Raw genomic sequence first — 109974 nt, forward strand, 5'->3', positions numbered from 1 at the left:
TAAATCCAACACCAAAGTAGGGTTACCGGTAACGGTTATTGGAGCCCAGAGAAGTACTAAAGTTAAAGCGGGGCTAGGATATGATTATTCAGCAATACCTCCACCGTTGAATTATAATTACACTAGCCTGCCTCACTTTAGCTATAATACTTCTCCTGATGAAGAAATGGCATATGGAGTTGGTAAACTACCAAAACCAGTGAAATTTGTTTCTGCTACATCTCCATCAGCTGCTCCGATTCGATCATCTGATAAGTCTAACGTCAACGTGTCTTGTGTAGCAGGTGATGTAAGTGGTGATTGTGGGAAGGTTAACCAGAGTTGTAAGTCAAAAGGAGAGTTAGAACCCCGTTTTGAGTCTTGTGTGGGTCTAACAAAATCAATTAAGAATCTTGTCTGTAATAAAGTGTGTGAGTCAATGTTAGGGAGTCCAATGTCAGGATCAAAAGCTGTGTTTTGTGACACATCTAGTGATGACCATTGTACAAATGCTTGTAATGAAAGTGAATGTTCTTCACCTGATTCTGAATGTGAAACTATTTTTGATGAAACAATTGAAGCTAAGGTTGATGATCAGAAAAGTCCTAGCTACTCATCAACTGATCATCATTTTGAGAACCTAACTAAAGAGAACTCCAGTTTTGAAAATGAAAAACCAAGCACTTCCTATAAATATGTGCCATCAAAGAAAACTTCATTTTCTCAAAATACTTCATATAACAACAGTTCTCAATATTATGATCAGTTCGATAGTGTTTATTACTATTCTCAACAAAAACTGAGGCATTCAAATTATTTTGCTCTAACATTTTCAAATGTTCATCATTATCAGACAGATACAGGTTACAGACACGTTAACCCTACTACATCACCCTATCCCACATATCTCAGTGATCAAGATATCTATAATAGAAATAAGAGAAAATGTTGCTTTGCTTGTGGCAATCCGTCTCATCTTGCAAGACATTGCAAGAACTGGCATAAGCAACAAAGAGACTTCAACAGTAAGTTTGGTCAGACATTTCCTAAGTTTAATGCTCAAACTAAGAAAATGCCTAACCAAACTTACACTTCAGCCAGTGAGACGGATTTAAGACCCAAGAAAAATGAGAAACCCAAGAAACCTTTCTGGCTAACCCAAAGAGAAAGGAAGCAGTTAGCTAAGGGGTCTGAAGCTGAAAAGCCCAAGAACCCTTCAAAGGATTTCACTAAGGCGAATTAAGAAGATTTTGTGGTTAAGCCCAAACCAAAACGAAGGCAATCCAGAAAACCATTTCAAAACCGAGGAAATCATAATTCAAGTTCCACGAGGGATTGCTCTTCAGATTTTGACTCACCAAGAGACTACATTTTTAGAAATCATAAAATTAAATTTGGTGATTTTGTGTTTAATTTTCCCAAGACAAGTGTGTCTCGGAAAACCCTCCACTAACTGGTTGTTCGGTGTGTAGGGTCAGCCTGGAAGGCCTGTCAGCAGTATTTGGTACTTAGACAGTGGCTGCACCCGACATATGACAGGAGAGGAGTCGATGTTGTTCGACATCAAACCATTCAACGGCGGGCACGCTTCTTTTGCCGGTGACATTGGAGGAGAGATTACAAAGCAAGGAAAGGTCTCGAATGGTACTTTGACATTCGATGAGGTCAATCTGGTGTGAACAGCTCAACCACAACCTGCTCGGTATGTCTCAAATTTGTGATAAGAAATTCTCAACCCTATTTACAAAAAATGAGTGTCTCATATTGAAACCAGGTTTTAAAGTCCCTAAAGAGTGGATTATGTTGCGTAATCCGAGGCACAATGATGCTTACATTCTGGACATGAGAAACAATTATTCCATGCGTTCTGCTTCTTGTTTGATGTCCAAGGCCTGGGAGAACGATTCATCTTTGTGGCATCGAAGGTGAAGTGTATCAGAAGTAACAACGGAACGGAGTTCTGCAACAAAGTGGTAAATGAGTTCTGCCACAACAAGGGAATTCTTCATCAACTCAGCGCACCCTATACTCCAGAACAAAATAGGGTGGCTGAACAAAGAAACCGTACGTTGGTTGAAGCCACTAGAACAACGCTATCATATTCCAAACTCCATTGATTTTATGGGGTGAAGCTATTAACGCTGCATGCTTTACCCAGAATCATGTGCTTCTAAACAAAAGACTGAACAAGACTCCGTATGAAGTCTTCTATGGAACGAAGCCAAGTGTAAATTTCTTCAAAACGTTTGGATGTCCCTATACCATACTCTAAACCAATGCTGGAACAACCTCCAAGTTTGCTGAAAAGGCGGATGAGTGCTACTTTGTTAGGTATTCTGCTGACAAAAGTGCTTATCGGGTCTACAACAAGAAAACTAGAGTGATCCTAGAGTCTTTCAACATTGATTGGCAAGAATTAAACCCTACCGATGCACGCAATGGTCCCGATTGAATGTTTGATTATGAAAGATTGTTCAAACAGTTTCGTGGGATGTATATGACTCCCGCTGTACCAACGGTTTCACCTGTTGTTTCTACACTGGCCCAACCTGCTGATGACCAATTTATCCTGATGCATGCTGTATTGAGAGATCTTGGACATGTTGATATAGCTGCTGCTGCACCTATACTCAATGTACAACCCGTGGCTAATCAACCAACTCCGGTTAATAATGTGCAGCCATCTGCAGATACCACATAAATGCCTGCTGTTGAAGATAGGATTGATTCTGATTCTGATTCATATGTGTCAGCCGACAACAATGAAAATGTTTAAGTCGAACAAGCAGAGCCCCCACACCTTCCACAGAAGAAGACAATCAAGGTCCTGCAATGGAGGTCGATGCATCAAATGCGCAAGTTGATCCATGTGCGAATGAAGCTTCTAATAACACCAACACAACCTCTGTTCCAGCTGTTGTTGTCCCATTTTATGACAACCTATGGGAAGGTACCATTGCTCCAGAACACTTGGTCAATCAACAGGAAGGTGAAATTGATCCTCAATCAAGTGCTTCTGTCCCTGCAATCACTGTTTTTCATCCCATAGAGAGCTTGACCATTCAGCTTGAGGCAACACCAATCGAGCATGTCGAGCAAATTCCACAGTTACCTATTCATCGTCGACATCCGACTGAGAATATCATTGGAGATCCATCCGCTGGCATTCAAACACGCAGCACCTCTGGTACTATTAACAGATGTCTGCTTGTTTTATTTCACAGGTGGAACCCAAGGACTACAAAGTTGCACTGAAAGAGAACTCCAGGGTCGAAGCCATGCAAGAAGAGCTGTTACAGTTCAAGAAGCTGAATGTTTGGAGGCTAGTGAAGAAACCAGAAAATAAGAAGCCGATCGGAACAAAATTGGTGTTCTGAAATAAGAAAGATGACAAGGGGTGATCATTAGAAACAAAGCCCGGCTTGTTGTGCAAGGTATTTAGCAACGTGAAGGTCTTGATTACGATGAAGTCTATGCACCAGTAGCCAGATTAGAAGCAATTCGCATCTTTCTGGCATACGCCTCGTACATGAACTTCAAAGTGTATCAAATGGATGTGAAGACTGCTTTCTTGTATGGGAAAGTGAAAGAAGAGATCTACGTCAGTCAACCTCCAGGTTTTGAAGATCCAAGTCATCCTGATCACGTTTACCGCCTTGACAAAGCACTTTATGGTCTTCACCAAGCACCTCGTGCATGGTATGCCACACTTGCCGATCATTTAGTGAAGAATGGATACAAGAGAGGAATCGTCGATCAAACTCTCTTTGTCAAGAAGGTCAAGGGTGATCTGATTCTGGTACAAGTTTATGTTGATGACATTATCTTCGGGTCCACGAATGAGAATATGTGCAAGGAGTTCTCTAAGGTTATGCAACAACGATTTGAAATGAGTTCCTTAGGGGAGATGACTTTCTTCCTGGGCTTACAAGTTGAGCAAAAGAATGATGGGACTTTAATTCACCAAGAAAAGTACGTTCACGACATTGTTCAGAAATTTGGTTTCAAGGACTCAGCATCTTTCATGACACCAATCGCTACGCGACCTGTTCTCGCTCCTGATCCATCGGGAAAACTAGTCGATCAACACCTTTATAGGTTAATGATTGGTTCCCTGATGTATCTCACTTCAAGCAGACCGGACATCATGTTCCCTGTTTGTTAGTGTGCCAGATATCAGTCTGACCCAAGAGAATCCCACATGACGACTATCAAGCGCATTTTAGATACTTGAAGGGTAGACCACCTTTGGGTCTTTGGTATCCAAAAGAATCTCTCTTGGAACTTCATGCTTACACCGACAGTGATTATGGGGGATGCAACTTGGACCGAAAATCAACATCGGGTGGATGTCAATTCCTAGGAGACCGGTTGATCTCGTGGCAATGCAAGAAACAAGTCACTATGTCCACCTCCACAGCAGAAGCCGAGTACATTGCCGCATCCAGCTACTGTTCTCAAGTGATATGGATCCAGCATCAGCTGCTGGATTACGGTTTGAATTTCTATGGAACCATGATCAAATGTGATAATGAGAAGGCCGTTGCAATTGTTAAAAATCCGGTCCAGCACTCAAAGACTAAGCACATCGACATCCGAATACACTTTATTCGTGATTGTTTTGATCGTAAGCTTGTCGATATAAAAAGGGTCCATTCTGACTATAACTTTGCAGATCTCTTTACCAAAGCTTTTAGTCATGCCCGATTTTTATTTTTCGTTGAGTCATTGGGCATGATTTCTTTTGAGTAAATTTTATCTTTTAGGTTTTAAAATTGTAAATATTTTTCAAATATGTCACAATTTTAGAGGGAGAAAATGAGTTAACTTTAACTCACCAAAAAGATTTTAAATTTATTTTTAGTAAAACAAAAATCAAGTCACTTGACTTAACAAAAAGATTTCTAGTTTTATATAATATTAATTTCATCTTTACTCCTATTTATTTTTATTTACAAAATCTTAAGAAAATTTCTAAAAGAGTTGTCCCGTTTAGAGAGAGTTTGATGTGTTGTAAAACACACGTATTTTCCACACATTTTATCTATGTACTATATTATATTTTTATATGTTTTAACTCGTTTTAGATAGGTTTTAGATACATTTATTAATCTTGTAGGTTTTGGGTGAAAGAAAGAAAGAAACCGAGCTTTTGGAGCAGTTTACGAGTATTTTACGCATACGTTTTCAAGTAAACAACTCAAGGCCCGACCCATATGCATCATGGAGGCCCAAGACCCTATTATATTATAACATAAAAAAAAATTAAAAAACCCTAAGACTACTACTGTAGCTGCGATCAGCAGTTTCAACAAGGAGAAAAAAAAAGAGAAAAAGTTTTGTGGAGCTAGGGTTTGGACTTGTGGCGGCTAGGGAAGGAAGAAGACACAAAAATCAAGCCTCGGGATTGTTTACCGTCAGTTTACAGCAGCAAACAGCAGCCGGAATACCCAATATCCTTACAATACTTTCATTGTTCATCAACTTTGATTTTCTTGTTTAATTGTTAACTAGTTTGGCAATTACTTGAAAGATTGATTTGTTATTGATTATTGTTGATCATTGGATGTTGGTTAAGATGATTGGTATAAGTTTAATGATGTGTTTGTTAAGTGTTTGCTGCTGTCCAAATATGATTATAGGCTAAACTTGTTAGTTCTACCTAAGAATGATGATTATTGTTAGTGTTTGATGAGCTTGTTGGATTGTTTGATTAATAGACTTGAATTGTTGTTTTAAAGTTTGATTTAGACATAAATTATGTTGTGTTTAAGGGCTGGAAATTTTGGTGATTAATTGCATAAACCCCGTGTGTCGGTTGATTAGTTTTGTATTGATTGATCGGTGCATTGTTTGATTCTAGACTGTGTGTTTAGGGTTTGTTTGTGGTAGGTACCACCGTAGGGTTTTGTTGCGTGATTATTTGGATTAAGTACAGCGGTTAAACACCTTCTTTGAGACCGAGAGGTGATAGGAAGTTAGGGTTGTCTCATTGCCTTTGCATGCTAGAATAAGGATTGCGCGAGAGCGAGTTCGTTTCTTGTCAGGTTTAGGTGTTTTGAGCGACTAGTTGATCTATTTTAGTTTAAGTTGAATTGTTCCTCTATCCTTGGTTGTGTAGTATTCATTGCCATTAGGGTCGAGTGTTGGTGGGACCGAGAGGTGATCCTTCATTAGAACACGTTAGCGATTGTTTCCCGGTTTGGTCGTTTTAGGCGATTTTGAGTAGTTTAGGCTTGTTGAGTGAGACCGAGAGGTAATCCAGTGAGCCCGAGCGATCCTTAGTCGTGTCATCTTTAGGGATCGGTGTCTTGATATCTTTCAATCCATTAGCTTATTAGGCCTACAATTTGATTCAGACCTAGGTAGACGTTTTTCTCCATCCTAAGTTAACACAGTTAGTTTGTCGTTAAGTTTTCTATTTTTGGTAAGTTTTGTCAGTCAGTCTAGTTAGTTCAGTTAAGTAATTAAAAATCAAAAATCAATTAAATATTATTCTAAGGTAGGTCTTGTCTAGGGTTAGTAATCGTTAGCGTCTTACGTGTCCACGTGTTCGATACTCGGACTTCCTAGGTCTATACTACTTGCGATCGGTACACTTGCCGGTTGTGTGTGGTTTTAGGATTTTCGTTTTAATAATAAAGCTTAGTTGTGAGGGTCATTATTATAGGGTTATTAGACACACATCAGAGTTCCTGCTTAGAGGGAGTCGGATAATTAAAATTTTCAAATTTTAAGAATTTGATCCAACCATATGGAAAGTGATAGTACATTGATATGTATTGATCCTAGCACGTGAAAAGAGTAGAACAAAAGACTACAAAGTCATTCATTGACGTGTAGATAGATTTGACAAACAAGCAAGTGTTGGGTGATATAAACTTAAACTACTGCCGTTACTAGTGGCTATACGTTTAAGAAGCGATTGCAAGATTCCGTGAAGTCATATCAATGAAGGATGAAATGTAATTATACATGTCATACCCAAGCCTCTCTTTACCTGATCACAGTTGTCTTATGAAATAAGTGTCAATTTTTAATTTCTATTGAGTCAAGTAAGTGTCAAGAAAAGAAAAGAAAAGAAAAACAAAAAGAGTCAGAAAAGAAAATGAAAAATCAAGAAAAAGAGTTGAAAAAGAGTCACTTAGGATTTTAAATTCTACTTTATTTCTTCATTTATTTTGATTCAAGCCTTGGACTTTCTCTGTTTGTAGTCATACAAGATCTGATTGTTAAGACCCTGAATCTTCTGCTTTATTTTAACTTTTCTAGATCGAGTCAAGTGTGCAAAGCACAAAATGTCAAGTGTACAAAGCACAGAGTGTCAAGTATGTTAATAAGAATACTGTGATCAACTAAGAAAGGTTTAAGTCAAGTTGAGGTGATATGATAACACAAAGTAAGCCCGAGATATGATGGAATAAGTAACATGTCTGATTACGTGGGGACCACATAAGTACCGTGCCTAATTGACCTTCAAATGTATCATTTTAGACCCAAAACATTTGTCAAGTTTAATAAACGGACAATATCTACAGTCAACGATGAATTTGTGTCACAATAACTTCAAAATGGAAACATGATCTAGGGCTGTGCAAATTAATATGATTCCATGTCACGATCGTTCTTTATAAATTAACTAAAGAAAAGATCTATGTAAATTAATTCAATATTTTTTTTAACTTTAGAAGTTTTTAAAATTTTCTTTTATTTTAGTTTATTTTGTTTTTATTTTCTAAAATATTAAGTACTTGTACAGTTAAATATTTTAAGTTTTATAATTTTTCTTTTATTTTAGTTTATTTTGTTTTTGTTTTCTAAAATATTAAGTACTTGTACAGTTAAATATTTTAAGTTTTATTTTTAATTTTTACTTTATTTTATTTTATTTTATTTTATTTTTTATTTTTATTTTTATTTTTATTTTTATTTTTATCTTATTTTTATGCTTATGTTAAGAGATCGTCGGTGCAAAGGTTTACAGTAACGGACCGACAAAAGAGAACTATACAAATTAAACAAAGTGCTCGGATTTGGTGGGTAAATATTTTTTGGGTTTGAATGTGCAAATATTTTTAAAGACCGAGGACCGAGAGTGTATGTTTAGGTGAATACTCGCGATATTTTGACCTTATCGCGAGATAGGCTGACCCTATATATGTGGGTCACCAAAATATCTTTCACTATTCATCAAACTTTTCACTTTTCACTCTCTCTTTTCTCTCTCATCCTTCTTCAAACTCTACCCATCTTCACCTTCAAGATCTGGCCTACTCATTATCAATTATGCCGTTGAATCCAGATCATGCTCCCGCAGTTAAACTACATAAACACCACCGTTCATCCTTTCATCTTTGTTTATGGGTTGTCGTGGATCGAGACAGCGGTTCTTATGAACCGTCGGCTAGATCTAAGACAGATCTCATGATTTGTGGTGTTCTCATGGTCATAATCTGTTATTAGGAGCTTAGATTTATGTTTATCATCATTATTTGTTAGTTTTAGATTTGTTTCTGTACAATTTGTAGTTATAGGGTTTTGTTCATAGGTTCTGAGGTTCAATTGACCAAGTAAATCAAAAGGATTTCAGTTCAAACTTTCCAGAAATCTAATTCGGGTCTAGGCGACACCCAAGAAATGAAAAGGGGATCAAAAATGGCCAAGTGAAATTTTTCGCATGAAAAGGCTTTTTCGCTTCGCATGTTTCATGCGAAGCTAAATGAAATCTCTGTTTCGCTTCGCTTGGGATCATGCGAAGCGAAATGAAATCTCTGTTTCGCTTCGCTTGGGATCATGCGAAGTGAAATGCAATCTCTATTTCGCTTCGCTTAGGATCATGCGAAGCGAAACGAAACCTCTGTTTCGCTTCGCTTGGTCTCATGCGAAGCGAATGGGATTTCTGTTTCGCTTCACTTGACCCAATGCAATGCGAAATAAATTCCCATGCGAAATAAGAACCATGCGAAAAAGTCACACTTAGCATTTTTTTTAGATTTTGAGACTGATACCTACTGGATTGTTTTGGACTAATGAACTGTTTGGACTCGCGAACTGTTTTGGACTTAATCTTTGTTCATATTGTACCAAGTAACTTATAAATAAACTAAAATTAACTTATCAACTTATTAAAATTAATTAACTATATACAATTAATTAAGTTGAGTAATATGTACATACTTAAGGCATATGTATATAACTTATCTTGTTTTGCTTTTATTTAATGATGATTCTCATGATCTTATGGTATTGATTTCAGGGTCACAATCTGTTTTGTGCTCTCGGGTTACCAAAGGCAAAAGCATATAAAGTATTCACATCTATGGTCAAGGGGTTTAAGCAATCACCACTTGCACATGCTATCTCTGCTGATCCAGCTATTTGTTACAAGTGGGATTTGGACTTCTGGCGTTTGCCAAGGTTGCTGATGATTCTCTATCTTTTACAACAAAGGTTACCAGAAAAGAGTTGACTATCACTGAAGCAGATATTAGACGGGTGATAAAGATTGCTGACGAGCCAGATTATACATATGAGAAAGGAGACAGGAAGAAGCTGGTTGAATTCGTGACACAGATGGGATACGACACTGAGTGGAAGAGCCTAGAGAAGAAACATCTCCCACCATATTGGAGGTTTCTATTCCACATCGTCACTCATTGCTTTGCGGATATTCGTGGAGGATTCGATAGCATGAGGGTTGACTAGGTTCGCATCATGTTTGCATTGACGACTCGAGAGAAGTTCAACTACTCTCGGAGGATATTCTTGTGTATGTTGGGAAATATCATGAGTGAGGCCACATGGCTTATGGAGATTCGTACAGATGCTTCTTGATGATTTGATTCCAAATGTTCCAAGATCGGGGTCAAAGAAGGCTAAAGACAAGAAATATCTTCCTGAGCCTTATCACGTCAACGAGATCAAGACGTCAATCTTTGGTGTGTTGCTGAGCACGAAAGGAAGGGATATCAGTATAAGGGACCAAGGCCGGGTCCTAAGTTCGGTTTGTTTGAGGAAACTGAAGCTGCGGGTGATCAGTCTATTGAGAGTGAAGAGGATGATGAGCCAGAGGTTGAGGCAGAATAAGATTCGTCTGATGAGCCTCCTGAGGATAGCACGAAAGTCAAGCATGATCTAAAGAAGAAGGATACTGAGAAGGGGAAGGTTGTTGATTTGGAGGAGGAAGAGGAAGACCAGCCGCCCTTGAAGCGTCTGAGAAAACTTGGGGACTCCCAGAAGTCATCCAAGCTTATTGTCAAGATTCCCTCTCAAGGTAAACCCTCTAACCAACCCATAATCACCAAAGAAACCTTAGCCAAAGCCCTCAAGGACTTAGATGTAACCAAAATCCAGATCCCTACCTATAAGAAACCAAAGACCAGAAAGAAAGCAAAATCCAAGAAAACCAAAACCTTACTCCATGATTCACCCGAATCCTCACCCGAACCCACTCCAATAGACCAACCAATATCGACCTTCTTACCCCAAATACCACCCTCACCACCTCAAGACCAACCCACAACTCCAGTCAAACAACCAACCCAAACCGTACCCGAACCTTCCCAAACCACACCACCACCCACACATCAAATCACCGAACCAACGACCTCCTCAATATTCACATCATCTATATTCAGCTCTCCTATACAAACCACCAGCCTATGGAGCCAAACTGCTATATCCTCACCACCTGCCCAACAACCAACACCACCCACCACTACAACTTCACCAATCCTTACCCAATCCATTACCCTACCTTTGCAAACAACCTCACCACCCATAGTGTCCATCACACCACCATCCACTATCATGTCACCCAAACCCATTGCCCGAGGGAAGTCTTCGACACCTCCAGTATACGCCGACCCTATCCTCGATAGGATCGTCGCACTGGAGGAATCCAACGCAAAAGATATTTGAGACTCTCCAGTAAACACCGCATCAATGATATCCTCACCAACTCCAGTAAACACAGGGTGGCCAAGCCATTAGTGGCGTAAGTACCAGCTTGGGTCCTAAACAACAAGTACAACCTTAGGTCCAAGCTGGTGATGACGAAGATGATGATGATGGTGAAGACGATGACGATGACAACGTACATGACATCTTTGATGATAATGATAGTGATGGTGATGAAGGTGGAAACGGCAGAGATGGAGGGGCGGGGGCAGTAGGAGGTGGAGGTGGAGTTAACACTCAATCACCTCCACACACTCAACAAGATATTCGAGACCCTGCTGCTCACGACTCAGCCGGCAAAGTCAGGCAGCATGACACGAAGATTGACGATATGTATAAAGATTTATTTCCTGATGATTTTGCAGGTGTTATGGATGATTTCATTGAAGCAAGAGAGGACTTGGAGCAATACATTACAGCTAACACGGAGGAGGCAGTAGAAGATGACTACCTCAACTACTCGCCAAATTCAGATATGCCTCCAGCTCAAGTTCAAGCGTCAGAGACTCCTGCCACTGATCTCATCTCCGATTCAATCGCCGACTTGACACAGGAACCACCTAAGAAGAAGAGAAAGACGCACATTGTGTCAAGTTGTGCGTGTGCCCACTTGCTCAACTACCCTTATCATGATTATTTCGCTGATTGTCTACGCGAAATATAATAAGGAGAACAATTGTTGGGCAATCAGACGATATAGCGGCGATTTGATCTATCTCAACCACCACGAACTGAAGTCGTTACCAGAGCTTGACATTAATTATCTCCGAAAAGCTCTAGGCCATGGTGCAGTTGGGAGTATGTTAGAAAGTTGGGTCCCAAACTATCTACATCATCAATCGAAAGTCGACAACAAAGATTTCGAGTTGAATAAGGGTCGCAAGTACAAGAACCCAAGGGAGATAGACCCAGCCACCGGAGAGCCACGAACAATGTGGAGATACAGGGCACCAAAGGATTTTCATATCATCTACCATGGTGAGCCCTATACTCCTAACATCCTCCGAGACTTCATTGGCTGGGAGTTCGATAACACGACAGGGGAGGCCATCATACGCTTCAAAAATCTGTCTGAGATTCGTATATTTGACGAGCACGAGCTAATGGGGCTGCATATAGAAGATGTCAAGAAGTTCTACAACTCACCCCTGGGAACCATCGAGGACATCGGTCGTCAGAACACAGAACAGATAGTTGAAGCCTTCAACAAGTTTGTTAAAAGAGTTGTTGAACTTCCACTACCCGATGATGGCTAGCTGGATTACGACACCGACGGGTTCCAATACTAAAGACTAGAGGGAGATTATTTGTCTCATTTTTGTTGTAGTAGTCTTTTGTATTGTATTTACATGTATTGGGCTTTAGTTGTTTGATTTGCATGTATAGGCCCAAGGGAAAAACTTGTAATTAAGCCCATTGGGCATAAGATGTGGCTAGTTTATCATGCATGCTTCTCTATAAATAGAGAAGCATGCCATGAGAGATGGTGGTTGGTTATTAATAGAAAAACCTTTTGTTAATTCTCTTGTTCAACACACTTTCTTTCTATCTTCTCTCTCTCTCTACCCGAAATAACATCTCAAGATCCGAGACCGCTTAGGTGGCTTAGTGTGATTTCTGCTAGCACTAAGCTCGGTTGATCCAAGAACATTGTTAGATCCACCCGCCACGGGACCTACAATTGGTGATTGTAACCCGATAAGTTCGGTTATCGGGTTGATTTGCGAAAATGAGAGACACAGTTCGACGATGTGTTGAGATCACAAGTCAAGGGGGTGATTGTAAGGCCAAAAATGTGACTTGCGATATCAAAGTATGAAACCCATTATTTATTCATGGTCAAGATGATAATTAATGTCGGCGAGAGGTCTGGACACGAGACGAGAGCTTCAGGCACGCATTTAGCTTCAACGGGAAGAAATCTTCTAGAATGTTATTATTTTGGATACAAATAGGACTTTGTATTGTTAAGTTTTGTGTGTGTTTTGTGTGGTGTAAATCACCCACCCAAGGGGAGCTCACCTTGGGTGGGTCGGTTCGATTATTATGTATTTCATCTTTCGAAACCGACAACGTAGTCGTTCACCGTTTATATTATCCTTATATTAATTTGTTCGATCGTTTGATTTACCGCATCCGTCTCAAGCAAAATTATCAAGAACAAGGCCGTTCATTGTCGGATCCGGTTTCGGGACCTACAATAAGTATTCAAGGTAATTGTTACATGGTTTTTGATAGTTTATAGCCGTAATCCAAAACCCCTAAACTAATTCTAACAAACATGGATCGGAATATCAGATTGTAATTCTAAGGCTTTTTGTGAAGAATATGAAGTTTTATTAATACATATAAATAATATTTTCTGTTATAAAACACAGCAATGGAGTTGGTCTAGTGGTTTGATCATGTTGGTGTGGTCCTAGGGACCAGGGTTTGAACACGGGTCTGGGTCTGGACACTTTTAATTTTTTTTAAATCTTTCTTTATTAATATAAATCAAGATTATCAAAATAAATGTATTAAAAGTCATCAAAAATAAAATAAGATCTTTTTAAGTTAAATAAATTATTTTTTTAAATTAACTTTACCAAATTCCATCCAAAAACCCAACCTTTTCATATTCGTAACGTTATATAAAAACTCGTTAATAAATCCCGTTAACTTTACTATTCACATAAATACTTGTTTTCAAATAACTTTCTGACAAAAATCCGTAATTCATAAATATCATAATTCTTTTGTTAAGTAATAAATCATTAGCTGAAATAATAGTTAAATAATATATTTCGTTAAACTTTAATGCGTTAGTTTTTAATCCGTTATACTTTAGGTAATATTAATTCGTTAAACTTTAAATTCGCTAAACTTAAAATTCGTTAGCTTACAATTCGTTAAACCATTAAAGATAATTTTTTTCGATTTAGTTAACGATTATAATTCAAGTTAAAACTATGATTTAAAATCTATATTTCGCAAGCATTAAATTTCTCATAATTGTTAAAAATTCAATTAAAACAATATTATATCAAAATGCCTTAAAATCCCATAAAATATAATGTAATACCCCCATTAACCAAAAATATACAAATTTTTCAGTCCCGTTAGTTAGATTTTGTTTTTTGTTCTAATTATAGTTTGAGAAGTTCAATCGTTTCGGATTTTTTAACTCACTTTCGGTTGCTTCGGTTTTGTTATCTCGGTTTTCATGACAATGTTTACCTTCAATTTCAAGGTGAGTTTCTCATCCCCCCCCCCCCTCTTTTTACTCTTTTATTACTTTTGGGGGTAGCATATGTATCCTACAAACTTCAAGTATTTACGATTTTGCTTACAAACTACAATTCATTACATGGACTTGTGTGTTTATTTGCTTACTTGCTTACGTGCGTTGATTTCAAGTGGTTGTCTCAATTAGTATGATCATACGCCCCCGTTTGCACTCAGGACCATTGTTTCGAGTCGAAAGGGGGCCTCATTATCCGAGTACATTGGTTGTCCCCAACTAAAAAGGACCTTCATTTATTCTTTACACTCATGGTTATTGATTCTAGTGTAAAGAACCCTTATTTGTGCTTTTCACAAGTTTCATGGAATTGTATGATTTTTACGTATTATATCAAACTGTGTGAACTCACCAACTATTCATATAGTTGACATTATTTTATACATATGCTACAGGCACAAGCATTAAAGGATGATACTTCGAGAAGACACTAGACTTAGGTTATTTAAACAAATGGACAAAATGTTTAGTTGTATTTATATTTCCTTGTATTCTTTGTGCTCAAACTTGTGTATTTGATGTTGAAATTAATCAATGATAATATTGTGACTTAATAGTGTCACATGTGTTTTGAGCAATCTGTACTTCACACTCAGGCGTTTCCGCTTTAAGCCGTGGTGTTACAATTTTGGGTCCCCAATCGCATTTGGAATCAATTGCATCGCACTCCGGGAACAAGTCGCATTGGATAACTGATAACTACTCGAACCGCAATTAGAATCATTCACATGGCATCCAGAAACAGATCACATCGTATTTTCCCAAAACCAATCGCATTCTACAAACAAATCACATTGCATTTTCATGCGATTGCGATTCATTTGTACTTAGCACTTTCAACATAATTTCCTGATTTTAAGATTGTTTGATTTGGTGATGTAGGTCCCGAAACCGCCGGATCCGACAAAGAACGGCTTTGTTCTTGATAGGCGCTCGAGACGGGTGCGGTGAAATCAAATGACCGAACGAAAACAAATATAAAGATAAAATAAATGAATGATCTCGTTGTCGGTTTAAGATTCGATATATTAATAAACGAACCGACCCACCCAAGGTGAGCTCCCCTTGGGTGGATAACTTACACCATGGAAAACACACACACAAACATAACATACAAGTCCTATTTATAGCTAAAACAAATACATTCTAGAAGATCTTTCTCGTTAAACTTAAACGCGTGTCGAAGTTCTCGTCTCGTCTCGTCTCGTCTCCGGATTTCTCGACTACATTAATTATTATCTTGACCATAAATATATAACCGGTTTCGTACTTTGATATCGCAAGTCACATTTTGGCCTTACAATCACCCCCTTGACTTGTGATCTCAAAACTTTGTCTCTCACGTCTTTACAAATCACCCGATAAATCGATGCCTCTTCATTTCAATTCACCCCCTCAAGGTATGATCCACCTGTATTTAATCTTGAAGTTGTTCTCGCTTCTTCGGATCTTAAGTTGTATATAGGCATGATATGAGCTCGAATATCCACAAATCGATCTCGAATTACCAGATTCAATGATCAAATGAACCAAACTTATTAATTCGTTCGAAGTTCACCTTTCGGATCCAACTTCTCGAACGCCTTAGAAATAACAAGCTTTGAACACGGTTAAACAAGACGAAACCCGAACAAATTTAACTTTCTTCAGTTTGGTCAACACCGAAAAATAAATGACTTACTCGGGCAAAAGTGTCTTGCAATTATGCGGCTCGATTAATTATTTCAAGTAGTTGAATTACCTTTGTATGAGCAGGCCCAATTAATGATCAACAGCCCATAGCCATAATTTGCTGGTCCATGTGTTGATATGAAAAAACAACCCACACACATCTAGGCCCAAGAAAAGTCACCAGCCCACCAGCCTGACATGTAATAACCAGAACCTAGGAGATTTCAAAAACCAAAACCCTTGCATATGATTTAACCAGCCGCCAAGCTCGCCACACAGTCGGAAAATTAATCCGGTGACATAACCTCTGCCGCCAATCCACCGAACATCGTGCCACCATTCATTCTCAAACTCCGTCACCCTTTGATTATCACCACGCGCCACCAGAAGTTACGCCGTCGCCGTCGTGCAACCCACTAGCCGGAAAGCCGTATTCCGGCAGCCTTTATCTGCTGTTCATTCACAAGTCCACATGTGACCTTAACCGAATAAATGAGAACTTGATAACCACCGCCATTAACATCTTCATTAGTGGTCTCTGGTTGTTCAATGGTCGCCGGCATGAATAGCGGCCACTCGGCTTCAACCATTAACAACCGTTAACATCCAACCACCATAGTCGAGCGCCACCGGCCTCTCATATGCTGGACAGTGATTAACCAATCAGTTCCAATTAGTTCACCTTCACGCACCACTGCCTGAGCGACAACCGGCCACCTCCGCCGGAAAGCCAACATCATCTGAGTGGATCTAGCTTTCATAAGCCTGATACATGTGAGCACCCACTGTTTGAAAACAAAATGACCACATGTTTGGTTTGATGCAGCCATTTTTCTTCATAGAACCACTAAAATGAACATCAAATTGGCAGTGAATCTCAGATCTACACACAAGACAAACTTCGAGCATCTTTATTTTCCCAAATCTTCAAACATTATTTCCAAACTTCTAACTTTATTTTCAAAACTTCAATGGAATTAACGTCTTGGTTCGGGTAATAGCGGAAATGGAACCCGAATATCAAGTACAAAGTTGAATCAGTTGATTCAAACCCTCTCTGATACCAATTGTAGGTCCCGAAACCGCCGGATTCGACAAAGAACGACTTTGTTTTTGATAGGCGCTCGAGACGGGTGCAGTGAAATCAAACAACCGAACGAAAGCAAATATAAAGATAAATAAATGAACGATCTTGTTGTCGGTTTAAGATTCGATATATTAATAAACGAACCAACCCACCCAAGGTGAGCTCCCCTTCGGTGGATGACTTACACCATGGAAAACACACACACACAAACATAACATACAAGTCCTATCTATAGCTAAAACAAATACATTCAAGAAGATCTTTCTCGTTAAACTTAAACGCGTGTCGAAGTTCTCGTCTTGTCTCCTCTTCGGATTTCTCGACCATATTAATTATTATCTTGACCATAAATATATAACCGGTTTCGTACTTTGATATCGCAAGTCACATTTTGGCCTTACAGGTGACTTTCTTATTGGTGTATAAAATCTCTTGCGATCCTGAAATGTTAAAGAACTACATGATGTTTGAGAATGAGGCTGGAACCATAAACCACCTAAACTTTTAAAATTTGAAAGCAATTTTGATGAGTGGAAGTGGAGGTTTAAGAATATTGTGAGAATTAATGTCTTCGCACTGTTAAGATCTATTGAGAATGGACCTGACAAGCCTACAACAATGACTCCTGATGGACTCATTAATGTTCCTGTAAGGCCAATAATTTTTGACTTGCGATGTCAATATGGGGAAACTCGAAATATATTATGGTCAAGCAAATAATTAAAATGGGAGAGAAATCCAGATAGGAGATGAGAGCTCCGACGCACGTGTTTAACTTCAACGTGGAGGAGATCTTCTTGAATGTTTGGTTTAGCTATAAATAGGTTATGCGTATTTCATTTTAGTGTGTGTTTTGTAAGGTGTAATAAACCAACCAAGGGGAGCTCACCTTGGATGGGATCGGTTCGTTTAATATTATCATTATTTTATTGACAGTTACGGAGTCGTTCAATATTATCTTTATATTATATGTTTGATCGTTTGATTTCCCCGTACCCGTCTCGATCGCTTATCAAGAACAAAATCCGTTCATTTGTTGGACCGGGTGTTCAGGACCTACAATTGGTATCAGAGCGAGTTTGAGTCAACTGATTCAACTTTCTTCTTGATATTCGGGTTATATTTCAGTGATTACCATAACTGAGATGTTCATTTCTTGAAGTTTTTGAAGATCCGTTGAAGTTTTGGAAATAAATTTTGATGTTTGGAAATAAAAGTTTGAAGATCTGAGTAAATAAAGGTGCTTGAGGTTCGTCTCGCATTCGTAGATCTGGATTTAGCTGTTTAAAGGTATGTTTTTGGATTGATTTTGAGTTTCAAAGAGTGTTCTTCATGTTCTTGCTCGGTTCGAATATGGTTGGTGGCGACTGATGATGTTGAGTGATGATGATGATGATGATGATGATGATGGACTTTGGAGGATGGATGGTAGGAACACGGTTTTCCTGCGAAGGGTGGTCGGTGACCGATGGTGACGATGACTGTTGATAAAGGCGGCATATATCTTTTGGGTGATAAGATAATCAATGATGGCGGCTGACTATTCTAGGTTATTAGTTTTCAAATCATGGTCAGCAACAAATTTTCATTTGATGGGCTTGATTAATTTTTTCCTGGAGACATGAAGTTTAGCTTGATTAATTTTTTATTTGGGCTTGTTATTCAAGATGGGCTGTGAACTTTAGATCTGGGCTTCAAACCATGAAATTGATTGAATTGGGCCTGGTTATATTATGTCTTCTATTTGGGCTGTTATATGAAGAGTGGGTTCATTATTTGGGCTAGATCAGGACCAGATTTATTTTAAGATGAACTCGTTTATCTTGGTCAATTATGTGGAATAGTTTTTTGGGCCGAGAACTAACTAAAGAAAGTCAAAATTGATCGGGTTGACCAAGGTAAGTCAAAATGAATCGGGTTTTCATCATTGTTTGACCGTGTTCAAAGCTTGTTATTTCTATATTATTTCAAGTCGTTCGAGAGGTTGGATCCGAAAGGTGAACTTCGAACAAATTAATAACCTTTGTCATTCGACCATTGAAGCCGGTACTTCGAGAATGATTTGTGGATATTCGAGCTCATCTCAACCTATATTTCGAGAGAATGGATAAAGAAGCGAGAACTCCTTCATATATGAAATTAAGCGGATCATACCTTAAGAGGGTTAATTAAACAAAGAGATTTCGGTTTATCGGGTGATTAATGAAAATGCGAGACACGTTTTGACAAAGTTTTGCTATCACAAGTCAAGGGGGTGATTGTAAGGTCAATAATTATTGACTTGCGATATCAATATGGCGAAACTCAAAATATATTATGGTCAAGCAAATAATTAAAGTGGGCGAGAAATCTGGATACAAGACTAGAGCTTCGGTGAATGCGTTTAGCTTCAAAGGGGAGTACATCTTCTAGATTGTTTGGTTTTAGCTATAAATAGGACATGTGTATTTCATTTTAGTGTGTATTTTGTAAGTTGTAATCAATCACCCAGGGGAGCTCGCCTTGGGTGGGATCGGTTCGTTTAATATTATCAATATTTTATTATGGATTTCATAGTCATTCAATATTATCTTTATATTGATTGTTCGATCGTTTGATTTCCTCGCACCCATCTCATCACTTATCAAGAACAAAATTCGTTCGTTTGTTAAATCCGGTGTTCGGGACCTACAGTTCCTCCAAAAAGTTTGACTAATAAATACAAGAAACTAATGCTTGACGATGAGAATCCATATGGGTGATGTGCTAAAAGTAGTTATAAATTTATTAAACTAAATTCATGCTCACTAAGTAATAATTCTAGACTCTTAACTTAACTAAAACTACTAATCGGCAAGTGAAACGGTCGACTCTAGTACAGCTAAGTAAGTCCGGATATCGAACCCACGAGACTTTTTAAATTACATAATCTAGCAAATTATACTTAACTACAGACACGACTATTTATTTACTATTATTTTGAGGGGGATTTTACTAAAATACTATTTTTAAACTAATTAATAGAATTTAATACGACTCAACTTAGAACTTGGACTTAATTCAGATGATGATAGATAAACCACCTAGGCCGGAATCCCCAAAGTTTCAGTTATCAATTAATCGGAAAATGCTTTGTTATGGAACTGGGATCATAAAATTGTCACTTAAAAGAAAACCCGAACAGGACCCCTAACCCTTCTCAAGAAAACACCTATGGATTTCTATTAAGTTCTTAAAAACACCAGTTTAAATATTAGACTTACTTACAATTACCTAATTAATTATGAACGAGTACCTTTATACGAAATCCTACCTTATAGCGCGGAAATCAAAGGTAGTTTAATAAATTCATTCGAAATTAATAGACAAAGTTGACTAATCAAACCTAGACGGCCTCCTTGCGAAGAACTACATCCAGCAATCTTAATCCACCAAGACCTATCAAATAACCTATCACCTTACAACTTTTTAGGTTAGCAGCACACTTTATATTTATTTGATTAATAATATTGTTTATGTGATCTTATTATAAATCAATCACAAACTAGTTAAGAACACACATTAAATGATCTAACAGAATCTTATTATATGAAACAATCACCAAAGACTCTGTGAAACAATATAATTCACCAAATAAAAAGAAGCACACATATGCATCAAATAAATAATATTAAACTCTTTATTGATTCATAAACTCATAATGAAAAGCAAATCCCAAATAAAATCAAATGTCAATCAAAGGTTCATCATAAGCCTAGGCACTCTAAGGGATTTAGCCAACAAACATGCTCAAGAACAAAAGAAAATAAATAGGTTCAAACATTAAGTTCATGATGAAAATAATAAATTCAAACCGAATAATAACGATATTTGGATGAGTAGGTGTTGACCCCGGACGCTCTCTAATCAATAAAGATGAGTTTCCTTCTCTTTATTTCTCTTTGCATTGAACCGAAAACTCCCTTTTTGCGTGACCTCAAAACTGAAAAAACTCTTCCAAAATCGACTAATGTTGACGGTTGCCCCACTTCAATCCTAATTATGTGGCCTCTTATATATATATATATATATATATATATATATATATATAGTGTGTGTGTGTGCCAAGACCAATAGCCGACCATCCTTGGTTTCTTAATTTATTTCCTTCATTTGGTTTTACATAGGCCATATATTTAGATGGCTAGTAATTATTTGTGGGCCCTAATATTGATATTCATCTGAACTTGTGAACTGGAATCATGGAGACCCAAATAAATCAGCTACAAACTTTCGTTCGTGATGCCCTATACAAAACAAATAAACTTTATAGCAATTTTCATATAATAAGAATCTATATAATTTATTTTGCTAACCATCATTATAAATAAACTACATGATACTTTTAGTCTTAGATAGTTTAATTTCATAATAATAATAATAATAATAATAATAATAATGATAATGATAATAACTTGTAATATATAAATACATTTGACTCTTCACTCATTTGTTTCAAGTTTAGTAAAGTTACCCAATTTTAGCTCATTATCTCTTAGAACCTTAAAAGCTAACATATGAGCCAGCTAAGAATAATATTCAATAAAAACCTAGCTCAAAGCACTTAAAAGTTATTTATATAATAGTATGTATATTTTAGACTCCTTCAACGGGGCAGTCATTGTGTGTCTGTCCACTAATATATCTCAAACTTTAAGAGAATGCACAATGGCAAGAGGTCTTTAGGATGCCTTGGCGGAAATGTTTGAAGGAAATTTGGACATGAGAAAGTTGTAGAAAGATGATAAATGGAGAATTCAATGTGTTTAATCATATTCAAGGGGAAATAGTTACTGCTCTCCTTGGTAGATTTAAGGCACTAAATACCAAAATAAGAAGTGTTGATATTATTAAAGAAATGTCAGAGATCAACAAGAAGCTTTTAAATTCACTACCTTACACATGGAACAGTAGTGTTACCAGTGTCAAGAGAACCACAAATTTGAACACCACAACACTCACAGCGCAAACCTCTACCATCAAATCATTTGAGATGGATGACAAACTACGAATGAGCAATCATGTCAGTTCTCTGAATCATGCTGGTGTTTCTACAACTTTAGATTTGGCTCAGCTTTCCTCTGCCAATCACATCCCACAGTTCATCCTGTCAATGGAGTAAAATCTGTTCAATTTGCAATTCATTCCAATCAAAACATAGCCTTTAAGTTACCCATAAGTGTTTCAGGACCATCAACATCAACCTCAATTCAAGACTTGGTGAATCAAGCCGTTAATCAAGCTCTAAAGGCTTATGGGATTAACATAAATTCAAGCTCAAGTAATAGCTCTAGTCAACCCACCATGCAAGTTTATGACTCTCACATCTCACTATTTCATGCCTTTATGGCCAGCCATGATGAATTGTTGCAAGGAAAACTATTGCCTCCATCTTTCCATCAAGGAGATCTTCTAGAGATCAATGAGCAAGACCTTGAGAAGATGGACATTAAGTACTATATAGCCATGAATTTTCATCGGGCCACAAACTTCATGAAAAAATATGGGAAAAATAGCTTCAAGGATTCCAACAGCAATAGGATTGGGTTCAACAAGGATAAGCTCCGTTGTTACAACTGTAATGAATGGGACTTTGCAAGAGAATGCACTATCCCAAGAAAGCCAACTGGAGATGTGAAGATTGTTGATGAATCTGAGTGATAAGGAGGTAAAAGGAATGATACCGGTAAAAGACTAGTTGGTCAGGATAGCTCATCGGGTCAAAGGGCTCCAAGAATTGGTCAAACAAGCTCAAAGACAAAGTGCATTGATCACCCAATCTGGTGATTCTACTAAGCTGGATTGGATGGCTCAAATGGGAAAGCTGATGAAACTAATGAACTTGGCAGGTTGGCATTTGGGAATGGAGATCAAGCTTAATCAAGCACGGCAACAGGATACAGCCAAGAAAATCCTGAAATTCCTGATGTACACAAACAATTATGCTCTCAAATGTGTATTGATAAAGTTGAAAATTATAGAACCCATAATGCTAATTTGATAAGAGAAAACATTGGCATTAAGTACCAAAATGATGAGTATAAGAAAGCTGAAAAAATATTTACTACTAGAATTAAAACTCACCATGATGACATGGCACATTTAAATCGAAATTTATTCAAAACAAACTCGCTAGTTGATTCCCATAATAAACGAATAATTGTTTAAAATGCTAAAATTGAAGAAATAGAGCTTGATCTTGCTAAAAGAAAAATAACTGTTGATAAGTTTGAAATAGCCTCTGATAAGCTAAATGACAATACTAGACCACAAATGGGGTGAAACAAAAGACGGGTACTGGTTATGATTTTAATTCAGTTCCACCATCATTCAATGATAACTACACGTCTCTACCCCATTTCAGTTTCAATACCTCACCAGAGGATAAAATGGTCTATGGAATTGGTCATGTACCAAAACCTAGGATATTTGTACCTTATGTGCCCAAGACTGTTGATCCAGTCTTTCCCAGTTAGTTCTAATAGTAATTCATCTTGTTCAGCGATTTGTGTAGAAGAAAGCGAGTCAGTGGAGAAGGACATGAGTTGTAAAAAGGAAGGAGTTTTAGATTCACCTTTTGATTCTGATGTGAATCCAAAACCATCATTTTTCAACTCTGTCTGTACTAATAACAATATTGTTTTCATGCAAAATACATTGAACTCATATTTCAGATGGTGATGTCACATGTGACAATGTTGATGTTGGCATTGATCACACTATTTTGGATAAAAATGTTGATATTATTTCAGATAGTGATTGTGAAACTGTGTATGGTGAATCTTTTTGTTGAAAATTGTGTTACTGTGAACGAGACTGTTGATGTGAGCATACCAAGCCGTTCATCATCAAGTTGTAAGCCTGAAGATATTTCAAATAAAAACAAATTGATTGAAAATGAAAAAGCCGTTACTTCAAGTAAATATGTTCCACCAACCAAAAGATCATTTTCTCAAACAACTAATCATTTAAGAAGTCCTCATTCATACAACTTTATTGATAACAACTACTATGATCATAGTCAACCAAATTATATAGAGTCATATTACACTAATGTTTTCAATGATGGTGGTCAAAACCCAAAATGGGTATCACAATCATGTCCCTCTCTTCCAAGGATCACCTTTTCTGAATCATCAACCATCTTATAAATTTGACGAGAATTATGGGGTCTATAATAGAAAATGTTGTTATGTTTGTGGTAATCCTTCTCACCTTACAAGACATTGCAAGAATTGGCATAAGCAAAAAAAGGATATGAAAAAGCAGTTTAATTAGTCCAGATCTACTGCTGCTAGCAGCTCGGGATCCAGGACTGATCAAACTACAAGTGAAGCCAGTGAAACAGATGTAAGATCCAATAAAAGCAAGAAAATAAGAAAACCATTTTGGATAACCAAAAAAGAAAGTGCAAAAATGGATTCAAATATTGAAAAGTCTAAGAATCCAACAAAAACAAGTGTGAAAAGAAACTCAAAGGTTGAAAAATCTGAGGATTTTGTTTTGAAAACTAAGAGAAGAAGGTCCAAATCTGCTAAAAACAAGTAACATGTTTCTGCATGGATTCCTAAGGACTTTAGATGATGATTCACCAAAATGCTACATCTTTACAGGACATAAGATTAAATTTGGTGACTTTATTGTTAATCTTCCTGAAACAATTTTCTCTTGGGAACCCATGTCTAATCCAAGAAGGCCTGTCAATAGTATTTGGTACTTAGACGGTGGCTGCACCCGACATATGACATGAGACAAATCCTTAATGTTTGACGTTCAACTGTTTGATGGTGATGCGTGTCCTTTGCTGGTGACATGGGTGGGAAAATAACAAAGAAAGGAAACGTCTCTAATGGCACTTTGACCTTTGAAGATGTCAACCTTGTGGAACAGCTCAACCAAAATCTGCTCATTGTCTCTCAAATCTGTACCAAGCAATACTCCACTCTTTTTACTGAACATTAGTGTTTGATCTTAAAACCAGGTTTTCAGGTCCTAGAGGAATGGATTCTGATGTGTACTCTGAGGCATAATGATTCTTACATTTAGACATGAGAAGCTCGTGTTCACGACAACTGCTTCATGTCTACTATCTAAAGCCTCGAAGAACGATTCATCACTTTGGCATAGACGTCTTGGTCATGCCAACTTTAAGAATTTGAACAGACTCGTGAAAGGAGAGCATGTGAGGGTTTGCCTGTTAAAACTTTCTCTTGCATTGAAAAATGTATTTCCTGTTCTAAATGCAAGCAACACAAACCCCTCACAGGCCCAAGACTGTATTTCCATTATTTAACTTCTGCACATGGACTTGTTTAGACCTATTCATCCTTCAGAAATATGCCGAAAAACCTATTGTCTTGTTTCTACTGATGATTATTCTCGTTTCAGCTGGACCTTTCTTTTAGGTCAAAAGGATGAAACAGCTCAATTCCTAATCAGATTCATGACACTTGTGGAGAATCAACCCGACAAAAGAATCAAGTGTATAGGAAGTGATAATGGAACGGAATTCTGTAACTGAATGGTGAATAATTTTGTCACTCCAACGGGATAGACCGTCAATTCAGTGCCCCGTACACTCCATAATATAATGGGGTTGCTGAAAGATGAAATAGAGCACTGATCGAAGATGCTAGAACGATGTTGTCAGACTCTATTATTTTTCTAGGGTGAAGAAAGTAATACTGTTTGCTTCATTCAAAACCGTATACTACTCAGCAAGCATCTGAAGAAGACTCCATATGAAGTCTACTACAAAACCAAGTCGCAAGTCAACTACTTCAAGACATTTGGGTGTCCATGCACTCTGCTTCATACAAATGCCAATTCAGGTCCCAAGTTTACTAAAAAGGCATATGAGTGTTATTTTGTTTGGTATGCTTCAAACAAGACAGCTTATTGTGTTTACAACAAGAAATCACGGGTGATTGTGGAACCCTTCAATGTTGGCTGGCAAGAACAAAATCAGACAAACGCTAGCACTGGTCAAAACTGGATGTTTGACTATGACTACCTATTCAATCAGTTTCATGTTGTGTCTACCCCTCTAGTTGCAGCTGCTCCAACCACAACTACAGTAGCTCAATCTGTATTGGTCCAAGCTCTCATAGATAGTTTGGATAACGTTAATATCTATGGTGGTGCTTAATCAGAAACATATTACCTATAGCTCCTTAACCGGCTGTAGTTGATCCAGCTACACAAGCCGTAGACTCAACCAACGTGGTTCTTGTTGAAGATGCTTCCAACTCAGATTCAGATTCTTCATACCTGTTGACAAACAACTTTGATCCATCACCATCTAAGACTGTAGTTGTCCATCAGTTAGAGGCAAGTGTGGTTGAATCTGTGCCCACACCTCCTCCTGCTGACACAGAAGCACCTGCTGTTGCTGAAGCTGCTGTTGCAAATGAAGTTCCATCTGATGCTTCCAGCACTGCTAATTCAACTCCAATTCCTGCAATTATCGTTCCTTTAATGGAAAATCTTTGGGATGGTCCATTGATTCTGAGCATTTAGTAGATCAACTTGACAACGTTCAACAGCCAGCTGATGTTCTAATCAATGCACCTAGCATCTTTCACCTAGTTTAAAGTCTTACTGTTGAGCTTCAAGTTGATCCAGTTCCTCGGCTGTGTATTCAACGATCACATCCAAGTGAGAACATCATTGGTTCTCCCTCTGCCGACATTCAGACAAGGAGCAAGTTAGGAACTATTAACAAATGTCTTTTTGCTTGTTTTATTTCTCAGGTTTAACCTAATGACTATCGTGTCGCTCTCAAAAAGAACTTCTGGGTTGAAGCTATGCATGAAGAGTTGTTACAGTTCAAGAAGCTCAATGTGTGGAGGATGGTAAAGAATCCCAAGAACAAAAGACCGATTGGTGCCAAATGGGTGTTCAAAAACAAGAATGATGATAAAGGGGTTATTATTAGAAATAAAGCAAAACTGGTGGTGCAAGGTTTCTCACAACGTGAAGGACTTGATTATAATGAAGTTTATGCCCCAGTTGTTAGGCTTGAGGCTATTCGTATTTTTCTAGCCTATGCATCATACATGAACTTCAAAGTATACCAAATGTACACAAAAACCGATTTCTTGTATGGAAATGTGAAAAAGGAAATTATGTCAATCAACTGCCAAGTTTTGAGGATCCAGATCATCCGAACTACGTTTAACAACTTAACAAAGCTCTCTATAGCCTTCATCAAGCACCCCGCGCTTGGTATGCTACTTTGGCAGAACATCTATTAAAGAATGGCTACCGAAGAGGTGTTATTAGTCAAACACTCTTTGTCAAGAAGGTAGGCAATGATCTAATCCTAGTTCAAGTGTATTTTGATGATATTATATTTGGTCAATGAATGATAATCTATGTAGAGAGTTTTTGGAGGTAATCTAGAGTCAGTTTGAGATGAGTTCATTTGGGGGGGGGGGGAGATGACTTTCTTTTTGGGCCTACAAGTTAAACAGAATATGGATGGGATTTTAATTCATCAAGAGAAATATGCCCATGAAATTGTTCAGAAGTTTGGGTTCAAGGATGCTTTTCCTTATTTTACTTTGATTGCTACAAGACCAGTGTTAGCTCCAGATCCATCGGAAAAGTTAATCTATCAACACCTTTGCAGGTCCATGATTGGCTCCCTGATGTAGCTCACTACAAGTAGACCAGACATTATGTTCCCTGTTTGTCAGTGTGCCAGATATCAGTTAGACCCGAAAGAATCTCACTTAACTGTTTTCAAAGGTATCTTCCGATATCTCAAGGGAAAGCCTCGTTTGGATCTTTGGTATCCTAAAGACTCACTTTTGGTGTTTCACGCTTATACCGACAATGATTATGGGGGATGCAACTTAGACAGAAAGTCAACATCAGGAGAATGTATATTCCTAGGTGCTCGGTTAATTTATTGGAAATGCAAGAAACAGGTTACCATGTCCACCTCCATAGCCGAAGCATAATACATTGTCGCTTCTAGCTACTACTCTCAGTCATATGGATCCAACATCAGCTGCTTGATTATGGTTTGAATTTCTTTAACACCTCAATCAAGTGTGATAACGATGCAGCGGTTTGTATTGTTAAAACCCGGTCCAACACTCAAAGATAAAACATATTGACATCTGAATGCATTCGATTCGTGACTGTTATGATCGGATTGTTAATAATGAGTATGTCCACACTGACCACAACTTTGCAGACCTTTTCCTTAAAGCCTTTGATCATGCCTAATTTTTATAACTTGTAGAGTAGCTTGGCATGATTTGTTTTGATTAAACTCTTCTATCTATATTTTTGTATATAAATTTCTAAATATATTTCAAATATGTCATAATTTTAGAGGAAGAAAACGAGTTAGGCTTAACTCACCAATAATATTTTATATTTATTTTAAGAAAAACAAAATTGAGCTTTCGTGGCATCAAAAATATTTTATCTTTTATTTAAGAAAGTTAGTGACGGTTAGGAAAAAGTTAGTTTATTTTGTATATTAATTAGTTAGTTTTAGTAAAATAATCGAACGAACTATGGTACTTCAAGCATTGTTATGTGTTTTCAGGACATTGGAAGCTATGGAGCTTAATGAGGATATTTACGAGCTTCGAACGAAGATCGAGAACTGAGAGATTGGAAGTGCACGCATCACGAGGCAGTCAAGAAAAGAAAATAATAAATCTGAAAAAATTGCATCTTCGCGTAGGGGTACAACTTCGCGATACGTGAAGTTGCAAGATTCTGGCCGCGACTATTTTGTCCTTCATGATACGCGAAGGAGCAAGCCTATCATCTTCGCGATACGCGAAGATGCTCAAAGTCGGCAAAAATTAAGGTTTGCTTTATATAAACCCCTAAACTTCCCCATTCGGATTAGTACGACTTCTAGAGGCAAAAGAGGTGCTCTAGGACGATTTTCAGCCATCCCAAAGCTTCCAGTGTGTCCTACGATCGTATGTTCATCAAGATAAGTGCTTTAACGATTATGTCGATGTCCGGCTAGTAGTGTGTGTTTGTTCTAGGCTAAGGTTTTGTGTGAAGTACTGTTTTGATCAGATTCTAATGCTTAATGGTTATAGCTCGATTGATTTTGTTTAATTTGTCTTGCTTAATTAGTTATTTGGTTGATTAAAGTTTGTGTTTGCGACTATTGATTTGTGTAACGTTTGTTTGGTTGTTCCTCAACATTTAGGGTTAAGCTCTTGTGTCATTGGACTAGAATCATCAAACCTTATGATTGAGTTAATTGTCCTAGACATAGGATTGGTAATTGTGGTGTTCGGGTTCATTTGTGTCAACAATTCGGTTAGGGTATCATTTGTCATCATAAATCAAACCATAGGACTAGCAATTATTATAACACCAAAGACGAGAGAATCTATGATTAACGTATGGAACACATAACCCGAACCTAGAATGAATACTTTTAATCAATATTGTTTACAAATCTTTTTATGTAATCATTAGTTTTAATTAAATCTTTTTCTAAAAACCGCTTGACCTTGTTGCCCCCTTAGATTAAATAATTAGTTACAAATTAAATAAACTTGCACTTTCCTTGAGTCCCTGTGGAGACGACCTTACTTACCCGTACTTATTATAGAGTCTTAAAATTAATTGTTTGAGTAGACCGCGACAGCGTACGTCAGTTAGAAAAAGTCTCAAAAAGAAGTTTTCTCGTTTAGAGGGAGCTCCCGTCTAGAGGGAGTCAGATATTTTAAAATTATTCAAAAATTAAGGAAATTAATATGATGATATAATGATAAATATATATATTTCCCTTGTGTAATTTTGTATAATATTTTATTGGTTTTTGTTCGTTTTTATTAGGAATTTATATACTACTAACATATTTGTGTAATATAAGTTCCGAGAGTTGAACGTGGTTGAAAAAGGCGAAAAAATGAGTTAAAATAAGCTAAAACGAAGAACTGGAAGAATCAGGATTGAACTAGAAAGATAGCCGGCCGGACTGGCCAATGGCCGGCCTCCCATGAGCACGCCCCGCAGCCAGGGAAGGCATGCCTGGTCGCGGCGCCTAGAGGGAAAAATTCCAGAAAGTTCCCAAATTTGATTAGATTTGAGGCCCAGTGCACTATATAAACACCCTTAACCTTAAACCTGAACATAACCTTCGGCCACCAGTCGAATTTGGAGTTTCTTGTAGCTTAGGATTGCATATTTTGGCAGTTTTAACGCAAGAAATCAACCGGTGAAGTGCTACTTAATCAACAACAAAGACTACGGGTTTTATCGCCTTTATCTTTCGTTTCTATTATTTTTCACCATAATTTATTTTATGATTGTTTTGTTTGATTTTCCGATGCTAGGCTAAATGTTATAGACTGCCTAGGCTATTGATGAACCTTTGTTGATGTTTGATTTTAACTGGGATTTATTTTTCATTATGGTATTATGAATCAGTTAAGCGTTTGGTTGTATTTAATTGATGAATATGTGTGCTTAGGATTGTTTGGTGAGTTTATTGTTTCAAAGTTTCCTTGGTGACTGTCTGTCATATAATAGGATTCTGTTAGGTCATTTACTTTGTTTTGTTACTAGTTTTTGGTTGATATGCATTAAAACCACATGAACAATTTTATTAATCAAGTAGACCTAAGTGTGCTGCTAATCTAAATAGATGTAAGGTGATAGATTACTGATAGGTCTTTGTTGATTAAGATTGCTAGATTTAGTTCTTCGTAAGGAGTCCGTCTAGGTTTGACTTGTCAACTTTGCCTATCGAGTCAATTGAATTTACTAAACTGCCTTTGATTTCCGCATTGTAAGGGATGATTTCATATAAAGATACTCGTTCATAATTAATTAGGTAACCGTAAGGGAGTCTAATATTTAAAACTTGTGGGCTTAAAAACTCATTAGAAACTCATAGGTGTCTTCTTAAGAATGGTCAAGGGTCTTGTTCGGGTTTTCTCTTAAGTGTCTATTTTATGATTCCAGTTCCATAACAAGTATTTACCGATTAACTGATAACTGCAACTTGTGGGATTCCAGCCTAGGTGGTTTTTCATCATCATTTGAATCAGTCAAACTAAATTATCTAATTTACTTGTCTTTTCTTAATTAGCTTTAATAATAGGTTAATCTTAGTATTTTAGTAAGCAAAACCCCCTCAAATAATAAAAATAAATAGTCGTGTCAGTTAGTCGAGTCTATAGCTAGTTAACATAATTAAAAGAGTCTCCCGGGTTCGATTTCCAGGTTTACTTAGCTTTACTAGAGTCGATCGGTTCAGTTGTCAGTTAGTAATTTAGTCGAGTTTTAAAGAGTCTATGGTATTACTTAGTGTCTATTTTAAGTTAAATTAGTTAATAATTATTAAACTACTTTTAACACATCATGTTTTTGGCGTCGTTGCCATGGACTCTTGGCGATTGCGTTTATTAGCTTTAATTATACTTACTTGCTACATCCGTGCTATTTTTTTGTTTTTTTATAAGTCGTAGGAGTCTAATTTTAAGTTTATTTTATTTTATTTTTATTTTTAAGTGTTTTGTAGAGTCTAATCATTTAGTCTTGTGTGTTTTTTAGGTTTATGCCACATCTTCGATCACAATGACCACCACCGAAAAATCTTGGACCTACTTCTTTGAAGTCCAAGTCTAGTTCGTCTTTAGTTTCAGATTCACCAAAAAGCTTCTCCGCCATTCAGTCCTAGAATTATTCCAGATAATCAAATGGACGACAACAACTTAACTGTTTACCAGCAAGCCTTTGATGGTTTCACCGGAAACCACTCGCCCATCATCATTCCCATGATCAATAACCCGAACTCAAGGCAGATTCCATCCTATATCATGGTCGTTCTTACCCAAAATAACCAGTTTCATGGGCGTGAAGATGAAGATGCACCAGCACACATTGACCATCTCAGCCGTATTCTCAAGACTTTTAATTTGCTAGGTGCTACTGAAGATGCTATATTCTTACACTTGTTTCTGTTTTCACTTGCGAGACGGGCAACCACTTGGCTCAATTCGCAACTAGCAGGGCATTCGCCACTTAGGAGGCGCTTCGTTAAGCATTTATTAAGAAATATTTTCCACCAGCCAAAGCATCGTGATCAAATAAACTCCTTTCACATGGAGCCGGATAAACTTTATTATTAGGCATGGGAATGTTTCCAGAATTTATTATCTCGTTGTTCGCAGCACGGTCACACTCCATGGGCTCTTGTTGAGAAGTTTTACAATGGGTTAAATTATGAAACTCAAGCTTGTTTCGACACAGATGCGGGAGGTAATCTGATGGATAGGAAGAATGTCATCGAATGTAATGAAATGTTTGAAAGTTGTGCCCAATAAGAGTATGAGAAAAAGCCACTTTATGGGAATTCCACTCCCGTCACCAGTACACTCTCATCCACTCGAGGTGTACACCAGGTTAATCTGGACACTAGTGTGGCTGCTACTTTGGAAAGCCTAACCCGTGAGAGGAGAGAACTCAAAGCTAGGGCGGATAAGTGTGAGTTGTGTAGAGAACCGCATGGTACGTTAGATTTTCCATTGATGAGTTAGGAGCAAGTAGAGTTCAAAGGAGGGCATAGTAGGGTTCCTAATGAGTTTAATGAAAATAATAACTCAAACTATAACAACTATAAAAACAATAATTATACCTCTAATTGGTGTTCCTTCGTTGAACCCCCTTGTTTCCAGTTAAATCTAAATCCTAACCGTGGGCAGGATCAGTCATTTAGTGGGGATCAGAATAGTCAAGGACTAAATAATGGGCAGGATTTGAGTGTTTAATGGGGAGACTAAAGAAGATCATGAAGCAGATACTTGTTAGAGATCAGGACAATCAGAAAAAATTCTCCGATAATGATTTGCTTTTAAGGAATTACCAGACCGCACTCTTAGATCTTTAGAGATCTATAGGTGATATAGCTCGATGTTAAGATGAGAGAATCCTCGGTTAGTTTTCAGGAAATGCCATCTCTACTCGTAGTGGTAGGGTTTTAGGTCCCGGGAGAGAGGTTGAGGTATAGGAAGAGGATGAGTCGGTAGATGAGGAGATAGTAATGGAGACTCCGGGGAGGGTGCAACCTAGGCTAGGCCCAGCAAGTACGCACCTGGTGAGCCGATAGTAGAAGGAAATGTAGAGAAGAAACCGAGAGATGTTAGGCCGTCACCGATTATAGATCATGCTCGTGTCCCCTATCCAGCCCGTCTTAAGAATCAGAAATTCACTAGAGAGTTCGAACACTTCTTAGACATGTTTGGCAACTTAAGATTAATCTTCCTTTTATCGAGGCTCTCCATCATATGCCGAAATATGCCAAGTTTTTTAAGGATCTTCTTAAACGTAAGGAAAGTCCGGAGGAGCTTTCGACCGTTCCACTGAACAGAGTGTGTTTTGCGGTAGTTCTCAATAAGCTACCGGAAAAATTACCCGATCCTGGCGTTTTCACTATTCCATGCTTATTCGTTAGGGGCACCACGTGCCAAGCGTTAGCAGATCTGGGAGCAAGCATAAACCTAATGCCTTATTCATTGTATGAGAAGCTAAACCTAAGAGAACTTACCCCCACCCATATGTAGTTGTCCTTAGCCGACCGCTCGGTAAAGTACCCTAGGGGAATCATAGAAATGTTCTCGTTAAAGTCGATAATTTCTTTTTCCCCGTTGATTTTGTTGTTCTTGGTATAGAGGCCAACTAAAGAGTTCCTATCATTTTAGGTCGTTCATTCTTCCGTACTGCTAGGGCACTCAACGATGTTTTTAAAGGAAAGATCACTCTTAGAGCCGACGAAGATATATAGTGTCACATATATTGCTAAATCCATGAGACTGGTCAAGACGGTCTCATTGATCCATGTTATCCGGTTTACTCGATACATTCTATTATTCCGGGCATGGAGCAATGTTTTGATCACTTCCGTTCCGTCAAAGTTAGTACAGAGGATGAACGAGAGGTCACGCGTTCTCGAGTGATGGTGGAGTATGATACAAAGAATGGTGGTGGTAAGCGAAAGTTTGAGGAGGTTCGAGAGTTTTCTTGGGGCTTAAAACATGCCATTCGGTCCAAAAATAACCGATTTTGCATTAAAATACGAAGTAGGAGTTAAAATAACAAAGAAATCTTGTGTAGGTGCTTGGTCGCTCCATGCGGCCACCTCACCCTTCTTGACTGCGGACGTGGTGTGGTCAAGGGGTGGGGTGTTTTGCTTTTTGGTAGATTTAGTCCTTGTGCTTTATAAGATGTTATTTTTTGGCATTTTAGAGTTTTTAAGCACTACATTACTAGTTTGAATAACATAAAAGGTATGAAATGAAAATACATCTATAAACACTTATAAATGCATGATGTTATTAACGATAAAGATCCGAAATACATTCGTAAATCGATAAAACAAATACGAATAAGTTACAAAAGATTCAAAATGTTACAAAATTTTCCCAAGCTGACCTAGCAACTTGACCCTAGCCAGGGGCTCTGCCCCTTGGACCCTGCTAAGGGCTGCCACCCCTAGAACCCCGCTACCAGGGCGCTGCCCTCATACCCCCGTTCGTAAAGGTTTCGCTAACCAAGAAGTATGAGACAGTTAGAACTAGTCAATTGATACTTATAGTTGTTACACAGTTAGCCGTACATAGCTAAGGAAGTGAATTACAGTTAACTCAGAAAGAAACTGGACTCATGTGAGTTTCTAGCCCCTTCTCTATCATGTTTTTCGGGGATGTGTGCATACTCCTATGTGATTAGTTAATATACTTTCCTTAAGTGGTAAATGTATGTTGTATGAATGACTTATAAATGATATATGAATGTTGAACGAATGTAGAAAGAGCTAGGATTATATGTATGTAGATATATATATATATATGTGTGTGTGTGTGTGTGTGTGTGTGTGTGTGTGTGTGTGTGTGAATATATATAATATATACAAAGGTAAGGTATGTATGGTTGTATAGAAGGAAAGGTTGTGGACCCTAATAATATCTGCAAATGTTAAAGGGTTGCAGACCCTAATAATATCTGTGAATGTTAAAGGATTGTAGACCCTAATAATATATGCGAAGGTTATAGGGCGAAAGACTCTTTAAAATATAGAAGTAACTATGTATGTATTAGTAAGCTAAAACGAGAAAGTATGAAAGTTTGAAATAATGAAAGTATAAATGTATGAATGTATATATGTATATATGAAAGGAAAGTAACAGGTTAAGTATATAATATGTGCCTTCGGATGTGTATATGTAAGTATGTGAATGTGAGTATGTTGCCTGACTAACTAGAACTCACTCAGTGTAGCTAACTTTTAGTATGCACGCAGGCAAATAGAATGAAGGAGTTTGCCTGAGAGGGACGCATGGCACTGGGTGAAGACTAGGCATCTGAAGAGAAAGAATGTTATAATGTTTCCTTATATTACGTTTGATTTGTTAAGACAAGTGGATGTTTATTAAGACAAAATTTGAATGTTTTGTAATATATTGTTGAAGTTTTAATATTCCGCGAAGAGTTTTAATTCACTCTGATACTTAGAACTGTGCTTATGAGTAAATCCAACATCCAATGTAAGGCACCGGGATCGGGGCCTTACATATCCTTATAGATGGGTTAGGCCAGCATATGTCTCCAGCGGAGTATCGTACTATCTTTAAGTATCCCCTCGTGATTCCTCTATTCCCAGTTAATGAGATATGTCCTATTTGTCATAAGGCGTGTTTAGACTCGTATGAGGAGCGTGCGGTGAATTGTAAAGAGCTACCAGGGTTCAAGTACCGACATGATCTGGTTAGGGATGTGCTCTTTAACATATTCAGGCGGGCCGGAATTTCTGTTAAGAAATAAACACCTGTGAATTTCTGACTGGCCTGTCGGAGGGAAGATCATCTCTTTGACCGGCTGACATTTTGGTGTTTGGATGGATATGAGGAAAACATGTGTATGTGGATTTAAAAAGGATTTTCCCTTTAGTGGGCTTAGAGAGTAGTGATTTCACAGTCGGTCAAGTTGTTTTAAAAGCTGCTTCAGGCAATGTGACTAAACATGAGAAGACGTGTCTTGTCAACTAATATGTATTTATTCCTTTTACTTTTGACACTTTTGGTTTCCTCATGTCTGAAGCTATGGATTTACTAACCCGAGTTCAACGGGTCATGCAAAATAATGTTATGACTCCAAGATCAGCGAATGTGGTTTTTAAAATATTGGGTTTTGCAATTCAAAAGGAGGTGGCGGTACAGCTTGTTGTCTACTTGCCTTCTGTTTCGATGTAATCACTACCTTGCTTATTACAATTAGGTTTAATGCAAAAGTAATTCTCTTCTTTGCTAACTTATATATTTGAATGAACTAGTTTTAAGAAAAACAAACCATATCAAGCAACTTGGTTTAATTCCTGTTGAGTGTTTCTTTTGCCTGTCATTGTGATCAAATTCATTATAGCGGTTTTAAGGTGATAGGAGTGTTGGACTACGAACCACCACTAAATGACGATCGTAGATACAAGTCAGGACATTTACAGCCAAAATATGAACAAACAAATCAAATTAACTAATTACTCCAGAAAAAAATCTAGAATTATATAATAATAAAAGTTAATAAACAAATGTACAAAGTGTTTTTTATGACACTTAATTGTAATTTTAGTGGTGCTGGTGGCAGCTTTAGAGGACAAAGGATTAATGATTAGTCATTTTAAAACCAAGTACCTCTATTATGCTTTCAGCTGTGTCAATGAAGGGGACTCTCATATCATCATTAGGGGTCAAGTGGTTCTACATGCAATTAAATTCAAACATTTAGGTTCCGTTTGTAGAAAGGGATTGGGAGATGGATAGTGATGTAGCCCACCGCATTCATGTTGGTTGGTGTAGATGGAGGGCGGCCACTAGTATATTGTGAGATAGGAGGTTCACAACTAATTTAAAGGGAAATTTATTTAAGGTTGCAATTAGACCTACTATGTTGTATGGGGTAGACTGTTAGGCCATCAAGAAAGAACAGGCGCATAAGTTGGAGGTAGCAGAGATTAGGATGTTGAGGTAGATGTGTGGGCACACAAGGTTGGATGGGATAAAAAAAATAAGGTTTTCAAATAAATACTAGGAGTGCTTGTTATATTAGATAAGATAAAGGATGAGAGATTAGGATGATTTGAGCATGTGAAGAGCAGGCAGATAATGACGCCATTTAGGGCAATAGAAACTCAATGTAGAGGGTAAAACGAGTAGAAGGAAACTAAAATTGACTTGGGACGAGAGAATTAGGCATGAATTTCTAGAGTTGCACCTCTCTGAGGAGATGATCCATGACAGAAGTTCATAGAGACGTAAAATTAAGGTTAGTGATTTTTAAAGGATGACACTCTTATATCTTGTTTTTGTCTCAGGCCTTAGATTAAACTGCATCATATGTGGACTTCGCATGTGATTGTCCGCATGTATGTGTGCTTATATGTTTCTAGGATGTTATATGTATTTATTTGTAGTTTACTATTTCACTTTGAAATCATTCGTTTTGATATTGGTACAAGTACGTACGTTTGTATGTTTGTATGTTGTTTATTTTGGAGTCGAGGGTTTCTATATAAGCTGTCTCTCTATCCTTATGGACAAAAGTAAGGTTTGTTAACATCTCACCCTTCACAAATTCTATCAATAGCTTTTGTAATTTATGGAATTTACTATGTACTTTTTTTACTTAATTATAACAAAACGGTATTAATATTTTTCTTATTATGTTTTCAAACTATATTTATGGTGTGCGTGTCAATTATAATTTATTATTGAATATATCTACCCCTGATTTTATTTCAATTTTACTCACATGGATTATTATAATATGCAAAATTAGAAAGCAAACATTTATAGTGAACATCGAGTAGAAATCAAGCGTAAACCTATAACGAGTAAGCAAATGCGATTTTACTTAATGGAGAAAATGAAATTTAAGAGTATCATTGATTTGATTATCGACTGATACGAATCATCATCGGTCAAATAGGTTATAGTTTGGATTATCAAAATCCGATTAACCTAATACACGTTCCAAAATGTATTAATTAACATTTAGCACACATGTGGTACTCACACAATTCAAAGTTCAACACCAAAAAATACTCTTTGTTGTGAAATGATGAAGCATAATGGAATAAAATCTAGTTACCTGACAACATAACTAATTCCTCCACAAGGTTCTTTAAATTCAAAGACGATGAACCGTTGGGGCCCGTTGCTGCACGAGCCTTTTCCTGCCACTCTCTAGCTTTAATCCTTAATCCGTCACCTCCATCTCCCATCAATTGTTGAACAAGATTTTTTACTTCCTCCCTTTTCACCTCAGTTCCCATTTCCAATCCAACCTCCCACTCCTTGCATATATATCTACAATTGGTCCATTGGTCCCACATGTATGGCCAACATATCATCGGCACCCCAGCTGACAAGCTCTCAATGGTGGATCCCCACCCACAATGAGTCAAGAACCCGCCAACCGAAGGATGGTTAAGTACCTTTTTCCTGTGGACACCAACTTGATATAAAACCTCTCGTTTTTACATGTTTCTCAAACTCTGGGGGCAATACTGCGGATTCACCTAGCACTAAATCGGATCTAATTATCCAAAGGAAATAGTGGTTACTATTCGTAAGTCCCCAACCGAATTCAATAACATCTTGTATCGACATCATTGTAAAACTCCCAAAGTTCACATAAATCACGGAGTTTGGTTCCTTGGATTGTAGCCATTCCAGACACTCGGGTTCTTCTTTCCACAAGCTATATGCGTTAAAATTCGATATTCCAATTTGTTTTTCTTCTTTGGGTATCTGATTAAGAAGTAACTGCATTGGTCCAACCGTGTAAACTTTAGGAAACATGGATGAGAGAGCACCCACAATATTAGCCTCTAAAGCGTCGAAAGTGTGGAATATATTGTGCGAAACATTGTGAGATTTTTGTGTAGCATTAATGCAAAACGTAAATTGCTTGTCATCTGGATCTGTGGTCCGGATGATGCTGTTAAAATCTTTTAGTCGGACTTCTTTCATTCCGGGGATCCAATCAACGATGGTGTCTAAGTACCCGTTGTTCAAGCAAGTCTCATCTGTGTATATGAACAGCTAGTACCATTACAATTTGTACATATAAATAGAAGGTGAATATTGTTGTAGGATAACCGAGTAAAGAGAAGCTAGGACTCATTAGTAGGATAACCATTTTTATATTGTCTAAGAATGCTAAGAAATGCTTAGAAGAGAGGTGAGATGAGTGTATTATGTATAGTTTTTGTCATGTGTGTTTCGTGGTGTTTTCAACTGTCTTCCGGAACCACATCTCCCCTATTTGTAATAACTTTTTTAAAAAGTAGGGTTAATTTGAAGGTTTGTAATGCCATTTTTTTTCAAGATGCTTGACAAACGAGCATGGCAACGACTTTGAAGTACTCTTCAAATTTTGAATTTCTTTTTTTTGTTTTTTTTATTTTTCATTTTACATTCAAAATATATTTAAATATCTAGTATTTTATTAAAAATTTGAATATATATATTTTTTTTCTTATTACGTTATAATTTTATATTTTTTAAGTTTTCGGAAAATATCAAAATTCATGTATTGATTTTTAATAAAATTTATATTGAACTGTAGAAGAAGAATAAACGTAACAATTTTTAACTCCTTTAAATAAGATTAATTACTACATATTATTAGAGAAAAATTAAATATATGCTAGAAGGAAATTTTAAGAAAAAATAAATTCAAAATCTGTCAGGTAAAAACTAAAACGTTACAAATTAATCTACTTTGAAGGGAAAAATAGTTCTATTTATAGACTTTTAGGTCAACGAAGAGGGTGGCTTTCAAATAATATATATAGGCCTAAACCAAATTAAATATAATTAGGAGCTAGGTTATTAACTTGTTATTGTACTGATTATTGAATTTAATTTGCCATTTGAACTTGTCTAATTTATTTGGAACAAAATTGCAATATGCAACAAACATAAAAAAGCATACCTTTAAGTGGTGCAAGTCCTTTCTCTACAAGCGATTTGACTTGGTAAATACACATGAAGCCACATGCAGAAAACGTCCAGTAGAGCATGATGGGGATTCCAAGTTGTTGGGCAGCATCAAAGGTGAAAGCCGACATGAAGCCATCGGAGATGATACAAGTCGGAGGAGTTGGAAGTTTAGTGGCCAAATCAAGAAAAGGAGCTAAGAAAGTGGTTTCAACATGCTGCAGGATTAGTCCTGAGCCGTCGTCATCTTCAGATACACGAGGAATGCCGTCAGGAATAGTTTCAAATCTGAAACCAGGCGAGCCGTCGAGGCAGTGGAGACCGCTAGAATTGAGCATACGCTTGTGGATGTGCTCGGTGTTAACGAAGGTTATTTCGAGTCCCTTGTGGTGGAGAACTTGTGCTAGTTTCAGCATAGCCTTCATGTGACTTTGTGCTGGTAGTGGGATAAAGATAACATGAGGCTTTTTTTCTGTGGTGTCCATTTTGTAAGTACGTTTTCAAAGAAGGTTGATGCTTATATATGGTCTTCGTAGACGGCTAGTAATAGGAATTAAGATATGTAAATGATGACTCATTGGTTTAAAAGTTTGTTGCTTGTCTTTCTATTTCGGATTTGATACCATGTCGTTACATTGGTGGCTGTTGTGATTAACTTTTGACGTTTTTAAATTATGATTATATATGGGTGCTGACTACGTATTCCACAAGCAGGAAAATAATAATGATAATAATAAATTCATGCACTTGTTTTTTACCAAAGTAACCATGACCTTTATCATAATTCTAAGAAAAGGTCTCAACCAATTAATGACACTATATGCCAAACCGCAGTGGATTAAATCTGTTAGGCCGTGCCGTCCTCAATTATAAAAGGTTCTTATGGCTCTTTTTTTATTTTATTTATTTTTTAATATTTACCCTTTATGCTTACGATACTTTATATCATGCATATTTATGTAACTCTTATAAGTTTGTTGTTACTACTTTTACTATTATCAATGTTATATGATTATCATTGTCATTAGTTAGCAATATCATCATGGTCTTTATTGATCATATTGTTACAATTATTACTATTGAGCTTATTAAAATTATTATAAATTTTGTGGGTTCTTCGGACCGAGATGCATAAATGAAAGTATATTTGGCTCGAGTTTGAAGAGATATAATTTACGGTGAAATTGTTAATTATTTTTTTCCTAGGTTTTCTAATAGGTTTTCCAAAGTTAGAAATGGTTTCGTACATTGGTTGATGTAATTTTGGTGGTTGTCCCTTTTTATTGTCTCGCTAATGGGTTTAACATAAGTCCAATTGTTTAAAGAAACATATTATAAATTTTCTGACTATTATCATATTGAGACATTTATTTAATACTTAAAATGAATATCTTTGTAGTCGAGATTTTCTTATCAACCACAAAAAATACAAGTTTTTTTACTTTGTATTTGGTGTTGACTCTACTGGTCATAAAATGAATAATTTACGGTATTTTGTCTATGTGACACAGTGTGATTGATAATAGATGGTGACATTAGCACAGCCATGCACATAGATCCCTCATGGATCTAGTATGCTACATGATAAAGGATTTGTGCGCAAGAAGAATGAGCATGTTGCCTTAGCTAGGGTAGAAATTTGTAAACATGTGCTGATCACCAGTTGCTAAAAAGGTAATTTTTAAAAGTCAATGTTATTTCAAAAATGTTGACGGTCAAAATGACTATATGTAAAAGTTCAAATGGTAGAAAATATATTCTTTTCTGGTGAAATGATGAAATATGGCTGAATAACATCTTAAAGGACCAGCTCGTGAAACAAAAGTAGGAATACATGCACCATATTACAAATTAAAAATTTATCTCAAATCCAACATGAACCCTGGGGAGTTTGGAGGTATTTTTGTTCCTTGACAACATAATCATTTCCTCCACAAGGTTGTTTACATTTAAGGACGATGAACCGTTAGGGGCCGTTGCTGCATAAGCCTTTTCTTGCCACTCTTTGGCTTTGATTCTCATTTTGTCACTTCCATCTCCCATCAGTTCTTGGACAAGATTTTTAACTTCCTCCCTTTTCACCTCTGTTCCCATTTCCAATCCAACCTCCCATTCTTTGCATATATCTACAGTTGGTCATTTGGTCCCACAAGTACGACCAACATATCATTGGCATCCCAGCCGACAAGCTCTCGATGGTGGATCCCCACCCACAGTGAGTCAAGAACCCTCCAACTGAAGGATGGTTTAATACTTTCTCCTGTGGACACCAGCTTGCTATAAAACCTCTCTTTTTTACATGCTCCTCAAATTCTAGAGGCAATACTGCGGATTCACCTACCACCAAATCAGGTCTAATTATCCAAAGGAAATAGTGGTCGCTATTTGTAAGTCCCCAACCGAATTCAATAACATCTTGTAAAGCCATCACTGTATGACTCCCAAAGTTTACATAAATCACAGAGTTTGTTTCCTTGGATTGGAGCCATTGCAAACAGTTAGGGTCTTCTTCCCACAAGCTGTATGCATTGAAATTTAACATTTCAGATTGTTTTTATTCTTTAGATATCTGATTAAGAAGTAGTTGCATTGGTCCAACTGTGTATACTTTGGGAAACATGGACAAGAGAGCATCGACAATACCAGCCTCCAAAACTTCGAAAGTGTGAAAGATATTGTGTGAAACATTTTGGGATTTTTGTGTAGCGTTGATACAAAATGTAAATTCTTTGTTGTTCGGGTCTGTGGTCCGAATGATGCTGTTAAAATCCTTTAGACGGATTTGTTCCATTCCGGGGATACAATCAACGATGGTATCTAGATACCCATTGGTCAAGAAACTCTCATCTGGATACGTTAATGATTGTTAGTATTTACCTTTTGTACATAAAGAGAAGTGAATATTTTAGTAGACTATAGTGACATATATATAACAAATGAGTGGGAGGGTAAGGTTAAAATAAAAATTCACTTGAGTTGTGAAAACTTTAGAAACCCATTTTCAATCATATGTTTTTAATTAAAGTTTAAATCTTGTGCTCAACAATTAAAGTGAATAAAAATGTAAATATACATATAACTTTTTCTCTCTCCAGAAAACATATATAAAAATTAGTAAAAAAATGTTAAAAAATAGCAAAACAATTTTTCTTTTAGTTTTCGATATTTCGTATTAAATGTTACAACATATATTACGTGTGGAAAAAAACGATGTTACATAGGGTTTTCATGGGTTTTCATTCTATACTTCCCCATGAGTAGGAATATGAAAAACTAGAATCATAGTAAACTTAGAGGTTGTGAACCGTTCAAAAAACATGAAAAAGTAAACCATTAAGTGGTGCAAGTCCTTTCTCTATAAGCGATTTGTTAAACCTCATTTTGTTAATATTAGTCTTTTGTATTGAATGCATTTATTTCTCTTGAAGTTTAATAGTTTATTTTGTATGTAATGGCCCAAGGGAAATAGTCCAAGGGAAAAACTTGTAATCAAGCCCATTGGGCATTATGGAAATAAAGAAATCTCTCATGCATGCTTCTCTATAAATAGGGAGCATGCCATGAGAAGTACTTCCTTTTGCCAAAAATTCTATCTTATCTACATACTTACTCTCTAGCCTTCACTCTCTCACTCTAACTTTCTATATCCGAAAATAAACTCTCAAGATCCGAGACCACTTAGGTGACTTAGTGTGATTTCCGCTAGCAAAAGTTTGGTTGATCCAAATATTGTTGTTAGATCCACCCGCGTAGGGACCTATGATTGGTATTAGAGTTTTGGCTCACTAGTTGAGGGTTTTTGGATCACAACCTTTGATTTTAATCTTGAGAATACAAAAGAAGTGTTCTTGCAAAGAAAGTTCACAAAAACCACAAAAAGAAGAAAAATACAAAAAGAATCGGGCAAAATCTTCATAATATGTCTTAGAATGTGTTCTTGGTGAAAAACAACCGTGTTCTAGCTTTAGATCCAAAATGTTTGGGGTTTAAAAGTGTTAAAGATTGGTGTTTACGAGTTTGAAAAGTGTTAAAATTAACAAGTCAAAATTTTTGCTTCTCACGGCATGAAAATCAGTGTACCAACCTTTGACCTAGTACTGACAAGTTAGGTGGAACAAATCCCAAGAAAGATTTCTTCTAGAAAATCATAACTTTTTCGCTTTGCCTACTTTTTCGCTTCACTTACTTTTCGCTTCGCACAGTTTTTCGCTTCGCTTGAAACAAGTTTTTCGCTTCGCTTGAAAAACTTTTTCGCACGAAAAAGTTGTCTGTATTGATTTTTGAGCTGTCTGAAGATTATTAAGTGTTTGAGACTACTAAGACTATGGCTAGCACTAATTCTGAGTTATTGAAGGGGTATTTGTTGTTGGAAAACCAAGTGGGAACACCTCAAAAACCTCCAAAATTCATGACCTTAGAAGATAATTTTGCCAACTTCAAATGGAGGTTCATGAATTTTATCTCATTGACTGATTCTGACTTAATGAGATGCTTTGTACAAGGTCCTCATGTTCCCGTGACTGTAACTCAGGCTGGGGAACAACTAAAAACTCCTGAAAATTATGACGATAATGATAGGACCTTTGTGGAGCAAGACAAGAAGGCATATCATACTTTAACAGTTTGCCTTTCAAATGAGATTACTGAGACCCTACAAGAACATACAACTACCAAGGGTTTAAGGGATGCTCTTGTTGAGAAGGCGGAGGGAAATGCTGAAATTAGGGAAAACAAGAAAGCCCTATTAAAAGAAGAATTCAACATGTTCAATCATCGTCAAGGTGAAAATGTGTTGGATTTGGTAAAGAGGTTTGAGAAGTTAATGGTAAGAGTCAGAGCTGCAAGTGTCAACATCACCAACTCTGAAGTCAATCACAAGTTGATAAACTCTCTGCCATACAGCTGGAGTACCAACACAATTACAATCAAGAGAACCACAAATTTGAATGCCATGACAAACTCCGATTTGATCTCAGCCATCAGTCATTTGAAATGGACGAGCATATGAGAATGAACAATCATCTGAGTCCTCTGAATCAAGCTGGGATGAGCACTGCATCAACAATTCCAACCGCTTTCATAAGCAAAACCCAGCAGAATGTGTACCTCATGAACACTCCGAAGTACTCCTCAAGTGTTCCTCCACAAACCACTGCCTTTATCTCAACAGGAAGTCAATCTGGATCATCTAAGCCTAGCTCATTTCAAAAGGTAGTTGACTGTGCGGTTGAACAAGCCTTAAAAGCTCATGGGGTTTCTTCATCCTCAAAATCCCAACCAAGAAAACCTTCAAGCTACTGTGAAGCTTTCCCGTTGCTGAATGATTCCAATGTCAATAGTTCAGGTTTTCTATCAAGCCATGAAGAGTTGTTGCAAGGAAATCTATTGCCACCAAAATTTAAGATTGGGGATATGAGAGATATTAATCAAAAGGATCTTGATAAGATGAATATCAAGTACCAAATGTCAATGGCCGTGCAAAGAGCTACAAAATTCATGAAGATGTATGGAAAAGACAGCTTCAAGGATTCAGACAGGAAGAGGATCGGGTTTGACAAGTCAAAGCTACGATGCTACAACTGCGGTGAAATGGGTCACTTTTCGTGAGAATGCACGAATCCGTCAAAGCCAGCAAATGACATTCGTGTGACTGAGGTGACTGAGGAAGAAAACAGTAAAGCTGCCGAAAAGAGGCATGAGATGCAGAAGCCTAGCAGCTCAACTCAAAGAATTGGGAATCATCCACACAAGGGCAATTCAAGTACAAACACAAAGGCCATTGTCTCCCAAATGGAGGTCCAAGTTGGTGTGGATTGGGATGATCAATTTCAAGAGCTGCAGAATCCTCTCAACATGGTAGGCATGGCCTTCACCTCAAACAATGAAGCATCCTCATCCACAGCTGCAAGTTCTGATGAATCACCCATTAAGAAGGTAAATCACAATCTTTGCTCTCAAGCTTGCATAAATAAGGTTACGCATTATAGATATCTTTAGGACGAAGTTTTTAAAGAAAATGCAAAACTTCGTCAATTAAATGCTGAATATGTTAAAGCCGACAGGATTTATGTTGAAAAGATAAAAACTCACCATGATGATGTAGCAAATCTTAAACTTAAAAATTTTTTTAAGGAGCAAGATGTCATCTATTATAAAAATATAATTAATGAGTTAAAAGATGAAATTGAAAAATTGAAACTTGATGCTTCTGATAAAAGAGAAAAGGAAAAACAAGTTGAAAGATTTGAAGCATCATCTAAGCAATTGGATGATATTATCGGAGCACAAAGAAGTACTAACGTTAAATCGGGGCTAGGATATGATTATTCAGCGGTGCCTCCACCAATGAATGATAATTATACTAGTTTGCCCCACTTTAGCTATAATACTTCTCCTGATGAAGAAATGGCATATGGAATTGGTAAACTACCAAAACCAGTGAAATTTGTTTCTGCTGCCTCTCCATCGGCTACTCCAATTCCATCATCTGATAAGTCTAACGTTAACGTGTCTTGTGTAGAAGGTGATGTAAGTGGTGATTATGGGAAGGTTAACCAGGGTTGTAAGCCAAAAGGAGAGTTAGAACCCCGTTTTAAGTCTTGTGTGGGTCTAACAAAAAAGATTAACAATCCTGTCTGTAATAAAGTGTGTGAGTCAATGTTAGGAAGCTTAATGTCATGATCAAAAGTTGTATTTGTGAAACTTCTAGTGATGACAGTTGTACAAATATTTGTAATGAAAGTGAATGCTCTTCTTTTGATTCAGAATGTGAAACTGTTTTTGATGAAACCATTGAAGTCAAGGTTAATGAACAGACTAGTCAGAGTTTCTCATCAACTGATCATAATGTTGAGAACTTAGTAAAAGAGAAATTAAGTTTTGTAAATGAAAAACCAAGCACTTCCTGTAAATATGTACCACCAAAGAAAACTTCATTTTCTCAAAATACTTCATATAACAACAGTTCTCAATATTATGATCAGTTCGATAGTGCTTATTACTATTCTCAACAAAAACCGAGGCATTCAAATTATTTTGCTTCAACATTTTCAAATGTTCATCATTATCAGACAGATACAGGTTACAGACGTGTTAACCATACTACATCACCTTATCCCACGTATCTCAGTGATCAAGATATCTATAACTGCAATCAAAGAAAATGTTGTTTTGTTTGCGGCAATCCATCTCATCTTGCAAGACATTGCAAGAACTGGCATAAGCAACAAAGAGACTTCAACAGTAAGTTTGGTCAGACATTTCCTAAGTTTCCTGCTCAAACTAAGAAAATGCCTAACCAAACTCACACTTCAGCCAGTGAGACGGATTTTAGACCCAAAAGAACTGACAAACCCAAGAAACCTTTCTGGCTAACCCAAAGAGAAAGGAAGCGGTTAGCGAAGGGGTCTGAAGCTGAAAAGACCAAGAACCACTCAAAATTTTTCACAAAGGCTAATCAAGAAGATTTTGTGGTTATGCCTAAACCAAAACGAAGGAAATCCAGAAAACCGTTTCAAAACCGAGGGAATCATAATTCAAGTTCCTCAAGGGATTGCTTTTCAGATTCTGATTCACCAAAAGATTACATTTTTAGAAATTGTAAAATTAAACTTGGTGATTTTGTGTTTAATTTTCCCGAGACAAGTGCATCTCGGGAAACCCTCCACTAACTGGTTGTTCATGTGTGTAGGGTCAACCTGGAAGGCCTGTCAACAGTATTTGGTACTTAGACAGTGGCTGCACCCGACACATGACAGGAGACGAGTCGCTGTTGTTTTACATCAAACCATTCGACGATGGACATGTCTCCTTTGCCGGTGACATTGGAGGAGAGATAACAAAACAAGGGAAGGTCTCGAATGGTACTTTGACATTCGATGAGGTCAATCTGGTGGAACAGCTCAACCACAACCTGCTCAACGTATCTCAAATTTGTGATAAGAAATTCTCAACCCTATTTACAAAGAATGAATGTCTTATATTGAAACCAGGTTTTTAAGTCCCTGAAGAGTGGATCATGTTGCGTACTCCGAGGCACAACGATGCCTACATTCTAGACATGAGAAGCAATTATTCCATGCGTTCTGCTTCTTGTCTGATGTCCAAGGCCTCGGAGATCGATTCATCTTTATGGCATCGACGTTTGGGTCACGTCAACTTTAAGAACTTGAATAAGTTGGTTAAAGGTGACCATGTGAGGGGTTAACCTGTAAAATCTTTTCACTGTGCTAAAAAATGTTTATCTTGCTCTAAATGCAAACAGCACAAACTCCCTCACAGACCCAAAACCGTCAATTCCATAACCTCCACTCTCCGGTTGTTGCACATGGATCTCTTCGGTCCAATTCAACCAATGGCAATAGGTCGTAGAGCCTATTTTCTGGTTATTACTGATGATTTTTCGCGTTTCAGTTGGACATTTCTGTTAGGGCACAAGGACGAGACATCAAAGTTTTTGCTCAGGTCGTTGTGTTGGTTGAAAATCAAACTGACAAAAAGGTGAAGTGTATCAAAAGTGACAATGGTACAGAATTTTCCAACAATGTGGTGAATGAATTCTGTCACAACAAGGGAATTCTTCATCAACTCAGCACACCTTACACTCCCGAACAAAATGGGGTAGCTGAACGAAGAAACCGTACGTCGGTTGAAGCCGCTCGAACAATGTTGTCATATTCAAAACTACCATTAATTTTCTGGGGTGAAGCCATCAACGCAGCTTGCTTTACCCAGAATCGTGTGCTTCTGAACAAAAGATTGAACAAGACTCCATATGAGGTCTTTTATGGAACGAAGCCAAGGGTAAATTTATTCAGAATGTTTGGATGTCCCGGCACCATACTCCAACCCAATGCTAGAACAACCTCCAAGTTTGCTGAAAAGGCGGATGAGTGCTACTTTGTTGGTTATGCTGCCGACAAATGTGCTTATCGGGGTATACAACAAGAAATCAAAAGTGATCTTGGAGTCTTTCAACATTGATTGGCAAGAATTGAAACCTACCGATGCACACAATGGTCCGGACTGGATGTTTGATTATGAAAGTTTGTTCAAGGAGTTTCGTGGGATGTATGTGACACCCGTTGTACCAATAATTTCCCCTGTTGTTTCTGCACATGTTCAACCTGCTGATGATCAATCAGTTTTGATGCATGCTGTATTGCGAAATCTTGGTGATGTTAACATAGCTGCTCCTACACCCGTACTTAATATACAAGTTGTGGCTAATCCACTGGCCCAGGTTAATGATATGTAGCCCTCTGCCGACACCACCGAAATGGAGGTTGTTGAAGACATCACTGATTCAGATTCTGATTCATATGTGTCAGCCGACAACGATGAAAATGTTCATGTTGAACAAGCAGAGCCACCTCCTACAGAACCAAGTGTGGTGGAATCCGTCCCCACACCTCCCTTAGAAGAAGATAATCAGGGTCCTGCAGTGGAGGTCGATGCATCAAATGTTCAAGTTGATCCCAGTCCAAACGAAGCTTCTGATAACACCAACTCAACCTCTGTTCCAGCCGTCGTGGTGCCATTTTATGACAACCTATGGGAAGTTCCCATTGAACAGGAAAATTTGTTTGATCAGCATGAGGACGCCACTGATTCTCAACCAAGTGCTTCTATCCCTGTGACCACCGTATTTCATCCCTTAGAGAGCCTGACCATCCAGCTTGAGGCAACACCAGTCGAGCATGTCGAGCAAATTCCATAGTTACCGATCCATCGTCGACATCCGACTGAGGACATCATTGGAGATCCATCCGCGGGCATTCAAACACGCAGCACCTCTGGTACAATTAACAGATGTCTTTTTGCCTGTTTTATTTCACAGATTGAGCCCAAGGACTACAAAGTTGCATTGAAAGAGAACTCTTGGGTGGAAGCGATGCAAGAAGAGCTGTTACAGTTCAAGAAGCTGAATGTTTGGAGGCTAATGAAGAAACCAGATCATAAGAAGCCAATTGGAACGAAATGGGTGTTCCGAAATAAGAAAGACGACAAGGGGGTGATCATTAGAAATAAAGCCCGGCTTGTTGTGCAAGGCTTTTGGCAACGTGAAGGTCTTGATTACGATGAAGTCTATGCACCGGTAGCCAGACTAGAAGCAATTCGCATCTTTCTGGCATATACCTCGTATATGAACTTCAAAGTGTATCAAATGGATGTGAAGACTACTTTCTTGTACGGGAAAGTAAAAGAAGAGATCTACGTCTGTCAACCTCCAGGTTTTGAAGATCCAAGTCATCCTGATTACGTTACCGACTTGACAAAGCACTTTATGGTCTTCACCAAGCACCTCGGGCATGGTATGCCACACTGGCCGATCATTTAGTGAAGAATGGATACAAGATAGGAATCGTCGATCAAACTCTCTTTGTCAAGAAGGTCAAGGGTGATTTGATTCTGGTACAAGTTTATGTTGATAATATTATCTTCGGTTCCACGAATGAAGATCTGTGCAAGAATTTCTCTGAGGTTATGCAACAGCGATTTGAAATGAGTTCCTTAGGGGAAATGACTTTCTTCCTGGGCTTACAAGTTGAGCAAAAGAAGGACGAGACTTTAATACACCAAGAAAAATACGTTCACGACATTGTTCAGAAATTTGATTTCAAGGACTCAGCATCTTTCATGACACCAGTCGCTACGCGAACTGTTCTCGCTCCTGATCCGTCGGGAAAACTAGTCAATCAACACCTCTATAGGTCCATGATTGGTTCACTGATGTATCTCACTGCAAGCAGACCGGACATCATGTTCCCTGTTTGTCAATGTGCCAAGTATCAGTCAGACCCAAGAGAATCTCACATGACGGCTGTCAAACGTATTTTCAGATACTTGAAGGGGAGACCACGTTTGGGTCTTTGGTATCCAAAGGAGTCACCCTTGGAACTTCATGCTTACACCGACAGTGATTATGGGGGATACAACTTGGACAGAAAGTCTACTTCGGGTGGATGTCAATTCCTGGGAGATCGGTTGACCTCATGGCAGTGCAAGAAACAAGTCACTGTGTCCACCTCCACAGCAGAAGCCGAGGACATTGCCGCATCCAGCTGCTGCTCTCAAGTGATATGGATCCAGCATCAGCTGCTGGATTACGATTTGAATTTCTTTGACACAACGATCAAATGTGATAATGAGGCGTCCGTTGCAATCGTTAAAAACCCGGTCCAGCACTCAAAGACTAAGCACATCGACATCCGAATACACTTTATTCGTGATTGTTTTGATCATAAACTTGTGAACATAAAAAGGCTCCACACCGATTTTAACTTTGCAGATCTCTTTACCAAAGCTTTTTGTCGTGCCCGACTTTAGTTTCGTTTGAGTAAATTATAACTTTGTTTTAAAATTGTAAATATTTTTCAAATATGTCACAATTTTAGAGGGAGAAAATGAGTTAACTTTATCTCACGAAAAAGATTTTAAATTTACTTTTAGTAAAACAGAAATCAAGTCACTTGACTTAACAAAAAGATTTTAATTTTTATATATAATATTAATTTCATCTTCACTCCTATTTAAGAAAATCTTAAGAAAACTCTAAAAGTGTTATCCCGTTTAGAGGGAGCTCCTTCATAGAGGGAGTCGGTTATTTTAAAATTTTCAATTAAGAATTTGATCTGACCTATTGGAAAGTGATAGTACATTGGTATGTAATTATTCTAACGTGTTAAAAGAGTAGAACAAAAGGCTACAAGGTCATTCATAGATGTGTAGGTAGGCTTGACAAACAAGTAAGTGTTGTGTGATATAAACTTAAACTATTGCCGTTGCTAGTGGCTGTATGTTTAAGAAGCGGTTACATGATTCTGTGAAGTCATATTCACGAAGGCAAAAATGTAACGATACATGTAATACCCAAGTCTCTCTTTACCTGATCACAGTCGTCTTATGAATTAAGTGTCAATTTTTAATTTTTATTTGAGTCAAGAAAAGCCTCATAGAAAGGCCAGAAAAAGAAAAACAAAAGAGTCAAGAAAAGAAAAGAAAAAACAGAAAAACAAAATGAAAAATCAAGAAAAATAGTCTTTTAGGATTTTAATTCTGCTTTATTTCATCATTTATTTTAATTCAAGCCTTGGACTTTCTCTGTTTGTAGTCATACAAGATCTGATTATTAAAGCCCTGAATCTTCTGCTTTATTTTAACTTTTCTAAATCGAGTCAAGTGTGCAAAGCATAAAGTGTAGAGTGCACAAAGTAAAAAGTGTCAAGTATGTTAATAAGAGTACCGTGATCAACTAAGAAAGGTTTAAGTCAAGTTGAGGTGATATGTTAACACAAAATAGGCCCGAGATATGATGGAATCAGTAACATGTCTGATTAAGTGGGGACCACATAAGCACCGTGCCTAATTGAACTTCAAATGTATCACTTTGGCATCAAAACTTACTTGTCAAGTTAAAAAGGTGGACAATATCTGCAGTCAATGATGAACTTGTGTCACAATAATTTCAAAATGGAAACGCGATCTAGGGCTTCGCAAATCAATATGATTCCATGTCGCGATCGTTCTTTGTAAATTAACTAAAGAAAAGATCTATATAAATTAATTCAAATATTATGTTTAACTTCAAAATGTTTTAAATTTTCTTTTGTTTTAGTTTGTTTTGTTTTTGTTTTCTAAAATATTAAGTACTTTTATAGTATAATATTTTAAGTTTTATTTTTAATTTGTATTTTGTTCTATTTTTATTTTTATGTTTTGTTTTTTTTATTATTATTATTGTCTTCGTTTGTTTTGATTTTATGTTTTGTTTTGTCAAAAAAGATCATCAGTGCAAACGTTAACAGTCACGAACCGACAAAAGAAAAATCAAATAAATAAACAAGTGCTCGGATTCGGAGGGAAAATGTTTTTCGGGGATTGAAAATGCAAATATTTTTAAAGATCGAGGACCGAGAGTGTATTTTTAGGTGAATACTCGCGATGTTTTGACCTTATCGCGAGATAGGCTGACCCTATATATAAGGGAAACCAAAAATATCTTGCACTATTCACCAAACACTTTTACTTTTTACTCTCTCTTCTCTCTCATCTTCATCCTTCAAACCCTAATCATCTTCAAATTTTTCAAAGAATCTGGCCCTCATTATCAATTATGTCGTTGAATCCAGATCATGCACCCGTGGTATAACAACTTAAACACCACCATTCTTCCTTTTATCCTATGTTTCTAGGTTCACCGAGGTCGTGGCGACGGTTCATATGAACCGTCGGCCAGATCTAGAAACAAATCTTATTGTTTTTGTTGTTATCTGGGCTTAGGATCACAAATTAGATCTTGGTTTATGCTAATCATCATTAAATAGTTAGCTCATAGGATTGTTTGTAAAGTTTGTAGATCTAGGGTTAGTTCATAGGATCACGGGTTCAATTGACCATGTAAACCAAAGAGTTTTTGGCTCAATCTTTCCAGAAACCTAATTCGTGACTAGGCGACACCAAAGGAAGGAGAAGAAAGCAAAAATTAGACAAGTTAACTTTTCGCAGGAAGGGTTTTTCGCTTCGCATGCCCATGCGAAGCGAAAAGGCATTTTGTTTCACTTCGCATGCCCATGCGAAGCGAAAAGACATTCAGTTTCGCTTCGCATACCCATGCGAAGCGAAATAGCCTTTGTTTAACTTCGCATGCCCATGCGAAGCGAAACTGGACCCAGTGCGAAATTCTCATGTGAAAAAGGAACACTTAGCAAATTTTTCAGAATTTTGAAACTAATGGTACTAGACTGGTTTGGACTTATGGACTGTTTGGACTTTTGAAACATTTTGAACTTTATCTTTGTACATATTAGACTTAGTAACCTATTAACAGACTAAAATCATGCTTTAACTTAGTAAACTAAAATGTAAATTATATCTTAATATTAAATAAGTTTATTAATAACTAAGTTAATTATCTTGTGCACCTTTCAAACTCTTGTTTGTATCTATCTTATTTAATTTCTTACAATTAATGATGATTCTCATATTCTCAACTTCTAATTTCAGGGTCGTAATCAATTTTGTGCCCTTGAGCTTCCAAAATCTAAAAAGGACAAAGTGTTCATGATGTGCGTCGGATAACCCTATAACAATGAACCTCAAAACTAAGCTTTAATATTAAAACGAAAATCTTAAAACAACACACAACCGGCAAGTGTACCGATCGCAAGTAGTATAGATCTAGGAAGTCCGAGTATCGAACACGTGGACACGTAAGACGCTAACGATCACAAACCCTAGATAAAACCTACCTAAGAATAATATTTAATTGATTTTTGAATTTTAATTACTTAACTGAACTAACCTAACTGACTGACAAAAGTTACCTAAAATAGAAAACTTAACGAGGAACTAACTGTGTTAACTTCGGATGGAGAAAAATGTCTACCTAGGTCTGAATCCAACTGTAGGCCTAACAAGCTAATGGATTGGATGACTTCAAGACACCGGTACCTAAAGATGACACGACTAAGGATCACTCGGGCTCACTGGATTACCTCTCGGTCGCACTCAACAAGCCTAAACTACTCAAAATCGACTAAAACGACCAAACCGGGAAACAATTGCTAACGTGTTCTAATGTTGACTCACCTCTCGGTCTCACCAACACTCGACCCTGATGGCAATGAATACTACACAACCAAGGATAGAGGAACAATTCAACTTAAACCAAAATAGATCAACTAGTCGCTCAAAACACCTAACCCTGACAAGAAACGAACTCGCTCTCGCGCAATTCTTATTCTAGCATGCAAAGATAATGAGACGACCCTAACTTCTTATCACCTCTCGGTCTCTAAGAAGGTGCCTAACCGCTGTACTTTAACCTCAAATTCACGCAACAAAACCCTACGGTTGTACCTACCGCAAACAAACCCTAAACACAAAGTCTAGAATCAAACAATGCCCCGATCAATCAACACAAAATTAATCAACCAACGCAAGGGGATTTATGCAATGAATCACCAAAATTTCCAGCCCTTAAACACAACCTATTTCATGTCTAAATCAAACTTTACAATAACAATTAACATCAATTAATCAAACAACCCAACAAGCTCATCAAACACTAACAATTATCATCATTCCTAGGTAGAACTAACAAGTTTAGCCTCTAATCATATTTGGACAGCCATGAATAGTCATTAAAAGCATCATAAAACTCATACCAATCATCTTAACAATTTTCCAATAATCAATTCTAATCATAAACAATTCAATCTCTCAAGTAATTGCAAAACAATTCAACAATTAAGCAAGAATATCAAAGTGTATGAACAATGTGTAAAAGAAAGGATATGGAGTGCATATGGGCTGCTCCCGGCTGATGTAGATTGATGAAAAACGTCCCCGAAGCTTGTTCTTTTGTCCTTCTTCCTTCCCTAGCCGCCAAGACACCAAAACCTAGCCGCCACCAACTTTTTTTTCTTTTCTTTCCCTCCTACTGAGTTGCGATCGGCAGCTTGATAGAAGGCTTAGGGTTTTTTCTTTTTTTTTATATATTATGATATAATGTAAGACTTGGGCCTCCATGATGCATATGGGCCGGGCTTTGAGCTTGGTCTTGAAATCGTATGCGTAAAAGTCCATTAAGCTCCTCGAAAAGCTCGGTTTCTTTCTTTTGTTTCACCCAAAACCTACAAGATAATAAAAACTATGTAAAACCTATATAAAACAAGTTAAAACACATAAAATATAATATAATACATAGATAAAAGGCGCGGAAAATAAGTGTGTTTTACAACACATCAAATATCCCCACACTTAAAACGTTTTCGTCCCTGAAAAAGAATACTACACAGGATCATAACTGAGTTTAACCGACCACTCTTGGTTTTATTTATTTATTATTATTATTATTTTTTTTATTTCTGTCCTAGTCATGGTTGTTGCCTGCTGTTTTTTACAGCGTTGTTGTTGCCACAAGTGGGATAATTTCGTTTCGTTCGATCTTGATGAATGTCTAGAACGGCTTGGGTGGGGGGCGGGGGGTTGGGGGGTATTCGCATCGCCCGGTGCTTTCTGGGGATTGCCATGGCTTTTGGCTGTTCACAATGCCTTTGTGCCTTGTGGGTTGTCACTAGTTGAGCGGTTCTTGGGAATGTCCATCGTAAAGGTGCATGAGTTGTGTTTGGTTTGTTACGGGTTGTTGGCTCTTTGCTTGTGCAACAACTTCCACCCGGCATACCTCTTCAGTTGTTTGTTTGGGCATCTATTGCCTGGCCAAATTGTGGGTTTCTGTGTTGCGTACCTAAGCATGGGTATTGTCTTGTTTGATTACAGTTGATTTCGTCTCGTGCCATTTTTGTGGCATCGGATGAACCACAAAGCGGTCTCTTTGATCCACAACATTATGCTTGCGTTGATGTTGTGGCCCATTGAGCGTTGCTTGGTATCCTGCCAGTGACCTGTTACCCAAATATTTCTTTCAACTTTCACCTAATAAGCTAGATCAGGTCGATTGCCGGTATTGCTATCTACTTAAACCCATGCCCCTAATACTTACAAAGGAAAATAAGGCGTGACAATTCTATTAATTTGTATAACTAAGTGGAACCCACACCTAAAGGCCCTGCTGTCACTTCACCAATTCCATTATAGTTTTACCGGGCCGAGTCACCCCAACTTGACTTAAACCTATTGCCACATGATTAACACATTTCGACTCATATACAAACTATAAACTCTAGCTCTCTTTCAAGTGCACGCAATTACAAATGCATCTCTTTTATTTCTTTTCTTTTTTATGCCTTTTGGCTTTTTGCAATTTTTTTTATACTCATAGTACATGGCTTTGCATGAATAGAAACAAATACAAAAGATAAAACAACTAATATACAGACGGTCATGTGACTCGAGGCTTGAGTATGACTCGGCTTTTCATTCCAGTCCTGTCACGAGTTTAGTTAAACAAACAAAACCCCTAAGATGTTTCCCACTAAAGTCAGGTCATTTAAAAGGTTCAATTAGGTCAACAACCAAACCACCCTTTCATTCTCAAAGGCTGAGCCTACCGACACATCGATTACTGAGTCTAAACCATTGGGTTGCCATACATTACGTGCGGGTCTAATGGGCATTGTTCTTATTTATTATATATATATTTTTTGAAAACACCAAGAAGTTATAAAATAACCACTACTCGGTAATAATATCATTTCTTGTTTAACGTAGAGAAAACAAATTTCAATGGACTATTTTTTAAATTTTTCAATTTTTTTTTCAAAATTTTTTCTACAACTAAGTAAAATAAACCCCATCCCCACACTTAGAACGAAATCGTCCTCGATGAGTACAAGGAAAAGAAATAAAATAAAATAAAAATAAAACAGAAAATAAAAATAAAGCATACAAGACTAAAACAAAGAACGGATTACTCCCCTGGTTTGTGTGCAGAATCCTCAATAGCTGAGTTGTAACCAAATGACCGTATAGCATTTCATTCGCGGCCGCAACCTCGGGAGAACCTGTTCCAAGACGCCATCGTAGCTACCATGCACATAATATAACCTGCAAAAGCTCAAAATCGCTTGCATGTAGCGGTGTACAACACGGAAAACAAAAACATAAAAAAATAAACATATTTTTGTGTTTTTGGTTTTTATAATTTTTTTATTTTTTTATTTTTTATTTCAATAATGGAACACCCCTTAAATCGATCGACTCGAATGGAGATTGAGGACGAGCGGTTTCGTCTTGGAACATCCTGAAATAGACAAAACAAATAAAACAGATAACAAAAATACAAACTCTACAACTCGGGCAGTCTCCCGAGTGGTGCATCCATCACGTCTACGTCTCGGAGAGCGAGACAAGGTAGAATACCTCGACCGTCTGATCAGTCACCGGCTCGCCAATGTAATGCTTCAGTCTATGACCATTCACCTTAAAATTCCCGCCTTTATCTTCTATCTCAATCGTGCCATACGGGAAAACCTCAGTGACCGTGATCGGTCCCGACCATCGGGATCTCAACTTTCCCGGGAATAACCTCAATCGAGAATTATAAAATAAGACCAAATCCCTACACTTGAACTGCTTGTTACCCTTCAACTTTCTATCATGCAGTTCCTTCGTCCGCTCCTTATACATGAACGACTAGGCGTAGGCGTGATCTCTCAGCTCCTCTAACTCGTGCAACTAGTGGAACTGAGTGGCCTCCGCGGTGGACATATCAAGATTGACCCTCTGTAGGGCCCACGACGCACGGTGCTCTAATTCAACAGGCAGGTGGCAGGCCTTCCCATAAATCATTCGAAACGGTGTGGAATCGGTCGGAGTTTTGTAGGCTGTACGGAAGGCCCACAACACATCATCCAACTTGTCGGACCAATCCCGACGATTCGAACCAACCATTTTCTCAACAATACGTTTGATCCCCCGGTTACTCACCTCCACCTGCCCACTAGTCTGTGGGTGGTAGGCGGTCGCAAGCCTATGGGTGACCCCATAGCGTAGCAACGCCTTCTCCATCTGCGCATTGCAGAATTGAGTACCTCTATCACTGATCAACGTCTTCGGGACACCAAAACGAGCAAAAAGGCTCTTAAGAAAACGGAGTACAACTCGGGCATCATTAGTGGGTAAGGCCTTGGCCTTAACCCACTTTGAGACATAATCAACCACCACAAGTATGTACTTGTTCCCACACGAAGATGGAAACGGTCCCATGAAATCAATGCCCCAAACATCGAAAACCTCACAAACCTGAATAGCATTTCGGGGCATTTCATTTCGCGACGAAATGTTGCCGACACACTGGCAACGATCACAACTCCTCACAAACGCGTGCGCATCCTTAAAAATCGAAGGCCAATAAAAACCGAAATCAAATACCTTCTTTGCTGTCAAAATTGCACCATGGTGACCTCCTATCGGTCCAACATGGCAATGGCTCAAAATCTACCATCCCTCCTTAACGTCAACACACCTCCTGATCAACTGGTCAGCACCTATACGAAAGACATACGGGTCGTCTCACAGGTAAAACTTAACATCAGCAAAGAATTTCTTCTTTTGCCGGTAAGGCATCTTCCGGTAGTACCCGTCTGCAAAATAGTTCGCGAAGTCGGCGAACCATGGATAACCCTCATCCTGAGCCGAAACAAACATGAGACTCTCTGTCGGAAAGTGGTCATTAATCCTGACCCCCGGCTCTCCTAACTCAGCTCCCTCAAGACGCAAAAGATGATCGGCCGCCACATTCTCGGCCCCTTTTTATCACGGATTTCGATATCAAACTCTTGAAGCAAAAAGATCCATCGGATAAGACGTGGCTTAGCATCCTGTTTGCTAAAGAGATAACGAATGGCAGAATGATCCGTGTACACAATCGTCTTGGACAGAACAAGATAGGACCTGAATTTATCAAATGCAAACACGACAGCTAAAACTCCTTCTTGGTGGTGGTGTAACTCTCCTGTGCACCATTCAGGGTCCACTAGCATAGTAAATTGGATGGAAGTGTTTATCCTTCAGCTGTCCAAGAACCGCTCCGACTGCGAAGTCGCTCACATCACACATCAACCCAAAGGGAAGCGACCAGTCGGAAGCAATCATGATCGGGACGTTAATGAGTTTGTCTTTTAAAAGATCAAACGCGTCAATACACTGCTCAGAAAACACAAATGGGGCATCTTTCTCCAGAAGTTTGGTCATGGGTCTCGCGATTTTAGAGAAATCTTTAATGAACCGACGGTAGAACCCATCGTGACCCAAGAAACTCTGGATGGATCTCACAGAAGTGGGCAGGGGAAGATTATAAATGGTCTCGAGCTTCGCTCGGTCAACCTCGATCCCTGCACTCGAAATACGATGCCCCAAAATGATGCCCTCGCGTACCATGAAGTGACACTTCTCCCAGTTAAGGACTAGGTTGGCGTCAACAAATCGGGCCAACATCCTCTCAAGGTTGGAGAGACACTGATCAAAAGAACTCCCAAACAGAGAAAAATCGTCCATGAACACCTCCATGGAGTCCTCGATCATGTCATGAAATATAGTCACCATGCACCTCTGAAATGTGGCTAGAGCATTACACAGTCCGAACGACATACGTCTATAGGCAAACGTGCCGTATGGGCAGGTAAACGTGGTTTTCTCCTGGTCATCGGAAGCAATAGGAATCTAAAAGTACCCGGAGAAACCACCCAAGAAGCAGTAATACTGCTGACCTACCAAACGCTCCAACATCTGATTGATGAAAGGTAAAGGAAAGTGGTCTTTCCTCGTGGAATCATTCAGTCTGCAGTAATCAATGCAGACTCTCCAACCGGTCACAGTCCTAGTGGGAATGAGCTCGTTCCTCTCATTTGTGACGACAGTCATGCCACCCTTTTTTGGAACCACTTGGACTAGACTAACCCACGAACTATCAGATATGGGGAAGATGATCCCCGCGTCAAGGAGTTTGATAATCTCATTCTTCACGACTTCCTGCATCTTCGGATTAAGCCGCGCACTGCGGCTGAACGACAGTCCTGAAATTATCCTCCATGAGGATTTTATGTGTGCAAAACGAAAGGTTGATACCCTTGATGTCGATAATCTTCCATGCAATGGCCTCCTTGTGCTCTCGAAGCACCCTCAACAATCTCTCTCTCTCTCGACCTCCGTCAAAGCAGATGCAATAATAACCGGCAACTTCCTCTCCTCGTCCAAAAACGCGTACACCAAACGGCCAGGCAAATCCTTAAGCTCTAAAGAAGGAGGGGGGCTCTCTACAGAAGGTCGGTCCATCAGATCGTCACGTACGATCCCAGCAGACACCTCAGACTCAGGGGTATGTGACTCGGCGTCATCTTCCGTTGACTGATCGGTCATGGCAACCATCTCAGTCTCCGGAATGTCCCTATCGAAAATCTGAGTGTCGGAGGCAGATCCTCCACAGATCTCATTGAAAAACTCCCCAACATGCTCCATGATGGTATCAATAAAGTACAAGGAGTCATCAGCAGACTTGGGGTGTTTAAGTGACTATCGAACGTCAAAGGTGATGTTCTTATCCCCAACTCTCAAGATCAACTTACCCTCGCAGACGTCGATCAACGCCTGTGCAGTGGCAAAGAATGGTCGGCCTAAGTTCAGCGGTACACTATCATCATCGTTCATGTCTAGAATGACAAAGTCCACCGGGAAGATGAACTTGTCGACATGAACAAGCATGTTCTCGACCACCCCTCGAGGGTATTTCACAGAACGATCAGTAAGCTGGATACTCATCCTGGTAGGCCTCGGTTCGCCTAAACCCAGCTTGCGATACACGGAATACGGCATGAGATTAATGCTGGCACCAAGATCAGCCAACGCGTGAATAACCGTATCATCACTCAAGATGCAGGGAATCATGAAACTCCCTGGATCGGCCATCTTCTATGGTAACTTTCTCTATAATACAGCAGAACAACTAACACTCAAAGGGATGGAAGCTACCTCAGCCAACTTCACCTTATTCGACAGAATATCCTTAAGGAACTTCGCATGGTTAGGCATCTAAGTCAGTGCCTCAAGGAATGGAATATTAAGGTGAAGCTGCTTCAAAAGATCAAGAAATTTAGAATTCAGCTCCTCATCTCTATCTCTACGGAGTCTCCCGGGGTATGGTACTATAGGTTTGTAGACTCTCGGTGGCTCGCTCGGTAGCTGCTGTCTCTCGGCCTGTGCTGAACTCCCTGGGCTGCTCCTCTGATGCACCTAGGCCGGTGGAGACTCCATCTGAATCTCCTCATCCAGCTGCTCCTCTACAACTACTGCAGGCTCCTTGACGACTCTCCCTCTAGACATCTCCTGAATCATGGGCTCATCTCGTGCCCCTGCACCGCTCCTCGTCGTCACGGCTTTCGCGAATCCCTTCGGGTTCTGCTCGGTGTTACTAGGTAGCGTACCCTGCGGCCTCTCGTTCAATCGACTGGCTATCTCCCCCATCTGCCGCTCGAGAGTCTGAATTGACGCTCCCTGATTCCTCATGAACTGCTCGTGCTCGCGAAACTTCTCCTGCGTCTCCTTGTGTCGGGAATCCTCACGCGTCATAAGTTGTGACAACATCCGCGTCTGCTGCGCCATCATGTCTTCCAAAGTGGGCTTCTTCTCCCCACTACTCGCTCCCTCACCGGCATCCTGGAAAAGACGCTGACGCTGCTAAAAACTGGACTGATTACCGCCCCTCCAGTTGGAATTCTGGTTACCTCTCCATCTCGAATTATAAGAATTGAAAGAATTTGGATTTCGGTTTGGGTTTCCTATAAAGTCTACGGCCTCCTCCTGTGAACTGACTGGGCACTGAACGGTGTCATGCCCTCCTCTGCATATCTCGCACAGCCTGCTCTTCGTCTGCAGGTCCTTCACAATCTGCGCTAACGCCTCTACCTGTGCCGTGAGTGCGGTGGTCGTGTCCACAGAATGCATGTCGCGTGATATGGAGTCGACGGTCTTACCACGCTTGGCGGGTGGTCGCTGGTACCCACTCATAGCTAACCCGTTAAAAAAAGCGATGCACTCATCCGGGTCCTCCGTCGTCAGCAAATTTCCTCCCGCCGCCGTGTCAAGCATGTTTTATGTCACGTACGTCACTCCATTGTAATACTTCTCGATAACTGCCCAATCTTGCAAGCCGTGGTTCGAGCACAACGCTAACAGATTCTTAAATCGCTCCCATGCCTCGTAGAAACTCTCGGTGTCCTCCATTTGAAAAGAATGAAACTGGTTACGCAAACGAGCGGCCTTAGCCGGAGGATCGTATTTCTCAAGAAATAGGGTCTGCATGGCAGCCCAAGTAGCAATGGAGCCCTGTGGGAGGGAATCGAGCCACAGACTCGCTTTATCGATGAGCGAGAACGGAAAAACGCAGAGTTTCACGGGTCTTCGGATACGCTGGCAAGATGGAAAGTGTGGCATATACGCGCGATGCGAGTGAGATGATGATGCGGGTTTTCGTGAAGTAACCAGTGAAACTGAGCAAAATAAGAAACGGTGTTCAGAATATTCGAAGGAATCTGCCAGTTCGCGTTAACTCCAATGGCAGGTGGTGCGATGCTGGATCTCACGCCAGCATTGGCCGGTCGGGCCCGGTCTGCAACTGTCCTCCTCGGTGGTGGATTGTCGCCCATGATCCTATCCCTATCGCCGGAGTCAACGGATGAAGAAGTGGAAGATCGTGAAACGGCGCGACGTCTCTCACGAAACACTCTCTCTGGCTCGGGAAATGCTTCCGTGTTGGGTGGTCCTTGAGATCGAGTCTTTCGCATAAAACTATAATTAGAAATTAATTTAACTAAACTATTCTAACAAATACGCAAAACAAAACAAAAATAATTACAAGTAGCACATAAGGTAAGTCCTAACTCTAGTCGTTCTCAAAACGCCTAAAACTGTGTCCCCGGCAACGGCGCCAAAAACTTGATGTGCGTCGGATAACTCTATAACAATGAACCTCACAACTAAGCTTTAATATTAAAACGAAAATCTTAAAACCACACACAACCGGCAAGTGTACCGATCGCAATTAGTATAGACCTAGGAAGTCCGAGTATCGAACACGTGGACACGTAAGACGCTAACGATCACAAACCCTAGATAAAACCTACCTAAGAATAATATTTAATTGATTTTTGAATTTTAATTACTTAACTGAACTAACCTAACTGACTGACAAAAGTTACCTAAAATAGAAAACTTAACGAGGAACTAACTGTGTTAACTTCGGATGGAGAAAAATGTCTACCTAGGTCTGAATCCAACTGTAGGCCTAACAAGCTAATGGATTGGATGACTTCAAGACACCGGTACCTAAAGATGACACGACTAAAGATCGCTCGGGCTCACTGGATTACCTCTCGGTCGCACTCAACAAGCCTAAACTACTCAAAATCGACTAAAACGACCAAACCGGGAAACAATTGCTAACGTGTTCTAATGTTGACTCACCTCTCGGTCTGACCAACACTCGACCCTGATGGCAATGAATACTACACAACCAAGGATAGAGGAACAATTCAACTTAAACCAAAATAGATCAACTAGTCGCTCAAAACACCTAACCCTGACAAGAAACGAACTCGCTCTCGCGCAATTCTTATTCTAGCATGCAAAGATAATGAGACGACCCTAACTTCTTATCACCTCTTAGTCTCTAAGAAGGTGCCTAACCGCTGTACTTTAACCTCAAATTCACGCAACAAAACCCTACGGTTGTACCTACCGCAAACAAACCCTAAACACAAAGTCTAGAATCAAACAATGCGCCGATCAATCAACACAAAATTAATCAACCAACGCAAGGGGATTTATGCAATGAATCACCAAAATTTCCAGCCCTTAAACACAACCTATTTCATGTCTAAATCAAACTTTACAATAACAATTAACATCAATTAATCAAACAACCCAACAAGCTCATCAAACACTAACAATTATCATCATTCCTAGGTAGAACTAACAAGTTTAGCCTCTAATCATATTTGGACAGCCATGAATAATCATTAAAAGCATCATAAAACTCATACAATCATCTTAACAATTTTCCAATAATCAATTCTAATCATAAACAATTCAATCTCTCAAGTAATTGCAAAACAATTCAACAATTAAGCAAGAATATCAAAGTGTATGAACAATGTGTAAAAGAAAGGATATGGAGTGCATATGGGCTGCTCCCGGCTGATGTAGATTGATGAAAAACGTCCCCGAAGCTTGTTCTTTTGTCCTTCTTCCTTCCCTAGCCGCCAAGACACCAAAACCTAGCCGCCACCAACTTTTTTTTCTTTTCTTTCCCTCCTACTGAGTTGCGATCGGCAGCTTGATAGGAGGCTTAGGGTTTTTTCTTTTTTTTATATATTATGATAGAATGTAAGACTTGGGCCTCCATGATGCATATGGGCCGGGCTTTGAGCTTGGTCTTGAAATCGTATGCGTAAAAGTCCATTAAGCTCCTCGAAAATCTCGGTTTCTTTCTTTGTTTCACCCAAAACTTCCAAGATAATAAAAACTATATAAAACAAGTAAGAACACATAAAATATAATATAATATATAGATAAAAGGCGCGAAAAATAAGTGCGTTTTACAACACATCAGTTCACGTCTTTAGTCAAGGGGCTTAAGCAATCACCCCTTGCATATGCTATCTCTGCTGATCCAGCTATTTATTACAAGTGGGTTTTGTACTTTTGGGCATTTGCCAAGATTGCTGATGATTTTGTAACACCCGTTAATTTTCGGTTCAATGATTTAAAAGCATGTAAAGTATGTACATCCCTCGGGGTTTATCTGGCCTTTCTCGGGGACACTCTCGTCATCCTGGTATGTTAAAATAACTTACTTTTCATCGAAGATTTGCTACATCCTTTCAACTCAAGGGGCTAGAGTGTAACTTTTATAATATGTTAACAAGACCCTAGCCCTCCTCTTTGTTCCAGCCGATCGCAACCAGGGGAGAAGCTCAAAGCCTTCGTTTTCTTTTTCCAACCAATATTAGTATATAAAAATTCAATTCAAGGTTAGTCTAACGTCCATGCAAGTCTTTTTCACCATTAAACCCGTTATCGAACACGTTAGGGTTGAGTTTTGATGATAACAGTTTGCTGACAGATTCGTATACGTTTATTGTAGGGTCTGTTACGCGATGATAATACGTTGTTTTTTATTGATTCTTGTTTCCATAATGTTCTACTTTGAGTCTAGTTTCCAGAAAGGTAAAATATGTAATTTTTGGACGAATGGTTTTTATGAATTTATAAAATCGAGTGTCAAAACTGATGCGGGATGACGGATTCTGGTCTGTCTTCCCGACATCATAACTCTTTTTCAAGAAGTCCAAATTAGTTGGTTCCACTTTGGAACTTAATATTTTGAGTTAAGAATCAAACCCAATTGGAATCATTTAATTTGGTTCAGTAATGAATTTTATAAAAATAAAACAATTTTGTTGCGCACTGAAATAGCTGCACGTACCTTGCTGTGTTGGAGGAATTTTTATAATTTTTGTGTCCACTAGAAAAATATAATAAAAATATTTTTATAAACCTAAGACATTTATTAAAGTCTGGTAAAAATTTAATAATTTATTTCAAAGGTTATCTTATGTAATTAAATGCATCTTCCCTTGCTCAAATCTGCACGTTTTAGTTGTTATTGATCGATAAGTTCGTTTTAGGCTTAACCGGTGGATGTTCAATTGTGTTCTTGTCGGGGCTGTTTGAAGTGAGTTTTTGCACCACAATATTCCTAAGTATGTCTCGTATATTGATGTTCGGTTTATTTGTACATATTTATGTGTGTTAACTTACTCGTTTTACTCGTTTAGTTTAGGAACTGTGGTACTTCATACATGTTTATTGTGTTTCAGGTCACAGGTACTTAACGCGCTTAATTTGGACATGTACGAGCATGGAATGAAGACCCGGGATGTCCAGCACACTTACCGAGATAGTTATTTGAATTTGCTGAGAAGAGAGCCCCATCGAGTAGCGCGATGGGTGTTGGCGTTGACTTTGGTCCATCGCGTAGCGCGATGGACCAGGAGAGAGGACCATCACGCTACGCGATGGTCCCCAGAATCGTGAAAGTTAGGGTTTTGTTTTATATTACGCTTTGACGACCCTAGACGCTATTCAACACCTTCCAGGCGATTTTCAGAGCAGCAAGGAGAGCCACCATCACTTCTAATCATCTCCAAGCATCATACATGGCCTACCAGATCATAACCGAAGCCCGAGAGATGCCGATGCGTGACTAGTTCCTTCGAGTCATACCTGGGATGTAGAGTATTGTATCTTTCAGTTTTTCTCATGAATTAAGAACGAATTGATTATAACTATCTTTGATTAATCTATGAGTATTGATGTCTGGTATTATTGTGCACTCAGTCAGTTTAGGTTTATTTCAATCAGAACGATTATTGTGCCAGTTGCTATGATAATTGCTTATAGGATTGTTTTGACAAGTTGAATGTGATGAAGCATACGCTTTCCCTTAATAGAGTCACACTGGCAGGGACTGTTTGATAACCAGCACCGTGTGTTAGTAAGAGTGGATGCCTAAGGTTTATCTAGTTAGTCAATCGGTATTGATCATTGATTGTTAATCTGTTAAGTTGCATGAGTTTGCTGTTAGGTTAACTGCTTGGATTCCCGGGGTGTGATTTGCTTTTGTTAATTGTTTGAAAGTAGTTTGCTTTTTTAATTAATATTAAAACCAACTTGTTTGCTAGTGTGATCAGCACTTAGTTAATTGAATATCTTCATAATGTTAGAAATCATTGTCACTGCACACTAACCACATACTCCTCGTGGTTCGACACCCTACTTACCTTAGCTTGCTTAGGTGATTAGGAACACTGATTTAATAGTTTTTGACTAGATAGCGACAGTCTAGCATCAAAATGGCGCCGTTGCCGGGGAGTTAGTGCGCTTAGTGTTTTTGTGATTAATTGATTTCTTAGTTAGGTTAGTTTAATTTAGTTGTTATTTTTATTTTTATTTGTAGTTTAGATTTATTTTCCCATTTTACGCAGGGTATGTTCTTTGTGCAGGTAACAAGTTCATGCACACCCGCCATTCAGGAGACGGTCCCCACTGATTTACGAGCCAAAAATCGAACTGTTAGCTCGGCAGAACTGAGCTAAAATCAGACAGCCAGATATGGAAGGTCAGAACCAGAACCAGAACCAAAATCAAAACCAAGACCCACCACCCAAAATTAATGTTTTCCAACCCAAACCAAACCCACCGAATAATCAAAACCCACCAAATAATGACCTGCCACCACCAATACACACCAATCAACAACCCCAAAATTCAGCCTGACACTCCAGAAACCGAAACCGAAACCATGACAGACCCGAGAAATCAGCCCCGAACAATACACCTCGTCACAAACAGCCAATTATTCAAGATTTTGACCATGTCAGTATTCACACTGAAGACGAAGTAGAGGGAGATGAGGAGGAATTTGGGCCGAGAAATGACAATGCGGGTTTGCATGTTGAAGAGGTTGATGAGGTTGAGGAACCGGTTAGGGTGAGAGGTAACAGGTGAAGGAACAGAAATCTTGATCGAGGTGGTTTAGGCAGGTATCAGGAGGAACAGAGACAGCCGATTCAGGTTAATCGGGGAGGTTTTGAGGAACCGAGGGCTAGACAAAGGAATTACAGGCCTCCGGTTCAGGGTGTTAACAGTCGGTTCAGACCGGCTATTTCAGATGGTGCATCACCGATTGTCCCACAGGTGCGTGTTCAGGGACAGCCGACATTTAAATCCCGTCCGTCCTACATCAACATAGTTCCCCATTTTCACGGTCTGGGATCAGAAGACCCATATTCACGCTTGTCAGATTTTTCAGCTATTTGCGGGTCTATTGGTGATGGTACTTATGATCAAGATGAGGTTTGGTTGCGGTTGTTCTAGTTTTCATTAAAAGACAAAGCAAAAAACTGGTTCAACTCGCTACCGATGCACAGTATTGAGAGCTGGGCCGAGAAGCAGCAGGTTTTCCTTAACGAGTATTATTCGCAGTCGAAGACTAACAAAGCCCGGATGGAGATTCGACATTTTGCACAGTCACCGGGTGAGTTATTTCATGAGGGATTTATTCGTTATAAGGAGATGATCAGGAAATGCCCGCACCACCAGATTGAGTTCTGGGAGTTAGTGAAATGTTTCGTTGACGGGTTGACTTACGAGGACCGAAAGTATTTGAAATCGTCATATAATGGAATGTTATTGAACCAACCAGAAGAGGATGATTGGGATTTCCTTGAGTTTATGAGTGAGGATTCCAAGTCAGAAGCAGTAGCTGAACGAAGACGAAAAGTCGGGGTCACCCGAACAGTTAAATCAGCCTCGAGCGAGTCAGACAGAATTGCAGAGTTGGAACGGGAACTCGCGGGTTATCGGAAAAAGAAAACGACGGAGGTTGGAAAAGTCGGGGTGAAATTCCCGGTTTGTTCAGATTGTGGTGGATTGGGGCATAAGGTTGAAGATTGCCCCGGGTTCGATGATGACGAGTATACTGATGAGGAGGAAGTCAGTTACGCGAACGGGGAGTCCAAGGGCCAACGGTTTAATTCGAACACTTATCACCAGGGCCTAAGGAATCACCCGAATTTCAAATACGGGAACGCGTCGAACCCGAACTTTCAGGGGTCCAGTCAGAACCGACAGCAAAACAGCTATCGACAGGGTGGTTCGAACAGTCAGTATAACAGTCAGGCATATAACAGAGATGGTTACCGGGGTAACAGTTCATCAGGTAATCAGAATCAGGATCAGCAGAAGGGTATTTCGGGAATTACAGAAGAGTCGATACATTCAAAGTTAAATGCGTTGTTGAAGGTCGTGACTGATAATCAGAAGGAAACGCAGAGACAGTTCGAGTTGAGAGACAAGTCAGAAAAAGCAACGTCAAAACAGATTGGTCAGCTCGCAGCAGACGTGGCAAGATTTCAGAAGAACGCGGGTCAGCTACCAAGCGATACCACAGTAAACCTGCAACATGCCAGCTCAAGCTCGAAGAAGACTAACAGTGTGCACATCAACGCGGTAAGTCTTTTACCTTATTTTGAAATTACCTGTGTTGAAGTTGAGTCACCACCGCAGTTTGTTGAGGTGGTGGTGAATGATGTTAATGATGAGAATGAATGTGTTGGTCAAAAGGAAACAATTTCTCAAAATGAATTGAAATCAAACTCTAATGAATCAACTTTTTGTGAAAATTGCATTTGTGAAAAGTGTTTAAATGCCAAATTGACCAACACGGATGATGAGGAGGTGGAGGATAATACCAAATATCATACTTAAAAATCATGTTCATTGGTGTTTGTAAGATTGGTCAACTAGTGGTAGCCTGATTGTTAGTGTTCGGTTGACTACAATTGTAGTTTGATGCGTTTAACGCGAGGGTTCAAGTGATTAACGACCAATTCAGCTCAGGGGAACTTGGTTTGATGTACGGACTGTTGAACAATCATTTTTATAAGTTATGGGGCTGAATTGGTTGTCGGTTACTCAAACGGGTCGGTACAACGCGCAATTGCGTTTATTGAATACTTGGTGCGTTGTACTTGCGAGTTACCAACCCATTTGACTTGTGTAGCGTCGTGTGGACTTGTTGGCTGTGATTTTATCATATTGGGTCCACACGGGGCTGAGTTGGATGTTAACGGACTAAACGACTCTTAAACGCGCGTGTTAGTGTCACCTAGTGCTTCCGGGGGTAAATTGGGAATTCTTTATTCCCGGGAGTATCTAAGGGTCATGTTGGTGAATCTAAGGCCCCAGGGGCTGTTATGATTGAGTTTGATGAGGTCGAGCCTTTAGGTAACCCAAACCTTGTTAGAACGTCTCGTAGGATAAACGAATCCTTTCGATATCGATTGTAATGCTTGTATGTAAACCGGCAGGTATTTGAGTTTTGGGATTTCTTAGGGATTATCTAGCTCATGGTGAATACGTGTCTTGTGTCAGGTGAGTTCATGATGCCCCCTTTTTACTCTTTTAAGATTTTGGGCTAGCATGCACACCTAAGCAATTTTGCTTGATGAATTGTTTAAAATTATTTTAGATGGGCTTACTTGTATAGGGTAGGTCTTGAGATGATATTATCTTATGTACGTATGTATTATTGTATGGCCAATATTTGGCGATGTTAGTAGTCGTTATCGACTACGGATGTTACGTATGCCTACTTTGTGTTTGCATACGTTGGATGAGATGTTACGTGTTTGGGTTGTACGTGTGCTCGACCCTGATGTTAATTAGTCATTATCGACTAAGGATGTTTGATTATGACTACCTTGTGTTGAATACGTTGGATGAGATGTTACGTGGTTGGGTTGTACGTGTGCTCGACCCTGATGTTATTACTTGGATGTTTTTATATATATATATATATAGGGATGTGAATATAAAGATGTTTATATATATATTTATATGAGGATGATTATTTATTGATGATTATGGCCTAGCTGATGTATCCCATTTATTTTTAAAATCCTTGGAATGACTATTATGATTATTAATTATTGATGTTATTTATTAAAACTTAAACTCACTCAGCTCAAGCTGACTTTGTGTGCATGTTAGTATGAGTTTCAGGTTAGGAGGAAGATGCCTTATCGCTTGGACGTGCATGAAGCTACTTGGACGGTGAATGGCATACTTGGATGGAAGATTTAAATATTAAACATTTCTTTTTAATAGTTTTATTAAATACATTTCAACTTGGTTTCGGGCATAATTCCCGGGTTTTGGGTACTTGTTTTATTAATTATGATTTTCCGCTGAATTATACTCTGAATTGGTTATTTTAGTGGAATGAATTGTTTTCGAGTTTAAGTATTTTTCTAAGCATTTTGTATGAATACCAATTGTAGGATTCCCGGGATTCGAGGTCTTATAAGTTGGTATCAGAGCCATGCTTCGAGAGATCCAAGCATCCCCGAATGCTTGGACTCGAACTGTAAAGGAAAAGACTAGTATGCCCACCACGAGTAGCTGCACGCCAAGAGGTAACTTTAATTGTTAGTCATTCCCTTGAATTTTAAAGTTCCAGTATGTGATTAATTGTTTAAGTGTTAGATAGAATGCTAATGTGGTTAGGGCCATGGGGTGCTTAGGACGGGCCGGCGAAGTAAACGATTAATAACACTTGATCAACGTTATTGGCAGTTTACCTTTACCTTCCATGTTCTGAATACTATTTGTGTCTGACTATGTTAGAGTTCCGTCTTTGTAGGGATAGGATATGGCTAACTCTCGTGCCGTTAGCGTTAAAGTTCATCTCATTCCTTAAATTCTCCTGTTCATTTCCCATCCTCTCGAACGCTTTGCGCGTAATTGTTTAGCTGAGGCGTAGCATGCTGTCACTCGGGGTTCCATGGTACTTGACCACTTAAATTCCTCGCTCCTTCAAGGATGTATGTGCAACTGTTTAGCTAAGTAGGAGCGTAATGTTATCCTAGATACCTTTTTACTTGATGAATTACAAGCTTCGATCTTATTGCGTTCGGGTGCCAGTAGAAGTCTTGTGTCTACCGCTTTCTGTTCTACGTTGAATGAATTACTTGAGCGTGTAGTCGATGTGTTTGAAGTTGAGGTCGCCGTAGGAAAGTCCGTTTCCGTGTCTAGGGCTATTCAGGGTTGTTCCATCGAGTTGTCTGGGTATAGATTTCCGGTGCGGTTATACTTGATGTCGCTTGGCTGTTTCGATGTGGTGCTTGGGATGGATTGGCTTGCAATGTTGATGCTCAGATCGTTTGTGGTCAGAAACTTGTACGTCTGAGGGCCCCTGATGGGACCCAAATTACGGTCTTCGGTGATCGGAATGGTGCTACGCCACATTTCATATCTATGCTTAAGGCGAGGAAACCGATGCAGCGGGGGTGCAGGGCGTATCTAGCGTATGTTATAAATGTGAAAACCGCGGTGGCTACTGTCGGTGATGTTCCTATTTTTCGGGATTCCCCAATGTATTTCCTGATGATTTATCAGATGTGCCGCCGGATCGTGAGGTCGAGTTCCAGATAGACCTTGTACCGGGTGCCAAACCCGTTGCTCGATCCCTTTACCGTATAGCACCGAATGAAATGAAAGAACTTATGGCTCAATTGGAAGACTTGCTCGACAAGGGCTTCCTTCGACCGAGCATCTCACCTTGGGGTGCCCCGGTCCTATTCGTTAAGAAGAAGGACGGTAGCATGCGGATGTGCATTGACTACCGTGAATTGAATAAACTCACTGTTAAAAATCGGTACCCTCTCCCAAGGGTCGACGATTTATTTGATCAGCTCCAAGGAGCTAGTTGGTTATCGAAGATCGACCTTAGGTCCGGGTATCATCAGTTGAAAATTCGTGAGGAAGATATCCCTAAAACTGCCTTCCACACTCGATATAGGCATTATGAATTCCTCGTGATGTCTTTCGATTTAACCAACGCACCGGCTGCGTTCATGGATCTTATGAACCGGGTGTGTAGGCCGATGCTCGATCGTTCGGTTATTGTGATCATCGACGACATTCTTGTGTACTCCAAATGCGAATCCGATCACGCCGGTCATCTCACGGAAGTTTTGGAAGCTCTACGAAGAACAAGTTGTATGCGAAATTTTCTAAGTGTTCTTTTTGGTTACGCGAGGTTCAGTTCTTGGGTCATGTTATTAACCCGAGTGGTATTTTGGTTGACCCAGCAAAGGTGGAAGCCGTAAACGAATGGGAATCTCCCAAGTCTCCATCCGAAATTCATAGCTTTCTGGGCTTGGCGGAGTAATACCACCGCTTCATTCCCGACTTTTCGAAAATTGCTTCGTCATTGACCAAGTTGACTAAGAAGAGTGTTAAGTTTGTTTGGGGTACCGAGCAGGAGGAGGCTTTTCTCGAATTAAAGAACAGGTTGACGCATGCCCCAATTTTAGCATTACCCGATGGCGCTGACGATCTGGTTGTTTATTCTGATGCCTCTTACCAGGGGCTTGGGTGTGTTCTGATGCAGCGAGGCCGAGTCATCGCTTATGCCTCACGGCAGTTAAAGCCTCATGAGGCGAATTATCCTACTCACGATTTAGAACTAGGAGCGTTTGTGTTTGCGCTTAAGTTGTGGGGGCATTATTTGTACGGTGTTCCTTGTGCTATCTATACCGATCATAAGAGCTTAAAGTATTTCTTCGAACAAAAGGAACTGAATATGCGGCAGCGTCGATGGTTGGAATTGATTAAGGATTATGATCTGGAGATTATGTACCACCCAGGTAAGGCTAACGTGGTAGCCAACGCGTTGAGCCGGAAGGAGAGACCGAAACCCATTCGTGTAAAATCTTATCAGCTTATTCTTAAACCCGGTGTTTTATTCGTAAAATTGTTTCTAGGCACAGGGTGCCTGTGTCTATTGTTTCGGATAGGGATACGCGTTTTACCTCCAGGTTTTGAAAGAAGTTACATGAGGAGATGGGTACCAAACTCCTCATTAGTACCGCTTATCACCCGCAGACGGATGGTCAGTCCAAGAGGACCATTCAGACTCTTGAGGATATGTTGCGGGCTTGTGTTATCGATTATGGTGGTAGTTGGGATCGTCATTTACCATTAGTCGAGTTCTCTTATAATAACAATTATCACGCCCCGATTGGGGTGCCACCGTTTGAGATGTTGTATGGTAGGAGGTGTAGGACTCTGGTCTGTTGGGGTTCCATTGGTCAGAAATAGTTGGGTAGTTTAGAGGTGGTTGAGGCTACGACTGAGAAACTCGGTAAAATTAAGGTTTTCATGAAGGCCGCTCAGGATAGTCAAAAGTCCTATGCAGACAAAAGGCGGAGGCCTATTGTGTTCCGAGGCTACTTAGGAGTCCGAAGATGAGATGATGAAACTCTATCCGCAGTTGTTCCTATCGCATCGGGATTCGGGGACGAATCCCATTGTAAGGGGGTGGACTTGTAACACCCGTTAATTTTCGGTTCAATGATTTAAAAGCATGTAAAGTATGTACATCCCTCGGGGTTTATCTGGCCTTTCTCGGGGACACTCTCGTCATCCCGGTATGTTAAAATAACTTACTTTTCATCCAAGATTTGCTGCATCCTTTCAACTCAAGGGCTAGAGTGTAACTTTTATAATATACTAACAAAACACTAGCCCTCCTCTTTGTTCCAGCCGATCGCAACCAGGGGAGCAGCTCAAAGCCTTCATTTTTCTTTTTGCAGCCAATATTAGGATGTAAAACTTCAATTCAAGGTTAGTCTAACATCCATGCAAGTTTTTTCACCATTAAACCCGTTATCGAACACGTTAGGGTTGAGTTTTGATGATAACAGTTTCTTGACAGATTCGTATATGTTTATTGTAGGGTCTTTAACGCGATGATAATCCATTTTTTTATCCATTCTTGTTTCCATAATGTTCTACTTTGAGTCTAGTTTCCAGAAAATTATAATATGTAATTTTTGGACGAGATTTGAATGGTTTTTATGAATTTATAAGATCGAGTGTCAAAGCTGATGCGGGATGACGGATTATGGTCTGTCTTCCCGACATCATAACTCTTTTTCAACAAGTCCAAATTAGTTGGTTCCACTTCTGGAACTTAATATTTGAGTTAAGAATCAAACCCCAATTGGAATCGTTTAATTTGGTTCGATAATGAATTTTATAAAAATAAAACCATTTTGTTGCGCACTGAAATAGCTGCACGTACCTTTCTGTGTTGGAGGAATTTTTATAATTTTGTGTCCACTAGAAAAATATAATAAAAATATTTTTTATAAACCTAAGACATTTATTAAAGTCTGGTAAAAAATTTAATAATTTATTTCAAAGGTTATCCTATGTAATTAAATGCATCTTCGCATGCTAAAATCTGCACGTTTTACTTGTTATTGATCGATAAGTTCGTTTTAGGCTTAACCGGTGGATGTTCAATTTTGTTCTTGTCGGGGCTGTTTGAAGTGAGTTTTTGCACCACAATCTTCCTAGGTATGTCCCGTATATCATACTTAAAAATCATGTTCATTGGTGTTCGTTAGATTGGTCAACTAGTTGTAGCTTGATTGTTAGTGTTCGGTTGACTACAATTGTAGTTTGATGCGTTTAACGCGAGGGTTCAAGTGATTAACGACCAATTCAGCTCATGGGACTTGTTTTGATGTACGGACTGTTGAAAAATCATTTTTATAAGTTATGGGGCTGAATTGGTTGTCGGTTACTCAAACGGGTCGGTACAACGCGTAATTGCGTTTATTGAATAGTTGGTGCGTTGTACTTGCGAGTTACCAACCCATTTGACTCGTGTAGCGTCGTGTGGACTTGTTGGCTGTGATTTTATCATATTGGGTCCACACGGGGCTGAGTTGGATGTTAACGGCCTAAACAACTCTTAAACGCGCGTGTTAGTGTCACCTGGTGCTTCCGGGGTAAATTGGGAATTCTTTATTTCGGGAGTATCTAAGGGTCGTGTTGGTGAATGTAAGGCCCCACGGGCTGTTATGATTGAGTTTGATGAGGTCGAGGCTTTAGGTAACTCGAACCTTGTTAGAACGTCTCGTAGGATAAACGAGTCCTTTCGATGTCTATTGTAATGCTTGTATGTAAACCGACAGGTGTTTGAGTTTTGGGATTTCTTAGGGATTATCTAGCTCGTGGTGAATTCGTGTCTTGTGTTAGGTGAGTTCATGATGCCCTTTTTTACTCTTTTAAGATTTTGGGCTAGCATGCACACCTAAGCGATTTTGCTTGATGAATTGTTTAAAATTATTTTGGATGGGCTTCCTTGTATAGGGTAGGCCTTGAGATGATATTATCTTATGTACGTATGTATTATTGTATGGCCAATATTTGGCGATGTTAGTAGTCATTATCGACTACGGATGTTACGTATGCCTACTTTGTGTTTGCATACGTTGGATGAGATGTTACGTGGTTGGGTTGTACGTGTGCTCGACCCTGATGTTATTACTTGGATGTTTATATATATATATATAGGGATGTGATTATAAAGATGTTGATATATATATTTATATAGGAATGTGATTATAAAGATGTTTATATATATATAGGGATGTGAATATAAAGATGTTTATATATGTATATATATATGAGGATGATTATTTGTTGATGATTATGGCCTAGCTGATGTATCCCATTTATTTTTAAAATCCTTGGAATGACTATTATGATTATTAATTATTGATGTTATTTATTAAAACTTAAACTCACTCAGCTCAAGCTGACTTTGTGTGCATGTTAGTGTGAGTTTCAGGTTAGGAGGAGAATGTCTTACCGCTTGGACGTGCATGAAGCTACTTGGACGGTGAAGGGCATACTTGGATGGAAGATTTAAATATTAAACATTTCTTTTTAAAAGTTTTATTAAATACATTTCAACTTGGTTTCGGTCATAATTCCCAGGTTTTGGGTACTTGTTTTATTAATTATGTTTCCGCTGAATTATACTCTGAATTGGTTATTTTAATGGAATGAATTGTTTTCGAGTTTAAGTATTTTTCTAAGCATTTTGTATGAATACCAACTGTAGGATTCCCGGGATTCGAGGTCTTATAGATTTTCTATCCTTTACAATAAGGGTTGCCGGAAAAGAGTTGACTATTACTGAAGCAGATATTAGACGGGTGTTAAAGATTGCTGACGAACCAGATTATAAATATGAGAAGGGAGACAAAAAGAATTTGGTTGAGTTTGTTATACATATGGGATACGACACCGAATGGAAGAGCCTCGAGAAGAAACATCTCCCGCCATTTTGGAGATTTCTTTTCCACATCGTCACTCATTGCTTTGCGGATATTCGTGGGGGATTCGACAGCATGAGGGTTGACTAGGTTCGTATCATGCCTGCACTAACGATTCGGGAGGAGTTTAATTACTCTAGGAGGATATTCCTATGTATGTTGGGAAATATCAGGAGTGAGGCTACATGGCTTATGTACCCAAGATTTGTACAAATGCTTTTAGATGATTTGATTCCAGATGTTCCAAGGCCGGGGTCAAAGAAAGCTAAGGACAAGAAGTCACTTCTCGAGCCCTATCATGTGAATGAGATCAAGACTTCAATTTTTGGTGCGTTGCTGAGCACCAAAGGAAGGAGATATCAGTATAAGGGACCAAGGCCGGGTCCTAAGTTCGATTTGTTTGAGGAAACTGAGGCTGCGGGTGATCAGTCTGTTGAGAGTGAAGAGGATGATGAGCCAGAGGTTGAGGCAGAACAAGATTCGTCTGATGAGCCTCCTGAGGAACGCACGAAAGTCAAGCATGATCTAAAGAGGAAGGATACTGAAAAGGGCAAGGTTGTTGATTTCGAGGAGGAAGAGGAAGACCAGCCGCCCTTAAAGCGTCTGAGAAAGCTTGGAGACTCCAAGAAGGCTCCCAAGCTCGTTGTCAAGATTCCCTCTCAAGATAAACCCTCTGACCAACACATAATCACCAAAGAAGCCCTAGCCAAAGCCCTCAAGGACTTAGATGTAACCAAAATCCAGATCCCTACCTACAAGAAGCCAAAGACCAAAAAGAAAGCAAAATCTAAGAAAACCAAAACCTTACTCCACGACTCACCCGAATCCTCACCCGAACCCACTCCAATAGACCAACCAATATCGACCTTCCTACCCCAAATACCACTCTCACCACCTCAAGACCAACCACGATCATCTACACCGACTGAACCCATTCAAACAGAATCCATAACCACACCACCTACACAACCTACCTCAATCTTCACATCCCCTATCTTCAGCTCACCAATCCAAACAACCAGCTTATGGAGCCAAACCATTATAACTTCACCACCCCAATCCACAACACCACCTGCCAAACAACCAACACCACCTACCTATACAACTTCACCAAACCTTACCCAATCCATTACCTTACCTTTGCAAGTAACCTCACCACCCACAGTGTCTATCACACCACCATCCACTATTATTTCACCTAAACCCATTGCCCGAGGGAAGTCTTCGACACCTCCAGTATACGCCGATCCTATCCTCGATAGGATCATCGCAGTGGAGGAATCCAACGCAAAAAGGGCGGAACGAGAAATAACGCTCCTCAAGTTCATTAAAGATATGAAACAGAAAGCGATTGAGGATGAGAAAGAGAAGGCAGCTCTAAGGGAGAGGATAAGGGTATTGGAAGAGCAGAAGGAGGCAAGCGATGCATTTGCTGAAAATCAAAGATTGCTGACAAATACTTTCCATACCCGAATCCAGAATTTGCAGGTGCTAATGAACCATGAAGCCTCTAAGAACGCAAATTTGAGAGCAGATCATTCAAGGCTTGGAGACAGAATGACCTCATTAGAGAGAAACTTACCAAGTGCAAGCGCTCAGAACAAGTCTTAACAAGAAGATCGAAGATGCGACGAGGAAGTGGGATGTTGAATGTGAGGCTACAAACTCCAGAGTCACAAATTTAGAGAATCAACTAGCATCATCTGCCTCCCTCGATACACTTATGGCTGAGAATGCGACACTCAGAGCCGAGATGGAGGCAATTCAAGCAAAAGTGAAGGAGCATGATCATCTCAATGAGCTTCAACTGAAAACAAATGAAGAACTGGTGAGCAAGTATCAAGCGGCCTCAGACCTTATGGGTATTCATGAAAATGACTTTCATGGTCTGGAGGATCGACTTGATACCGTTTTCAGGAGTTGGAGAAGGTCTGGTAAAGCTTCTCAGGCTGGTGGATCTCAGCCTACCGCAGGTCCTGATATGGCTATGCGAAGAGTTCAAGTTGTGGCGTCTGAAGAAGAGGTGACTGTTGGTCGGTTGGTACAACAGGGCGGCCAGTCTAGTGGTATTGGTGGTGGAAATGATGATGATGAGGAAAACGATGATGATGGTGGTGAAGACAATGAGGACGACAACGTGCACGAAAGCTTTGATGACGATGATGACGACGATGATGATGATGACGATGATGATGATGATGATGATGACGACGACGACGACGATGATGATGATGATGATGATGGTGGAGATGGAGAAGACGGAGGGGACGGGGCAGCAGGAGGTGGAGGTGGAGTTAACACTCAATCACCTCTACCCACTCAACATGATTATGAAGACCCTGCTGCCCATGATTCAGCTGGCAAAGTCAGGGAACACGACACACAGATCAGTGACATGTACAAAGAGATATTCCCTGAAGGTGATTTTGCAGGTATGTTGGAAGCCTTTATTGAAGCAGGAGAGGACTTGGAGCAGTACATTACAACTAAAACGGAGGATACAGTAGAAGACGACTACATCAACTACTCGCCAAATCCAGATACACCTCCAGCTCAAGTTCAAACTTCAGAGACTCCTACCGCTGATCCCGTCTCCGATCCAACCGCCGACTTGACACAGGAACCACCAAAGAAGAAGAGAAAGACTCATATTGTGTCAAGTCGTGCATGTACCCGCGAGCTCAACTATCCTTACCATGACGGTTCGCTGATCGTTTACGCGAAATATAATAAGGAGAACAATTGTTGGGCAATCAGACGATATAGCGGCGATCTGATTTATCTCAATCACCGCGAGCTAAAGACGTTACCAGAGCTTGACATTAACTATCTCCGAAAAGCTCTAGGCCATGGTGCGGTTGGGAGTACGTTAGAAAGTTGGGTCCCAAATTATCTACATCGTCAATCGAAAGTGGACTACAAAGATTTCGAGCTAAATAAGGGTCTCAAGTACAAGAACCTAAGAGAGATAGACCCAGCCACCGGAGAGCCACGAACAATGTGGAGATACAGGGCACCAAAGGACTATCATATCATCTACCATGGTGAGCCCTATATTCCTAACATCCTCCGACTTCATTGGCTAGAAATTCGATAACACGACAGGGGAGGCCGTCATACACTACAAAGATCTGCCTGAGATCCGTATATTTGACGAGCACAAGCTAATGGTGCTGCATATAGAAGATGTGAAGAAGCTCTACAACTCACCCCTGGGAACCGTCGAGGACATCGGTCGTCAGAGCATAGACCGGATAGTTGAAGCCTTCAACAAGTTTGTTAAAAGAGTTGTTGAAGGTTCACTATCCGAGGACGGCTGGATAGAATACGACACCGACGGTTTTCAATACTAAAAACTAGAGGGAGATTGTTAGACCTCATTTTGTTAATATTAGTCTTTTGTATTGAATGTTTTTATTTCTCTTGGACTTTAATAGTTCATTTTGTATGTAATGGCCCAAGGGAAAAACTTGTAATCAAGCCCATTAAGCATTACGGAAATAAAGAAATCTCTCATGCATGCTCCTCTATAAATAGGGAGCATGCCATGAGAAGCACTTCCTTTTGCCAAAAATTATATCTTATCTACATACTTACTCTCTAGCCTTCACTCTCTCACTCTAACTTTCTATATCCGAAAATAAACTCTCAAGATCCGAGACCACTTAGGTGACTTAGTGTGATTTCCGCTGGTACTAAGTTTGGTTGATCCAAAGATTGTTGTTAGATCCACCTACGCAGGGACCTACACGATTGGATTTGGTAAATACCCATGAAGCCACAAGCAGCAACCGTCCAGTAGAGCATGACGGGGATTCCAAGCCTTTGTCCAGCATCAATGGTAAAAGCCGACATGAAGCCATCTGAGACGATACAAGTAGGAGGAGTTGAAAGTTTGGTGGCGAGATCAAGAAACGGAGTTAAGATGGAGGTTTCAATGTAGTCCAGGAGTAGTTCTGAGCCATCATCACCTTCGAATTTGCGAGGAATGCTGTCAGGAATAGTTTCAAATCTAAAACCAGATGAGCCATCGAGGCCGTGGCGACCACTAGAATTAAGCATACGCTTGTGGATGTGCTCGGTGTTAACGAAGGTTATTTCGAGTCCCCTGTGATGGAGAACTTGTGCGAGTTTGAGCATAGCCTTTATGTGGCTTTGTGCTGGTAGTGGGATAAAGATAGCATGAGGCCTTTTGTTAGTTGTATCATTTGTATCCATATTTTACTAAGTGTGTTTTCATAAGAGGTTGATGCATATATGTATGGTCTTAATACATAGACTGCTAATGAAGAAAAGTAAAGATGTCTCATTGGTTTACACGTTCATTATATTGTTAATTTGTCTTTGTATTATGGATGTAGTATGATGTCGTAACATTGGCGGCTGTTAAGATAAACTTTTATAGTAAAACAAAAGTAATATATACATGACGAACAAGACCATAGAAAGGATTAAATGACGGCAGCTGATATATATCTACGTCGATCACCTTAATTACTTTGTAAACCTAAGTCGACTTTTTTTTAAAATATTTCACCCTCAATCCAAATTAAGTTTTATAATTAATTCAAATTTCTTTTTCATCCATTAACTTTTCATACTTAACTCTTTTGTAATATACTTCAACTTAGTATATGAATAATTATTGCAGCTTTTTTACAAACTTTTATATTCTTTCAGTTTGTTTAAAGTTTATTTATTTGAATTTATAAAATTCACAATATCAAAAATATCGATATTATTAACTAGCCTTTCTTTAAAAGTTGAGTAATGTAAATTGTCTTAGGCGCCTGCTTCGAAAAAAGTCAAGAGGTTGATGACATGTTTTTAATTTGTATATTCATTTCTTGTGGTAGTGGCTCATTTTCATATGATTTAAGGAAGCAAAGATTTTTACTCAAGCTTTTTATCATTAAAAACAAAATCCAGAACAATTTCCTAAAACAGTAAGTCAGTAACCAGTTGAGCTGTTGGTCAAAACTTATAAGTGCACTATTAAATCTTAAATAGGAAGCAAAATACTACAATGAACAATCACGCATCTAGCTTCGCGATAGCACCGTAGTTTCCTTGACCATTTCATCTACGTTACGCGTAGATGAACCGTTAGGACCAGTAGCAACACGAGCCTTTTCCTTCCACTCTATGGCCTTGTCCCTCATTTCGCGACCTCCTTCACCCATCAACTCGTGTACAAGCCTACTAACTTCATCCCGTTTCACTTTATGCCCCATCTCGAGTCCAACCTCCCATTCCTTACATATAGATCTACAGTTGGTCCACTGGTCCCACCAAAACGGCCAGCATATCATCGGTACCCCAGCTGACAAGCTCTCGATGGTGGACCCCCACCCGCAGTGAGTCAAGAACCCTCCAACCGAAGGGTGGTTCAGGACCTTTTCCTGTGGACACCAGCATGCAATAAAGCCTTTCTCTTTTATACATTCCTCAAATTCACGAGGCAAACCCGCAGATTCCCCTGTCACTAAGTTAGACCGGATTATCCAAAGGAAATAGTGGTTGCTATTAGCAAGTCCCCAACCAAATTCTATCAAATCTTCTAATGACATTAACGTTGTACTCCCATAGTTTACGAATATGACAGAGCTTGGTTCCTTGGACTGAAGCCATTGCAAACACTCTGATTCTTCTTTCATTAAGCTGTATCCTAGTCCGCTTTGCTTGTTTTCGTCAGGTATCTGATCAAGAAGTAGTTGCAGCGGTCCGATGGTGTAAACATGTGCATACATCGAAGATAATTCTTTGATAATATTAGCCTCCAACTCGTCGAATGTGTGGAAAATATGATGTGAAACTCTGTGAGACCTTTGGGGAGCGTCCTTAGTATAGTTGAGAAGCTTGTCATTGATGTCAGTGGTCCAATCCATTGAGAAATCCTTAAGACGTATGTCCTCCAATCCCGGAAACCAATCGACGGTTGTGTCTAAATACCCATTTGTCAAGTAACTTTCATCTGCGCATACAATATATATGAGAAATCAGTTAAGACCATATACCTAAAAGCCTGGAAAAAAATACCTACTGTGATCAGGCTTTTAATTAGAAAAACAAAAATAAATCAACTAAATCACCATACTTTGGATTGAAGCTATGACAAACTCCAAATATTTGCAAAAGTTAGTGAGATACCCGTCTATTTAAGTGTGAAATGTTAAGTATGTAATAATGTTTCTATATCTGAGACTAACTTTTATTAGTTTTTCTGTTAAGTATATATATAAAATAATTAAAACACCATTTAAGCTAGCATTTTAAAATAGAGATTATGAATGTAATTAACTCTATTTTTTCCCTTTTTCTTTTTTACAGCAAACGTCCGGACATCCGGAATCACACTGGAAAACGGATCATTCTTTCGTCTAAAAAACATAATTAATGTGTTGGCTCAACGTACACAGCTAGCCCACTCATAAGAGGAAACTCATTACCTTCCATATGAAAAGTCGTGAGACTGCTCCTTGACCAAATGACCTTTGGTATAACTCAATTTAAATTACTAAGGCAACGAAACCCTCTGAGAAACTCACAAGACTTACATTTCCATGATAGCAATCCCCATTAGTATTACCAACACAAGGGATGCTATTTGACTCAAACATGTTACAAGATTGAAAACCAAATATTCTGAACATGCAACTTTTAAAACTTAAACGACGAAAATAACTCATATCAAATCTTGAGGATCATTTGTGTAAGTTACTTAGATATTTTCATTAACATAAATGTGATAAAGACTATTACTATCTTTTAAACGTTCAGAAAAAATCTTATATTTTTTGTACGTATGTTACTAAAAGATAGACACATAAAAAACCAACATTTATCGGTGCAAATCCTTTCTCGATGAGAGCTTGGATCTGGTAAAACCCCATAAACCCACAGGCAGCAAGTGTCCAGCACAACATGATCGGTATTCCAAGTTTTTCCGCAGCATCGATTGCGAAAATCGACAAAAACCCATCCGAGATAATACAAGTCGGAGGGTTTGGAAGTTTAGTCACAAGGTCAATAAAACGACCTAAGAACTTAGTTTCCAAAGATTCCATAAGTAGATCTCTGATAACAGTGTTGCTAGCTTCCGAACTGCGAGTAACACCATCGGGAATGGTTTCAAATCGAAAACCAGGAGCCCCGTCAAGGCAATGTGGGCCGGCTGACTCAAGAAAACGTTCGTGAATAAAGTCTGTGTTCACAAAGGTTATCTCGAGTCCCTTGTGGTGGAGAAGTTGTGCTAGTTTGAGCATGGCTTTTATGTGGCTTTGGTCGGGAAACGGTATAAAGACGACGTGTGGTTTGTTCTCGGTTGTGATCATTGATTCCATGCTTGCTAGCTATCTAAAAGGAAGTTGTGACGCAATTTGTTACTTGTTAATTTAATAAATGGTTGTTTTGGGTATTGTGAATACGAATGAGTGGAGGAGGGTTTATATATAAAGCACTTCAGAGAACACATGTGTATTGGCATCACATGACCCCTCTTTAGTCATTTTAAAATATTAAACTTTAAGCCTTGGCTCCCATGTTTGGCATGTCCTACCCTGTTTGAGCCATCTTTGACTAAAACTTAAAAGGAGGAAAGATCGGTTTCTTGGTTTCTTCTGGTTCGAATGATGTATACTATAATTGAATATTGATTATAATTTAACTTTTGCATGCATTACCATGTTAAACGTTTTTTTTAATTAATTAATATATCGGGTTTAATGACTTGCGTCAATAATCATGTTAAACAGGTCGTGATGTTCGTGTTTTGTAACTACGTGTTGTTCTTGTTATGTAACTACTTGTATTTGATGGTGTTAAGTATGACGCGACAGCCGAGAGTCATGTTATTCGATCGCCTAAGTACGTTTGATTGTGTTAAACATGTCATGTCATCCAACATACTTATTAAACATATTCAAGTGATGTTAGATTTTATAAAAGTTTATACATTTGGTTAAATGCATCATTTCAAATTAACACGAAACATGTAACACAACACAATACATTTAGTCAACTCTGTAGGTGTGTGACCATGGTGAAGAGGTATGTACCCGCCTCAACACCGAGCAAGGCGGGTCAACCCACAAGATATAGACAAGAGGCTTGAAATCAAGATATTATGAAGGCACAAAGCCAAAACCTATGCGCATGGCGCATATCACATATGCTCAGGCATCACATATGCTCATGCATCACATATGCTCAGGCATCACATATGCTCACGCATCACGTATGCTCACGCGTATCACATGCTCACGCACCATATATGCTCACGCATATCACATCTGCGCGTGACGCATCCGCGCGTGACGCATATCACATGCTCACGCATATCACATCTGCGCGTGGCGCATCCGCACGTGGCGCATATCACATGCTTGTGCATATCACATCTGCGCATGAAACATCTGCGCGTGAGAATAAAGAGAAGACCTCGCACATCCTCATGATAGGCGCATATCACACATGCACATAATCAACCTCGTCCTTATCCAAATCAGGATAAGGACAACCTTGATTGTGCACGTCAGACAACCGTCCAGAAGGTATCTTTTTAAGGAATAAGAATATGCTGATGTTGACAGCTGCCAATGAAAGGTGGACAACTCAGCAAAACCCATGTGCTACCACGTGATTGCACATGGGTCAGGTAAAATACCTGGGTCAGAGAATAATCAATGAAAAAGCACCAGGTGTCCCAAGGACACGTGGCGCAAAGCAATAGGAGGAGGCCAAAAAGGCCCTAATTGGGTCTGAGCCCAATCATTGGAAACCCTAGCACTATAAATACCACATCAACTCCACAAGGAGAGGTATGCCCTATTACACAGTATTACGCATTATTAAGCAATACATTCCAATTCCTTACTCTCAGATTATTATCTTCTCCTACAAACTCTTATTCTCACACCGGAGGGTTACCCCAAAGAGGACCCCTCTGTCCCTTTCTGAGGGGTTAGTTTACGGTGCTGTTCATTTTGTAGGTGGAAGAATCCAGATTCCAGAGAACCATCGGTGAAATAGCATAATCATACCCGAGGAAAGTTGATCGTCTACCAGTGACTCGATCCACGTTTCTTCATTGGCGCCATCACCTGTTACAACGGCAACAAAATCTCATCAGTTCTCTAAAAAAAAGAATTTCACCATGGTTTCTGGTGTTCGTAATAGCGATCAAGTTCTGGAGGATATTGAGCGTGAGGATGTTAATGAGGGACAGCAGTTTCTGAGGGTGCCGCGTGATTCTACGCGCACCACCAGTAACCATCCCTTCATCACAACTCCTCATAGCCAGACTGAAACTCCTCCAGACGATCTCACGTTCCAAAATCTTACCGGCGCGAAACAAAAAGGACCAATGGGTCCAGAAGATGAAACCAATGACCCTAAAGAATGGCTCATAAACGAGCAACGACGTCTAATGGACAAGTACAATGAGCTGGTCAAACAAAAAAAGTTAGCCGACTTAACACAAAGGCTAGCGTTTGATAAGCAAACCGTTCATGGAACAAAAAGGGCGCGCGCGCCGGAAGATGGTCACTCTGTTCACACTGAACACGCTGAGTTTAGTGATGAAGAAGTGCACAGCATGAGGAAGACGCGAGATACTCATGCAGGAGGCTCACAGCTCCGCGCGCACGTGAACATGGCGCCTGGAGCCAAAGCCGAACTGGATCTATACACACCGTACAGCTCACCAGTGAGAGGGCAAGTGGACGTAACCACACCATACAGGCCAGCCATCTTGGTGAAGCATTCAAAATTCACTGAGCGCATCGCGAAGGCTCCCATTCAGCACAAAACCAAAATGCCAAGTGGTTTGGGCAAATATGACGGCACAACAGATCCAGACGATTTCTTACAAGGTTTTTACAACACTGGAAACCTAGAAAGCTGGACGATGCCAACATGGTGTCACATGTTTGCTCGCTGCCTCACGGGCGCGGCGCGTGTCTGGTTCGAGAGCTTGCCGACTGGGCAAATCGATGGGTTCGAGGAACTATTGGAAAAGTTCCAAGCCCACTTCTTACAGCAGCGCAGACACACGCGCGACCCTGATGACATCATGCACTGCGTGCGCAGGAATGATGAAACGATTGAAGACTACATAACTCATTTCAATCAGGAGTCTCTGGCAATTGGAGGTATCACTGAGCAACTTTTGCGCGTGGCCTTTATACAAGGCGCGCGCAGTGATTAACTCCGCAGAGCTCTCGTGAGCAGAGATAGCATGCCAACCACTTGGGCCAAGCTAATGGAAGCATCGCGAGTCTTCGCGAGAAATGAAAAACAAATTGCCCAAGATAGAGCGAGAGAAAGAGGGCATCAAGCAGAGGCACCGCGCAACAACGAAAGAAGGGGCAAACAGAACTCTGTATGGTCCAGGTTGCAACCAACCAGTTTTTCTCCCGCAGAAAAGCAGGCGCAACCAAGTTCACCTCAGCCCTAAAAAGACATTCGTAATCGCGGAGAAGGTGATAAGAGGGAAGGCGGCAGAGATCCTAACAGACCTCTGCCAAGAATATGGACTCCCCTCACTAAAACGCCTTCACAAGTGTTAAGCACTGAGAATGTCCAGTTCAAAAGCCCCAAGCCACTACACTACAAGGGACCATCAAACAGTGGCAAGTACTGTGAGTTTCACAAGTCCACAGGACACAACACTGATGCATGCCACCACTTGAAGGATTCAATTGAAAAAGATGTGAAATCAGGCAAGCTGGCTCACCTGGTGAAAAACCCAAGACCAGAAAATGAACAACCAGAAGGAGCCTCTGCCAGCAAAAAGTTCAAAAGAATCTGTGTAGCCGAGGGAGGAAGGCAAGGGCAAAGATCAAGAAAGAGAGGCGCGCAAGTCCAAGGAGATTGGCGCGAGCAACAAGTAATCTTCCCAAGAATCAGGGGAGGCCCTTCTATCAGCAGCCCTCTTGTCATCACTACACACATTACTCATTATGAAGTGTCAAAAGTCCTGGTGGACACTGGCAGCGAATCAGACATCATGTATGAGCAATGTTTCAGGAAGTTGGATCCGGCAGACCAAGCAAGGCTCGAAATTGTGAATGCACCAATCTCTGGTGTTTCAAATGAAATTGTCGAAGCACGAAATGAATCTAACCTGATCCATGACGATGTTTCCACTGATTTTCGAGATGAACGAACCACGTCTTGATCTTCTTCTTCAGCTGCTTGAGACCTGCGATGGCTTTTTGGGGAAGTGGAGGTGACTGCTAAGATATCCTGAGGATTTCTTGTTCACAGACACAAAAAAGTGGTGGTGGCTCTTATTGAGCATGACCCCTAATAAGGAGGTGGAGACCTCCTTATATAGAGAGTCTCATGGCCACCATCATGGTACCCTAATGGGCCTAGCCCAATTAGGGTTACCTCCACAAAACCCCCTCAGCCCAATAACATTGTATTAGTCCATGTAATAAAATAAGCCAAACATAATAGATTTAGGGTCGTAGAACCGGGTTTTAGTACCATACCCCTACAGAAATCATTCACCCCCTAGGTCAAATACAATTTGAACTAACTATGGGGGATGAGAAACACAAGCGAGCCGAAGTTGTCAACTTCTTGGTCTTGCCCACCACTTCATGCCACAATATGATCTTGGGTAGAGGAACGATTGCCCAATTCAACGCCATACCGTCGCCAGCGCACGGCGCGTTGGGGTTCCCAACACCAACAGGTGTAGCATTTGTATACCGAGATCATTTGTGTGCAGTGACAAGTACTCCGCGGGAAGGGAGAATGAAACTTCCAATGGCAGACAACGCGCCAGAGGAATGGATTCTCAACCCAAAATTCCCGGAGCAGACAATCACAATTGGCGCTACGATATCAGACGACACGAGGTTGAGAATGAAAAGATTGCTCACAGCATATATGTCGGTCTTCGCGTGGCAACACTCTGATATGACTGGGGTTCCGCGAGACCTGGCGCGACATTCTCTCAACACGTTCAAGTCTGTAGAGCCAATTGCTCAAAAGAAGAGAGTCATGGGGGATGAGAAGGCGAAGGCCATGAATGAGCAGGTTGAGGATCTACTGCGCGCAAACATCATCCGCCCGATACGATACCAGACATGGGTAGCCAATCCTGTGATGGTAAAGAAAAGTAACGGGTCTTGGAGGATGTGCATTGACTTCAAGGACCTCAACAAAGCATGCCCAAAAGATTGTTACCCCCTTCCCAAACATCGACGCAAAGGTGGACTCCGTGGCGCCATTCAAGCTCAAATGTTTCCTGGATGCCTACAAGGGCTATCACCAGATTCAAATGGCACCACAAGACGAGGACAAGACCGCCTTCAGAACCGACAAGGGTGTTTTTTGTTACACAAAAATGCCCTTTGGTTTGAAGAATGCGGGAGCCACCTACCATAGACTTATGGATGCGGTTTTCAACGAGCAAATCGGAAGAAACCTAAAAGTCTACGTGGATGATTTGGTGATCAAAAGCAGGGAGGAAAAACAAATGCTCAAAGACATCGAAGAAACCCTGGGGCGCCTAAAGGAAGTAAACATGAAGCTCAACCCGAGCAAATGCACTTTCGGCGTACAAGAAGGGAAATTTCTAGGTGTAATGGTCACCAAGGATGGTTTCAAGGTGAACCCTGAGAAGGTGGAAGCCATCCTTGACATGCCCTCGCCATCCACCATGAAAGAAGTCCAAAAGTTGAATGGGAGATTGGTATCAATCAACAGGTTCCTAGCGAACCATGCTAGCAAATCTACCCCATTCGTTAACACATTGAGAAACTGCCTAAAGAAAAGCCAATTCAAGTGGACTCCTGAGGCCGAGCAAGCTTTCAGTGAGATAAAAGAATGTTTAATAAATCTGCCCGCGCTCACAGCTCCACTTCCTGGTGAAACTTTGACATTGTACCTATCAGCAGGAGAGCGCGCCATCGGCGCAGTATTGTTGGTGGATCGCAAGGGAATCCAAACGCCAATATACTATGTGAGTCGGGTGCTGACAGATCCTGAGACGCGCTACTCCATCATGGAAAAGTTAGTTTTGTCACTAACACACGCGTCGCGCAAGCTTCATAGATATTTCAATGGTCATCCCATTGAAGTTCTGACTGGTTACAACATCCAGCAAGTCTTGCGGCGTCCCGCGCTCTCAGGAAGGCTGACAAAATGGGCGCTGGAATTAGGAGAGCACACGATCGCCTATAAGCCCCGTCCAGCAATAAAGGGACAAGTCTTAGCTGATTTCATCGCAGAAATCCCCGAAGGAAAAATTGAAGAGGCTCAGCGCGAGGTAGACCCTCCGCGAGCCAATGATGAAGAAAATGTTTGGAGATTGTTCACTGACGGAGCTTCAAACAACGAAGGGTCCGGCGCAGGCCTCAAACTGGTGGATCCAGAGAATCATGAACATACTTACGCCATCAGGTTGGACTTCAAGAGCACCAACAATGAAGCTGAGTATGAAGCCCTGCTGGCTGGCCTGCGCATCGCACACAAATTCGGAGTTAAAAAGCTAGAGGCCCATGTTGATTCATACTTGGTAGCAGCACAGGTCAATGGCCTTTATGATGCCAAGGAGAACACCATGCCTCTGTATCTAGAGCAGGCGAAAAAGCTCATCGAGCAATTTGACTGCTTCAGAATCATTCATATTCCGCGCAGTGAAAACAAATCTGCCGACGCGCTGAGTAAGATGGCATCAACCAGCTTCGATCACTTTGGCAAAGATGTCAGGGTAGAAGTAATGAGCAACCCGTTGGTGGTAGCGAAGTCTGTCCTTGTAACTCATACAACCCCTTCATCATGGATAACTCCAATAATGGAATTCTTGAAGGAGGGAAAGGTACCGGACAATCGCGCACAGGCGAGGAAGATAAGACACAAGTCGCAGAACTATGAACTGATTGATGGTACATTATATCGACGCTCTTATCTTGGACCGCTCATGAAATGCCTAGATGCTGAGGAAGCAAGCTATGTGATCAGAGAGATACAAGAAGGAATCTGTGGAATACATGCTGGCCCGCGCATGGTGGTTGCCAAGGCAATGAGCGCAGGTTACTATTGGCCAGGCATGTACTTGGACGCTTTAAAAGAGATCCAAAAATGCAAAGCGTGTCAGAGCTATGCGCCAAACACCATGCGGCCAAAGAACAACTTGATTCCGGTGACCTCCGCATGGCCTTTCCACAAATGGGCAATCGATATTGTGGGTCCCATACCGCAGGCGCAAGGGCGAGTAAAATTTTTGGTAGTGGCAGTAGACTATTTCACAAAATGGGTTGAAGCCAAGCCACTAGCAAAAATTACAGCCGAGGCGATGAAGCAATTTATCTGGAGCCACATCATATGCCGTTTTGGCCTTCCCATGGAAATTGTGAGCGACAATGGCAAACAATTCACTGACAGGAAGATATCCAGCTGGCTCAAGGAAGTGCGCATCAACCAAATTTTCACTTCAGTATACCACCCTCAGGGGAATGGCCAAGTGGAGCGCGCGAACCAAAGCTTGCTAAATGGGCTGAAGAAAAGGTTGGAGGGAGAATCCCATTCTTTGGTCGACGAGCTACCTAATGTCCTGTGGGCGCACAGGACATTAAGCAAAACCAGCAATGGCGAATCCCCGTTCAGCCTCACCTATGGAACGGAGGCAATGATTCCAGCAGAAATTGGATGCCCATCCCATAGAGTGCTCATGATGAACAAGATTGATAACGAGCGCGAAAGGAGGTTGGATCTCAACTTACTTGAAGGGCGCAGAGAGGCGGCTATCATCAGTGAAGCCAAATACAAGAAAAAACTGGAAAAATATTACAATCAGCGCGTGAAAGAATGCCACTTCAAGAAGAATGATTTTGTCCTTCGAAACAATGAAGCTAGCCGCGCGATTCCCCCGGGAAAGATGTCCCCCAATTGGGAGGGACCTTATCAAGTCTCGGAAGAATTGGGAAAAAGCGCATACGCTTTAAAAGATTTGAATGGAAAGAAGATCCCGCGCGCATGGAACGCAGCACAGCTTAGAAAATGTTTCATGTAAAAATTGTCAAATTTGTAATCAAGGCTCTTTAAGCCATTATGAATAATGATACGCGCTATCTTCTCTTAATGTGGATTCTATTACCTTTTGCATACATGTTTCACACTTCCCTTTATTAATTTTGAGCAATATGACAACATTGTATTGACATCAAAACAAAAAATAAAACGAAGTAAAACATACATGCGCGAGCTTCAAGCTCAAACGCGTTAACGAGTCTTAACTCTAAAACGTCAGGGCCTTAGCCCAATAATATGAGCCTTAGCTCAGGGCCTTAGCCCAATAATGTGAGCCTTAGCTCAAATCACTCACAACATCCATCCTACATGCTGCGCAGCCTGACCATAAAAATACCTAAACACAACTAAGGCAAAGCACATGCCAAAACATAGTTGTTAAGGTCTCAGGTCGAGGTCGCGCATGAAATTGTAATGGATATCAGAGTAACACATACTGACACGTAAAGGCTAAAAAACTCATAATTCCCTATAATAAATGCGCGATAACGTCGCGCAAAAGAGGAATAATGAAACGCCAAAGCACGTGTCAACATAGTCAGGATATTGCAAAATCACTTACAATATGACAAGGATTAAGTATAATAATTTCCTTACAACCTTGTTCTTATTTCAACGTGCCAGCATATCTTATATTCAATAAGCAAACATGCAATATAAAGAGATGAATGGGGAATGCGCAAGATGCGAATAAGGGAAAAACAAAATTTCATTCCAAAGCATTGAAATTTACAAGTTTACAAGATGATGAGATACAAACTACAAATAAAAAAAAAACATGAAGGGCTTCTCAAGTCTCCACGTCGACGTCAGCCTCTTCATCGCCCTCATCACCGCCCTCAGCATCTGGCGCAGCCCGCTCCTCATCTCCAAACTGACCATAGTCAAGTTGTTCGTCCTGAATGGAGTCTTCTATCACAATAGTGTCAGGAGCGGGTCCTTTGGCCACGCCAGAGCCGCTAGCGGGGGCAGCATTCCCCGCGCCATCATCGCCGCCACCAGCCCCTTCACACTCATCAAGTAGCTTCTTTAGCGCGCCGAGATCGGGCTAGTCAGCAAGCGCGGCTATCTGCAAATCATAAGAAAAAGTATGAGTACAAAAACACTTGGAAAATAAATCAAGGTAAACTCATTAAGGTTAAAATACCTGCTCAAGGATGGGAATGGGAGTATTCAAATACTTCTCCCCCATCTCGGCCATATCCGCGCAGACAACGTCGAGCTGATAAGGGTAGTCGGATGGGTTCTTCTTCAGTGCGCTATATTCACAACCATCCTTGAACCCTTCAGCTCGACCCACCAAGCGCGAGGCAGCGTTGCAATCCATCACAAGGGTCTGAAACTCGTCTGAATATTTCATCGCGTAAGCGCAACGAGTCATACCCTGTGAGATTAGCCATTGGCGATCCTGCGCGAGGGAAGAAACAGTCGTCTCGAGGGCAGGAATCTGAGAGTTTAACAACTCAACAGTTTCCTTGGTCTGTTTCAGCTCCTCTTTGTCGGACGCTGCTGCCGCCAAGGCTTCTTCCTTTTCCGCTCGCGCAACATCGAGTGCTTCCTGGCTAGACGCTGCCGTCGACAAGGCTTCATCTTTCTCGGCCCGCGCGGCCGCCAGCTCCTTCTTCAGGCGCGCAACCTCACTCTCCAATGATGATTTGTCAGTTATAGACTGGACAAGAGCTTGGTCACGCGCCTCCGTGTCCAGCTCCAAGTCGCGCACTCTACGCGCGTACTTGGCCGCGTCCGCCTCGGCCGCCTGTAGCTTCTCCCGCGCAGCCTGTAGCTCATGCCCGCGCTTCACGAAGGCGGCGTTGGCACTTGCTCTGTTCTCGCTGAGCTCTGCTTGGAGTTTCTCAGCTCTCTCTCGAGCATCAGAAAGATTCCAAGCAGACACTTTAGCCTCTTACTTGGCTTCCGCAAGAGCATCACGTACCTTTACGTAATCATAGCGAAGCTCTTGGGAGGCAGCAAAGATAGCCGACCCAGCAAACAGATGATCGTTGAGCAAGTCCACGCGAGCGCGGTCCTCCTGAAACCTCCTTCCAGCTGGAGGCACAGAATGAGCCCAGAAGTCCTCACACACACCCATGGACTGAAATGAGCTGTCCTCAGTAATATTCCATCTCGGGCGGTAAATGTGATCGGCTTCCTGCAAACACAAAGTAATGATCTAAGTCATCAAAACACTAATATGGAAGTCCGCGTAGCGGAGCAAAAACGAACCTATACCTGCGGGGATGAAGCAGAAAAGTCAGCGCCAGCCCCACGAGAAGACTGCGCCACGAAATCTCGTGGCGCTACAGGGCTGGTGCGGCCGCTGTCGGAGCCTTCAACTTGAACCTCCTCATCCTCCTCTGAAACAGGCATTTTCTCCTGCGACCTAGAAGAACCAAAATCAGTCTCGCGAGGAGGGCTGCGCGCAGGAGGAGGTGAGGGAGGTCTCGACGCCGCCAGGTCGGTGCGTAAAACGGCCTCCTGCTCCTTAGTAATCCCGATGAGGGGAGATTCAGCGCTTGCAGGAGCAGGAGCAGAACCAACGGCGCTTGCACCGGCGCCAGCAGTGCCGCCAGCAGCTTGTGCGCCAGCTATGACTCCAATAAAAAATCAACAAAGAGAAATGGTTCATGACTTGATCTAAAAAGAGAAAAGTCAGAAAATAAAAGTGCAATACATACCTTGGCGCACCGCCGTTCGCGAGTTAAACATCGCCATGAAGTCCATTCTTCCCCTTTTTGGGGGTAAAACAGGGGACTTCGAAGCGACCTCCGGCGCAGCCTCGGCACCTTGTTGCGCCTGAGGTTGATCCACCAAGGTCGCCGGCTCTACAAACATTTGAGTGAGCAAAGATTCATTAATAATTCTATCAGAATCGCGCTCATAAAACCATAAAGTATAAACAAAGTATACCTGTCGAAGAGGAAACAGCAGGCGCAGCGCCGCTTCCCTTTTCTGCCGCGCGAAGGGAGGAGGTGGCAGCACCATACCTCGTGTGGACAGGAGGTCTGCCCACATTTTGAGGCAAGGAAGACAAGGAAAACTTGGAGGTAAACTCCTGGGTTTTCTCAAGTCCCTTCGCCTGAGTAGGAGGATCCTGAGCAAAAGGGACATCATCTTTCTTCTGTTTCTTACTGGCCCCTGCGCCAGTTTTCCCCTTAGCTTTACGCTTTAGTTGGGGCACCTCAGCCTCCTCCTCCTCCTCCTCTTCCGCGAGCTCCAACTCGTAGTTCTCGAGCGCGTCTACAATACACGCAACAGAAAGGTTAGCCAAATCTGGTATTATAAAGGCATAAGCATAAGTACAAAGGCTTACCAGGCGCGTCGCTGTCAAAGCGAAATCCCAGATCAACAGGGATGAACATGTCATCGAAGCGATCGGGGAAGCCAACCTCCCCAGCGCCCAGCGCGACGGAGCCACCCTCCATATGCTCATCATAGGCGGCGTGGACATACTCCTTGCTGATTGCACAAAACAAGTCAAATGATATCAGCAAAACGAATTATATTCGCGCAGAAGTAATGCAATGAGTTAACTTACACAAGCCGTCAACTTGGATAACGGGCTCAGTCGCGCTGTCAGCCCACCTCCTGCTCATACCAACCCCCACCAGCGCCTCCTCGCAAATGTTCTTGGCGGGGGATGGTTCGGCAGTCAACTTTTTAACCCAGGCGCCAGTTGGGTTCTTGAAGACACCCACATCCGCGGGCGCAGAAGAGATCGCGCGCATGGTCATGCGGATGGGGATCACACCAGCCCTGATATAGAAAAATCTCTCAGACCAGTCATGAAGGCTCTTGAATGAAACAGTGCAGCACTTGACCTTCTGACTGCGAGGAATAAATGAGAACCAAGAATCTTGGATCTTGGGCTTATAAAAAAACTGAAAGCGCCGAGGGGTGGGCTCCTCGCGCTGAGATTTGCACATGAACTCAAAGTGAGTCATGCGCACGAGTCCAAACGGATGGACTTGGGATATATGAATCCCATAAAACCTAAGCAGCGCACCCACAAACCTTGTCATCGGGAGACGAAGGTTGCAGTGGGTGAAAAAATGGCAATACAGGGATATAAAGCCGGTGGGCAGGTCCGCCGCCGTTTTCCCGGCCGCCGGCAACATGCAGCCATACTCAGGGAGAAAACCCTGAGAGGCGATAAGGCTGTCAAAATCGGACTGCCTCAGTTTACAGGGGATCTCATCCCACTTCTTCACTGCCTTGGTTTTCCCTACCTCCTCCGATGAGGCCTCAGCAGCCCTCTTCCCCTTGCCGGTCTTCTTCAACGTAGACATTACTAACGATTTCACACGGCGATGGCTGGGGGAGATTGTGTTGTCTGAGCTATCAGACATACAACTATAAAATCGGACAAAGGATGCTTCTGAAGAACAGAGATCTGGAAGCAGAAGACAGGCAATCGGAATAGAATGAAAGAAAAAAGCTCTGAATAAACAACAAAGAAGATGAAGAATAAAAACTCTAAGGGCTTGCTTTTATAGGCCCAGGGGAGAGAGAAAATTGGTACTGATCGGACTTCACGCGCCCCCACTCGCAGGTGTAAGCCAACGCGAGCGCGACACGTGTCCCTGACACTGCGTGAGGGGACACAAAAGGGAACGAAACAGGTGCTGCCAGAGTTCACGCGCCACCACTCGCAGGTACGGACCAACGCGAACGCGACACGTGTTCTTGACACTATGTGAGGGGACATGAAAGGCAACTGTAGCACCTCGAGCACACGAAAAGTCTGACACGTCTCCATCTCTGACGCATGTCAGCAACAACCAACCACGTACATGGACGATTCGTTTCAACCAAAAGGATAGAATTTCGCGCAACGATGAGTAATAAGAAGAAAAAGACAAAACCCTACTAAAAGAGCAAACTATTAAGTCTAATATCTATCTTACCTTGCTCGCGCGAGACAAGACACACATTAGACTGGGGGGGCTTGAAGAGGTATGTACCCGCCTCAACACCGAGCGAGGCGGGTCAACCCACAAGATATAGACAAGAGGCTTGAAATCAAGATATTATGAAGGCACAAAGCCAAAACCTATGCGCATGGCGCATATCACATATGCTCAGGCATCACATATGCTCAGGCATCACATATGCTCACGCATCACATATGCTCACGCGTATCACATGCTTACGCACCATATATGCTCACGCATATCACATCTGCGCGTGACGCATCCGCGCATGACGCATATCACATGCTCACGCATATCACATCTGCGCGTGGCGCATCCGCACGTGGCGCATATCACATGCTTGTGCATATCACATTTGCGCATGAAACATCTGCGCGTGAGAATAAAGAGAAGACCTCGCGCATCCTCGGGATAGGCGCATATCACACATGCACATAATCAACCTCGTCCTTATCCAAATCAGGATAAGGACAACCTTGATTGTGCACGTCAGACAACCGTCTAGAAGGTATCTTTTTAAGGAATAAGAATATGCTGATGTTGACAGCTGCCAATGAAAGGTGGACAACTCAGCAAAACCCATGTGCTACCACGTGATTGCACATGGGTCAGGTAAAATACCTGGGTCAGAGAATAATCAATGAAAAAGCACCAGGTGTCCCAAGGACACGTGGCGCAAAGCAATAGGAGGAGGCCAAAAAGGCCCTAATTGGGTCTGAGCCCAATCATTGGAAACCCTAGCACTAACAAAACCACATCAACTCCACAAGGAGAGGTATGCCCTATTACACAGTATTACGCATTATTAAGCAATACATTCCAATTCCTTACTCTCAGATTATTATCTTCTCCTACAAACTCTTATTCTCACACCGGAGGGTTACCCCAAAGAGGACCCCTCTGTCCCTTTCTGAGGGGTAAGTTTACGGTGCTGTTCATTTTGTAGGTGGAAGAATCCAGATTCTAGAGAACCATCGGTGAAATAGCATAATCATACCCGAGGAAAGTTGATCGTCTACCAGTGACTCGATCCACGTTTCTTCACATGGCTATAATGTAGATAAATAAGATGTTTTCTTATGCCATGGAATAGTTCAGAAGAATTTTTTATGAGATAAAGTAAATATTGTTTATTATTTCTTTTAAGATTAAGAAGTCAATATTTAGTAATATTGTTAATAACTTCATATAAAGCGTCTAGCTGTACTAATCAAATAATTTATTATATATAAAGTTAATTATAAGATAATAATTTATATATTTTTCAGTTATAATACTTGAATAAGAAATATTCTTTTAAGTCAAGATAAGGATGCAGTGATGGCGACCCAAAATGAAATTCCTAAACCTTTGAAAATATTACACTTTAGAACTTGTCTCCCAAGTTGTCATTTCCTCCCTTATTGGAATCGGCTTTGATTTCTAGAAAAAAAAAGAGAGGTTTCTTCGTTTTTTCTAGTGTCTTTACAATTGAATTGGGCGTACCCAACCAGTACGGGCCGAAAACAGGCATGAAACCGGTCCCTTTTACATCTGTTTGACAAACCAGAAACTAGGCAAGAAACCAGTCGTTAGCCATTCCCCGTTTGAACCAGTCATAGATGAAGGAAAGTTCGTCTAGGTTGTAAGCCATACTAAGGTCATTCCAATCATTCATTACATGTGTACGAGTTATTAATTATTAGCGGGTTCAGGTGATTCAATTTACCAATTAAAGATCATTAGCAACATATTTAGGTGCTAATTTAAGTAGTTTCATATTTATACTGAAGTTTTCTTGTTTTATTGTATGTAAATTGGATCACTTAGGCTTTCATTAAATTAAATCAAATTAAACTGTCACTTTATCAAAAACTTTATTTCTAGTTTTCTACTAATGAATTAAACAGCTCCACCTCCACCTCCACCGCTTTCCCACCTCCACCACCACCCGCCACTGCCCCCTGCCTCTAAATTGCGACCTGAAACAGCCTGCCCCTCCACCACCACCCGCCACTGCCCCCTGCCCCTCCACCGTTCCACCTCCACCGCTTTCCCACCTCCACTACCACCCGCCACTGCCCCCTGCCTCTAAATTGCGACCTGAAACAGCCTGCCCCTCCACCACCACCCGCCACTGCCCCCTGCCCCTCCACCGCTCCTGGTGACTCGTCATTATACAACCCGGGCACTACTTCAGTCGTTGCGCAAGCCGAGTGCACATTTTGGTGAGCTTTCAGTTATGCCCACCAAGTGTTTGACAGAATGCCTTTGGTTTTTTTTTACTGTTTTATGGGATTTGTGCTTAAAGACATTGTGATTGAAGCTGTAATTGGGGGTTTGGAAACCAACTAGTTTTCCAGCCCGGCTCTAAGGGGGGCATTTGGTACTTGGTTGTCGGTTCGGCATCATTTCTCGTGGTGGATTGGTTGATGAGGGTGTTATGTCTAAGACCCTAGATAATAGTGTAGGTTCCGCAATGGACGTGGTTGTTCGACCTTCGGGGGGGATTTGGCCGTGTCCTTTTTGGGGTTTCATTGTTGCCCGGACGGACGGGCAGGGTCCAAGGGGTTCTCCCGGTTGATTGCGCATATCAAACGACTTCATTTGTCCTCGGATGAGTGGAAATGAGCCCTTCGGGACGCCGTCTCCACATATTATGATTTATTTATTTCGGTTGGGGAGGCTTTAAAGGCTTCGGACCAGTGGTTATGTGGGTTGTGTATGCGTGTAAATGCTCTTAGACGGGCGTGTCATCATGTTGATGGGGTTGCTAAGTTCAAGGAAGGCGTGGGAGATGTGGATGAGTTTATTGTGGGGATTGATAAACCGCATGTTATGAGGAATATTGTTCCTTTGGAAGGGATAGTGGTGGATGGGGTTCTCCTTGACCGCGTCTTCTCTCTTCCTATCACGACTGTTAAGAGCATCCCTCATATTTGTCGTATGGCTTTTGCTCAGGCCTTAACTACGGCTCTGGCAAAGGTGGTTGCTATGCCAGAGTCTGTTGAGGCATGGGTGAGACTTTTGTTGTTACCGTGGTGCACATTGCGAGTTTTCAGACCTTCTACTCGTCAAGAGCGCAGGTCGGGTATGAGGAAGTCTTTGCAATGTCATAGTATTCAGCGAGCACTAACGGCTTGGGATGGTAAGGATGGTTTTGATGCACTTATTTTATCCCTTTTTGCCCAACCTTTGAGGGTGGACTCGAGTCATGATGGGCCTCTCGCTAAGCACGATGACTCTGCTGTTTGCACTAATGTGAAACAATGTTTACGAAAAGTGGCGGACGGGCATTTCACCGCCACGATTAAAGTATTGTGCTCTTCAGGGGTTACACCTTTCGGTAATGATACTTTGAAAGCGTTAGCCTCTAAGCATCCCAACTTGCCCCCGCCGATTATGCCTGTTTCATTGCTGTATGAGCCTCCTCTTGTTGTTGACGAGGATAATGTGCTTGGATACATTAAATCCTTCCCTAAAGGGACGTCTTGCGGGCGAGATGGATTGAGGGCCCAACACATTTTGGATGCCTTTTGTGGGGAGGGGTCGACGATCGTTGTTGGGTTGCTAAAATCTATCACCGCAGTGGTTAATTTATGTTTGGGGAGAGGTGCCCGGTGGTTTTGGCGGAGTTCATTGCGTCGGCTCCTCTCACACCGTTGCTCAAACCAGACAATGGGATTAAACCCATTGCCGTAGGTGCCATTTGGAGGAGGTTGATCTCTAAGGTGGCTATGAGGGGTGTTGGAAAGAAATTGCCAAATACCTTTGTGACTTTTAGTTTGCGGAGGCTGTGCTTCATAGTGCGAACAGGTTTTTAAATAGGTTTCATTCTGATGGGTCGTTGGCTATGCTTACCGTTGATTTTTTTAATGCTTTCAACTTAGTGGATAGGACTGCCCTTCTGAATGAGGTTCGTGCTCGATGCCCGTCTATTTTCTTATTGGTAAACTTTTTATATGGGCAGCCGTCCAGGCTATATGTGGGGGATGACCACATTTGGTCCACCACTGGGGTTCAGCAGGGGGACCCCTTAGGACCTCTTCTTTTCGCCTTAGTTCTGCACCCACTTGTTCATCTTGTCCAGGATTCCTGTAAGCTCCTCTTCCATGCTTGATACTTAGATGATGGTACAATTATTGGAGACACTAAAGAGGTTGCTAAAGCTTTGGATATTATCAGGGTATAGGGCCCCCGACTGGGCCTTGAACTTAACATTAAGAAAACAGAAGTATTTTGGCCATCATGCAATGGGGTTAAGGTGCAGGAGGGGATGTTTCCCCGTGAGATTGGAAGGCCGATGTTAGGTGTGAAACTCCATGGGGGAGTCGTTAGTAGGGATGCAGAATTCATCAGCGGACTTGCTGTGAAAAAGGCTTTGCGGGCTGTAGAACTGATGAGCCATCTCCCACATTTGCGGGACCCTCAATGCGAGCTCCTTTTGCTTCGATCATGTATGGGAGTAGGTAAGTTGTTGTTCGGCCTCAGAACGTACCAGCCCGAGTATGTGGGGGAAGCTGTTTCTGTTTTTGACAATGGCCTTCGGGGGGCGGTTGAGTACATCGTGGTTTGTGGTGGTGCCTTCTTTGGAGATTTTCAATGGCGGTTGGCATCACTTCCGACTCGTTTTGGAGGTTTGGGTTTATGTTCAGCTTCATACGTATCTACATATGCGTTTGTGGCCTCGAGGGCACAATCTTGGAAATTGCAAGACCACGTTCTTCAAGATTGTGGTATTGATGGGTTTGACTCCGATTATGGGAGTGCGATAGATCGGTTGCATTTTTCACTTCCTGATTTTAATATTAGCAGTTTTTCTAATAAAGACACCGCCCCACCTAAAGCCCAACATGCTTTGGCGAGTGCCCTTTATAGTGGAATCATCCAGAGTTTGGAAGTGAAGTTTGATTTATCTCCTCATCAAAAAGCGGTGTTTGAGTGCCTTCGATCTCCACGGGCTCAAGATTTCTTAAGTGTTATCCCTTTGAAGGACTGGGCCAACATATGTCGGCCTTGGAGTACCGGACCATCCTTAAGTATCGGTTAATGATTCCTTTGTTCCCGGTAGATGAGTCATGCCCAGTTTGCCACAAGGTCTGTTTGGATTCTTTTGGTGAGCACGCAATTCGTTGCAAAGAGTTACATGGGTTTAAATACAGACATGATTTGGTGAGGGATATTCTATGCGATGTTCTTAAACGGGCCGGAATTTCAGCTAAAAAGGAGGCTCCCGTAAACTTTCTTACGGATCCTCTTGAAAAAAGATCTACGTTACGACCGGCCGATATTCTTGTTTTTGGGTGGGTAGGGGGAAACACGCTTGTGTGGACCTCACAGGAGTCTCCCCTCTTGTTGGGCTAAGGGACAATGGGTTTGTTGCCTGTCAGGCAGCATTGAAGAAGACCTCAGGTAAGGTTGTTAAACACGAGAAAGCTTGTTTGGAGAATCAACACGTGTTTATCCCCTTTGCCTTTGACACTTTTGGTTACTTAGCTCCAGATGTCGTGGACCTTCTAAACAGAGTTCAAAAAGTCATGCATAGCAATTTATCGACTCATAAGAATCAAAACTTTGTTTTTAGTAGGATTAGGTTTGCTATCCAAAAGGGGGTTGCGGCGTAGCTTGTTGCCCGCTTACCTGCCACTTCATTGTAAATCGTTTGGTTGGTTTTATCAGATGAGATTAAATTACAAAAAAAATTAAATGAAAAAATGGTAAACATCCACCCTAAAATAAAAAAATTAAAGATCGTATTGAAGTAATTATAATAGTAACAATCGCTACACGGTTCCCGTGAAAAGGAATCTACAATTTTTTAATGTTTTTGGAAACCATCTGGTCAATTTGATTTTGTTCTCTCCTAGTCTGACACTGATAAACTTTTTTTTTTTTAAATCAAAACGATTTCAATAAAGTGGCAGGCAAACGGGTAACAAGCTTCCCTTTTGAATAGCAAAATCAATTCTACTAAAAACAAAGCGTTGAGTCATAGGAGACGACAAAGTACCATAAACGACACACTGAACCCTGTTTAGAAAATTCACGGCCTCTGTGGCCAAAAAACCAAATGTATCAAAAGCAAAAGAGAGAAACACGTATTGATTTTCTAAACAGAATTTCTCGTGTCTGACACTAAAACCAATAATTAGCGATACTATGTAGGGAAATAATATATTATACATATACTAAAAGGCAAATTGCCTCCAACTCACAAAATCGTACTATTCATTAGACGTACAAATAATTGAGCTAGGAGAACAAGCTCTTATAACATGGGATCTGTTACACACGTGTTTCTTTCTTACTTTACTCTACCAATTTCTTTCTTGATTTCTGTGTACCATCTCTCTCCACCACCACGACACCACATCACCTTCAGACACCTACGATCATCGCCGTCACAACCATATTTTTATAACTAAAGTCTACACACATGCATCTCCGACAGCCTCCCCTTCTCCGGAGGATCTGGCTTCACCTCCATCTCCGATTTGCAAGCACAAAAAATCAAAAGGGTGTAGAAAGAAAAAGTTGTGTACTCGTAGAGCAACAACTGACTACCCACACTGGATTTGGTCGTCGGTGGTTATCACCGGCGGTAGAATAGACGATAAGAATCCAAAGAAGAAATTAAAAAGATAAACTTTGAAAGCATATTTGTTTCAAGATTTGGACTTCTGGAGTACATGGTTTTCCAGGTCTTGAGTAAATGGTTTACAGTTATTTGCACCAATGACAAGTAGATCTTTTCTTATTTTTTTTCTTTTTTTTCCCAGTAGGTTATTGATTCGAATACGATACGAGTGGAAACATAAAATCGTCAAGTAAAATGATATATAATTTCAAAACGACAATAAATTTTGTTAATTTATTTTTTGAGACGACAACATTATTATATAATATAATACGAAACTTTGGTGCTGCTAAATCATTTTGTTTTAGTTCTGGTACCATAATGAACATAACAGAAACTGACCGAATGACAATTTTGTGTTTTTTTTTATCTGGTACTGTAACGAACGTGACGGAAACTTACCGAATTTAAGTAGACTCACCGCCTCAACGTCCAGGATCGACAACAAGCACCCGAGACCCTACCCTCTAAACAATAAAAGGGTCGGGTATAAATAAGGGTTTCAATGGTCCAACCCTAAATTTAAAGCAGTAATTGAATCTTCTTTTCTGCATTTACTAGTTGTCTATCTCATATATGACTTTAATATATAATCCTAGAATAATTATACATTCATTTAATAACATAGTAAAGTCCAATTTCGAAAGTTTATCAACCATTTGAATTGATACAAATAATATTCACATTCACAAATTACATGTAGAGAACAATTCAGTGATTCCCATGTATATGTTTCCAATAAGTATTATTGCCCTTTATTTTAATTTTTCTTAGTAGTTGGAAAATTTCTGATGAATTATATATGAAATACAAACCACTCCTAAATTTTAGATTAATCGCGAATCTGATGCATATCTATCTAGAAACTAGTAAACGAGTCAAGGGTTTGAAAAATGGTCGGACCCTTGAAACCCTTTTACCCTTTAAGGTGAAATTTAAATACCCTTTACTCGACCCTTATTATATATTCGGGTCTAATTAAGGGTTTTACGAGTGGGGTAACCGGGTTTCAAGGATCCGACCCTTATCCTACTCCCCCCTAGTTTTTGTTAACTCAAGCTCTTCCACGTAGTCTTACGTGTCCGTCATCTCAAAATGAAAAGGTTGTTATATATTTACACAAAAGAGAATTCAACATGCATATTATTATATATATTAAATAACAACTTCCTTATGTGAGGAGGAATCACTGTTCCTTCTTTTTTACGCTTGAGAGATTGTATATTTCGCAATCACCTTTGTACGTTTTGCTTTGCCTTCTCTGGCTTACACGTATCTGTCATTCTACACCTGTAGATGTCATCACGATTCACGATGGCTTACCTCTTTCATTTCATCATCACCATGGCTTACCTCTCTCTGTTTTGTTGATATCATTGTCGTCGTCTACCATCACCGGCATACCGTCTTCAACCACGAACCATGACCGTCATCACAACACTGTTCTCGCATCTCCACCATCGTCAAAATTCGCTTTACACCACCTGATTAAGGGTTTCATGATGGTTTTAGAACCACTTGATTTAGGGTTTCGTAATGGTTTTAGCACCACCTGATTTGGGGTTATTCGTCTGGAGACAGTCGATGTGGAAAACCTAGGTGATATGCTAATGGCGGGGGTCCGGTGGCCGGTTGTGTGGTGGCAGCGTTGTGGTGTTTTGCAGGGTTCATGGTGCTGTGGCGATTTTGGAGGCGAGCGAAAGACGTGGTTGATCTACTGCTACCGGGTTATGTTTGGAAACCCTAGCTGGCGGTGGTCCGCTAGCCTATTGCCACCTCTAACCACCATCGTAAATACTGTGCAGCACCTTTTGTGCTGCTTTGTTGTGACTTTTTTCATATTGAACTTCAATTTGGATTGCCATGTTGTGACTTCGAATTATTTCATTATCATTCATGTCTAGCTTCTTAAATAATTTGAAGGAATTTATTTGCTTGGCAATGATGTGCACATGAGCCTTTGTTGTCTTGCATTGGAAACTGAGATGACTTGGTTGTCGATATGAAAGCAAGACCGCCTCATTACAAATCTGATATCATTCGTTTATGGTCATGATGATGTTTCGCTCATAGGCATGGCAACTTATGTTGCAGCCATGGTGTGGAGTTCAACATTTTATTAATCCGCCTCTTCCGATCGTTTATGCCTATGATGATGTTCAATTTTTGGCGTAGTAATGTACACGGCCGTCTCCGAGAATACAAAAAAAAAAACCAAGGCCCAGGACATAAAAAACAAAAGGCCCTAAAATACAAAACAAAAGTTTTTTTTTAGCAAAATGATCTAACAAAAGTACTTAAACGAATCGCGATGCTCTTTTGGCATTTTTGGAAGCAAAGCCCTCGATTAACTCTTTGTAATCCATGGTCTCTAAAACATCATTTTCAATAGCAATAATCGCCAATCCATTAAGTCTTTCTTGGGACATTGATGATCGTAAATATATCTTCAACAACTTCAACTTTGAAAAACTTCGTTCTGCCGATGCCACTGTTACCGGAATAGTCAACAACACTCTATATGCAACTAATGCATTAGGGTAAGAATCCACCTGTTTCATATTGTTTAAACCATCAAAAGAATTAAAAATTTGACAAGGTAAAAAAATAATTAAATAATGCATTTGTATAAACGAACTCGTTTCAGATTGTTTAAAATATCTAAAGGGTTTATAGCATCACTAGGTAAAAAGGTCTCACACAACTTCAACTCTCCATAAAGTTCTTCAGCATCAATATCAGATTCTTCACCATTCTTTAATGCATCTTGAAGAGAATAACAACACGATTTAAGATCTTTTTCTCCAAGTTCCCTCAACTTTTTAGGAAACAAAAAACCAAATAGTTTTTCGTATTATTGATATTGTTCAAATCTTTTTTCAAGAAATGAAATCGCTTGATTAACAATACATAAAAAGTAATTGACTCTAAAATTCTCCTCCCCTGAAAATAAAACATCTTCTGCATTAGAAGTCTCCCCAAATTGTTTTTCCTTCGAATCGGACGCCTTTGATTGAATATTGGATCAACACCTAATTCAATTGCAATTTCCTTAGCTTCATTGATCGCCTTAGACAACCCCACTTCTCTATATTTCTTGAAGTAATTAATCAACTTCTTCACTTGATCAATAGCATCAATATCCTTGGATTGCAACTTTTGACTCACCAAATTCACATTTGATAACACTTCATACCAAATGATGATTGATACTATAAATCAAAATCACTAAATTCATTATTTGTTAATGAATTAGCGTCGCTTGTTGTCTTAGGATCACCCTTGGTATCCCTAACCTCAAGCAAAGCTTCTCTTGCATCTGATAGTTGAAATCTAATAGGTTTCACACTCTTAATCCGACTTTCCCAACGAGTCGCAGACAAAGGCTTAACAGTCAATTCTTTAACATTGTCTTTTAATATTTGCCACCTCTTTGTAGAATTAGCAAAGATATTGTAAATCCGTTATATGGTTCCAAAAAAATATTCAGCTTTAGTACACGTGGTAGCCATGTCACATAATACTAGATTAAGACTATGACAACCACATGCGGTATAAAAAACTCTAGGATTCATATCTAGGAATCTCCTTTGAACCCCTTGATGTTTTCCTTTCATGTTGGCTCCATTATCATAGCCTTGGCAGCGCATATCATCGATATCAAGACCAAGAGATTTTAATTCTTCACGTGTAACATCAAAGAGTCCTTTACCCGTTGTATCATTAGCAATCAAAAAACCAAGAAAAGATTCCTCAATGGTAACAGGTTTGGAGTTTAAATTGACATACCTAATAATTAAATACATTTGTAATAGTATAAATAACATAGCAATATAATAAAACTAACAATTAAAGAATTAGAGTTTAGATTGACATAACTCGCAATCAAGTATAATGGAGTAATACTTTGCTTGCTTTATCTTCTTGATGATTTCTGATTTAACTCCGTCGGCTAGTAAAATGATTAACTCGTTTTGGATATTGTGTCCAAGATAATGTACATTAAATTCATCATTCATGATACGCCGCACATGCTCTTTAATAATTGGGTCAAACTCTTCCAACATCTCAATCAATCCCAAAAAATTCCCATCACTTTTTTGATATAACTTCTCATTCGTACCGCGAAAGGCTAAACCATTCTTAGCTAGAAACTTAAACAAGCACAATATTTCTGAAAATGACTTCTTTCCAATAATCTCTTTCCTTATTAAAGTGGTCATGCGCTACCTTGTCAATCGTTTGGTTACAATTCAACCTTTGTCGCATTTCAAACAATCTTTGCATATTCCTCATATGTTCAAAGCTAAGTTCATGATCTATAAGTCTATCACTAACATGCTTCGTATCCCCATAACCATCACCATTCAATGAACCTTTCGGGGGACCTTTTATAAATACCTTACAACAAATGCAAAATAGTTTGTTAACCACTTTTGAATACACTAACCATGTTCTATCACAAGTCTCTCTATTTGATAGAGTCCTAGTATACAAACTTGAAGAAAAACTTCTTCCAAATTTATCCGCGGGGCCCTTTTTAATGTCAAATCTTGTTTTGGACCTTTCTTTACCAAAACATTAATCAAGTTAGGATTAAGTCCATCCCAAGTTGTAGGATCAAAAATATCAATTTTCGGATGAACATTAGCATCATTGTTATCCAAATTAGCATTGACTTCATCCTCATCCATACTAGTATCATCATCATCTTCATTCATATTAGTATTACCATTAACATGATCATGAGCGTCTTTGTTCACATTGGCATTAGCTTCATGCCCTTCAACACTACCATGATTTTCTTCATCAACATGTACATCTTCAAGATATTCATCGACATGTACATCTTTTTCTTTAACATTAGAACTTTGAGGTTGCTTTTGGAAAAACGTGTGTATCTTCGCATTCTTCTTAATTTGTGTATTTCTCAACTCTTCTTCTATTTTTCTCTTTTTTTCGTTTGACAACCGGATAAATGTTTAGATTTAGGAGGCATAATATCTAAAAAACAAATATTGACATAACTAATTAGCTATCAATAAGCAATTGGCCAACCGATAAACTCATAAAAGTTAACAAATATTAAACATTTAAAGTTTTAAAGCATTTACTATTTAACATAAAACCTTAAATTAAATAAAGGTAATGCAGCTAATGCCGTAATGATTTCAAATTGATAACATTGAACAAATATTAAACAAATACCAAACAAATATGAAGATAATTTCATAAATCATAATATTAACTTGAAAAGTTGAAAGTGACGTACATAACAGAAGTAAGAACATAAGTAACAGTAGGCTGTATGCAGTAACCATGAAGAAGAAGTAACGATGAAGAAAGGGGTGCCGGCGCGGGAGCCAAACAGAATTGTCAATTCGCCGTTCGGAATTCCGATGGTCAGCAGACGGCAGTGGGTTGCGTGGGTATTACGTGAGTCACGGACTCACGTGACTGTATGTTTTCAACGTTCAATCAAAGCACTATTTTCAGTTTTGTTATAATTAATTCAAAGAAATTGGGATTGGGCCTCTTAATATATATATATATATATATATATATATATATATATATATATATATATATATATATATATATATATATTTTAAAATTTCATGGGTCCTTAAGAAAAATGGGCCTGGGGCCTGTGCCCTCCCTGCCCTGCCCATGGGCCGGGCCTGATAATGTATGTTGCAGCCATGATACCGACTTGAGCCTTGGGTTGACAATCTAATATTTGTTTATGATTTGTGATTATGCTTATGTTGCTAATAATAATAATAATAATAATTTCATTATCATTCAAGTGTTGTTTCTTGGATAAATAGTAGGAATTAACGTTGACTTGGATTGGACTTTCGGAAGCATGATGCTTATGTTTGTGATTCCGCCTCTTTATATCGGTTTATGGCGATGATGATGTTCGGAATATAGCGTGACAATGTATGTTGCAGCCTTGATACCGACGTGAGCCTTTGGTTGAAAATTTTATATGCTTTTGTTTTGTTTGCATCTTCTTCATGTTTACCGTTTAATAGTGTCTTGAAGCATGATATTTATTTAGTTCGCTAAGTAACCGGTCAAATTGCACACTTTAGAACTGAATTTTCTTATTAAAAAGTAAAATTGCAAAGGCAGATTTTCCAGGTTTGTCTTAGTTATTAC

General features: G+C 40.0%; 3 protein-coding genes and 2 pseudogenes across 4 annotated transcripts; 1 reads left to right on the plus strand and 4 right to left on the minus strand.

Annotated features, from left to right (window-relative positions):
- The first annotated feature begins 26803 nt into the window (after positions 1-26803).
- LOC143581727 (putative mitochondrial protein AtMg00820) lies at positions 26804-27253 on the plus strand. Its single transcript, XM_077064440.1, has one exon. It carries the CDS (start codon positions 26804-26806, stop codon positions 27251-27253), a length of 450 nt encoding a protein of 149 aa, XP_076920555.1.
- Positions 27254-38086: 10833 nt separating this feature from the next.
- On the minus strand, positions 38087-40510 carry LOC143581734 (UDP-glycosyltransferase 85C2-like; annotated as a pseudogene). The gene is made up of 2 exons (XR_013143877.1): positions 39987-40510; positions 38087-39075 (listed from the first exon to the last, which is right to left on the minus strand). The product of XR_013143877.1 is annotated as a UDP-glycosyltransferase 85C2-like (transcript).
- A 1332-nt stretch (positions 40511-41842) lies between these two features.
- On the minus strand, positions 41843-81464 carry LOC143581728 (UDP-glycosyltransferase 85C2 pseudogene; annotated as a pseudogene).
- A 789-nt stretch (positions 81465-82253) lies between these two features.
- Positions 82254-84556, minus strand: LOC143581735 (UDP-glycosyltransferase 85C2-like). Its single transcript, XM_077064446.1, has 2 exons — positions 84047-84556; positions 82254-83185 (listed from the first exon to the last, which is right to left on the minus strand). Exons 1-2 carry the CDS (start codon positions 84552-84554, stop codon positions 82254-82256), a joined length of 1440 nt encoding a protein of 479 aa, XP_076920561.1. The 5' UTR covers positions 84555-84556.
- Positions 84557-106103: 21547 nt separating this feature from the next.
- Positions 106104-109510, minus strand: LOC143581729 (uncharacterized). Its single transcript, XM_077064441.1, has 9 exons — positions 109448-109510; positions 108306-108758; positions 108037-108207; positions 107713-107960; positions 107331-107595; positions 107087-107237; positions 106717-107018; positions 106445-106624; positions 106104-106358 (listed from the first exon to the last, which is right to left on the minus strand). The coding sequence occupies exons 1-9, from the start codon at positions 109508-109510 to the stop codon at positions 106104-106106; spliced, it is 2088 nt and encodes a 695-aa protein (XP_076920556.1).
- Positions 109511-109974: the final 464 nt, after the last annotated feature.

This window comes from Bidens hawaiensis, unplaced genomic scaffold, assembly GCF_021521415.1.
Source record: "Bidens hawaiensis isolate Kalapana, Puna unplaced genomic scaffold, B.hawaiensis_p1.1 tig00031154_1, whole genome shotgun sequence".
NCBI lineage: Eukaryota > Viridiplantae > Streptophyta > Magnoliopsida > Asterales > Asteraceae > Bidens > Bidens hawaiensis.

Coding starts and splice junctions, on each gene's coding strand:
- LOC143581735 (XM_077064446.1), bottom strand. CDS start 84,554: ATGGAATCAATGATCACAACCGAGAACAAACCACACGTCGTCTTTATA. Junction 83,186..84,046: donor ATTTGCACCGATAAATGTTG/GTTTTTTATGTG, acceptor TTGTATGCGCAG/ATGAAAGTTACTTGACAAAT.
- LOC143581727 (XM_077064440.1), top strand. CDS start 26,804: ATGCATGAAGAGTTGTTACAGTTCAAGAAGCTCAATGTGTGGAGGATG.
- LOC143581729 (XM_077064441.1), bottom strand. CDS start 109,510: ATGGCTGCAACATACATTATCAGGCCCGGCCCATGGGCAGGGCAGGGA. Junction 107,596..107,712: donor AAGAAGATAAAGCAAGCAAA/GTATTACTCCAT, acceptor TTTAATTATTAG/GTATGTCAATTTAAACTCCA. Junction 106,625..106,716: donor TAGAGTCAATTACTTTTTAT/GTATTGTTAATC, acceptor TTTCCTAAAAAG/TTGAGGGAACTTGGAGAAAA.